The 139,473-nt window shown below is 43.7% G+C and overlaps 5 protein-coding genes and 2 long non-coding RNA genes across 12 annotated transcripts; 5 read left to right on the top strand and 2 right to left on the bottom strand.

The window, feature by feature from the left end:
- Window positions 1–1,489: 1,489 nt before the first annotated feature.
- si:dkey-262k9.2 (uncharacterized) lies at window positions 1,490–17,523 on the bottom strand. 2 transcript variants are annotated; one of them, XM_014201480.3, is made up of 8 exons: window positions 13,978–14,143; window positions 8,270–8,330; window positions 5,491–5,532; window positions 5,192–5,224; window positions 4,407–4,502; window positions 4,046–4,114; window positions 3,656–3,698; window positions 1,490–1,945 (listed from the first exon to the last, which is right to left on the bottom strand). In XM_014201480.3, exons 2-8 carry the CDS (start codon window positions 8,319–8,321, stop codon window positions 1,900–1,902), a joined length of 381 nt encoding a protein of 126 aa, XP_014056955.1. In that variant the 5' UTR covers window positions 8,322–8,330; window positions 13,978–14,143; the 3' UTR covers window positions 1,490–1,899. The 2 variants fall into 2 exon arrangements, with proteins under 2 accessions (XP_014056955.1, XP_014056954.1); XM_014201479.3 differs by lacking the exon at window positions 13,978–14,143 and adding an exon at window positions 17,326–17,523 and having other exon boundaries at window positions 1,620–1,945.
- Window positions 17,524–41,232: 23,709 nt separating this feature from the next.
- LOC123743250 (kielin/chordin-like protein) lies at window positions 41,233–53,834 on the top strand. Its single transcript, XM_045719419.2, has 2 exons — window positions 41,233–41,856; window positions 51,896–53,834. The coding sequence occupies exons 1-2, from the start codon at window positions 41,842–41,844 to the stop codon at window positions 52,205–52,207; spliced, it is 327 nt and encodes a 108-aa protein (XP_045575375.1). The 5' UTR covers window positions 41,233–41,841; the 3' UTR covers window positions 52,208–53,834.
- Window positions 53,835–69,014: 15,180 nt separating this feature from the next.
- Window positions 69,015–85,940, top strand: LOC106605627 (FXYD domain-containing ion transport regulator 6). Of its 5 annotated transcripts, XM_014201484.3 has the most exons (11): window positions 69,015–69,315; window positions 79,243–79,413; window positions 79,638–79,694; window positions 79,864–79,890; window positions 80,736–80,762; window positions 82,527–82,547; window positions 83,021–83,044; window positions 83,626–83,700; window positions 85,119–85,155; window positions 85,443–85,483; window positions 85,603–85,940. In XM_014201484.3, exons 2-11 carry the CDS (start codon window positions 79,293–79,295, stop codon window positions 85,611–85,613), a joined length of 441 nt encoding a protein of 146 aa, XP_014056959.1. In that variant the 5' UTR covers window positions 69,015–69,315; window positions 79,243–79,292; the 3' UTR covers window positions 85,614–85,940. The 5 variants fall into 5 exon arrangements, with proteins under 5 accessions (XP_014056959.1, XP_045574607.1, XP_045574608.1 ...); XM_045718651.2 differs by lacking the exon at window positions 80,736–80,762; XM_014201486.3 differs by lacking the exon at window positions 79,243–79,413 and having other exon boundaries at window positions 69,017–69,315.
- Window positions 85,941–88,785: 2,845 nt separating this feature from the next.
- LOC145879545 (uncharacterized) lies at window positions 88,786–91,104 on the top strand. The gene is made up of 2 exons (XR_014392383.1): window positions 88,786–89,647; window positions 89,814–91,104. It is a non-coding gene; the product is annotated as an uncharacterized LOC145879545 (long non-coding RNA).
- A 21-nt stretch (window positions 91,105–91,125) lies between these two features.
- LOC106605662 (NF-kappa-B inhibitor delta) lies at window positions 91,126–99,767 on the bottom strand. Its single transcript, XM_082975454.1, has 10 exons — window positions 99,570–99,767; window positions 96,194–96,355; window positions 95,823–96,064; window positions 95,468–95,685; window positions 95,186–95,291; window positions 94,880–95,026; window positions 94,716–94,767; window positions 94,423–94,589; window positions 94,010–94,126; window positions 91,126–93,771 (listed from the first exon to the last, which is right to left on the bottom strand). The coding sequence occupies exons 1-10, from the start codon at window positions 99,583–99,585 to the stop codon at window positions 93,502–93,504; spliced, it is 1,497 nt and encodes a 498-aa protein (XP_082831580.1). The 5' UTR covers window positions 99,586–99,767; the 3' UTR covers window positions 91,126–93,501.
- Window positions 99,768–115,004: 15,237 nt separating this feature from the next.
- Window positions 115,005–126,374, top strand: LOC145879474 (uncharacterized). Its single transcript, XR_014392268.1, has 4 exons — window positions 115,005–115,084; window positions 124,537–124,563; window positions 124,735–124,860; window positions 125,262–126,374. It is a non-coding gene; the product is annotated as an uncharacterized LOC145879474 (long non-coding RNA).
- Window positions 126,375–129,104: 2,730 nt separating this feature from the next.
- LOC106605663 (TYRO protein tyrosine kinase-binding protein-like) lies at window positions 129,105–137,042 on the top strand. Its single transcript, XM_014201539.3, has 4 exons — window positions 129,105–129,465; window positions 135,523–135,669; window positions 135,787–135,851; window positions 135,996–137,042. The coding sequence occupies exons 1-4, from the start codon at window positions 129,420–129,422 to the stop codon at window positions 136,050–136,052; spliced, it is 315 nt and encodes a 104-aa protein (XP_014057014.2). The 5' UTR covers window positions 129,105–129,419; the 3' UTR covers window positions 136,053–137,042.
- The last annotated feature ends 2,431 nt before the right edge of the window (window positions 137,043–139,473 follow it).

Raw genomic sequence — 139,473 nt, 5'->3', positions numbered from 1 at the left:
ACACATACCACACCGTGTGCATTTAAAATCTGTTTCTCACTATTAGTAGCACCAGCTACTAATTGAATTTTATCAACTTAAACAGATTGGGACAATTCTGATTGAGTGAACCAGATAACACAAAATGTGATGGAGGCGCTAATAACACACAGGTGTTTCTGTACAGCCTGGAGCCAAGCCAAGCCCATCCCCAGCTGATGACATCACAGCGGTAAGGTTGAGTGGAGAAAGACAGTGCGCACGCTGTTTTGACAGACCCAGTGATTTCAACACTACTTGATCTTGGGTGTAATTCACTCACACTCACAACAACCCTTGTTCCCTCATGATAACGCAACAAATGAATAGCCCTGTCATGCCGAAGCACAACATGTCCAACTCCCCCTCTCCTCTGACCCCTGCCAAAAAAACATCCTTTCTCTGTAATGCAGAGTAAGAAATAAGCCAGCCAGCACCTCGGCCCTAAAGCTTTTGTTCACCGGGCACGATTGATTTCCATTTAAATGAAACTAGAGCCAGGGAGCGATGGTGGAGCGGCCCTATACTCAGTATGAATGAAACATGGGCATCGTGGGTATTTCCCCACTCACCCCCCACCCTACCTACCCCCACACTTTATTTTATCCTCTCGATTTCTCTCCCCCATACCCCCGTCCCAGCACTATAAACCATTAAAATCAGACTTTCCTCAGCCATCCGAGAGCGATTTACAATCGGTGATGTGGTTGACGTTTTGAACAAAAGCATTTCAAAAAGAAAAAGAGAATGGGAGGGGGGGGGGGGGGGGGGGGGTTGAAAAGAAAACATCATTCACTATGGTTGATTAATTCTCCACCTCAAGTGAATGTTCAAACAGACCTGACTGGCTTTTTCCACCCATTTCTTTTCCTTTTTTCCCCTCAGAGGTTGAGAAGATGGGAGAACAAGCTTTATCATTGAACTGTATTGGCTGTTATCACTAATAGGCCAAGGACAGGATATGTCACAGAGTTGAATGGGGAAATTTAACGAGGACTGAGTTGGTTTAGGGTGGTTTAAACTTGCTTTTCTCATGCAAAAAAGCCTGTTCTGAATGCACCAAATCAACTCAGAATACAGTTTAGTTTAGCGACGGAGCGGAGAAACCTGTCGGGAACAATTGCAAATGACTTTTAGCAATACTTGTTTTTCTTGTAAAATATGCCATTGGACAAAAGGAGTTTGTCACATTTGGTCACATTCACTGGCTTCAGGGTTTCTCAATAGAATCCAATGACAAAACTTTGGTTCCAAATGTTGCTATGTGTCCCAAGCTTAAAGGGATAATCCGTAGTTGAAACAATAAAGCGTTCTCTCCCTATTTTGGTAAAGAACTGAGGGATGGGGCTGGAGAAATGTAACCATTCTCAAACTCATAGGCTATGAGCTATGGATGCAAGGACTGACCATCCTTGATATCAAAATTATAGTTTTAACCATGTTTTGAGGCTATATAGCATTTGTTTAAACATACTTTGTTTGTAAACTTTGGAGTAAAACAAGCTTATGTTTTGGGTTCTGATGGGGCATGACAGTTGAACTAAGCTGAGGCATATATAGTATTCAAGAATCAATGAGTACATCCAGAAATGGATGTAGCAACTGCAGAATGCCCCTTTAAATATACACACATACTTTGGGATATGTGGCACAGAAACGAACAAGAGACCAAATATAGGAAACTAAGTTACACTGGCTTTGGAGGGGGCCCATGACACAGTAACAGATGGTCCCAGAGAGGAGAGCAGTAGGGAATGGTTCAGTAAGAGCAGGCTGGGGTGGAAAGTGTTCCCTTCCTGAGTCAATGGGCAGTGTGTTGTAGAGCTCAGTTCATTGGTCCTCCCCTGCAGGCGTCCAATGGGACTGGAGCTCATCCTGTGGTTAGACCGTTCCTTTCATTCCCTGTTCTGCAGGCACTGAGTAGATCCTAAAGAAAGGAGAGAAGAGAAGAGTGAGAGGGGAAAATGAATTATACCAATCCAAAAAACTGGTGGAACTTTACACATCTGAAATATTATTCATTCACTACTATAAAATATTAAAAACATACGATAGTGATATTTATTTCCTTGTTAAGAGTTTATGGGGGATATATCAATTTAGAAACATTGGATGTCCTTGGGAAATGTACAGACTACAGCATATAAACATTACACGTTTTGGAGAATTGGGGATTACAATTTTTGAGATCCTTCCCATAAGACAGCCTGTTCACATTCGCACATGGAAAGCAGGTAGCTACAATCCTTGTTTGTCGGAATCCAGGAAATGCATGTTGGTTTATAGCGCGCTGCAGGAGTTTGGCATGCTACATGGCAACTGCATTACCTCCACACATCCCCTCCCCAGGTGGGACTTATGGCCCTGGCAAGTCTCCCTGTTGATCCAACAAGCCGAGGGTTGTTGTGTGAATAAGCCTCTTTTCAGCACACCTATCACTCAACACACAACACAGCCAGAGCTAACTGCAGCCCTAGGAGCCAAGCGTTAATCCTGCAGAGGAATTTAACCCCTTTTTCTTTCTAAGCCTGCATCATCATTTCTATAGTGCCGAGGTGGCTACGTGCTAGGTAAACTCTCTAACCTCTATCGTTGGCTAGGTCACGTAGCAGCTAGCATGGAACAAAGGAAACTGATTACTCTGCAGAACGCCAGCCCACAGCACAGTTACACAAACCCAAAGACAGACCCAGAGAAATAAATAAAAAAAGAGAAAGAGACAGGTAGAGCCCTCAGTTAACCCCCCCACCCCCCCTCCTCCCTCAGGGGCCCCAGGAGAATGACTAACTGACTATCTCTCACTGTCTGTTCAACTGGTTCAGGCTGTTCTCTGTGCTCTGATTGTTGTTGTCAGATAATGTCATCATACCATAGAGACAGAGCTGGGATTTACTGCTCACTGTGCAATGTGCTTCATACTCTAGATTTCTATGGACATGTTATTCCTGCTCTGGGCTCTGGGAGCAGGCTGGGTCTTGCCCTGTAGGGGTCATGAAGGGCCGACCGTTCTCTCTGGGTTATTGTTAACAGTTGACAGGGTGGGGTGAGGTAGAGCAGTGGAGTGGGCTGGATGGTTTCAGGCTGTGCAGGTAATTGCAGCACAAGTCCAGACGGGCTCGACGGCTCAGCGGCTGGGTGGATCTGCTCCTCCTGATTGAGTTTCGCAACCTCAGCAAGAGTTTGTCTGGTTTTACATGACGCTGGCATGATGCCGTAGTGGAGCGTGTTGCCAAGCCAGCGGTGTGGTGGATGGACTGACTGTTACTCACTCGACTGGTTCTGTCGCTTCCTTCCAGGCGGGCAGGCAGGTAGCGGGAGACTAAGTGGAACATCTCTCTGAGAGACACTGATTTCTATTATCTCAAGGCCTGTTCCTCTTAGGGAAAGTAAACACTCCGAGAGGAATAACATGAAGAGACAAGGCAGAGTGACTTACAGTTCAACGTGTTTTAAAAACTCTAATTGAACTCAATTTCCCATGGATCCCCCATGGACAAAAATTGCAGCCCTGATGGTTTTATCAGGAAGATGGTGTCAATGGAGGAATTAGGGGTACTAGGTTACACTGAGACAAAATATGCACAACATATTGTAAGACTTTCAGTCAAACAGATTGAATGGAGAAGTGTGGCCTTACCCTTGTGGTCGGTTGTGCATGCGGCGCCGGACCAGCACTACGGCTGAAACCAAACAGAAAAGGGAAAAGGTCACCATTTCCTCCTTGCCGCTGGAGAATAGTTCACATTTGCTTAAGTATTAGAGCTTACATGACACCCTGGAAGTGGAGTAAATCATGTCAAGTACCTGACTCAAGGGCCTAACAGCCGTAGGCCTGCGAACTCACTGACTTCAACAAACCACTTTTCTAAAGGTTGCTACATCTGGTCCCTGATCAAACCATCAGTAATAATGTGCCAGATACAGGCCCTGTAATGTGTTGTGAGGTGTGAAAAGAGGTCTGCCAGTCACATAGCATGTATATCTGGTCTGATATTTTCTCAGTCTTATCTTGACTTTTAATCCTTACCTACTATCACTGCGATTGACAGTGCCACCACACTCACGGCTACGATGATGACAATGGTAGTAAATCCATCTGAGAGCAGATAACACACGACAAAAGGAGTTGATGGTTGCAACACAGTGGGATGAAATTAACATAGAAACTTAATTAACACCATTATTTTAGCATGACATGGCTAATGTTCATACAAACCAAGAAGTATGAATTTGCTAAAATATTTACTTATAAATGGATTTATAACACATTGAAATTACAGTTCATCAAGTAAGAAGGTACCTATGGGCCTACTGACATGCAGAAATAAGGTTACTTAAATTCTACATACTGTAAAAGTAGAACAAGTTGTAGACAAAGTTTTTCCTACCTTCCGCTACTTTTTCTCCTGTTGCCTTGTTTGTGTCCACAATATCATTAGTTTCAGGTTCGATAAACACGTAATTGTTCCTGAGATTTGGGATCACTGAAACAGGCAAGAACACACCTAATTATTCTCCGACCTCCATTTCCATTCAGAAGGATATCACCAGTACAGACACATACAAACAAACAACATTCATCTGCTCACTGACTTCATGGACTAATTCTATCCCTGTCTGATCAACGTGGCAGAGGAGGAACAGAACTGGCAGATTTAACAGATCATCATTCTGACTGGATCGATTTCACTCCCAGCCAATCATTAAGCATTCAACATTCACTCCCGGATTCTGATGAGGGGGAGGAAGAAGGGCTTCGGCAGTGCAGCTCCTCTCCTGGCCTGGCTGAGAGAAGGTGTTTCTCCAGAAGATGTGGCCTGCCTGCCTGTGGGGCAGCCCTCCCTGTACTAAATAGCTCTGTAATTATATCAAAGCAACATCATGGGGAAGATGAAGAGTGACAGCAAGCGACGCCGAGAGAAAATGAGAATGCCAATGTGGATTAGTGCCCTGACCGGGGGGGGGGGGGGGGGGATCTCTACGTGTCTGTCTAGTCTAACTTCTGCTTGATGGATACACAGGGGGGGTTCTCCCCACAGATAATTGATTCCATTCTGGGGGTAATGATGAGGGGAACGGTGGTGTAACAGAGGTGTGACCTCTCTTACTCTGCTGACTGAGCTGCTTGCCCATCACATTTCTAACAGGGGGCGAGTTAAAGGGTTAAACTCACCGTTTAGCGTGAATAGATCTTCATCGTCTCCATCTGTGGGACATTCAGAACAGAGGAAGAGGGGAAAGCCCAGTCAGCATCAATATAAAGTAGCTTGTATTACATTTAAAGATTAGCAGTAGTTATATTGCTGTGCTTCATTTGAGGGTTCACTCATGGAACATTATTGGATCATCACGGTACTCCTAAACATAATCATCACTTTTGTAACATTTAAAAAAATGTTTTCATATACTCCTGATTTCATGCTACTTGTGATTTTGTCCCCTTTGGTTTCCAGATGAAGATGTATTCCATACCTGCTGCGTCTGCTGATCCTTCACTCTCCTCCTCTGAGGAAGCTGTATGGGAATAGAGATGGGGAGGATGGGACCAGATTAACTCACAGCAGCTTCTTACTGTACATCACTAAGGTTATTCGTTACATCTCTGCACTATACTGGAGCAGAGCTACTCTCCTATGAACTACTGCTGTGGGATATACAGAATGATTGAGCTGCCATCCATTCAATGGTATACTCACTCATGAACTCTATACTTCTGTGGCTAGGGCATTTAGCTCATGGAAAATGTAGCCATCTTATTACCAGTTTCAGAGTTTTGTGGGAATAACTAACTATACCTTTAGATAGGTAGTAAAACACTACGGTAGCATACACAGGCTCATATCTTCTTTATGTTGAACTGTGGTTTATATAATGTGTATGTATTCTTTCCTCAAAATATACTTTAATTTTTTTATTTCACCTTTATTTAACCAGGTAGGCTAGTTGAGAACAAGTTCTCATTTACAACTGTGACCTGACCAAGATAAAGTAAGGCAGTGCGACACAAACAACAACACAGAGTTACATATGGAGTAAACAAGCGTACAGTCAATAACACAATAGAAAAAAAGAAAGTCTATATACAGTGTGCGCAAATGGCGTGAGGAGGTAAGGCAATAAATAGGCCATAGTAGCGAAGTAATACAATTTAGCACATTAACACTGGAGTGATAGATGTGCAGATGATGATGTGCAAGTAGAAATACTGGTGTGAAAAAGAGCAGAAAAAGTAAATAAAAACAATATTGGGATGAGGTAGGTAGATTGGATGGGCTATTTACAGATGGGCTATGTACAGCTGCAGCAATCGGTTAGCTGCTCAGATAGCTGATGTTTAAAGTTAGTGAGGAAAATATAAGTCTCCAGCTTCAGTGATTTTTGCAATTCGTTCCAGTCATTTGCAGCAGCGAACTGGAAGGAAAGGCGGCCAAAGAGGTGTTGGCTTTGGGGTTGACCAGTGAGATATACCTGCTGGAGCGCGTGCTACGGGTGGGTGTTGTTATCGTGACCAGTGAGCTGAGATAAGGCCGAGATTTACCAAGCATAGACTTATAGATGACCTGGAGCCAGTGGGGTCTGGCGACGAATATGTAGCGAGGGCCAGCCGACTAGAGCATACAGGTCGCAGTGGTGGGTGGTATATGGGGCTTTGGTGACAAACTGTGATAGACCGCATCCAGTTTGCTGAGTAGAGTGTTGGAGGCTATTTTGTAAATGACATCGCCGAAGTCGAGGATCTGTAGGATAGTCAGTTTTACGAGGGTATGTTTGGCTGCCTCGCCTGGTTCACCAACTACTTCTCAGACAGAGTTCAGTGTGTCCAATCGGACGGCCTGTTGTCTGGACCTCTGGCAGTCTCTATGGGGGTACGACAGGGTTAAATTCTTGGGCCGACTCTTTTCTCTGTATATATCAACGATGTCGCTCTTGCTGCGGGTGATTCCCTGATCCACCTCTAAGCAGACGACACCATTCTGTAGACATCTGGCCCTTCTTTAGACACTGTGTTAACAAACTTCCAAGCGAGCTTCAATGGGCAAGTAGCTGCGGGGGGTGCGAAGCTGTTGGCCGGGGTTGGGGTAGTCAGGAGGAAAGCATGGCCAGCCGTAGAGAAATGCTTCTTGAAATTCTCGATTATCATGGATTTATCGGTGGTGACAGTATTACCTAGCCTCAGTGCAGTGGGCAGCTTGGAGGAGGTGCTCTTATTCTCCATGGACTTTACAGTGTCCCAAAACCTTTTGGAGTTAGAGCTACAGGATGCAAATTTCTGTTTGAAAAAGCTAGCGTGTTTTGATTCCTGACTCCCCTGAAAAGTTGCATATCGCAGGGACTATTCGATGCTAGTGCAGTCCGCCACAGGATGTTTTGGTGCTGGTTAAGGGCAGTCAGGTCTGGAGTGAACCTAGGGCTATATCTGTTCTTAGTTCTACATTCTTTGAAAGGGGCATGCTTATTTAAGATGGTGAGGAAATTACTTTTAAAGAACGACCAGGCATCCTCAACTGACGGGATGAGGTCAATATCCTTCCAGGATACCCGGGCCAGGTCGATTAGAAAGGCCTGCTCGCAGAAGTGTTTTAGGGAGCATTTGACAGTGAAGAGGGGTGGTTGTTTGACCGTGGGCAATGAGGCAGTGATGGCTGAGATCCTGATTGAAAACAGCAGAGGTGTATTTGGAGGGCAAGTTGGTCAGGATAATATCTATGAGGGTGCCCATGTTTACGGATTTAGGGTTGTACCTGGTGGGTTCCTCGAACATTTGTGTGAGATTGAGGGCATCTAGCTTAGATTGTAGTACTGCCGGGGTGTTAAGCATATCACAGTTTACGTCACCTAACAGAACGAACTCTGAGGATAGATGGGGGGCAATCAATTGACATATGGAGTCCAGAGCACAGCTGGGAGCTGAGTGGGGTCTATAACAGGTGGCAACTGTGAGCGACTTATTTCTGGAGAGACTAATTTTAAAATTAGAAGCTCGAACTGTTTGGGCATAGACCTGGAAAGTATGACAGAACTTTGCAGGCTATCTTAAGTATCAGCCTAGGTTCATCTAAGAAGTTTTCCACTTAATATTCTGCTATCTCTGGAAGCTATAGGACTCAGAGAGAGACGGTGTATATTTCTCATGTTTAACACATACAGGCATAAAAACAATAAAAAGGTGATCTGTGTGATTAGATCTTTATCAGTGTCTCAGTGTCTGCTGCAAGAGCATTGTGGGAAGGTGAGAACATGCGATACGTACCAGCAGCTCCTCGCAGAGTCACAATCAAACACAGAAACAGCAATCGCAACATCTTCCAATGCTGGAGGGGAGAGAAGAGAAGAAACCAAGTTATAAATACCGGTCATTAATATTCTGCTATTGATGTGTGTGAAAAATGAAAATCTTCCCGTTTGAAAAAGCGAAAGTGAGATGGCGTGAAAGAGTCAACTATAGTCTGTTGTTGAGGCTGTCTGTTGTTTACTCAAACATTTAGGTTTACCTCAGAACCACAGGTAGTCAATGGAAAATTACAGGTATCGGGAACACTATCTTCTGCAATAACGACACTGACTACCATGATGACACAACTCCATACAGGTGGCACAAGCACTGCCCTGATGTTAAAGGACGATGTATATCTTGTCTCAGGGGTAGGGGTGGATGTAAACTGTGTTTCCCAGTGCTCAGCAGAAAGTAACCCTGTCCCACTCAGTCACAGCCAGCTGGCATGAATTGCCTTTTCAACACTTTCCCCTCCCATCTGGGTAACGGTGTGGGACTGTGTATGACTCGGTGTACTTTTACATTTTGTATTGTGTGATTGTGTGTACTGTGTGTGTAAGGGTTTGAATGGTGCGTAAGGCCACAGTGCTTTGTTCTAACCAGCCATTAGGATTTACATCGTGTTAGCCATTAAACTCTGTCACCCTCTGTTTAGACACTAAAAAGTTATTTGTAACTAAACAAATATTTAAGTTTCTGTCAGCTCCACTTTGGAAGATGGCCCAACAGTCACATTCGTTTCGTCTGGCTGCGAGTGGGAGATTTTTTCCTGCCGCCTTCTTGAGAAACCTCACACTACTTCCTGGTGGCAGCGGGCCCAGAACAGAGTCTCTTCTCTTGCTCTATTCGCTCATCTCCCCAACACACAGATGTGGAACACAGCTGTTCCTAGCTAAACAAAGCCTCGACAACCAGCTGGCCAGCCGCAGTACAATTGGCTGTATTTTTAAAACGGGCCCAGGCTTGGGAATGACCTCTTCCCTAGTCGATGTCCGACTGGGCGGATGACGCCTCGGTGGTCAAATATAACACGGCTCCCTGGCATGGGCCCAGAAGCCTTTGCTCTACCAGGGAACCAGGGTTAGAGTGGTGGGAGAATTCCCCCTTAGAGAACTGGAGCAAATACTGCTGCTACTGCCCTCCCTCTCATTGTCAGCGATGCCCATTGTGTACAGGGACCCTACTTCCTTTAGCTAATGACTACACTACTATGTGAGGGCTCTGGGAAGTGAATGGAGGTGAACTGCATTGTTGGGACATTGGACAGGCTGTACACCAGGAGTTTCCACCAACCTCCTACCCCCTATCCTCACTGCCCTCTACACCATTAATATGTTACTGAAGTCCAGTTGAACTTCCAGTTGGGACAGTGTTGCCGTACATTTGTTTACCATGGCAGTGTGAAGACATCAAGAGTCAAGGCAACAGGTATAAATGAGATTATGGCCCATAGACTCCCGAACCATAATGGTGAGGGGAAGTCAGTAAAAAGAAAGAGGGAGAGGTGGACTGTAGTGGTGGCGGGGGAGGGAGTGGAGAGTAACGGAGTCTCCTCCATCTCAGTTCACTAGTCCAGCAGGGGATTTGATGCTTGAGAAAGACCTGAGGATCGGGAGTCTATGGGCTATAATCTCATTTGTATGTGTTGCCTTGGCTTCAGATGTCTTCACACTGCCATGGTAAATAAATCACCATCCTGGAGGGCCGCAGAGGGAGAGTTACGTGGACTGGGCTTCTAAATTACCAGGCTTGAATAAGCGGGTCATGGAGGGAGACATATGTTAGTTTAAGGTGTTAATCAGATGACAGGAGAGAGACTGATTTCAGTGGGAGACCAGTGTGCTGCAGTGTACTGCGTTCTGCTCAGGCCTCACAGAGAGCTGCAGTGAATCTCGCGACAACCTAAGCAGCAGTCTCAAATAAAATCCCCTCTGTATCCAATTTAGTTTAGTCAGAGATGCTTGGGTGAAATAATAAGCTGATCCAATTTGGAAACATTTATCAACACAGTCCATTGCCTCAGAATCAAAACGCCTCCTGTGAGATGGTTTTATTTCTCTAAATTGGGTAATATATTCTTGTATATTTGAATGGTGATTGAATTTGTGTTGGTATCCATGCAGGATTTTACTAGGCCCCAATTTGCACCCTATCATAAGCAGTGGCCTCCCAATGAAGGAGAGAGAAGAGGCCTGCCCAGAAGTCACAGCGCTACAACGATCATACACTATCATAAATCTATGCATCCTAAATCAAGAGTGCAGCACTAAGCGGAAGCTTCTTCTGCAACCTACACTTAGTGTACAGAACATTAGGAACACCTTCCTGATATTGACTTGCCCTCAGAACAGTCTCAATTCGTCAGGGCATGGATTCTAAAAGGAGTCGAAAGCATTCCACAGGGATGCTGGCCCATGTTTACTCCAATGCTTCCCTTTGGGTGGTAGACCCTTCTTGATACACACAGGAAACTGTTGAGCATGAAAAACCCAGCAACACTGCAGTTCTTGACACACAAACCGGTGCGCCTGGCACCTACTACCATACCCGTTCAAAAGCACTTCAATCTTTTGTCTTGCCCATTCACCCTATGAATGGCACACATACACAATCCATGTTTCAATTGTCTCAAAGCTTAAAAATCCTTATGTAACCTGTCTCCTCCCCTTCATTTATACTGATTGATGTCGATTTAACAAGGTACATCAATAAGGGATCATAGCTTTCACCTGGATTAATATGGTCAGTCTGTCATGGAAAGGTGTTTTGTAAACTGGCCTTGTTTTTCTGCCATTTGTTTCCCTTATGATTTTTTCCCCTGCACACACGCACGTTGAGCAGAGCAGCATACCTCACTGGCTAAGCCCGTCCCAGAGAACATCTTGATCTTGTTTACAGGTTTTAATTCTGAATGATAACACTCCCCACCCCACCAACATCACTACCACATAATCCAACAAACACACAAATAAAAAGAATGCACACAGACATATACATACATTATTCCCATACAGGCAGCTAGATGAATAAATGCCACTATCTCTGTCTCTCACGAACACACACTGCTGTCATGACTGACGTGGGTGAAAAAAAAAACACTGATGTGGCAAGATAGCTAAGAAATTAGGGGGAGAGAGAGAGAGAGAGAGACAGAAAGAGAGAGAGAAGCTAGATTAAACTTTTATCATACAGCACAGTAAGAACAAACAGACATAAATATAAAAAGAGAGCAAAAGAATAACAGACAGAACGAACCAAGTGAGCAAGAGAGGGGGAAAGGGAGAGGAAGAGAAAGACTGAATGCTACCTGATGATTTGTTATTCAATGCCATTCAATTGCAAAATGTGGTAGCTCTGCTTTCTATTGTTCAGCGAAGGGAGAAAATATTCACATGAAATGTTTACTCAACTGTCCCCTCCACAGAAAACGTTTATCTAGGTGAGTTGAATGCAAATAGATTATTTCTAGAACCCATAAACAACAAATGTCCCTTACACTATGGCAACAGGCCACAAATAGCAATTATGGAGCAGGTAAATACGCACATTAACACAAACAGTACAGTCAGAGCACATTACCTGCTATTGAGAGCATGCACACAGGTTGCCATGAAGCAATTCAGCATCAGGCAACATAAGAATGTGGCATTGGGCTGGCTGCGTGTGTGAACCAAATTAAGAAATGAAACCCACAGTAGCAAAGTACACAGAGAGGATGTGACCATCCTTTTGCAGACATGCTATCATCATCATCATCATCATAGAACCAAATGGAACATTTTTAAGAAGCTCAAGATTCTGCTGTCTGTCTGCCTGAGTCTCTGTCTGAGCATCTGTCTGACCAACAAAAGGAACTACAGACAACAGAGACCGTCACAAGACTAAGGAAGTGATTCTGACATGATGATGACCACTGTGCCGACTGCCACCATTACTGAAGTACAGCACAATGTACATGTGATGCGGTTGGCCTATGGCACGCTGACTGGCGTAGCAGTGTTATACAGGATTATACTGTCTCTTTCGGGGAAACTTTAGTGCTATTCAATTAGACAAAACATCTTCAACAGCAATCTGATGGAGAGATGCTGCTGCTGTTCTTTGTTTTGTTAATGCAACAGCAGACCAGTGTTTTCCCTACACCTGTAAAGCTGTGGCGGGCTCCTCAGCCTAGCTCTGCTCCCTAAGAGAAGAAGTCTTCAAGTGATTTCAATTGAAACTATTAGAAGAGTTGTATATTGATTTATGGGCCTTTGCATCCTGCCTGGAAAATGATCTAGTATAAACACTGACCAAGACAGTGAGCTTGAAATCAGATTTCAGTATTCCATCCGAGCCTCTCCATAATCTAGACCTTCACAGCTGGGTCTCATATGCCTCTCAGAAATACACTTGATTAAAACAAATGTTCAAAATCCTCTGCCTTGGCTGCTATGTGTACAGACTTCTCCCACCAAGATTAAACCATTTGATGTCAATGTGGGCTTCCACCACTCTTTGGGGGGAAACTTGAGTTAGTATAGTAGAACTAAAGGTCTCTAAAAACAGAATTGTTTGATCTGAGAAAAAATTAGGTCAGGCATACGTGTGTATGAGACAGGAAGTGAGAAAATGACTGCCTTGTCTGTGTTTCATGCTAAGTCATAAAGCCTGACTGTGTGATCGCTCCTTATCTGTTTGATGCAACAGCCCTTATCAACACAACTGGTTAAAGTCAAAAGTTCAGACCATAAACCTGCTTCCTTATGGGACTAGTCTTTACATTTGAATTGCAAATGTAGCTTACTGTAACTATTTGGAGTGCATCATATAAAGGGCAGTGAGGTAGGTAGCAGCCTATAGGTCCAATGTTAATGACTGCTAATAAACAAACCTCACAAAACACTAGTATCACCTCAACTATGTGGTTGAGAATAAATATGCAAAAATGTAATAACTGCTTCAGAGTTTCAATCCAGACAGTTTTTGAATGAGAACATTTCTGTGATTCATTATCATTACACAGTTAGGACAGCTTACAAACAACGGTTAGGTTCAGTAGTCTGCCTGGTGGTTGGAAAAAATATTCCCAATCTTAGTCATTAGTTGGCTGATAAGATAGTTAAAAAGGCAAACTCGTTCTGCTTGGCAGCTGTGCAGAAGAAAAGACAGTACACTGCAGTGCACATGCAGGGTGAATGGTTTCTGTTCCAACTGAGAGCAATATTGCCAAGACAACAAAACACATATCAACAAGCCTATTTAGCCTAGGTAGAAATCCATAATACCCTTTCCTCCAACCTTCGCCAATGTTTTTGATCTCATATGAAAATTATCATAAAAGATGCAAAAAGATGTTCACCTTGTTCAGGTAGCCAACACATTACAGAATCTGTGCAAAGGTTTCCTGGTCGCCTATGTAGGCAAGACTGAGGCTACTGTAGACTAATTGATCATGTTTGTATTAATATATCAGCCCCAGACAACCAACAGAACATGAGCTGACATATACTCAACTTGTGTTGAGGCATTGCAAGACCATTTAAACTAAATATTCCAATAACACCAAAATATTTTAAATAAAGCATTTTCATGTAGTCTCATAGTCCCATACTCTCTTCTATAATGTCATAGTCTATAAATTATAGGGTTGTCTTAAAATGATACATTTGGGTCTGTCTGCCGCCCACTCAAAAGGTACTCACCTACACTGACTTTCTGCACCGTGCGGCGGGCTGTGTTTCACAATAGGCTATTATGAGACTAAAATGAACCTGCAAGATGTTCACGCGCCGGTGGCAGGATACACTGTGATGCTGCAAGGGCCAAGTTCAGAGAAACTTGTTCGAAACAAAAAGGGAATTCACTAGCGATTTGTCACATCGCTTAGTAGAAAGAAATGCCCCAAATACGTCATTGACATGTTTGCGCAGTTGTTTTACAGGGAAGATATGAAAAAATCCCTTGTGTTACAGTACGCCTAGCCCTATACAATACACAGACACATATGCGGACGCGGCAGTTGTCTGAAAGTTGGAATTTTCCTTTGCAATGTTCTGAATTGAAAGCGCTATCATTTGGTTGTAACATTTAAGTCAATTTGACAGCCCTTCTTCGACAGAGAGAGGTATTACAGTGTGACATGTGGTCATGTTGTTCCCTCCATGAGCTCACACTCATCTGTCAATCTGAGCTAATTTAGGGCCAGCTGTCAACACTTTACCGATGTTCGAGAGCGTCAAATCCGTGATACATTGTGGGCAAAGTGTCACTGTCTGACTGATCTATAAATAATAATGAATAGTTATTTATAACGCAAGGTTATTTGTAGATCAGTTACCAACTGCAATTCAGTCCAATTCAGACAGGCAGATTTTTTTTCTTCTCACTAATTGTTATTTTGAAAGTGAAAAGATCTAATGTGATTGGTCAAAATACCAATTAGTGAAAGAACTATCAGAATTGGGCTACCTGTGCAAATGCTTCAATTAAATATCATTAATGATGCTCATGTGTGTGAATTTGGGGTTAGCAGCGTATTTCTTCAGCAAATACGACCATTTAAATACAGTTGTTTTCCAGTTAATTTGATCCAACTAAACAACTGTTTTTGTTCAGAACAATTACGTTTATGTTGCTGTTCCAGGTGTAAGTACTGCATCTCTCTTATGGTTTAGCAAGCCTTGGCCTGTTGTATATTTCCATACAATGTGTATGTGACTTCTGTGTGCAAAGTCATTGGAAAACTCTTGAAATAATAGATTGATGGAGCCCTTCAGGCTATTTCTGTGTTCCCTCGTGGGCTGGCCCTGGACATGTGATAATGGAATTTATATGTTCAAGGTAATGACTAAAGGATTCCACCCTGAAACGTATAACTGTGTAAAGAATTTGAATTATAAGACTGTAATTCTCTAATGTGTGTGCATAGGACAAGTTAAGACTTTACTATTTAGCAATGTAAGTGAGACATCCAAGGAAAAGAGGAACTGTCGACAGACAACTTGTGACAAGACAGCTTATGACAACTGTGAAACTGATGACAGAAAGGTCTCCCCACCCAGGGAGGGGAGAAACCATTAGGCTTGCAGTAGATTATGAAACATGTGGCAAAATATGATAAGCAATGTATGTGTTGGAAAATTATTGTAAATAGCATTGACAGTGTTAGAGAAGAGGAGGGGCTTTTATAAGGGGTATGGTATGACCAAATGTGAGGTATAAAAGGCTATGTGCATTGTATGATTTTTAGAGCTCTCTGAATAAAGAACTAACCTTTTGCAGAATTCTGGGACTTTGTCAAATTCTTCTATTAACCAGGGCCTTACAACCTCTGGGGAATTGGTCAAAGCTATAGTGATTGTATTATCATTGGGATTGACAATTCTCGTGACAATATGTGACACAGGCGGTCGCCTAGGGCCCCGGCTGAGTTGTGTTTTTTCATTTTTTTTTAAGAACTCAGTCGGGGTCTCAACTTACTGTTGAGCGTTAGAGTAGTAGACTACACAAGGTGCAATTTCGAAACTTGGTTGGGCATCAGTAGTTTCCTATTATTTTATGAGTCAATGAATTAGCCCATGTCAGGTATAATTGTTTTATATATATAAATTGGTAAATTTGTTTACCCAGCTTTCTAAACTTGTAATAATAATGGCTGAATTACTGACTGGGCACGTCAAGAGGGCATGAGGTGTGGCCCCCCAAAAGGCTACGCCTGGTTCCCTCATGCTGCCTTTACCTGTTAGGTGTGCCATCCCATGTCATTCCCATCATTATGACTTAAGTGAAATATCATTCTGTTTGTTTGATCATGCAAGACGAAAGTCGCAGGTCTTGGCCCCAAGCCTTGGATTGACATGCGGGCCAATTACTGTATGCCAATACTGAGTTGTAAACCTTCTCTTAATAAGTTATACCATAGCTACTTGAGATGTTTTTGTTAGATGGGGCCCCTATGCTACAAGACTAACAATCAATTGACTATTTAATAAAACAATTTTTTTTTACTTTTTTAAAATTTAACTAGGCAAGTCAGTTAAGAACAAATTCCTATATATACCTTATTTAAAAGGTATCACTTGAATGGACTTAAAATGGGACTGCACTGAATCGGATAAGGGCAGGTATGTGTTGTGTGAATCATCACTCAGGGTAAACTAACATGAAATACCTTGTGAACTATCTCATGTAATTCACACATGCAACATACTGTTATGTTACCTCTCCCTTAAACCACTCAAGACTCAACAGTTGAGTAACTATTTGTATAGTTTCGTGTTGTTAGTGGGGTGGGGCTACCTGCGTCTCAGTTCTTGAGATAATGAAGACATTGACCTCCCTGGATATTATGCCAGCCTCCCCTGGTTAGTGGATATTCTATCCCTTAGCATGGTGCCATTTAATGTCATGGTAGTGCTGGGGCCACCTTAGTAGACTCCAAATTAGGCCCTTATCTCCCATTTGTTAGTCAGGTGGTCATGGGTCCTCCAATGGAAGCTTACGACCATCTGACAAGCAATGCTAGATTAGTGCATTGTCTGGCAGCTTATAATGGCTTTTGACATGCAGAATAGAATTTGTTGAAGCTACAGTTAAAACAGTCACCTCTCTTCCCTCTCTGTCTTATTCACATTTGAGTTGATTAAAACGAATCTATTTAGGATTGTTGGCAGAGCAGTAACTGAGGTTTGGGTTTAAATTGAACATACTTGTTAACAGAGCACCTTTGTCTGTAAGCTATGCTTTAGGGAATGTCCATATTAAAACAAAGCTTTTCTGTAGTTGTTATCCCTCTTTAAGCATTATAACCCCCTTGTTAACTGTCAATCATTAACTAGTCTTGCTCCGGACCTGTGTTCTTACAAAAAAAGTATTGCAGAGTTTTATTTAATTGCTCATGCAAAAAATACTAAAGCGGTTTCTTCACAGCCCCACCTCCTAAATTTCAGACAGTGCTGAAAGAGGATCGTTTTAATGTACTTAGCTTTACAACTGACATCTTATCAAGGCTCTTGCTATATTCTAAGTTTATACTGGAAAGCATCACTCACCTCAAGTCGTGTTGACACTTCTAGCTGTGCTGAGTTGATTCTACACCACTGCTATGTTTTGTTCCACTGCTGTTGTGATCCCTGGCAACATGGGAGCTTCCTGAGAATGTGCACACAGGTGCACATCAGACAGAGGTCAGGAACTAAGAACTGTGCTCTGAATTCCCTCATTGGCTGCTGAGCCAGGTGCAATCTGACACCTGCCCTGATAGTGTTATCTGTTTTCAAGTACTTGCACACTGCTCAGTGCTCTTAGCTTGGCGTGAAACATATACAGTAGGTTTTACTTACAGGTGATCAGTGTGAGCTGTGACAGTAATACTTTTTCTGCAAATGCAATGTTCCAACAGTTTCATACATTTTTTATTTGCTCTCCTCGACTAGTGTTTGTACAATTTATAGCTTTTTCAGATTGAAGAAATCTCATTAGCCCCATTTTAGTTTTAACATGGGAATGTCCTATAGCCGGATCCTCCACATAGGCGCTGGAGAGTGTTCAGCTCCAAATCCCTGTTAGGGATTTGCTCTCGGAAGTCTGTTGGTGTCGCAACAGGTTACACATGCTCTAAACAGGACATTGACAACTTCACTTACGACCTTGCTGACCTGAAGCCAGTTTCTAACTTGGAGTTGTTTTCCCTCCCCTGACTAACGTTAACATGTGTGAAAAACAAGGTGTGTACTCCAACTAGAGACGAGCTCATGGATCCATAGGTCATTTTACTTTTCAACCTTTTTAAGAAAATACAATAAAAAATGCGGTTTCTTCAGGCAACATAAACACTGACTACTTTGCGTCTCCTCTCCCTGTGAGGAGATGCACTGTCGACCTAACAGGCTGTGTGTAAAGAAGGACGGAAAGCCTGTCTTCTCTTCAGAGTCTAACATTTACTCTGCATAGGGGGATTCTTACTACCGCACCCTCGTCAGTACAAACACTTTGCCGTGATTGTGGCTAGTACGTGTCCATACTGTCTTGTTGCTTTTGCAGATCAATAGTCAGAGGAACCTGCCCCTAGCCCTGGCCGCCGGCTCTCTGCCTTTATACCCTAGCAGCTCTAGCGTTGTCTTGGAAACAGACTTTGGCCTGATGCTGCGGTATGACTGGCATCACAACCTTGAATTGGAAGTGGCATCGGAGCTGTCTGGTTCACTGTGTATTATCTGTGGAAACTACAACCACAATGCAACTAATGACTTTGCCACCCCTGATGGAATTGTGGCGACTGTGGACTTTGCGCTTCACTGGAAAGTGGACTGCGGCGCCTCATGTCCTGTGTGCAGTACAGGCCAAGTGAACTCTAAACCTGCATTGGGTTCGGTTTCAGGCTGCTGCAGAGCCACGGCCATGTTGATCCTGACCCGGACGTCTGCAGCTGCAAGGCTGACCAATGTGCTGCTGATGGAGCTCCTTCTGCTGTCTGTAGGTTGATGCAGGCCTACTCTGACATATGTCAGAGGCTGGGGCTCAGTCTTTCAAGGCCGGCTACCTCTCAGTGAAAGGCCGGCTATCTACTCAGTGGCAGCCATTGTGTCCCAGACAGCAGGTGTGGCTGCAGCCATCAAGGTCTCTACTACCTCCCCAAGGAGATGGTCTGGATGTACCGCCAGTGTCGGAAGCAGTGCACCTGCCAGCCTTCCTCCAAGAACATCACCTATGTCCAGGCCCAGTGTCAGGAGGACAAGGTATGCAAGATTCTGGCTGGGCTACCATAAGGAAGGGCTTAGGGTGTGCACAGCTCAAGGGGATCAGCATTACACCATTTTTGACGGGAACAGGTATGACTTCCAAAGCACCTGTGCGTACCAGCTGGTGAGGCACTTCCCTAGACATTTACATTTTAGTCATTTAGCAGGCGCTCTTATCCAGAGCAACTTACAGTAGTGAATGCATACATTTAATTTCATACATTTTTTTTTTCTTTTCGTACTGGCCCCCCGTGGGAATCAAACCCACAACCCTGGCGTTGCAAACACCATGCGTTGCAAACACCATTCACTACCAACTGAGCTACAGGGAAGCCTAGCTCGGGAGACCTGCCTGGTTTCAGTGTGGCAACGCAGAACGAGAGGAGGACGACACCAACACTTCTTATTCCAGAAGGGTCAATATTTTGGTCCATGGTTACTCTATTGAGATCTCTCATTACTGGGATGTAGTTGTGGTAAGTTGGCCTGATTTGGATACATATTGAATAGAGTTCCCTGTCTGCACTATTGTCTAAACTATCAATGTCAGAAGATTTGTAATACCACCACGTCTTGGACATGCCCTTTTGACTACTTCTCAATCTTGTTTCAGGTGAATGGGACTATTTTGAGCCTTCCCTCAGTGTTGAGCCAAGGTAAAGTGAAGAGCTACATGACTGGGCTCTGGTCCCGGTTGTCACATACAAACGGGACCTCCTGACTGTCCAAGTGCCCAGGGTCTTCTCTGGCTCACTCTGTGGCATGTGTGGGAACGACGGGGACATCTATGGCTGTGAGGCGCTGGAAAACTAGTAGCGTTGTTGAATGTGACGACTGTGAACAAACCCCAGTGCCCCATCAGGAGCAGGCTCTCTATTTAGGCAGGGACTACTGAGGGAGCGTTCCAGAACTGACACGGAATGGTCAACCCAAACGCTGTCTTTGACAACTGTCTACGACCTCTGCTATAACAATGACAAGCAGACTGCCCTGTGTCAGATTCTCTCAACTTACACCGCTGCTTGCCAGGAGGAAGGGGCAAACATAGATGAATGGAGGGCTTCATATTTTTGTGGTAAGTAGTTTGAGTTGATAAATCCTTTTGCTCTGTATTGATGACTATTTCAACTAAGTCTGTCATCAGTTGATGTGAAACTCTGCATGATCTATAAATGGACATGTTTTGCTAAATTTCCCTTCCTATGTCCTGTACAGGTCTGTACTGTCCAGCCAACATTGAATACAGCCTGTGCTCCATCCCTGTGCCCAACAATTGTGTGGAGTCTCGTGTAAACCTGGGTTCTTCCATAGTGGTGGGAAGTGTGTCCCCAACACTGAGTGTGGCTGTCTCTGACAGTTTGTGCCACAAGATCAAGGAGGTGTTTTACCCCCATGACCACTGCCAGGTCGCTGCACTTGTCGGTCACGGCTAGCTACCATGCACTGACACCACCTGTTCCAGTGGAACAGAGTGTAGGATCCAAAATGGCCCCTGTGACTGCTATCCAGCGCTAGTTTCAGGGAAGTGCAAAGTGGTGGGAGGCAGGCACTTGCGGACCTATGATGGGCATAACTTTGATCTCCATATGGGCATATCAAGAAGCCCCTATTTCCTAAACCAGACATATGCCAAGAATGGAGCAGATACATTTTCATATATCCAGCAAGGTCGGCTACACCTGAGGTACAAGGGACTGAATGACAGTGGAGCCACAGCAGAGGGAGATGGTTGAGGTGTGTTTTACAGTAGTGGCCTTTATCCTAATGATAGTATTCATCTTGAGCTATAATAAAACTGTTTAAACGTTGATGTGATGTTTCAGGTCTGACCTTTGTCTCAAGGTGAAAAGGGTTTCCTGGAACCTTCCGGTCCACCAGGAGAGTATCAGTACTGTGCTTTCTGGTCTGACAACACAGGTGGAATTGGACAATGGGGCAGTGATCACGTACGGTGGTCCTGACTTCATACAGCTGTTATCTCCTCCTGCCTATACTGGCAAGGCATGTGGTTGGTGTTGAAACTTCAACAGCGCTGCTACAGATGACACTCAGATGGTCAGTGACGTTTTCCTGTCTGGGGTCATCTGCCCAGAGTGTAACTGGACCTTGGAGGCTGAGTTCAAGTCGGAGCATTTCTGTGGAGTCCTCTCAGCTCCTGCTGGCCTATTCAGAGACTGCCACGCTACGGTAGACCCACAACCTTTCTTGGACAACTGTGTAAAGGCCCCTGTATGTGTCTTGAAGGGATATCCCGGTCTTCCCTGTGGCTCAGTTGGTAGAGCATGGTGTTTGCAATGCCAGCATGGTGTGTGCAACGCCAGGGTTGTGGGTTCGATTCCCATGGGGGGCCAGTACAAAAAAAATAAATAAAAAAAAAAAAAAGGCATGAAATGAAATGTATGCATTCACTACTGTAAGTCGCTCTGGATAAGAGTGTCTGCTAAATTACAAAAATGTAAAAATGTAAAATGGATATGGCAAAGTACTGCGGCAGCCTGAAGGCTTATACGTTTGTATTTTAAGAAGCCGCAGCCAAGTTCCAGCCATGGAAGGGAGACGAATGCTGTAAGTGGATGATGCAAGATCCTTTCTGGCTTAAAACTGAATTCAACGTGTATTATGTTTACAAAGACTAAATGTCTTTCCCCTCCATATGGCCATCTCATGCCCAGTGAACTCTCACTACAAGGTGTGTACCAATGCCTGCCCTGAAACCTGTGCCAATACTTCTGGTTTGGTCACCAGTCCTTCGACTTGTGTGGACGGGTGCCAGTGTGAGGCTGGATAATGTGCTCAGTCGTGATCACTGCATCAAGCCTGAGTATTGTGGCTGATTCCAGACTGGATGCTACTATGAGGTGTGTGTGGAACTGGCAGTAGCAACGGTTTAATGGTTCAGTCAGACTGGCCTTTGTATTGTACTCCCAAATTACTCTATATGTAGCTGGTTTATCTCCAATCCAAAACTATAACGAACAAAAATATAAACACAACATACAAGAATTTTACTGAGTTACAGTTCAATTGAAATAAAATTAAATAGGCCCTAATCTATGAATTTCACATGACTGGGCAGGGGCGCAGCCATGAGTGGGCCATAGGCCCACCCACTTGGGAGTCAGGCCCAGGCAATCAGAATGAGTTTTTCCTCACAAAGCACTTAATTACAGAAAGAAATTCTCCTCAGTTTAATCAGCTGTCCGGGTGGCTGGTCTCAGATGGATGTGGAGGTCCTGGGCTGGCATGGTTACATGTGGTCTGCGGTTGTGAGGCCGGTTGGACGTACTGACACATTTTCTAAAACGAAGTTGGAGGCAGCTTATGGTAGAGAAATTAACATTACATTCTCTGGCAACGGCTCTGGTGGACATTCCTGCAGTCAGCATGCCATCATGCTCCCTCAACTTGAAACATCTGTGGCATTGTGTTGTGACAAAACTGCACGTTTTAGAGTGGCCTTTTATTGTCCCCAGCACAAGGTGAACCTGTGCAATAATCATGCTGTTTAATCAGCTTCTTGATATGCCACACCTGTCAGGTGGATGGATTATCTTGGCAAAGAATAACTGCTCACTAACATGGATGTAAACAAATGTATTCATCAAATTTGAGAGAAACAAGCTTTTTGTGCATATGGAACATTTCTGGGATCTTTTATTTCAGCTCATGAAACATGGGACCAACACTTTACATGTTCCGTTTATATTTTTGTTCAGTATGCATTTTCTGGGTTGTAGTCATTGGTGCACACCTTTCCAAAATGACCAGAACATTTGACTGTTTTATCATGTTCCAAGACTAGAGGTTTAATTACTCTGAGGGTGTAGTCAGTAATGACACATTGTCACATTTATTATGACACATTATTTATCATCAATTCCCAAACCTGAATTTATGCAGCTGTAATCCTTGACATGTTGCCACAACTACACCACAGAGCAAAATGTGCCATGCTTCATTTAGCCCAGCCTGTCACAAACAGCCCAATGATTAATGTCTTAACTGTATGTTAGTCACTACACCTGTGTACAGGGCTAGACTAATTCCAAAACCTTTGTGGGGTGTCAGTTGGAGGGTTGTGTAACGAACACACACTGACTCATTGTGTTTCTGCAGAAGGGGGAGGTTTCCTGGTTGGATGGGTGCTCTGAGGTGCACACGTCCCGCCCCTGGCTCCCTGCGCTGAGAGGCTGACTCTGCCCTAAGGGTCGAGCTGCACCCTTCTTGAAGGTTCCTTGGGCTGTGTTGGGAAAGGTAATCACTGCCCTGCTGGGTCAGCTGGATTCACTGACACACCCAGAAGCTCCAAAGTTACCAAACTTGCAGGGCTTGGTTGTTTAGTTGAACTAAACCACTTCTCTGATTCGCTTTTTTTTGGCGTTGTGGTGTTGTACCACTGAAGAAAAATGTAAAGTGTTGGTTCCATGTTTCCTGAGCTGAAATAAAAGATCCCAGAAATGTTCCATACACACATTTTGTGACATTTGTTTACATCCCTGTTAGTGCGCATTTCCCCTTTGCCAAGATAAGCCATACCTGTCAGGTGGATGGATTATCAAGAAGCTGATTAAAAAGCATGTGTTAGGCACAATAAAAGGCCAGTCTAAAATGTGCAGTTTTGTCACATAACACAATGCCACAGATGTCTCAAGTTTAGGAAGTGTGCAATTGTAATTTTGACTGCAGGAATGTCCACGAGCAGTCGCCAGATAATTTAATGTTCTCTATCATAAGCCACCTCCAATGTTGTTTTTGAGAATTTGGCAGTCCAACCGGCCTCACAATCGCAGACCACGTGTATGACGTTGTGTGAGCGAGCGGTTTGCTGATGTCCACGTTGTGAACAGAGTGCCCCATATTGGGGTTATGGTATAAGCTACGGACAAGAAACACAATTGCATTTTATTGATTGTCGATTTGAATGCACAGAAAAACCATGATGAGATCCTGAGGGCCATTTAAAAAATGTTAAGGTATCTTTGACCAACCGATGCATATCTGTATTCCCAGTCATGTGAAATTCATAGATTAGGGCCTAATGAATTTACTTAAATTGACTGATTTCCTCATAAGCTTTGTTTCATGTTGCATTTATATTTTTGTTCCGTATACATTGGATGTATTCAGCCTGACGTATTTACAAGGATTTGTAATATACCTATGATTCATACTTCCTCAATGCTTTCATTCTCCGAGTTGGCAATGACCTTATTTATTTCACCATTTTGCACACACTTTACACCAAATCTTGAATAATAGCCTACAGGGGCTAGTGGAATTGTTATTGTCAATCAGAAGCTTGTTCAGAATTAATTAACCTGTCAATTGTTCCGAAGCTAATGGAATGCATGTCAATGTCTATCACACTGCTGGTTGAATATACATCAACTTTAGAAAGATTCCAACAGCGCAGCTTTTTCCTCTGTGCAGATTAGAATACCTGTTCAGAACATTTGATGCCACCCAAAAGTCGATGCATTTATAATTCATCTAGTTTAAACGAACAGACTGTAATAATCACAACATTAACGGACAATTTTGATATGCTTTGAAATTTGATACATTCAATTAGGAACACTGTCAACCGCAGTAGTCGTCAAATCTGTGTGAATTCTCTCAAGAGCCTAATTCTTGTCGCCTGTCTTTCCAGTCCAAGCCCTTAATCTGTTGACCTGGCCCAGAAAGCTGATTGCTGGGTGCTCAGAGGCCACCACTACTACACCTTTGATGGCCTGGAGTTTAACTACCATGGAAGCTACACTCTGGTCCAGAAATGCACCCACGCCAGTACTGCAGAACCCTTCTTGGTCATGGTGCAAAACGACCATGCTCAGAATCCCTTTCCGTCTATTAAAGCCCTACAGCTCACTTTGTACAATGACCACACTGTTATCCAGAGAGGCAAGCTAGGCTGTTGTTGGGTACGTTACAAATACACACATGCACTTTACATTCAAAATAATGTTACAATAAAGTCGGTCAGGCTATATAGACCATGCAGTGATTTTCCTCTGGGCATGTCTATTTGTCAACCGTTCTGGAATTGTTTTCCATCAAGTGATTGTTTAACATCCCTTTTGTAATAGGAGTTCACTGGGTCATTCTCTGGATGGCTGATGGGCTGTTTGAATAGTAATTCATGTCAAGTTCAAGTGCATGTCTGTATGGCATTTTAGCCAGACTGGGTGAAAAATTGAGAATACAGAATTGTACAAAGCCTTGCAGGGAGGTCATTTTTAATAAGATAAAAATAAGTTATGTTTCAGTGGAATGACGGAAGTGGAATGTTTACTCGGGTTGATTGCACATAATTTGAGAACTGCCAATCACATGTTCCGATGCCATTTTAGTTAACCATTGCCTATTGACACATTTGATTACATGAATTATTCCACACAAGTAAATGTTAACATGAAATACATCAACTCTCTACTCTGAAATGACTCTTTGTCTCCTTTCTCTCTTCTCTCTCTGAAGGTGAATGGCCAGAGAAGGCTCCTGCCTGTGACTCTCCATTCTGGCTCGGTGAAGGTCCATCAGAGCAGTCTGTTCTCGGTCGTTGACACCAGCTTCGGCCTCCATGTCAAATACGACTGGTTCCACTACATCCTGGTAAGCCTGCCCAAGAGCCGCTCTGACGTGTGTGGTTACAACCATGGCAACAAGGACGATGACCTCCGCACACCAAAGGGTGCTACTGCTGTGGATGAGGCGGCCTTCGGCTGGAGCTGGAGGAGGGTCCTGGACAAGGAGGGTCAGTCCTGCCATGCGGACTGTGGAGGCCCCTTCTCCGACACGGATCTACAGTACAACAAGGAAAGTTCCAGGACATCTGGGATCTGGTCGCAGAAAAACCCTCTCAGTTGGTGCCATGATGTGGTGGACCCTAGGGTCTAATGTCATCAGTAAGGGCAAGAACCAGGAAGTCCTGTGCCAGGCTCTGCAGGCCTAAACCGCTGCCTGTCAGTCCTCCCAGGTCCCCATCAAGTCATGGAGTAGAAGCACCTTCTGCCATAAGCATTCAGACTGGTGTTACATTCAGGCATGTAAATGTATGTTACATGGCTCTGCAGGGTTGTCTTTTATGTCGTTTTAAATGTCACATGCACAAGTACAGTGAAATGCCTTTCTTGCAAGCTCCCAACCCAACAATGCAGTAATTAATGTAGCACAGAAAAAATCTGATAATTTTCTATTCATGTACAGTATCAGAGTAAAAGTGAGTCATCCAGTAAAAGTCTAAAAGTATTTGGTTTAAAATATACCTAAGTATCAAAATTATAAATAATTTCACATTCCTTATTAAGCAAACCAGACTGCACAATTTACTATTTTATTTTATGTTTATGTTTTATGTTTCCAGCAGGAAGACCTGCTGGAACCCTGACCTGTTCACCGGACGTGCTACCTGTCCCAGACCTGCTGTTTTCAACTCTCTAGAGACAGCAGGAGCGGTAGAGATACTCTCAAAGATCGGCTATGAAAAAGCCAAATTATTATTATTATTTTTTTATCAATCTACACACAATGCCCCATAATGGCAGAGTGAAAGCCGTTTGCACATTTCTAAAAAACAGAAATACCTTGTTTACATAAGTATTCAGACCCCATGCTCTGAGACTCAAAATTGAGCTAAGGTGCATCCTGTTTCCATTGATCATCTTTGAGATGTTTCTACAACTTGATTGGATCCCAATTGTGGTAAATTCAATTGATTGGTCCCACAGCTGACAGTTCATACCAGAGCAAAAACCAAGCCATGAGGTTGAAGGAATTGACTGGATTGTGTCGAGGCATAGATCTGGGGAAGGGTACCAAAAAATGTCTCCAGCATTGAAGGTCCCCAAGAACACAGTGGCCTCCATTCTTAAATGGAAGAAGTTTGGAACCACCAAGACTCTTCCTAGAGCTGGCCGCCCGGCCAAACTGAGGAATCGGGGGAGAAGGGCCTTGGTCAGGGAGGTGACCAAGACCCCAATGGTCACTCTGACAGAGCTCCAGAGTTCCACTGTGGAGATGGGAGAACCTTCCAGAAAAACAACCATCTCTGCAGCACTCCACCAATCAGGCCAGACAGAAGCCACTCCTCAGTAAAAGGCACATGACAGCACGCTTGGAGTTTGCCAAAAGGCACAAAAGGGACTCTCAGACCATGAGAAACAAGATTCTCTGGTCTGATGAAACCAATATTGAACTATTTGGCCTGAATGCCTAGCGTCACATCTGGAGGAAACCTGGCACCATCCCTACGGTGAAGCATGGTGGTGGCAGTATCATGCTGTGGGGATGTTTTTCAGTGGCAGGGACTGGGAGAATAGTCAGGATCGAGGCAAAGATGAACGGAGTAAAGTACAGAGATCCTTGATGAAAACCTGCTCCAGAGCGCTCAGGACCTCATACTGGGGCGAAGGTTCACCTTCCAACAAGACAAAGACCATAAGCACATAGCCACTCCTGCGTTGTCTTGGCTTCGCGACAAGTGTCTGAATGTCCTTGAGTGGCCCAGCCAGAGCCCGGACTAGAACCTGAACTAACATCTCTGGAGAGACCTGAAAATAGCTGTGCAGCGACGCTCCCCATCCAACCTGACAGAGCATGAGAGGATCTGCAGAGAAGAATGGGAGAAACTCCCCAAATACAGGTGTGCCAAGCTTGTAGTGTCAATCCCAAGAAGACTTGAGGCAGTAATAGTTGCCAAAGGTGCTTCAACAAAGTACTGAGTAAAGGGTCGGAACACTTATATAAACCTGATATTTCAAAAAAATATGTTTTAATATATTTGCTAAAAAATCTAAAAAACAGTTATTGCTCCGTCATTATTGGGTATTGTGTATAGATCAATGAAAAAATAACAATTGAATCAATTCTAGAATAAGGCTGTAGCGTAACAAAACTTGGAAAAAGTCAAGGGGTCTGAATACTTTGCGAATGCATTGTATGTATATATATATATACACAGTACCAGTTAAAAGTTGACACCTACTCATTCCAAGGTTTTTCTTTGTTTTTACTCTTTTCTACATTGTGGAATAGTAGTGTAGACATCAAAACTATGAAATAGCACATATGTAATCATTTAGTAACCAAAAAAGTGTTAAACAAATCAAAATATAGTTTATATTTGAGATTATTCAAAGTAGCCACCTTTGCCTTGATGACAGCTTTGCACACTCTTGGCATGGAGTGCTGCATCAGATGATCTGGCCTTCGCAATCACCCGATCTCAACCCAATTGAGATGGTTTGGGATGAGTTGGACCGCAGTGTGAAGGAAAAGCAGCCAACAAGTGCTCAGCATATGTGGGAACTCTGGTTGAGAGAATGCCAAGAGTATGCCAAGAGTGTGCAAAGCCGTCATCAAGGCAAAGGGTGGCTACTTTGAAGAATCTAAAATAGATTTTGATTTGTTTAGCACTTCTTCTTTGGTTACTACATGATTCCATATGTGTTATTTCATAGTTGTGTTGTCTTCACTATTATTCTACAATGTAGAAAATAGTCAAAATAAAGAAAAACCCTTGGATGAATAGGTGTGTCCAAACTTTTGACTGTTACTGTATATACACACACACACACACACACACACACACACACACACACACACACACACACACACACACACACACACACAGTGCAATTTCAAAATTGGGTAGTGCATCAGTTCCTCTTGTCATGTTAGTCATTGCGTACCTTAATTTATATTAATTTATAATTTGTCAGAAATGTCCAGATCAACTAGCCATGTCAGCTAACATTTTTTTATTTTGTTTTTTTTAGCCCATAAATATGGTTGTAAATTGTCACTCAAATATTATATGAATACACATTAGACATGGCAAAATGTAAAGAATTGCAAGAAATGTTTCTTTAAAACACATTTAAATTTGACCCCATTACAAAATGTTATAGAACTGCAGGAAATTAGCTTTAAATCTACTATATTACAAGAGGCGAGTTCCCCAATGTTGGAAGGGGGGCCCCGAGTAAAAAACTTTGAGAACCTCTGGTCTAGATGGTGTCATGGCGGCAATTTGTGCTCATGTAGTTCTCTTTGTTCTAGAGGGGGACGCCTATGTTCCTGTGTCCCAGTGGGCTGCACACACAATGGCTTCCTCTACCATGCCAATGACCCCATCTGGTCCCATGTCAACTGTGCTGAGCACTGTGTCTGTATGCCATACACCCACCAGGTCCTGTGCTATCCGGCCTCCTGTGGCAATGAGAACTTTGGTATAAGTGAGGACAGGGGCTGCATGGCTTACCTCTGGCAGATGTGCTGGCAGAGCAGCAACCACCTGTCCAACTTTGACCAGGTTCTGTATGACTTCCAGGGGTTCTGTAGGTACCAGCTGGTGGGAATGTGTGGGGACAAGGATAGCCTGACTCCAATTGAAGTGCATTTCCAGACTGACAGGCATCAAGACTCTCCTATGAATTTACTGGTCAAGGTGAATGGCACCATCGTGGAGATTACCATAAAAAAATGATGAAACTGTACAGGTAGGTTTTCACATTGCTAATAGTTAAATTATACATTGCCTGTATAGCCTACATCTATTCAAAGCACGCTGACAACAGGCTGATTTATTTGTGGTGTCTTTGACCAAACAGTTTTTCAGTCATTGTGTGTTTATATATAAAAGGAGCATATTTGATTTGACACTTCAGGCAGAAATTCCAGGCCTAATCTGTGAATGGGCCTGTTACAGTCATCATTCTGAAACATTTGAGTGCAGTGTTTCCTCCCCCTACAGGTGAATCGAGTCCAGAAGAACATGCCCTTCCTCTTCAGTCCCTCCACAGTGGTTCATGCTGTTGGTCTGATCATCTACATCCACACAGACTGGGGCTTCTCCATCAGCTTGAGAGTAAAGGCAAATATCGCCATCATCCTCTCTGGAAAATACTCCAACCCCACCTGCGGCCTGTGTGGCAACTAGAACTCTGACCCTGCTGATGAGCTAACAGGGCAGGTTTCCACAAAGTTCTTGAAGTTGTGGAAGAATAAAGACTTCCCATGGTGTGCACCCCAGCTTTGGAAACTGTCCGAAATGTTCCCCAGAGCAGCTGGCCCTCTACTCCAGCTCAGGGGTGTGTGGGAAGATTCTTCAACTGCTGTATTGGTGACCTCTGTGTCATCACAAAGACCACCAGCTTGCTCTATGTAGGTGGCTGGCTGAATACGCTGAAGCCTGTAAGATGGACGGTGCTGAGGTTCAAGCCCGGAGGAGCCCCAGCTTCTGCTGATATTATGCATCTCTATCAGCTTGTTCCACGAGCAAAAACAAATAAAAATTCTCTGGAATTGCAACACTGCGCTGTTTGGCGTTGAGCATTGCTGTGTACCAAATTAAATATGGACGGCTTGTAGATTCTTCTGAAAGTGCGGTATTAACATTTCATTGTGTTTGGTTAGTTGATATTGATCACACATCGTTGGGACACACATCGAAGGGAAATAACTGAGCAGTGGTATTATTTGCATTCACATTGATACTTACCTTGTAGTTTTGCACCATGGATTTTTTTATATGCAGTTTATTCTCCAGCTAAGATGTTGATGGGTTTTATAAGGCTGAAAATGAATAGCAGGTGCTTGTTTAGTAAACGGTTACTATTATTCAGGCTGGTGCCTCTGCTGCCTCTTTACCACTAGATGGGAGTAACACAACTGATTTACCCAGTGGAGCCAAAATCACTCATGCCTATTCACTGTATAACAACTAAACAATGTCATTCTCCCTTCACAGACAGAGCCTGTCCAAAAGGCACAAGCTACATCTAACACTCCTCTAGTCCTACTCTCATCTGCGAAGGTTTGCTCAACAAAACTGTGGCGCTGCCTGCAGACCACTTGGAGAACTACTTCTGTGAACCAGGCCTGATGCTCAGTGGCTCCCTCGGTGTCCAACCCGAGGACTGCGGCCACTTCCACCATGGAGATTCCCTGGTGTTGACCTGTGAGAATAGATGCGCGCCGTGCAGGTGGACACATGTCCTGCCATAAAAGGCTGCTACCCAAGGCCCAGAGGGGCACACTGGCCATGTTTGATGGGCAGGCATTTGAGTTCCATGGGACATGTGACAACATGCTGCTCAGTACCTGCCTGCTGCACTCTAAAACTGTGGAGGATTTTGTGGTGGCTGTGCATCATGGCAGTGAGAATACATCCTGGGAAATACACATGGTCATCAATAAGAGGAAGATGGTTCTCTGACCATCTTGGAGAGGTTCAGGTAAAGGATGGGTTTCACCATCAGTATTAATCTTTTATGTAGTTTGGTGCAGATACTGCCTTTTTTTATTGTATTATTTTACAATGAGCTTTACATAGCTAGGACTTACTGTACAATATGTATTCAATAGTGATCAACTTTCCCTTTTCCACCAGGTCAGTGGAGTCCTTGAGAATCTGCCCTTCTCCCACAGTGATATGAGTCGGCATCAGAATGGTCATCTGGTAACCATCCAGGCCCTGGGGTCAGTCCAGGTCATCTCCAATCTACACAACCTGCTCCTAGTAAAGATCTCTGACTCATCCTACAAGAGCATGACCTGTGGCCTGTGTGGGAACTACAACAATGTCCCCTTGGATGACCTACATCTGCCCAACGGAACCCTGATCTTTGACCCCGATGTGTTTTGTGTCGTCGTTGAGATGGGTCATGCGCAGGCCTGCATCCCACTGCAGTGAAGAGTTTGGTGCTAACTGCCTCCTCCGTCAGTGCCCCTGCATGACTGTGAGCTCTACTGTGGCCTACTCACACTGCCTGGTGGCCCCTTCTCCTCCTGTCACTCTGTAGTCAAGCCACAGACCCACTACTCCCACTGCATGGCTGACCTGTGTGTGGCAGGGAACCAGACCCAGCAGCCGCTGTGTGAGCAGCTGCAGGCCTATCATGTGGAGTGTCAGGAGGCAGGAGTCAAGGTGGGCCCATGGAGGAACCAATGCTGGCTGTGGTAAGTTTCCCCTCTGACAGAAAATGGCATCATATTGCCCAAATGTGGCCCTCACAATGCATTCAATCTATAAAACTCTGTTGATTGCCCTTTAATAATTAGAATACAGAAACTTAAGCTAAATGTATATTCTCACTAATGAAGGTGAACAAGATGCCATAAATGTCTAATTAGTCATCTAGGTCTTCACTGGAGATCTGTTTAACATTAATCTGGTCCTATTTACAAATGCATGTATTAATCATGAATATTCTATTCCTCAGCTCATTGCCCCCAGTTCAGCCACTACAGCCTGTGTGCCAACGCCTGTTCCTCACTGTGCCCTGAGTGGCGGGGTCTGTGCCGTGCCCAGATGGCTGTGAGGAGGGGTGCCAATGTGGACAGGAGGAGGTTTAGGTACGTTTATAGAAAAGCCTACTGATGGAATAAGCAGAGCTGATTATTCAAATATTGAAATGTCAATCTCAATATACTTCCCTGTTTAAGTATAAAATAAAAACTCACTCAAACAGCACATCATGCATATCAAAGTCATAAGTATATGCTATGGTTGAACTGGTAATGTTTAATTACTGGGTATAGTTTGTTTATTTAAACCTGTGTCTTTATTCTTGGCCTCAGTGCAATTCTGGAGAACCCCGCTCTATGATCGGCACCTGTGGGGCTTCCCTGGTCTGTGAACCATTTGCTTGCCCTGACCAGCATGGCTGCACTGTCTCAAATGAAGTCCTCAGCTAACACAGCACAGGTACAGTAGGTAACATTACTGCTCTCGTCCCTGCACCAGCTTAGTCATCTACTGTAGTCAGCAATATGGACTGTTAGGCTAAGTTGGTAGCGCATGGTGTTTGCAACGCCAGGGTTGTGGGTTCGATTCCCACGGGGGACCAGTACGGAAAGAAATTTTTTTTTATGAAATGTATGCATTCACTACTGTAAGTCGCTCTGGATAAGAGCGTCTGCTAAATGACTAAAATGTAAATGTAAAATGTAAGTTAATATGGAGAGAATTGGAAATATGGACAACCCTGTACTACATTCACTTCCTTTGTTGGAGTACACTAGGATGTCTTTCTTATTTACAGAATAAAACATCTCAAATTGATTTCTCTCCCCAGATGTGATCTGTCCAGTGATCAGCTACTATGATGACTGTGGCTCAGCCTATCCACACACCTGTGAGTCCAACTCCAAAATGTACATCCAGATCTGTGTGCAGGGCTGCTTTTGTATTGCCGGCTTCGTCCAAAGGGGTGTGTGCGTCCAGAGCAGTGTGGCTGTACTGATCCAAGATGGCGTAGCAGTGCAGACGTGGTTTGTCGTCCTCTCGTTTACTTTTGTATTTTTCGTCTTCTTTGTATATATATTCCAATTTATTTTTCAATCTCTTTTTCCATTTTTAAATTAAATATACCTTCCGGTAACCTGCCTCACTCAATGTGACACGTAAACCCTGGACCATTGATCATCACAGCTAGCTAGCTGCCACTGAGTGACCCAGCCCCGAAGCTAGCCCTGAGCCAGGCGCATCTCCGGCTAGCAAATGTAATTACCACAACTACAATACCTCTTTCGCCATGTGGCCCGGTCCCTTCGTCGACACGGCACCCCGCCGTACCACCACGACTGGTCCGCAGACATAATTCCATCAGCTGTGCCTTCAACCGGCCTTTGCCGGACGTCGAAGCAGATGCTTCTACTTACCCCGGACTGCTAACTTTAAACGCCGTGTCTCCCACGTGCTAGCGTAGCAATGACTACCCCGCGGCTTCCCTGTTCCATCTATTGCTGTACACTGGACCCTATGATCACTTGGCTACATAGCTGATGCCTGTTGGACTGTTCATTTATCACGGTACTCCACTTTGTTTACCTTTGTTTATCTGTCGGCCCTAGCCCCGAACTCAGGCCCTGTGTGTAGTTAACCAACCCTCTCTGCCCATTCATCGCCATTTTACCTGTTTTTGTTGTCTTAGCTGGTTAGCTGTTGTTGTCTTAACCGTTGTTGTCTTAGCTAGCTCTCCCAATCAACACCTGTGATTGCTTTATGCCTCGCTTTATGTCTCTCTCAAATGTCAATATACCTTGTATACTGTTGTTTAGGATAATTATCATTGTTTTAGTTTACTGCGGAGCCCCTAGTCCCACTGTACATGCCTTAGATACCTCCTTTGTCCCACCTCCCACACATGCGGTAAACCACCTCCCCCAGTATAACCAGCGTGTCCAGAGATGCAACCTCTCTTATCATCACTCAGTGCCTGGGCTTACCTCCACCGTACCCGCACACCACCATACCCCTGTCTGCACAATCTATTCTACCACGCACAGAAATCTGCTCATTTTATTCTCCGTCCCCAACGCACTAGACGACCAGTTTTGCTAGTCTTTAGCCATACCCTCATCCTACTACTCCTCTGTTCCTTGGGTGATGTGGAGGCATGCATGTTAACATCAGAAGCCTCCTCCCTAAGTTTGTTTTACTCACTGCTTTAGCACACTCCGCCAACCCTGATGTCCTTGCCGTGTCTGAATCCTGTCTTAGGAAGGCCACCAAAGATTTCCATACCAAACTACATCATTTTCCGTCAAGATAGAACTGCCAAAGGGGGAGGAGTTGCAATCTACTGCAGAGATAGCTTGCAAAGTTCTGTCATACTTTCCAGGTCTATGCCGAAACAGTTCGAGCTTCTAATTTAAAAAATCAATCTCTCCAGTGTCACGTCCTGACCAGCAGAGGGAACAATTGTATTAGTTTTGGTCAGGACGTGGCAGGGTTTTTGTGTGTTAAGTGTTGTGTTGGTGATTGGACTCCCAATTGAAGGCAGGTGTGTTGAGTTGCCTTTGATTGGGAGTCCTATATAGTAGTGTGTGTTTTTCTTTGGGGTTGTGGGTAGTTGTTTTTGCACTGCGTTGGTTAGCCTGCAAAACTGTTGCTGTCTTGTTTATTGTTTTTTCCTGTGGATGCCTTACTTGAGTATTAAAAAACTATGAGTATCCACATTCCCGCTGCGCCTTGGTCCATTCTTGAAGACAGCTGTGACATCCAGAAATAAGTCTCTCACTGTTGCCGCCTGTTTTAGACCCCCCTCAGCTCCCAGCTGTACCCTGGACACCATATGTGAATTGATTGCCCCCCATCTATCTTCAGAGATCGTTCTGTTAGGTGACCTAAACTGGGATATGCTTAACACCCCAGCAGTACTACAATCTAAGCTAGATGCCCTAAATCTCACACAAACTTTCAAGGAAACCACCAGGTACAACCCTAAATCCGTAAACATGGGCACCCTCATAGATATTATCCTGACCAACTTGCCCTCCAAATACACCTCTGCTGTTTTCAATCAGGCTCTCAGCCATCACTGCCTCATTGCCTGCATCCGCTATGGGTCCGTGGTCAAACGACCACACCTCATCACTGTCAAACGCTCCCTAAAACACTTCTGCGAGCAGGCCTTTCTAATCGACCTGGCCCGGGTATCCTGGAAGGATATTGACCTCATCCCGTCCGTCGAGGATGCCTGGTCGTTCTTTAACCTCTATGGGCTAGGTGGGACGCTAGCGTCCCCCCCGTGGTGCACTCCATCAACAGCAGGTGCATTTCAAGAGCGGCAAATTTGAAACCAAATAAATGTCAAAATTCAAATTTTTCAAACATACAACTATCTTACACCCTTTGAAAGATAAACATCTCCTTAATCTAACCACGTTGTCCGATTTCAAAAAGGTTTTACGGCGAAAGCATAAAGTTAGATTATGTTAGGAGAGTACATTGACAATAGCTGTGTGTAATGTTTTGTCAATTCAAAGACAGGGTCACCAAAACCATAAAACCAGCTAAAATGATGCACTAACCTTTTACAATCTCCATCAGATGACACTCCTAGGACATTATGTTAGACAATGCATGCATTTTTAGTTCTATCAAGTTCATATTTATATCCAAAAACAGCTTTTTACTATGGCATTGAAATCGTTTCCCTCCAATAACCGGCAGTCAAGTCAGCACCACAAATTAAATAATTAAAATTAGAAAACATTGGTAAAATATTATATTGTCATTTAAAGAATTATAGATTTACATCTCTTGAACGCAATCAACTTGCCAGATTTAAAAATAACCTTACTGGGAAATCACACTTTGCAATAATCTGAGCACTGCGCCCAGAAAAATACGCGTTGCGATACAGACTAGCCGCCATGTTGGGGAGATCTAAAATCGAAAATACTATGTAAATAATCCATTACCTTTGATTCTCTTCATCAGATGTCACTTCCAGGTATCACAGGTCCATAACGAATGTAGTTTTGTTCAAAAAAGCTCATCATTTATGTCCAAAAATCTCTGTCTTGTTAGCACATGATCTAAGCCCGCAGGACTTCACTTCATGAACGAGGGGAAAAAATATATTTATGTTCGTTCAAACATGTCAAACGTTGTATAGCATAAATCATTAGGGCCTTTTTTAACCAGAACATGAATAATATTCAAGGTGGACGAATGCATTCTCTTTTATAACGTATTGGAACGAGGGTACCCAACATGAACTCGCGCGCCAGAGTCTAATCGGCCATCACCGTTCCATGGCTCTTGTTCGGTCAGATCTCACAGTAAAAGACTCAAAACACTTTGTAAAGGCTGGTGACATCTAGTGGAAGCAATAGGAAGTGCCAAAACATTAATCAACCCTTGTGTGTTTCAATGGCATAGGCTTAAAGGTAATTCAACACATCAGGTATCCACTTCCTGTCAGAAAATGTCTCAGGGTTTTGCCTGCCAAATGAGTTCTGTTATACTCACAGACACCATTCAAACAGTTTTAGAAACTTTAGGGTGTTTTCTATCCATATATAATAAGTATATGCATATTCTAGTTACTGGGTAGGATTAGTAACCAGATTAAATCGGGTACGTTTTTTTATCCAGCCGTGAAAATACTGCCCCCTAGCCCCAACAGGTTAAAAGTAATTTCCTCACCATCCTAAATAAGCATGCACCTTTCAAAAAATGTTGAACTAAGAACAGATATAGCCCTTGGTTCACTCCAGACCTGACTGCCCTCGACCAGCACAAAAACATCCTGTGGCAGACTGCAATAGCATCGAATAGTCCCCGCGATATGCAACTGTTCAGGGAAGTCAGGAACCAATACACACAGTCAGTCAGGAAAGCAAAGGCTAGCTTTTCAAACAGAAATGTGCATCCTGTAGCTCTAACTCCAAAAAGTTTTGGGACACATTAAAGTCCATGGAGAACAAGCTGCCCACTGCACTGAGGCTAGGCAACACGGTCACCACCGATAAATACATGATAACCGAAAATGTCAATAAGCATTTCTCTACGGCTGGCCATGCTTTCCTCCTGGCTACCCCAACCCCGGCCAACAGCTCCGCAGCCCCCGCAGCTACTTGCCCGAGCCTCCCCAGCTTCTCCTTCACCCAAATCCAGATCGCAGATGTTCTGAAAGAGCTGCAACACCTGGACCTGTACAAATCAGCTGGGCCAGACAATCTGGACCCTCTCTTTCTAAAATGATCCGCCGAAATTGTTGCAACTCCTATTAGTAGCCTGTTCAACCTCTATCGTCTGAGTTCCCCAAAGATTGGAAAGCTGCCGCGGTCATCCCCCTCTCCAAAAGGGGAAACACTCTAGACCCAAACTGTTATAGACCTATATCCATCCTGCCCTGCCTTTCTAAAATCTTCGAAAGCCAAGTTAACAAACAGATCACCGACCATTTTGAATCCCACCGTACCTTCTCCACTACGCAATCTGGTTTCCGAGCTGGTCATGGGTGCACCTCAGCCACGCTCAAGGTCCTAAATGATATCATAACCGCCATCGATAAAAGACAGTACTGTGCAGCCGTCTTCATCGACCTGGCCAAGGCTTTTGACTCTGTCAATCACCGTATTCTTATCGGTAGACTCAATAGCCTTGGTTTCTCAAATCACTGCCTCACCTGGTTCACCAACTACTTCTCAGATAGAGTTCAGTGTCTCAAATTGGAGGGCCTGTTGTCCGGACCTTTGGCAATCTCTATGGGGGTGCCACAGGGTTCAATTCTCGGGCTGACTCTTCTCTGTATATATCAATGATGTCGCTCTCTATGCTGGTGATTCTCTGATCCACCTCAATGCAGACGACACCGTTCTGTATACATCTGGCCCTTCTTTGGACACTGTGCTAACAAACCTCCAAACGAGCATCAATGCCATACAACACCCCTTCCGTGGCCTCCAACTGCTTATAAAATGCTAGTAAAACTAAAAGCATGCTCTTCAACTGATTGTTCCCTGCACCCGCCCACCCGACTAGCATCACTACTCTGGACGGTTCTGACTTAGAATATGTGGACAACTACGAATACCTAGGTGTCTGGTTAGACTGTAAACTCTCCTTCCAGACTCAAATTAAGCATCTCCAATCCAAAATATAATCTAGAATCGGCTTCCTATTTCGCAACAAAGCCTCCTTCACTCATGCTGCCAAACATACCCTCATAAAACTGACTATCCTACCGATCCTTGACTTCGGCGATGTCATTTACAAAAATAGCCTCCAACACTCTACTCAGCAAATTGGATGTAGTCTCATCGCAGTGCCATCCTTTGTCACCAAAGCCCCATATACTACCCAACATGCTCTCGTTGGCTGGCCCTCGCTACATATTCGTTGCCAAACCCACTGGCTCCAGGTCATCCAAGTCTTTGCTAGGTAAAGCCCCGCATTATATCAACTCACTGGTCACCATAGCAACACCCACCCGTAGCATGCGCTCCAGCAGGTATATTTCACTGGTCATCCCCAAAGCCAACTCCTGCTTTGGCCGCCTTTCCTTCCAGTTCTCTGCTGCCAATGACTGGAACGATTTTCAAAAATTACTGAAGCTAGAATCTTATATCTCCCTCCCTAACATTAAGCATCAGCTGTCAGAGCAGCTTACCGATCACTGTACCTGTACACAGTCCATCTGTAAATAGCACACACAACTACCTCATCCCCATATTGTCATTGTTTTTGTTGCTATTTTGCACCCCAGTATCTCTCCTTGAACATCATCATCATCCATCATCATCTGCACATCTATCACTCCAGTGTTAATGCTAATTTGTAATTATTTCACCTCTATGGCCTATTTATTGCCTTTCCTCCCTAATCTTACTACATTTGCACACACTGTACATAGACCTTTTCTATTGTGTTATTGACTGTACGTTTGTTTATCCCATGTGTAACTCTGCTGTTTTGTCACACTGCTTTGCTTTATCTTGGCCAGGTCGTAGTTGTAAATGAGAACTTGTTCTCATCTCAACTGGCCTACCTGGTTAAATAAAGGTAAAATAAAAAATAACTAAATACCGTTCTTTATCTATTGAAGCCACTAATAGGAGAGAGCGGATGACGACTGACTAACGTCTGCAAATCTGTTGTAAAAACTTAAATACAAAACTCTGAAAACGTATTTGTGTGTGGTTGTTCACTCATTCATACATACATACAGTTGAAGTCGGAAGTTTACATACACTTTGTTTGTCGTTTTTCAACCACTCCACAAATTTCTTGTTAACAAATTATAGTTTTGGCAAGTCGGTTAGGGCATCTACTTTGTGCATGACACAAGTAATTTTTCCAACAATTACAGAAAGAATATTTCACTTAAAATTCACTGTCTCACAATTCCAGTGGTTCAGAAGTTTACATACACTAAGTTGATTGTGCCTTTAAACAGCTTGGAAAATTCCAGAAAATTATGTCATGCTTTAGAAGCTTCTGTTAGGCTAAATTACATAATTTGAGTCAATTGGAGGTGTACCTGTGGATGTATTTCAATGCCTACCTTCAAACTCAGTGCCTCTTGCTTGACATCATGGGAAAATCTAAAGAAATCAGTCAAGACTTCAAAAAAAAAATTGTAGAACTCCACAAGTCTGGATCATCCTTGGGAGCAAATTCCAAATGCCTGAAGGTACCACGTTCATCTGTACAAACAATAGTACTCAAGTATTAACACCATGGGACCACGCAGCCGTCATACCGCTCAGGAAGGAGATGCGTTCTGTCTCCAAGAGATGAACGTACTTTGGTGCAAATCAATCCCAGAACAACAGCAAAGGACCTTGTGAAGATGCTGGAGGAAACAGGTACAAAAGTATCTATATCCACAGTAAAATGAGTCCTATATCGACATAACCTGAAAGGCCGCTCAGCAAGGAAGAAGCCACTGCTCCAAAACCACCATTAAAAAAGGCAGACCAAGGTTTGCAACTGCACATGGGGACAAAGATCGTACTTGTTGGAGAAATGTCCTCTGGTCTGATGAAACAAAAATATAACTGTTTGGCCATAATGACCATCGTTATGTTTGGAGGTAAAAGGGGGAGGCTTGCAAGCCAAAGAACACCATCCCAACCATGAAGCATGGGGGTGGCAGCATCATGTTGTGGAGGTGTTTTGCTGCAGGAGGGACTGGTGCACTTCACAAAATAGATGGCATCATGAGGGAGGAAAATTAGGTGGATATAATGAAGCAACATCTCAAGACATCAGTCAGGAAGTTAAAGCTTGGTTGCAAATGGGTCTTCCAAATGGACAATGACCCCAAGCATACTTCCAAAGTTGTGGCAAAATGGCTTAAGGACAACAAAGTCAAGGTATTGGAGTGGCCATCACAAAGCCCAGATCTAAATCCCATAGAACATTTGTGGGCAGAACTGAAAAAGCGTGTGCGAGCAAGGAGGCCTACAAACCTGACTCAGTTACACCAGCTCTGTCAGAAGGAATGGGCCAAAATTCACCCAATTTATTGCGGGGAGCTTGTGGAAGACTACCTGGAACGTTTGACCCAAGTTAAACAATTTAAAAGCAATCCTACCAAATACTAATTGAGTGTATGTAAACTACCGACCCACTGATGAAGGAAATAAAAGCTGAAATAAATCATTCTCTCTACTTTTATTCTGACATTTCACATTCTTAAAATAAAGTGGTGATCCTAACTGACCTAAAACAGGGATTTTTTACCGGGATTAAATGTCAGGAATTATGAAAAACGTAGTTTAAATGTATTTGGCTAAAGTGTATGTAAACTTCCGACTACAACTGTACCTTCGAAGGGCATTGGTTTGGCTACCAGGGGACTTGTGTGTACCAGCTGGTGGCGCTGTGCACCCAGAATCCGGGCCTGTTGCCGTTCAAGGTGACGATGCAGAATGACCACGGCGGGAGCAAGACCGTGGCCTACACTAAGATTGTCATCTTCACCATCAGCAGGGACTACCCCCTTCAAGGTACTCGTGAGTGTTTCTGTATAGCAGCCTTAAAGTATGGGTCGCGGACCTGTTAATGGTGGGGATCGTGTCAGAGTAAATGTATAATTATTTAATTACTTCATTTGGCTAAGAGCAACTGCGGTCCCTGTTCCGTGCGCTCTCTGCTTAACAGCGGTGTCTGCTCAGTTTGACAGTTGCGCGAGAAGGAGATGCCCGTGTACTTCGCGGTTTACCAGATATTTTTTCTGGAGTTTTCTTGAAGATCACTCCGCGACACACGCTGCAGCGCTGTCGTTCAACAGCAGATGATGCCCTGTAAGCAACTGATTTGTCATTCCCACTCGCCAAATGGACTCATGCTCGAAACAAATTATGACTGAGCTCAACCGTCATGAAAAGCCAAAACACCGATGAGTTTCTCTCTTTCATACAAACTATGAGAATTAACGAGGACCTCCCTCAAAGTGTTTTGTGCGGAGAAGTGCTTAGTAATAAGTCAATCAAAACGAACAAATTCATATAACGACACGTCCTGACCATACATCCACAGTATGACGGTATACCCAGGGAATTCTTTCAGAACAGGACCGAATGCTCCAGGAAACAGTAAGTCAGCTAGCATGGCGTTGTTGTCATTTTATAAAAGGCGATAAGCAGAAATAAGGGAGTACTATATCTCATAGTAGTATATGTGAGTTTCTCTTTGAAACAATCCTCTGGCCTTGTATACAGCTAATAGCTAACGTTAGCCAAAACAAGTTAGCTAGCTACTGATAGTGCAACCCTAAGTAACAGTACAGATGAAGATGAAAAATGATCAGGCCTACTGTAGAATTTCTTGTTGAAAACAAGTCTGTTGGAACCGTTGCTGTTAAAATACAAGTCATTTTTATTCTGAACTGGAATAAACAGTTTGAAGCAAGATATTTTTTGAGGCAAACACACGCAGTATATTCCAGTTCAGAATAAAAATTAATCATATGACCTACTGGACTCAAACAAGGTTCAGAATGTCCACTAACTACCCTTCTATATTGCACACCCTTTAGTTTGTCAATTTTCATCTCACACATTTTTACATGAATTTTTCAAAATGTAACATTTCAATAGCTCCTTGGTGGCTCCACTACAGCAGGAAGTGGTCTCCTGCCTGACAAAGCAGTAGATGTTCTGGTACTGTTTGGCACCACCTACCTATGTCAGTCAGGGTTCTCAACTCAAGATTGCTTAAAAAAACAAGTACAGACCTCAATTAGAGGTCGACCGATTAATTTTTCAGCGCCGATACCGATTATTGGAGGACCAAAAAAGCCGATACTGATTAATCGGCCGATTTCTTTTTTTAAATTTTTTTTTTTATATTTATTTATTTAACATTTAAATTTGTAATTATTTGTATTTTCTTATTTTTTTTTAACTTAATATAATACATCAATAAAATCAATTTTGCCTCAAATAAATAATGAAACATGTTCAATTTGGTTTAAATAATGCAAAAACAAAGTGTTGGAGAAGAAAGTAAAAGTGCAATATGTGCCATGTAAAAAAGCTAACGTTTAAGTTCCTTGCTCAGAACATGAGAACATATGAAAGCGGGTGGTTCCTTTTAACATGAGTCTTCAATATTCCCAGGTAATAAGTTTTAGGTTGTAGTTATTATAGGAATTATAGGACTATTTCTCTCTGTACCATTTGTATTTCATATACCTTTGACTATTGGATGTTCTTATAGGCACTTTAGTATTGCCAGTGTAACAGTATAGCTTCCGTCCCTCCTGGCCCCTACCCGGGCTCGAACCAGGAACACATCGATAACAGCCACCCTCGAAGCATCGTTACCCATCGCTCCACAAAAGCAGCGGCCCTTGCAGAGCAAGGGGAACAACTACTCCAAGTCTCAGAGCGAGTGACGTCACCGATTGAAATGCTATTAGCGCACCCCGCTAACTAGATATCCATTTCACATCGGTTACATAAACAGCTCAATGCTTGAAGCACAGTGAAGAGCTGCTGGCAAACGCATAAAAGTGCTGTTTGAATGAATGCTTACGAGCCTGCTGCTGCCTACCATCGCTCAGTCAGACTGCTCTATCAAATATCAAATCATAGACTTAATTATAACATAATAATACACAGAAATACGAGCAGTTGGTCATTAATATTGTCGAATCCGGAAACGATCATTTCGAAAACAAAACGTTTATTCTTTCAGTGAAATACGGAACCGTTCCGTATTCGGGTGGCATCCCTAAGCCTAAATATTGCTGTTACATTGTACAACCTTCAATGTTATGTCATAATTATGTACAATTCTGGCAAATTAATTATGGTTTTTGTTAGGAATAAATGGACTTCACACAGTTCGCAACGAGCCAGGCGGCCCAAACTGCTGCATATATCCTGACTGCTTGCATGGAACGCAAGAGAAGTGACACAATTTCCCTAATTATAAGAAATTCATGTTAGCAGGCAATATTAACTAAATCTGCAGGTTTAAAAATATATACCTGTGTATTGATTTTAAAGAAAGGCATTGATGTTTATGGTTAGGTTTGGTGCAACGACAGTGCTAAATCATCACGTTTGGCGAAGTTGGCTGTGATTCGATGAGAAATTAACAGGCACCGCATCGATTTTATGCAACTCAGGACACACTAGATAAACTAGTAATATCATCAACCATCTGTAGTTAACTAGTGATTATGTTAAGATTGATTGTTTTTTATAAGATAAGTTTAATGCTAGCTAGCAACTTACCTTGGCTTCTTGCTGCCCTCGCGTAACAGGTAGTCAGCCTGCCACGCAGGCTCCTCGTGGAGTGCAATGTAAGGCAGGTGGTTAGAGCGTTGGACTAGTAACCGGAAGGTTGCAAAAACGAATCCCCGAGCTGAGAAGGTAAAAATCTGTCGTTCTGCCCCTGAACAAGGCAGTTAACCCACCGTTCCTAGGCCGTCATTGAAAATCAGAATGTGTTCTTAACTGACTTGCCTAGTTAAATAAAGGTGTAAAAAAAAAACAAAAAAAAAAACGGCCAAATCGGTGTCCAAAAATACCGATTTCAGATTGTTATGAAAACTTGAAATCGGACTTAATTAATCGGCCATTCCGATTAATCGGGCGACCTCTAGTCTCAATGCTGAGCATGACCTCAATGTTGCACTGTCAAAAACTGAGCCCAGAATAGACATGCTTGCTGAAAACTTCAACCAGTAGTACACCTCTCCTTAGGAACCGAGATAAAGACAGTTTCGGGTTGGATATTCGACAGTTATTCGCCTGTAGTTTTCCTTACCTCCACCAACAGCAGTTAGGGACCGTCAACATAGTGACAAATCAAATTGAAAAAGTTTCAATAGCTATTTAACCATTACTCCTAAAACTTTCAAAATTGGTTCTAGCTAACCCGATGGTACGCACTATTTTAAATTATTTATTTACATTTTTGAATTTCAATAGCTCATTAATCATATGACCTACTGGACTCAAACAAGGTTCAGAATGTCCACTAACTACCCTTCTATATTGCACACCCTTTAGTTTGTCCATTTTCATCTCACACATTTTTACATGAATTTTTCAAAATGTAAAATTTTAATAGGTCCTTGGTCATGTGACCTAGTGACTTCAAACAAGGTTCAGAATGTCCACTCAGTGGGCTTACACATTGCACACCCTTTAGTTTGTCCATTTTCATCTCACATGATTTTACATTAATTTTTCAAAATTTAGAATTTCAATAGCTCCTTGGTCATGTGACCTAATGACCTCAAACAAGGTTCAGAATGTCCACTGAATATGCATTCATATCACACACTCTGATGTTTGACTAATTTCATCTCATGCTATTAGACTTAAATCTGTAAGCTTTACAGGCCATCTACACCAAAAAATTAAATAGTTTTTTACCTAATTGTCACATTACAACTAACCATTCATTATTGAAAATATAACTATCAAACCTGCATTACATATACCCCGCAGCTGAAGGTGTCCTGCTGCATGGTGTGACTTATTTCCCCTCCTTTCCACTTTATGTCCACCCAGTAGTTTTTTTCATGGCAGGATCTTCTCATTTTGGAGTTCTCTCTTTTTTATGTAAACATAATGGAATTCTGATTAGTTATAGGCAAATGAATTCACAGGCCAAATGTGTATGCTGTTTTCCTTATCACTATAACCTAGTAGTAATTTAGTAGTATAGATAATTTCCTTTATGCCTCCTTCTACACACAGCCTAAATTATAGGCATGGAACCATTTACAGGACAATAATAAAAGTAGCATATAGGATCCAACCCTATCACAGAGTGAATAAATGTAGAGCATTTGTAGTGACAGTTTCATCAGTACGTGCTTAAAGAAAGTTATATCACAGATGACAGTGCCCATCAAATCTATGACAATAGAGAATGAATGAATTGTAAGCACCAAAGTGTGTTTGTCAAAATAATATCTGAAAATGTCAGTTGTTGAACATAATACTTCTATTTGCAATAGCAATTTATGATATATGCAGTTGAGGAATATTCCATGTACCAACACTACATGTAGGACGGACATAAGACATTGCCACATATAGTATTTTTTATTTATTTTCTATTTCACCTTTTATTTAACCAGGTAAGCCAGTTGACAACAAGTTCTCATTTACAACTGTGACCTGGCCAAGATAAAGCAAAGCAGTGTGACACAAACAACAACACAGAGTTACAAATGGAGTTACAAATGGAATAAACAAACGTACAGTCAATTAACACAATAGAAAAGTCTATATACAGTGTGTGCAAATTTTATTTATTTTTATTTTTATTTCACCTTTATTTAACCAGGTAGGCAAGTTGAGAACAAGTTCTCATTTACAATTGCGACCTGGCCAAGATAAAGCAAAGCAGTTCGACAACATACAACAACACAGAGTTACACATGGAGTAAAACAAACATACAGTCAATAATACAGTAGAAAAATAAGTCTATATACAATGTGAGCAAATGAGGTGAGATAAGGGAGGTAGGCAAAAAAGGCCATGGTGGCAAAGTAAATACAATATAGCAAGTAAAACACTGGAATGGTAGATTTGTAGTAGAAGAAAGTGCAAAGTAGAAATAAATAATGGGGTGCAAAGGAGCAAAATAAATAAATACAGTAGGGGAAGAGGTAGTTTGGGCTAAATTATAGATGGGCTATGTACAGGTGCAGTGATCTGTGAGCTGCTCTGACAGCTGGTGCTTAAAGCTAGTGAGGGAGATAAGTGTTTCCAGTTTCAGAGATTTTTGTAGTTCGTTCCAGTCATTGGCAGCAGAGAACTGGAAGGAGAGACGGCCAATGGAGGAATTGGCTTTGGGGGTGACCAAAGAGATATACTTGCTGGAGCGCGTGCTACAGGTGGGTGCTGCTATGGTGACCAGTGAGCGGAGATAAGGGGGGACTTTACCTAGCAGGGTCTTGTAGATGACCTGGAGCCAGTGGGTTTGGCGACGATTATGAAGCGAAGGCCAGCCAACGAGAGCGTACAGGTCGCAGTGGTGGGTAGTATATGGGGCTTTGGTGACAAAACGGATGGCTCTGTGATAGACTGCATCCAGTTTGTTGAGTAGGGTATTGGAGGCTATTTTGTAAATGACATTGCCGAAGTCGAGGATCGGTAGGATGGTCAGTTTTACAAGGGTATGTTTGGCAGCATGAGTGAAGGATGCTTTGTTGGATTGGAGATGTTTGATGTGAGTCTGGAAGGAGAGTTCACAGTAACCAGACACCTAGGTATTTGTAGTTGTCCACATATTCTAAGTCAGAACCGTCCAGAGTAGTGATGCTGGACAGGCGGGCAGGTGCAGGCAGCGATCGGTTGAAGAGCATGCATTTAGTTTACTTGTATTTAAGAGCAGTTGGAGGCCACGGAAGGAGAGTTGTATGGCATTGAAGCTCGTCTGGAGGGTTGTTAACACAGTGTCCAAAGAAGGGCCAGAAGTATACAGAATGGTGTCGTTTGTGTAGAGGTGGATCAGAGACTCACCAGCAGCAAGAGCGACATCACGATTGTATACAGAGAAAAGAGTTGGCCCAAGAGTTGAACCCTGTGGCACCCCCATAGAGACTGCCAGAGGTCCGGACAACAGGCCCTCCGATTTGACACACTGAACTCTATCAGAGAAGTAGTTGGTGAACCAGGCGATGCAATCATTTGAGAAACCAAGGCTATTGAGTCTGCCGATGAGGATGTGGTGATTGACAGAGTCGAAAGCTTTGGCCAGGTCAATGAATACGGCAGCACAGTATTGTTTCTTATCGATGGTGGTTACGATATCGTTTAGGACCTTCAGCGTGGCTGAGGTGCACCCATGACCAGCTCTGAAACCAGATTGCATTGCGGAGAAGGTGCGGTGGGATTCGAAATGGTCGGTAATCTGTTTGTTGACTTGGCTTTCGAAGACCTTAGAAAGGCAGGGTAGGATGGATATAGGTATGTAGCAATTTGGGTCAAGAGTGTCCCCTCCTTTGAAGAGGGGATGACAGCAGCTGCTTTCCAATCTATGGGAATCTCAGACGACACGAAAGAGAGGTTGAACAGGCTAGTAATAGGGGTTGCAATAATTTCGGCAGATAATTTTAGAAAGAAAGGGTCCAGATTGTCTAGCCCGGCTGATTTGTAGGGGTCCAGATTTTGCAGCTCTTTCAGAACATCAGCTGAATGGATTTGAGAGAAGGAGAAATGGGGAAGGCTTGGGCGAGTAGCTGTGGGGGGTGCAGTGCTGTTGACTGCAGTAGGGGTAGCCAGGTGGAAAGCATGGCCAGCCGTAGAAAAATGCTTATTGAAATTCTCAATTATAGTGGGTTTATCGGTGGTGACAGAGTTTCCTATCCTCAGTGCAGTGGGTAGCTGGGAGGAGGTGTTCTTATTCTCCATGGACTTTACAATATCCCAGAACTTTTTTGAATTTGTGTTGCAGGAAGCAAATTTGTGCTTGAAAAAGCTAGCCTTGGCTTTTCTAACTGCCTGTGTATATTGGTTTCTAACTTCCCTGAAAAGTTGCATATCACGGGGGCTGTTCGATGCTAATGCAGAACGCCACAGGATGTTTTTGTGTTGCTTAAGGGCAGTCAGGTCTGGGGATCTCTGGATTTATTTATATAGAATGTGAATCAACTCCCATAGTACTGTAAAGACAAGCATCAAAGTAATTCCAATGTTTTTGCAAAGTCTTCTCAACGTCTTGGTTCCAACGCCTCTCATCTGTTCCTGGTTCTAAATTTCTTGAATGGGGTACGCTTATTTAAGATGGCGAGGAAGGCATTTAAAAAAAAATAACAAGGCATCCTCTACTGACGGGATGAGGTCAATATCCTTCCAGGATACCAGGGCCAGGTCGATTAGAAAGGCTTGCTCGCTGAAATGTTTCAGGGAGCGTTTGACAGTGATGAGTGGAGGTCGTTTGACCGCTGACCTATTACGGATGCAGGCAATGAGGCAGTGATCGCTGAGATCTTGGTTGAAAACAGCAGAGGTGTATTTAGAGGGCAAGTTTGTTAGGATGATATCTATGAGGGTGCCAGTGTTTAAGGCTTGAAGTAAGATTAGGGAGGTAAGGCAATAAATAGGCCGTAGTGGGGAAATAATTACAATTTCGCAAATAAACACTGGAGTGATAGATGTGCAGAAGATTAATGTGCAAGTAGAGATACTGGGGTGCAAAGAAAATAAAAAATATAAATAACAATATGGGGATGAGGTAGTTGGATGGGCTATGTACAGGTGCAATGATCTGTAAGCTGCTCTGATAGCTGATGCTTAAATATAGTGAGGAATATATGAGTCTCCAGCTTCAGTGATTTTTGCAATTCATTCCAATCGTTGGCAGCAGAGAACTGGAAGGAAAGGCAGCCAAATGAAGAATTGGCTTTGGGGGTGACGAGTGAAATATACCTGCTGGAGCATGTGCTATGGGTGGGTGCTGCTATGGTGACCAGTGAGCTGAGAGAAGGCGGGGCTTTACCTAACAAGGACTTATAGATGACCTGGAGCCAGTGGGTTTGGCGACGAGTATGAAGCGAGGGCCAGCTAACGAGAGCATACAGGTCGCAGTGGTGGGTAGTATATGGGGCTTTGGTGAGAAAACATGTGGCACTGTGATAGACCGCATCCAATTTGCTGAGTAGAGTGTTGGAGGATATTTTGTAAATGACATTGCCAAAGTCAAGGATCGGTAGGATAGTCAGTTTTACCAGGGTATGTTTGGCAGCGTGAGTGAAGGATGCTTTATTGCAACATAGGAAAACGATTCTAGATTTTATTTTGGATTGGAGATGCTTAATGTGAGTCTGAGGGAGAAGGTGAGTTTACAGTCTAACCAGACACCTAGGTATTTGTAGTTGTTCATATATTCTAAGTCAGAACCGTCCAGAGTAGTGATGCTAGGCAGGCGGGCGGGCAGGTGCGAGCAGCAATGGGTTGAAGAGCATGCATTTACTTTTACTTGCATTTAACCTCTCTCGGGGAGGTGGGACTCTAGCGTTTATTTTGGATGAGAAAAGGCACTTCACAAAGAAAAACAAACAACAGCCAAACAGTCCTGTCAGGTATCCTAACACACTAAACAGAAATTAACCACCCACAAAACCCAAAGGAAAACAGGCTACCCAAGTATGACTCCCAATCAGCGACAACGATGTACAGCTGTCCCTGATTGAGAGCCATACCAGGCCAAAACAAAGAAATACAAAAACATAGAAAAAAGGACATAGAATGCCCACCCCAGCTCACGCCCTGACCAACCAAAATAGAGACATAAAAGGATCTCTAAGGTCAGGGTGTGACACATGAGGCCTACCTGTGCGCCTTCCTTTAAGCACCTCTGTTTGAACACCCTGTCCTTGTTCCATACCACATACAGCCATTTGCGGATCTTTTCAGTGTCCATGTGAAAGATGGTTATTGCGAGGCTGTAACATTTTGTTAACTTAAAAAAAATATATATGTAACACCCATGTAAAATGAAGGTCTGCAAGCTTACACTTAAATTTAGAAAAATTAATGTAAAATCATGTGAGATGAAAATGGACAAACTAAGGGTGTGCAATGTGTAGGCCCACTGAGTGGACATTCTGAACCTTGTTTGAAGTCATTAGGTCACATGACCAAGGAGCTATTGAAATTCTAAATTTTGAAAAATTAATGTCAAATCATGTGAGATGAAAATGGACAAACTAAAAGGGGTGCAATATAGAAGTGTAGCCGGTGGACCTTCTAAACCTTGTTTGAAGTCATTAGGTCACATGACCAAGGAGCTTTTTACATTTTTGTAAAATTCATGTAAAATCTTATGAGATGAAAATGGACAACCTGAAGGGTGTGCAATATAGAAGGGTAGTCAGTGGACATTCTGAACCTTGTTTGAGTCAAGTAGGTCACATGACCAAGGAGCTATTGAAATTCAAATGTAAAAAAAGTTTGTACTTTGTACTAACTAATTCAACTAGGAATACAAATGCTGCTCACATTTCCACATGTGTATTAGATTTGGAAAGTGAATTAATGTCCAAATTGTGAAAATAAGACCTGTGCAATGATGTGTGCAATTTTTCCAACATTATGACACTTATTTGGAGTCTGTGGCTCAAGTGGTTTGAAAGCTATTAAAGTTTGAAAGCGCGAATATCCAACTTGAAACTGTCTTTACCTCGGTTCATTAGGACTGTGTTTTTGTTTTCCAGTCTACATCCGTGTGATTTAAAAAAAAAATATATGTATATATTTTTAATTGAACCTTTTTTATCTAGGCAAGTCAGTTAAGAACAAATCATTATTTACAATGACGGCCTACCCCAGCCAAACCTGGACGACGCTGGGATAATTGTGCACCGCCCTATGGGACTCCCAATCACGTCCAGATGTGATAGAGCCTGGATCAATCCGTTTATTCCAGTTCAGAAAAAAAGATGACTTCTATTTTAACATCAACAGCTCCAACCTAGACTTTCTTTTGACAATAATTTGTACAGTAGGTCTGATAAATTTTTCATAATCTATACTGTTACTTAGGGTTGCACTATCAAAAAGCCTGCGTGTCTGTTCTGTTTGTGTGATGTGATCAATCCGTTTGTTCCAGTTCAGAATGAAAAATGATTTATTGAATTAACAGCAACAGTTCCAACCTAGACAGATGTAAGAGTTAATGTGGGAAAATAAACATGACTAGCTATTTCATTATTTGTTTTTGTCTATATTGCATATGTTTTAGGCGTAAGGGCAATGAAATGTACCAATATGTACGTAAACTTGCATATATTCCTAAGCTTGGGTCCCAGGAAAACACATAATTTCTCATTTGGGTCCCAGGCTGAAAAAGTTTAAGAACCCCTGCTGTATAGGGACAGAATGTATGGGGGGGTTGTATATTTACAGGAATTTATAATTATGTTAGTTAGTATTTTAAGACTCTTGGTATTTAACACTAAGTGGTGGTTTATTTTCCCCCACGTGTTAAATTCTACCACACATGGTGATGTTACAGCTGTTTAAGCATTCAAGTCCTTAATCCTTGCGGATTTAATGAAATTAACATTTAATTGGGAATTACTCTGGATTAGTGAACAATGGAAAAATATTAAATCTATAGGCTCCCATATAATTCTCCTTTCTCTTTCGTCTCAGTTGGATGATCAGCTTGTGTCCCTGCCCCTGGGCCTGAACAGTCAGCTGATGGTGTTCTGCAGTGGCCAAAGGGCGGTGGTGAAGACTGCTGTGGGCATCACGTTGACCTTTGACTGGCACAGCACGGTGCACGTCAAACTCCCCAGCCCCTACCAGGGGGCAGTCTGCGGCCTGTGTGGCAACTACAACGCCATGCCCCAGGACGACCTCACTATGCGGGACAGTCATCCCGCACCTGATGCCACCTGGCTGGGTGAGAACTGGCGGGTGGCCCTTGTGCCTGGCTGCTCCTCTGGATGCCATTGGACATAATGCCAGTCCTGCTCTGACGCAGAGAAGAACATGTACAGCTCCCGCTGTGGCATCATAGCAGACAAGGCCGGCCCCTTCAAAGAGTGCCATGGCGATGTGGACCCCGCTCCGTACCTGGAGGACAGTTTTCGAGGCCTGTTATAATCATGATTACTAAGGGTCGGTGCGCGACGCGGTAGCAGCCTACGTCGCTGCCTGTCAGAGCAAAGGGGTGACCGTCCATTCCTGAAGGAGCGAGTGCTTCTGTCGTGAGTCAGAGTTACTTTGTTACCTTACATCATATATAAGGTTTAGCGCACATTTTTATCCAAAGCCATGTCCCCCTCGCTAAAGAAGTTTCTAACCTTGGGTCTTTTCCTGGTTAAATAAAGGTTACTTAGTCATGCATGCATACATTTTTTGTATGGCTGGTCCCAGGAATCAAACCCACAATCCTGTTACAAGCGCCATTCTCCAACAACGGAGCCATGATGTAATAAAATTAACTGTTAACATATAGCTTTAATATTCCACATTATGGCTTCTACAAATGTTTGCATAATTTCCAATCTTCAATGAAACAAATTGTGTATATACTTTTTTTCACACCTAATCGGAGTAGGTGTGCTTCTTCTTGAGCCACTCCTTTGTTGCCTTGGCCGTGTGTTTTGGGTCATTGTCATGCTGGAATACCCATCCACGACCCATTTTCAATGCCCTGGCTGAGGGAAGGAGGTTCTCACCCAAGATTTGACGGTACATGGCCCCGTCCATCGTCCCTTTGATGCGGTGAAGTTGTCCTGTCCCCTTAGCAGAAAAACACCCCCAAAGCATAATGTTTCCACCTCCATGTTTGACATTTACATTTTACATTTTAGTCATTTAGCAGACGCTCTTATCCAGAGCGACTTACAGTAGTGAATACATTCATTTCAATTTCATGCATTTTTTTTTGTACTGGCCCCCCGTGGGAATCGAACCCACAACCCTCGCGTTGCACACACCATGCTGGCGTCACAAACACCATACTCTACCAACTGAGCCACAGGGAAGGCGGTGGGGATGGTGTTCTTGGGGTCATAGGCAGCATTCCTCCTCCTCCAAACACGGCGAGTTGAGTTGATGCCAAAGAGCTCCATTTTGGTCTCATCTGACCACAACACTTTCACCAGTTGTCCTCTGAATAATTCAGATGTTCATTGGCAAACTTCAGACAGGCATGTATATGTACTTTCTTGAGCAGGGGGACCTTGCGGGCGCTGCAGGGTTTCAGTCCTTCACGGCGTAGTGTGTTACCAATTGTTTTCTTGGTGACTATGGTCCCAGCTGCCTTGAGATCATTGACAAGATCCTCCCGTGTAGTTCTGGGCTGATTCCTCACCGTTCTCATGCTCATTGCAACTCCACGAGGTGAGATCTTGCATGGAGCCCCAGGCTGAGGGAGATTGACAGTTCTTCTGTGTTTCTTCCATTTGCGAATAATCGCACCAACTGTTGTCACCTTCTCACCAAGCTGCTTGGCGATGGTCTTGTAGCCCATTCCAGCCTTGTGTATGTCTACAATCTTGTCCCTGACATCCTTGGAGAGCTCTTTGGTCTTGGCCATGGTGGAGAGTTTGGAATCTGATTGATTGATTGCTTCTGTGGACAGGTGTCTTTTATACAGGTAACAAACTGAGATTAGGAGCACTCCCTTTAAGAGTGTGCTCCTAATCTCAGCTCGTTACCTGTATAAAAGACACCTGGGAGCCAGAAATCTTTCAGATTGAGAGGGGGTCAAATACTTATTTCCCTCATTAAAATGCAAATCAATTTATAACATTTTTGACATGCGTTTTTCTGGATATTTTTGTTGTTATTCTGTCTCTCACTGTTCAGATAAACCTACCATTAAAATTATAGACTGATCATTTCTTTGTCAGTGGGCAAACGTACAAAATCAGCAGGGGATCAAATACTTGTTTCCCTCACTGTATAGCCTCTGTGCCCCAGGCTGCCTTGCCACTTGTGTAAGCCTCTCCACATGTCACCAGTCCTGTTCTGAGGGCTGCCAGTGTGACAAAGGCTACCTGCTGAGTGGTGACGCCTGCGTACCGTGGCCCAGTGCGGCTGCTCTTACGGGGGGCACTACTACAGGAAGAGGGAGACCTTCTACCCCCAGGGTCTGAAACAGTGTACCTGTGGGGAGAACGGAGCAGTCTCCTACCAGAAGGCCAAGTGTGGTGCCGGGGAGGCCTGTAAGGTGGTAAACGGGGTGTTGGGGTGCCACCCAATTGGGCAGGCCACGGGTTTGGCGTCAGGCGACCTCCACTACATGTCATTCGGACGCAGGTTCGACTTCCAGGGCACCTGCGTCTACACGCTGGCCAAGGTGTGTGAAGACGACAAAGGCAGACTAACCGGCTTCACCGTGACTCAAGGGAATGAAAAGTACGGCAATGGGAAGGTGGCTGTCAACATGATCGCTGTGTCTGTCACAGCTATGCCATCAGCATTGTGCAGGGGATGAGCTGGAGAGTGATTGTAAGTGAACATCTTTTTGAACAACTTTTAGATTATTATTATTTTTTCCTATACTTAAAATAACCTGTAGTCCACGCCAGAGGTGGTGACCCTGGGAGTTGTCCTTTCTGTGATCCTGTTTGACCTTGTCCTATCCAACACAGGTGGATGAGGAGCTGGTGAACCTTCCTCTCTCTCAGTGCTGGCCGGGTTATGGTGACCCAGGAGGGTTGTAACATTATCCTCCAGACAGACTTCGGCCTGCGGGTGCTCTATGACACCGTGTACTACGTCAAAGTCATCGTTCCCTGCACTTACCAGAGCAAGATCTGTGGCAACAACAACACCAAGCCAGACGACGACTTCCGCCTACCAAATGGTCAGCGTGGATGAGTTTGGGCAGGCGTGGGTGATGGACCGTCCTGGGGTAGTGTGTGGAGGCTGCGGCGGGCAGTGCCCAGTATGTGATCATGCCAAGGCATCCCAGTACGGCAGGCTAGACTCCTATGGCAGCAGACAACGGGCCCTTCTAGGCCTGCCACAATAAGGTGAACCCGGCAGCATACGTGGCCCACTGTGTGTTTGACGTGTGTGCCATGGACGGGGACAGAGGGACTCTGTGAGAGCATCCAGGCTTACGCCATCACTTGTCAGCACGCTGGGGCCCAGATACAGGCCTGGAGGAGCAGCTCCTTCTGCTGTGAGTTTGAACCATCAGATGAGATTACTGTAACCTGTTTACATGTTTAATTTCTACTGTTAGTTTCTTATTTTTCAGAGTAAATAACTCACGGACGCTAGAGAAGCTTAACCAAGTTTAATTCTTCCCAAAGGGTCGTTACAGCTGTATTCAGACAACAAAACATTTCTCACCATCACAGGTATATATAGCCCCACTTTGGACACTCCTCCTTCTCTCCAATCCTTACATCTTATTGTTCCACAGGAAGAGGGTAGTAAACCCTTATTACTCCCTTCAGGGGATCTGACCTGACCTCCTGACCTCAACCCCTCCTTCACCTAATCCACAGATGTCTATAGCAATCCTGTGATCTCCTCCCATCCACCCAGCACAGTCTTTCTACAGATCTCACTCCTTTATATACTATGCGTCTGATCTATCATGTCTTTAATATCTCACATTTTAGAATCCAACACTACTAACCACCCTGCAGAAAATTGTGATGTAGAAGTGATATACTGTATTAGTCTTGCATATTTAAATCCACTGTCAACTCTGTCTTCTGCCCAGCTAACAGCCACTACGAGCTATTTGCTGACACCTGTGGTACTAGCTGTGCCAGCCTGGTGGACTCCTTCACCTGCTCTTCTAGCTGCTTTGAGGGCTGCCAGTGCGACGTGGGCTTCGTCTCTGACGGCGACAAGTTTGTCTCCATAGATATGTGTGGATGCATCTACGACGGCCTGTATCTGATGGTGAAGCGATAGAGCACCCTACTATGTCTATTGTACATGGTGAGGTGTGAGAAGCTGATCTGTGCCAGCAGAGAGGTCTGTGGGGTGAAGGACGGGGTCAGAGGATGCCAACTCAAACAGGGGCACTGCATGGTCCACCCTGGTGCCCACTTCACCACCTTCGATTGCATGAAGGGGGTTATGAGGTAGCCTCTGACCAGACCTCTGCCAGTGGTTCAGGGTGGTGGTGGACGTACACGTCTGCAGTAACGGAGCCTATCCCAATGTGGCTACAGTCTACGTCTTCTTCAAGTATGTCACTGTCAACAGCCAGCACAACACCTGGGTGAGTAAGGCTGAGGAACGAGGTGTGATGAGAAATCCTCCACAGAGCACATTTACTGTAGCAGTTTGCGCAAAGAAATGTAGATATTTTTGGTAACCTTATTCTGTAATGGACATGACTGACTGTCTTCGTCCTCTTCCTGTATCTCCCAGGTGAACGGTCAGAATGTGTCCCTTCCCAGCACTCCAGCCAAACAGCTGTCTGTCAGCATCGCCAACAGGACAGTGGTCATCGAGAGGGATTCTGGTGTGCGTGTCACCTACTCCATCTCCCAGGAGCTATTCGTTACTCTCGACAACCTTGTAGCTTGCTACGGCATAATGTTAGCCATTCCCCTCTGCTTCAGTGTGCTGTTGTCTTTGTTTCTCTGTTTTGCTACTTTGTGTGCTGACCCTGATGATAAAATGGCACCAGAAGAAATGGCAGCAGTTTTACAGGAGCCCAACCAATTGTGCTATTATGTGTTTTTTATGCATTATTTGTAACTTATTTTGTACATAATATTTCTGCAACCGTATCTTACGGCAAAAAAGAGCTTCTGGATATCAGGACAGCAATCACTCACCTCGGATTAGACAAAGATTTTTTCTACAACAAGCAGGACGCACAGGACATTCTCCAAACACCCGACAGGGCTGACATCCCCGTTATTTGCAAGAGGAAGCGACGCAGGTACAGAGGACAAAGAGCCGGATGCCTCGTCAGGACCTGCAGAAGGCGAGTAGGAAAGCTGCCGTTAACATCAATACTACTCGCCAACGTGCAATCATTGGACAATAAATTAGATGAGGTACGATCACGAATATCCTACCAACGGGACATCAAAAACTGTAATATCCTATGTTTCACGGAATCGTGACTGAATGACGACATGGATATTCAGCTAGCGGGATATATGCTGCACCTGCAAGATAGAACAGGGGTAGACGAGGGGGGGTGGTCTGTGCATATTTGTAAACAACAGCTGGTGCACAAAATCTATGGAAGTCTCTAGATTTTGCTCGCCTGAAGTAGATTATATTGTGATAAATTGCAGGCCACACTACTTGCCTAGAGAGTTTTCAGCTATACTTTTCATGGGTGTTTGTTTATTTATTTACCTGTACTCCACACACAGAGACGCGTACAAAGATCTCCCTCGCCCTCCATTTGGTAAATCTGACCACAACTCTATCCTCCTGATTCCTGCTTACAAGCTAAAATTAAAGCAGGAAGCACCAGTGACTCAGTCTATAAAAAAGTGGTCAGATGAAGCAGATGCTAAACTACAGGACTGTTTTGCTGTCACAGACTGGAACATGTTCCGGGATTCTTCCAATGGCATTGAGGAGTACACCACATCAGTCACTGGCTTTATCAATAAGTGCATCGAGGATGTCGTCCCCACAGTGACTGTACGTACATACCCCAACCAGAAGACATGGATTACAGTTAACATTCGCACTGAGCTAAAGGGTAGAGCTGCCGCTTTCAAGGTGCAGGACTCTAACCCGGAAGCTTACACGAAATCCTGCGATGAACCATCAAACAGGCAAAGCGTCAATACAGGGCTAAGATTGAATCATACTACACCGGCTCCGACGCTCGTCTTATGTGGCAGGGTTTGCAAACTATTACAGACTACAAAGGGAAGCACAGCCGCGAGCTGCCCAGTGACACGAGCCTACCAGACGAGCTAAATAACTTCTATGCACGCTTCGAGGCAAGCAACACTGAGGCATGCATGAGAGCATCAGCTGTTCCGGACGACTGTGTGATCACGCTCTCAGTACCCGACGTGAGTAAGACCTTTAAACAGCTCAACATACACAAGGCTGCGGGGCCAGACGGATTACCAGGATGTGTGCTCTGGGCATGTGCTGACCAACTGGCAGGTGTCTTCACTGACATTTTCAACATGTCCCTGATTAAGTCTGTAATACCAACATGTTTCAAGCAGACCATCATAGTCCCTGTGCCCAAGAACACAAAGGCAACCTGCCTAAATGACTACAGACCCGTAGCACTCACATCCGTAGCCATGAAGTGCTTTGAAAGGCTGGTCATGGCACACATCAACACCATTATCCCAGAAACCCTAGACCCACTCCAATTTGCATACCGCCCAAACAGATCCACAGATGATGAAATCTCTATTGCACTCCACACTGCCCTTTCCCACCTGGACAAAAGAAACACTTATGTGAGAATGCTATTCATTGACTACAGCGCAGTGTTCAACACCATAGTACCCTCAGCTCATCACTAAGCTAAGGATCCTGGGACTAAACACCTCCCTTTGCAACTGGATCCTGGACTTCCTGACGGGCTGCCCCCAGGTGGTGAGGGTATGTAGCAACACATCTTCCATGCTGATCCTCAACACTGGAGCTCCCCAGGGGTGCGTGCTCAGTCCCCTCCTGTACTCCCTATTCACCCACGACTGCATGGCCAGGCACGACTCCAACACCATCATTAAGTTTGCAGACGACACAACAGTGGTAGGCCTGATCACCGACAACGACGAGACAGCCTATAGGGAGGAGGTCAGAGACCTGGCCGGGTGGTGCCAGAATAACAACCTATCCCTCAACGTAAGAAAGACTAAGGAGATGATTGTGGACTACAGGAAAAGGAGGACCGAGCACGCCCCAATTCTTATCAACGGGTCTGTAGTGGAGCAGGTTGAGAGCTTCAAGTTCCTTGGTGTCCACATCAACAACAAACTAGAATGGTCCAAACACACCAAGACAGTCGTGAAGAGGGCACGACAAAGCCTATTCCCCCTCAGGAAACTAAAAAGATCTGGCATGGGTCCTGAGACCCGCAAAAGGTTCTACAGCTGCAACATCGAGAGCATCCTGACTGGTTGCATCCCTGCCTGGTACGGCAATTGCTCGGCCTCTGACCGCAAGGCACTACAGAGGGTAGTGCGTACGGCCCAGTACATCACTGGGGCCAACCTGCCTGCCATCCAGGACATCCACACCAGGCGGTGTCAGAGGAAGGCCCTAAAAATTGTCAAAGACCCCAGCGGTACCGGAATGCCAAGTCTAGGACAAAAAGGCTTCTCAACAGTTTTTACCCCCAAGCCATAAGACTCCTGAACAGGTAATCAAATGGCTACCCGGACTTTTTTCTTTGTGTGCCCCCCCCAACCCCTCTTTCATGCTGCTGCTACTCTCTGTTTATCATATATGCATAGTCACTTTAATCATATCTACATGTACATAATACCTCAATCAGCCTGACTAACCGGTGTTTGTATGTAGCCTCGCTACTGTATATAGCCTGTCTTTTTACTGTTGTTTTATTTCTTTACTTACCTATTGTTCAGCTAATACCTTTATTGCACTATTGGTTAGAGCCTGTAAGTAAGCATTTCACCTGTTATATTTGGCGCACCTGATAAATAAACGTTGATTTGATTGCCCACTGTGGATTGCATCTCCATTATAAAAGACATTCTGCTGCTTAGTCTTAGGTATATTGTCCTGCGCTGTTTCTCTTGAGTGCCTGCATTAGGCTGGCTCTTCTCTAAACTTCAGTCTCCTGAGTGTTCTCCTTATTACGTGTTTGCATTCAACGCGATCGGTGGATGTTTGTCTTCTGGCTCGCTTCCAGTGGCCTGAAACTTGAAGTTATGTCTAATTGCCTTCTCTTTAATTGCAGTGGCCTGTAAGAATGCTGTTTCTCCATCAGTACTCAACTCTACAATGAAGGACTGATATTTCCTCCTGAATATTTGAATATTGCACTTTGAAGAAATCCTGCATTTCCACTTGCTTAGAGCAGTAGTAACAATTGAGGTCACTCAACTTCGGTTTATCGTTTCTATGTACAGTGATTTGCAAAAATGAATTTGACTATAACCATTTAAGATTTGTCAAATCTTACTATGAAGTTAAACACTTTCACCTACATATGATCATGCAAATGTTGAAGTCTATTGTACCACTCAAATTGCTTATGCACAAATAAAGTACTACTTTCAAATACTTTCTACTTCATCAAATCTTTTGTTCACATATCTCAAGTAAATGTCCACTTCAGCTAATAAACAATACAAAATGCAAATGTTTTACTACTTTAAAGATTCACCCATTATGATTTTATTTTGTTCATCTGAGTTTAAAGAATGTTTTCCTCTTATGAATTTACCCACAGAATCCATATGTATCTCTATTGCTGTTCGAGCAGGCAGATATTTGGCCAGTATATGTAGCATTGTGATAACGCCACTCACTACACTGGCATACTGTGCTTTCTCTACTTCAACACCAGTAAACCATCTGTTTTAAAAATGAATTCAGTAAATTTCAACCTAGCAAGCCAGGCAACTAAATGCAATTTTCTGAATGTTTTGGTTCGTTGCTAGCTGGCTAGCCAGTTCTAATGACCCAGAGTACAGCTGACAACATTACTGTAGCTTTTAATTAATTATTAAAGGAAAATAAACCCACATTAATTACAAGGTAATGGCGAGCTTATAGAACAGCTTACTGCCACAGTGTGACAAAATAAAAGTATCTCATTCTGTCTGAGAATTTTAGAACTCCTGCATCTTATCATAGGAGGATTTGGTCTGTTTGCTGTGGCAGTCTGGTAACCACGACAATGGACAGTTGCAGAGACTTGAACTTGTTTTCATGTCTGCGACAAGGAAACTGACAGTCGCAGCAACGGTCTACAGACAGTCCGCCGGAGCAGTGACAATTTTAGCATGTAAATCTTGGTGGGGCTAATTCACCAATTTTGTTAGCCGCATGCCTGCAAAGCACTAAACAATACATTAATTGCACTAGAACGGTGACAAACGTTGCCTACACAAAGCTGTCCCGACAGCGGAGCTTTCCTTTCAGCACCATGGAGTGAATCCTTACCACCGCTACACCTAGATATCAGCAGAGCCTCGTCTGGCAGCGAGATAGTTAATTCAGCTTCATTTACTGCCTTTTTAAAAACCTTTGCTGACTTGCTTAATTACCTACTCATTCAAGGGGTTTTCTCTACATTGTGGAATAATAGTGAAGGCAACTATGAAATAACACAAGTATTAAATCAATGTTATATTTATGATTCTTCAAAGTAGCCACCCTTTACCTTAACAGCTTTGCACTCTTAGCATTCTCTCAACCAGCTTCACCTGGTATGCTTTTCGAACAGTCTTGAAGGACTATCCACATATACTGAGCACCTGTTGGCTGCTTTTCCTTCACTTTGCAGACCAACTCATCCCAAACCATCTCAATTGGGTTAAGGTTGAGTGATTGTGGAGGGCAGGTCATCTGATGCAACACTCCACTCTCCTTCTTGGTCAAATAGCCCTTACACAGCCTAGATGTGTGTTGGATCATTGTCCTGTTGAAAAACAAATGATAGTCCCACTAAGCACAAATCAGATGGGATAGCTTATCGCTGCAGAAGGCTGTGGTAGCCATGCTGGTTAAGTGTGCCTTGAGTTCTAAATAAATCAGTGTCACCAATAAAGCACCATCACACCCGCTTCATGGTGGGAACCATACATGCGGAGATCATCTGTTCACCTAATCTGCGTCTCACAAAGACAACGGTTGGAACAAAAAATCTCAGATTTGCACTCATCAGACCAAAGGACAGATTTCCATGTCCATTGCTTGTCTTTCGTGGCCAAAGCAAGTTTCTTCTTATTGGTGTCCTTTAGTATTGGTTTCTTTGCAGCAATTCAACCACGAAGGCCTGATTCACGCAGTCTCTGAACAGTTCCAAATCAAATGTTATGTCACATGCGCCGAATACAACAGGTGTAGACCTTACAGTGAAATGCTTACTTACAAGCCTTTAACCAACAATGCTTTAAGATTTTAAGATTAAAAAAATAATAATTAAGTAACAAATAATTAAACAGCAGCAGTAAAATAACAAGCGAGGCTATATACAAGGGGCACTGGTACAGAGTCAATGTGCAGGCGCACTGGGTAATTGAGGTAAAATGTGCTTGTTGGTAAAGTTAAAGTGACTATGCATAGATTATAAACAGAGTAGCAGCAGCGTAAAAGAGGGGTCTGGGTAGCCCTTTGATTAGCTGTTCATGAGTCTTATGGCTTGGGGATAGAAGCTGTTAAGAAGCCTTTTGGACCTTGATTTGACACTCCAGTACCGCTTGCCATGCGGTAGCAGAGAGAACAGTGATGTACTGGCCCGTATGCACTACCCTCTGTAGTGCCTTGCGGTCGGAGGCCGAGCAGTTGCCATACCAGGCAGTGATGCAACCAGTCAGAAATCTCTATGGTGCAGCTGTAGAACCTTTTGAGGATCTGAGGACCCATGCCAAATCTTTTCATTCTCCTGAGGGGGAATAGGCTTTGTCGTGCCCTATTCACGACTGTCTTGGTGTGTTTGGACCATGATAGTTTGTTGGTGATGTGGACACCAAGGAACTTGAAGCTCTCAACCTGTTCCACTACAGCCCTGTCGATGAAAATAGGGGTGTGCCCAGCCCTCCTTTTCCTGTAGTCCACGATGATCTCCTTTGTCTTCATCACGTTGAGGGAGAGGTTGTTGTCCTGGCACCACATGACCAGGTCTCTGATCTCCTCCCTTAAGGCTGTCTCATCATTGTAGGTAATCAGGCCTACCACTGTTGTGTCATCAGCAAACTTGATGATGGTGTTCGAGTCGTGCCTGGCCATGCAGTCATTAGTGAACAGGGAGTACAGGAGGGGACTGAGCATGCACCCCTGTGGGGCCCCCGTGTTGAGGATCAGCGTGGCGGATGTGCTGTTCCCTACCCTTACCAACTGGGGGCGGCCCGTCAGGAAGTCCAGGATCCAGTTGCAGAGGGAGGTGTTTAGTCCCAGGGTCCTTAGCTTAGTGATGAGCTTTGAGGGCACTATCCTGTTGAACAATGAGCTGTAGTCAATGAATAGTATTCTCACATACAGTTGAAGTCGGAAGTTTACATACACTTAGATTGGAGTCATTAAAACTTGTTTTTAAACCACTGGCAAGTCGCTTAGGACATCTACTTTGTGCATGTCACAAGTAATTTTTCCAACAATTGTTAACAGACAGATTATTTCATTTATAATTCACTGTATCACAATTCCAGTGGGTCCGAAGTTTACATACACTTAGTTGACTGTGCCTTTAAACAGCTTGGAAATGTCCATAAAAGGATGTCATGGCTTTAGAAGCTTCTGATAGGCTAATTGACATAATTTGAGTCAGTTGGAGGCCTACCTTCAAACTTGAAGATGCTGGAAGAAACAGGTGCAAAAGTATCTATATCCACAGTAAAACGAGTCCTATATCGACATAACCTGAAAGGCCGCTCAGCAAGGAGAAACCACTGCTCCAAAACTGCCATAAAAAAAGCCAGACTACGGTTTGCAACTGCACATGGGGACAAAGATCGTGGGGACAAAGATGTCCTCTGATCTGATGAAACAAAAATAGAACTGTTTGGCCATAATGACCATTGTTATGTTTGGAGGAAAAAGGGGGAGGCTTGCATCAACACCATCCCAACTGTGAAGCACGGGGGTGGCAGCATCATGTTGTTGGGGTGCTTTGCTGCAGGAGGGACTGGTGCACTTCACAAAATAGATGACATCATGAGGGAGGAAAATTATGTGGATATATTGAAGCAGCATCTCAAGACATCAGTCAGGAAGTTAAAGCTTGGTCGCAAATGGGTCTTCCAAATGGACAATGACCCCAAGCATACCTCCAAAGTTGTGGCAAAATGGCTTAAGGACAACAAAGTCAAGGTATTGGAGTGGCCATCACAAAGCCCTGACCTCAATCCTATAGAAAATTTGTGGGCAGAACTGAAAAAGCGTGTGCGAGCAAGGACGCCTACAAACCTGACTCAGTTACACCAGCTTTGTCAGGAGGAATGGGCCAAAATTCACCCAACTTATTGTGAGAAGCTTGTGGAAGGCGACCCAAAATGTTTGACCCAAGTTAAACAATTTAAAGGCAATACTACCAAATACTAATTGAGTATATGTAAACTTCTGACACACTGGGAATGTGATGAAAGAAATAAAAGCTGAAATAAATCATTCTCTCTACTTTTATTCTGACATTTCACAATCTTAAAATAAAGTGGTGATCGTAACTGACCTAAGACAGGGAATTTTTACTAGGATTAAATTTCAAGAATTGGCTAAGGTGTATGTAAACTTCCGACTTCAACTGTAGGTGTTCCTTTTGTACAGGTGGGAAAGGGCAGTATTGAGTGCAATAGAGATTGCATCATCTGTGGATCTATCGGGACAGTATGCAAATTGGAGGGGGTCTAGGGTTTCTGGGATAATGATGTTGATGTGAGCCATTACCAGGCTTTCGAGGCAACTTCATGGCTACAGACGTGAGTGCTATGGGTCAGTAGTCATTTAGGCAGGTTACCTTAGTTCCTGTGCCCAAGAACACTATGGTGGTCTGCTTGAAAAACATTGGTATTACAGACTCAAGTCAGGGACAGATTGAAATGTCAGTGAAGACACTTGCCAGTTGGTCAGCGCATGCTCAGAGTACACGTCCTCGTAATCCGTCTGGCCCTGCAGCCTTGTGAATGTTGGCCTGTTTAAATGTCTTACTCACATCGGCTACGGAGAGCGTGATCACACAGTCGTCCGGAACAGCTGGTGCTGTCATGCATGTTTGTGTTATTTGCCTCGAAGCGAGCATATAAGTAATTTAACTCTTCTGGTAGGTTTGTGTCACTGGGCAGCTCGTGGCTGTGCTTCCCTTTGTAGTCTGTAATAGTTTGCAAGCTCTGCCACATCTGACGAGCGTCGGAGCCGGTGTAGTACGATTCAATCTTAGTCCTGTATTGATGCTTTGCCTGTTTGATGGTTCGTCGGAGGGCATAGCGGGATTTATTATAAGCTTCCGGGTTAGAGTCCCACTCCTTGAAAGTGGCAGCTCTACCCTTTAGCTCCATGCGGATGTTGCCTGTTATCCATGTCTTCTGTTTGGGGTATGTACGTACGGTCACTGTGGGAGCGATGTCATCGATGTACTTATTGATGAAGCCAGTGACTGATGTGGTGTACTCCTCAATGACATCGGAAGAATCCCAGAACATATTCCAGTCTGTGCTAGAAAGTTAGTCCTGTAGCTTAGCATCTGCTTCACCTGACCGCTTTCTTATTGACCGAGTCACTGGTGCTTCCTGCTTTAGTTTTTGCTTGTACGCAGGAATCAGGAGGATAGAATTGTGGTCAGATTTGCCAAATGGAGGGCGAGGGAGAGCTTTGTACGCGTCTGTGTGTGGAGTAAAGGTGGTCTAGAGTTCTTTGTCCTCTGATTGCACATTTAACATGCCGATAGAAATTAGATAAAATTGATTTGAGTTTCCCTGCATTAAAGCCAGAATCAGTCTGCGGTGGTATATCGACAGCTACGAGAAATATTTATGTAAACTCTTTTGGTAAATAGTGTGGTCTACAGCTTATCATGAGATACTCTACCTCAGGTGAGCAAAACCTTTAAAAATGGTGCACCAGCTGTTGTTTACAAATAGGCATAGGCCGCCGCCCCTTGTCTTACCAGAGGCCGCTGTTCTATCCTACTGAAAAAAATTAAAACCCGCCATCTGTATGTTAATCATGTCGTCGTTCAGCCATGACTCTGTGAAACATAAGATATTACAGTTTTTAATGTCCCGTTGGTAGGATATACTTGCTCGTAGTTCATCTATTGTATTATGGATTGATTGTACGTTGGCTAATAGGACCGATGGCAAAGGTAGATTACCCTCTCGGCGACGGATCCTTACAAGGCATCCGGACCGTCATCCACGATAACTCTGTCTTTTCCTCCTGCCAATGACGGGGATGAGGGCCTTGTCGGGTGTCTGGCATAAATCCTTCCCATCCAACTCGTTGAAGAAGAAGAATTCCTTCAGTACGGGGTGAGTAATTGCTGCCCTGATATCAAGAAGCTGTTTTCGGTCATAAGATACGGTGGCAGAAACATTATGTACAAAATAAGTTACAAATAATGCAAAAGAAAACATACACAGTAGCACAATTGGTTACGGGATCATAAAACGGCGGCCATCTCCTTCGGCGCCATTATTATGTCCAACCGGGTCATCAGGAGGGATCAGCCGAACATGAAGAAGACAGTTGACTGCTCAATGGCCCTGCCCATGCTGTCACAAATGCTATAATGGCACAGATACAAAAATGAGTTCCCTATCTATCTCTATGGAAGGAACAGATAGAAAAGGGGTGTGTTCAATTAGTAAGCCCAAGGAAGCCAACTGTAGATGAAAGTCGGCAAGTGAAGTTGGGGAGGTGCATCTGTGACAGCCAAAAGTCGGACACTAGCTAGGTTTCCATCTAAAACCTGCCGACAGATTTTCATGGCAATATTCTAAAATCCTCATAAAGAAAATGTGCACATTTTCCCCACCAGTGGTATGTTTCCACCAAACTGACATGTTGAGGATAAAAGTGTGTGATGACATAGTGCACACACTTTTTAGTTTTCATGTACCATATACAAATTTAATATTCAATGTGTTTCCATTGCATTTTCAACTCTACCGATAGTTTTGTCACAAACTGTTGCATTAAATAGCAAATGTGCTTACTCTTGGCATGTGCACTCTAGCCAACAGCTTGCAGATACAGTGCGGGTAGGCTCTGCGGGTAGGTTAGTCTACATGATGAGATTATTGTGGATAAGAGCAGGAATATTTTTCTTTGTCAAACGACAGTCAAGCATCAATCATCATGTCACCAGAATAAGACCCCTCAACATTTATTGGAAAGGAGCATAAAGTTCATACCATGCAATTTCACCACCCTGTGAAGTTCATCATCATTTATTTAATCTGTAGCCTAATAAACTACATGCTTTCCAGTCGTAGTGGGAGGACCACACACCATGTCATCACGACTCCAAATTTACTTCAATGATGATTATTCTTTCAATATTTGCACAGAAAGGCGTTTCCACCGTAATTTCTTGCATAATTAATTTTATTGACACAAACAGATCCCACCATGTCAAACCAACAAATTATGTGTATGTAATGTGTCGGTATTTGTAAAATTGTATTTGTAAAATTGTACCGAAACTTCCTGTTTCCATAACAGCTGTCATGGTTTCATTTAATAAGGTATGACTTTACTCCCATAAAAACTGGATGGAAATGTGGTTAGTGTCACCAAACTACATTACACTCAAAATAATTCGAATTCAGATGCTAATCTGGTTGACGACACTAGTTAGCTAGCTAACCAAACCCATTATGATTGATAGCTAGCATGCTAGCTAGCTCGACTGCTACATACAAAATAATTGTTTGCAACAATAACAGTCAAGTTTAATCTTAATGAATGTCTTAAAAACAGTCCAAAACAACATATAAGCCTGTTAGAATATTTTTTTATTATGAAATGTACAGGCAAAATGCAAACCACCACAGAATCTGTTGAGATCTGGTTACACTTTCGCATCCAGTTGAGCAGTGGCTCCCCCTGACGGAGACATCCTTGAATCCCGCTCAACATCCCCTCGAGGGCTCCAAGATATACTGTATAGTGCACCTGGACAGCCCGCAAGAGGGAGCCCTCGAGTGGATGTTGAACTTTATGCAGAAGTTGAATGTATAGCTCACCTGGACAGCCCCGCCATGGTGAGCCCTTGAGTGTATGTTGAACTGGATTCGGAACTTTCGCCTGTAGTTCAACATCCACTTGAGGCTATTACTCAATGATTTGAGGGCTAGGCAGGCTACTGATGGCAGTAGGCCTACATGGAAAAGTCTTGATGTGTGGGATAGCATGTAGCTAACATTTTAGGGCCCAAGCCAAGTTGGCGTAACCTATAACCAAACGTAGCCTTTAGTTTTTTTCCAAGGTTTGTAATTTTCTTGTTTTGTTCTAGCCTAATTCCCACTAACCTGGAACTGACTCTGTTCTGTTGCCTCTGTTCGAAACTGCTGGGCCAAACTTACAGCTGCTGGGCCAACCTTACAACTGCTGGGCCAATCTTAGAGATAGAAAAGACTATACCCCACTTTCTGCATGCTTAGGAAACTCCCACTGTAAATGTTACCTCACTCAGACCTAACATACAGTGCTAAACTTGTTTTGAACTGTGAAATAATTATATGGAAAATAGTTTCAAAATGCCAAATAACGGCACACAATTGTTATTTTATTAAACAGCCTAAAACCGATTCAGGGTAGCCTAAACAGCCGATAGTGGGCGCTATATCTGCACTATTGTCTAAGATTGACGTGCCTTCCCGGTAATGCACTCGTGTCACCCATGGACCGGCTCGTAGTTGTACATAAAGTGTCCTCCATTCAGCTGCAAAGGCATCATCAGAGATTTGTATAACTAACCCAAGATAGAGCACAGACTGTCGTTTCCAGTGGGAGCAAATTAATTATAGTGGGCAGAACAAGCAAGCGTTATAGCATGTATTTTCGTTTTAGGATGGTGTACAACAAATTGCCCGAAAATGTGAAAATGGTGGTGAAAAACAAACATCAAAATAGAGCTGGTGGTAAGGTTGTTTACCCCTCAGTAGCAGGGTAATTTTGGAGGGCAGATTGCATTTCTTCTCAGACCAACCCCTAACCCCCTCCCCCCTGTTTCCCTCGCCACGCTCAAATATACCAGACTACGAAAACTTTGCTGGATGTTTCAGGAGAAACATTTCAGGACCAGATTTTCATTCATTTCTGTACATTAAGTACGCTCATTAAATCGAGTTTTATCAGTTTTTCAAAAGCGGACTTTTTGTGTCGATAAATTAGAACACTAGAAACATTGTTTCTGAAGGAGCGGAGGCAAGGCAGCGACCTAAGCCTTTTTATTATTCATCTAATCTCCACAGTCACCTCTTTTCCATTAATTGGACTTCTGACAGGTAATTTGTTTTCATTCGCCATAAATCGTTTACCAAAAGGCAATTTTCCCCGTCAAAACATGTGAACAACTTGGCGACAACAACGTGACTGCTCTGACAGGCCGTTATACATGTGCTTTGGGGAAGAAAACTGTTATTGACCTGTGCGCACAGCTTTAAAGTTTGTGTATAATTTGCTAAATGTATTTAAATAGCCTTGCAAGTAAGCCATGTTTTCCGTTGGTTTAAGAACATTTAGTCGATAGAATGTTCCCCATATCATTACATTTGAACGATTTCTAAATATCTTTGAGAGCACGTGACCATACATTTTGTATTTATTTATTTCACCTTTATTTTATCAGGGAGTCCTACTGAGACGAAGGTATATTTTACAGATGAGTCCTGAATTACATAAATTACAGAAAATACACACATCAAAATATAAATACAAAATGCACATAGAAAGAAAAACATTGTCATAAAAACAAACACATTCATCAGCAATAAGGTCCGCAATCATGTTTCTGGATTGCCCGAGAGACACCAAAATATCAAGTTTAAGAGCTTTTAAGCTTGTTCCACAAATAAGGTGTAAGAAAAGTAAATACACTTTTAGGTAACTGATTGACCCCCGTGGGACACCTTTCGTAATTTACAGGTAACCTGATTTAATACCATCAGTAGATACACATTGAGTTATCGGTCAAGTGATTTTTAAAACAGTTACATGCAGCTTGGTCTCGGGCCAATTGAAGAAAGACTCTGAATTAACTCTGAATTACTGATCATATATATATACAAAAGTATGTGGACAGCCCTTCAAATTAGTGGATTTGGCTAGATCAGCCACACCCATTGCTGACAGGTGTATAAAATTGACCACACAGCCATGCAATCTCCATAGACGAACATTGGCAGTAGAATGGCTTTACTGAAGAGCTCAGTGACTTTTAATGTAGCACCGTCATAGGATGCCACCTTTCCAACAAGTCAGATCGTCAGATTTCTGCCCTGCTAGAGCTGCCCCGGCCAACTGTAAGTGCTGTTATTGTGAAGTGGAAATGTCTAGGAGCAACAACGGCTCAGTTGCGAAGTGGTAGGCTACACACGCTCACAGAATGGGATCGCTGAATGCGTGTAAAAATCATCTGTCATCGGTTGCAACACTCACTACCGAGTTACAAACGGCCTCTGGAAGCAACGTCAGCACAATAACTGTTCGTCGGGAGCTTTACAAGCCTAAGATCAACATGCGCAAAGCCAAGCATCTTCTAGAATGGTGTAAAGTTCACTGCCATTGGACTTTGGAGCAGTGGAACACGTTCAAATCAAATCAAACGTTATTTGTCTCATGCGCCGAATACAACAGGTGTAGACCTTATGGTGAAATGCTTACTTACAAGCCCTTAACCAGCAGTGCAGTTCAAGAAAGAGTTAAAGTATTTACCAAATAAAGTAAAAAATAATACAAAAACAAACACAATAAAATAACAATAATGAGGCTATATAGAGGGAATACTGGTACCGATTCAATGTGCAGGGGTACAGGTTAGTCGAGGTAATTTGTACATGTATGTAGAGGTTAAGTGACTATGCATAGTTAACAACAGCGAGCAGCAGTGTAAAAACAAATGGGGGGGTGTCAATGTAAATAGTCCGGGTGGCCATTTGATTAATTGTTCAGCAGTCTTATGGCTTGGAGGTAGAAGCTGTTAGCACTCCGGTACCGCTTGCCATGTGGTAGCAGAGAGAAAAGTTTAACTTGGTTCACTGGAGTCTTTGACAATTTTTTGGGCTTTCCTCTGACACCGCCTGGTATATAGGTCCTGGATGGCAGGAAGCTTTGCCTCTGTAGCGCCTTACGGTCAGATGCCGAGCAGTTGCCATACCAGGCGGTGATGCAACCGGTCAGGATGCTCTTGATGGTGCAGCTGTAGAACTTTTTGAGGATCTGGGGACCCATGCCAAATCTTTTCAGTCTCCTGAGGGGGAAAAGGTGTTGTCGCGCCCTCTTCACAACTGTCTTGGTGTGTTTGTGGACACCAAAGAACTTGAAGCTCTCCACCCGCTCCACTACAGCCCCGTCAATGTTAATGGGGGCCTGTTTGGCCAGCCTTTTTCTGTAGTCCACAATCAGCTCCTTTGTCTTGCTCACATTGAGGGAGAGGTTGTTGTCCTGGAACTACACAGCCAGGTCTCTGACCTCCCTATAGGCTGTCTCATCATTGTAGGCGATCAGACCTACTACTGTTGTGTCGTCAGCAAACTTAATGATGTTGTTGGAGTCGTGTTTGAACAGGGAGTACAGGAGGGGACTAAGCACGCACCCCTGAGAGGCCCCAGTGTTGAGGATCAGCGTGGCAGACGTGTTGTTGTCTACTAGAGGTTGACCGATTATGATTTTTCAACGCCGATACCGATTATTGGAGGACCAAAAAAGGCGATGCCATTAATCGGCCAATTTTTATTTTATTTTTATTTTTTATTATTTTTTGAAATTATTTGTAATCATGACAATTACAACAATACTGAATGAACACTTATTTTAACTTAATATACTACATCAATAAAATCAATTTTGCCTCAAATAAATAATGAAACATGTTCAATTTGGTTTAAATAATGCAAAAACAAAGTGTTGGAGAAGAAAGTAAAAGTGCAATATGTGCCATGTAAGAAAGCTAACGTTTAAGTTCCTTGCTCAGAACATGGGAACATATGAAAGCTGGTGGTTCCTTTTAACATAAGTCTTCAATATTCCCAGGTAAGAAGTTTTAGGTTGTAGTTATTATAGGAATTATATGACTATTTCTCTCTATACGATTTGTATTTCATATACCTTTGACTATTGGATGTTCTTATAGGCACTTTAGTATTGCCAGTGTAACAGTATAGCTTCCGTCCCTCTCCTCGCTCCTACCTGGGCTCGAACCAGGAACACATCGACAACAGCCACCCTCAAAGCAGCGTTAACCATGCAGAGCAAGGGGAACAACTACTCCAAGTTTCAGAGCGAGTGACGTTTGAAACGCTATTAGCGCGCACCCGCTAACTAGCTAGCCATTTCACATCGGTTACACCAGCCTAATCTTGGGAGTTGACAGGCTTGAAGTCATAAACAGCGCAATGCATTGCGAAGAGCTGCTGGCAAAACACACGAAAGTGCTGTATGAATGAATGCTTACAAGCATGCTGGTGCCTACCACCGCTCAGTCAGACTGCTCTATCAAATCATAGACTTAATTATAATATAATAAACACACAGAAATACGAGCCTTAGGTCATTAAGTTGCTCTGGATAAGAGCGTCTGCTAAATTACGTAAATGTAAATGTAAAATTAATATGGTCGAATCCGGAAACTATCATCTCGAAAAAAAAAACGTTTTTTTCTTTCAGTGAAATACGGAACCGGTCCGTATTTTATCTAACGGGTCGCATCCCTAAGTCTAAATGTTCCTGTTACATTGCACAACCTTCAATGGTATGTCATAATTATGTAAAATTCTGGCAAATTAGTTCGCAACGAGCCAGGCAATGAACGCAAGAGCAGTGACACAATTTCATGTTAGCAGGCAATATTATCTAAATATGCAGGTTTAAAAATATATACTTGTGTATTGATTTTAAAGAAAGGCATTGATGTTTATGGTTAGGTACGTTGGTGCAACGACAGTGCTTTTTTCGCAAATGCGCTTGTTAAATCATCACCCGCTTGTCGAAGTAGGCTGTGATTCGATGAGAAATTAACAGGCACCGCATCGATTATGTGCAACGCAGGACACGTTAGATAAACTAGTAATATCATCAACCATGTGTCGTTAACTAGTGATTATGTTAAGATTGATAGTTTTTTATAAGATAAGTTTAATGCTAGTTAGCAACTTACCTTGGCTTCTTGCTGCCCTCGCGTAACAGGTAGTCAGCCTGCCATGCAGGCTCCTCGTGGAGTGCAATGTAAGGCAGGTGGTTAGAGCGTTGGACTAGTAACCAGAAGGTTGCAAAAACGAATCCCCGAATCCCCCCTGAACAAGGCAGTTAACCCCTGTTCCTAAGCCGTCATTGAAAATAAGAATGTGTTCTTAATCTGACTTGCCTAGGTAAATAAAGGTGTAAAAAAAATAAAAAAATCGAATCAAATAAAAATCGGCAAATCGGTGGCCAAAAATACCGATTACCGATTGTTATGAAAACTTGAAATCGGCCCTAATTAATCGTCCATTCCGATTAATCGGTCGACCTTTATTGTCTACCCTGACCACCTGGGGGCGGCCCGTCAGGAAGTCCAGGATCCAGTTGCAGAGGGAGGTGTTTAGTCCCAGGGTCCTTAGCTTAGTGATGAGCTTTGTGGGCACTATGGTGTTGAATGCTGAGCTGTAGTCAATGAACAGCATTTTCACATAGGTGTTCCTTTTGTCCAGGTGGGAAAGGGCAGTGTGGAGTACGATTGAGATTGCATCATCTGTGGATCTGTTGGGGTGGTATGCAAATAAAAGCATTTAAAATCTTCACATATTCAAACAGTCCATTTATATTTTCCAATGGCTTATACATTTTGGTGAGGTTTTTTTCTCGTCTGAGTAGCCTCGTTTTACTGCCAAAAAATAAAATGAAACCATCTAGTGTTAAGCAAAATAACAACACAAGGTCAAATACAGGTAGCCTAGTCAAATAATTAACATCCAATCACATTTACCGTTACTCTCTCATGGGAATTCCACTAACGGTCCGTATGTAGCTAAACGTAGCTGCTGCTCATTCCGTTTGCTCAATAATTGATAAATGATTTTTTTTTAAAGTAAGGCCGCGTCCATAGAGACACATACCAGCTCTACTGGTAGTACTACCAGCAGTACTACACCTGCACCTGTCGACGACACAAGTTGTTCTGCTTCCACGAGCACATCCAATGATAACACCAGTAATTCTACATTTGATGTTAACCCAGCTACCATGGACACTGACAGTTGTGAATCTGATGCAGCCCGGAAAAGCACCGAACAACAGACTGGGACGTTGGACCATCGAAGAGGCGCAAATATTAAATATGATAAGAACTACATTGATTTGGGGTTCACTTATATTGGGAGTAGTGCCTTTCCTCAGCCACAGTGTGTTATATGTGTAAAAGTACTATCTCACAACTCGATGAAACCTTCACTCTTGCGCAGGCATTTAGAAACAAAACATGCCAATTTGAAAAATAAGCCAAGGGAGTTTTTTGAGCAAGAATAAAGATGACTTTCAATTAGTAAGACATGTATAAAAGCAACAGATACCATTAATATGAAGGGGCTAGAAGTGTCGTATATGGTGAGCTACCGAGTGGCTAGGACAGGCAAGCCCCATGCTATTGTGGAGGACTTAATTCTTCCTGCTGCCGCGGATATGGCTGGGACAATGCTGGGGGAAAGGCCCAAAAAACTATACAGACAATTCCTTCATCAAACAACACTGTTTCACGACGCATCAGTGACATGGCAGGAGATGTTTTAAAACAATTACTGCTTCGCATACAAGCCATATCCGTGGCAGTGCCGCGTTACTGCTGTATGAGTCAACAGACGTGGCGGGCCTGGCACAGCTTTTGGTATTTGTCCATTACGTTTATGCAACAAGTGGTTCTGTGAAAATTGAATTTAATCAGAAGCCACTGCCAGATTTCTGGATTGGGCTGCGCTCAGAGTATCTTACCTTGGCAAATCGCGCTGTTAAGACACTGATGGCCTTTGCAAACATGTACCTATGTGAGAGTGGATTCTCTACCCTACCAAGCATGAAAACTAAATACAGGCACTGTGTGTGGAAAATGATTTAAACTGAAACTCTCTCCAATACAACCTAACATTGCAGAATTATGTGCATCCTTTCAAGCACACCCTTCTCATTAACCAGTGGTGAGATATTCACAATTTTTGATGAACAAATAAGGTTTTATATGTAAGATGGTTAATTAAAGAGCAAACATGTAGGCATTACAGACTCTGTCAGGGAGAGGTTGAAAATATCAGTGAATACACTTGCTAGTTGGCAGTTCTCTGGAGTGATGAATCACGCTTCACCATCTTTGGGGAAGGCCCTTTCCTGTTTCAGCATGACAATGCCCCCATGCACAAAGCAAAGTCCATACAGAAATTGTTTGTTGAGATCAGTGTGGAAGAACTTGACTGGACTGCACAGAGCCCTGACCTCAACCCCATCGAACACTTTTGGGATGAATTTAAACTCTGACTGCGAGCCAGGCCTAATTGCCCAACATCAATGCCCGACCTCACTAATGCTTTTGTGGCTGAATGGAAGTAAGTCCCCGCAGCAATGTTCCAACATGTAGTGGAAAGCCTTCCCAGAAGAGTGGAGGCTGTTATAGCAGCAAAGGGGGAACAAACTCCATATTAATGCCCATGATTTTGGACTGAGATGTTCAACGAGCATGTGTCCACATACATTTGGTCATGTAGTGTATAATATTTGAGTAAAACATAATCATTTCAAACCTTGCTTAAATTTGTATATGGTCACATATCTCTTCATTATGCGTGGGAATACTTTGGAACAGATTTACAAAATTAAAATCACTTGGAGCTGATTTGCTTTAGTTTTTACCGTCTTTTATGTTCAATAAAACTCATTTCAAAACCTTTTTTTTTGCTCAGAAAACTTGGGTGGACAAATAAAATCACCCGCGAGCCACATTCGGTCGCAGGCCATCAGTTGGCATAGGCCTGCTGTACCATAACTTTTCAAAACTGACTGGGTTAACAGTTTCGGTGCTTGTAGTAGGTAAGTCTACTTTTCTTACTTTTTATTTGTCCTTATCAGTTCAGGCAAAATGCAATAACCTCACAACTCTCTAGGCATGAGAAGTAGCTATCTATAGCCTAATGGGCTAGATAAAAACCATGACGGAGGTTAAAAGTATTTTATAAGAATAACTTAGTTTAAACTTTGTTTACTTGAGGGTGAGCCTAGTCTTCTTTAAAGTAGAATGCTGTAACAAACACGATTATTGGCCTTTGCTATAACTCTTGCAGCATTTGGCAGATTACGATATTGATTGGCAGTCCTTTGTTGTTAGTCCCGTTCTTAAGCCCTGGTTTGAGTATTTAAATCCCTGTTTCTCTCTAAACCATGCCACACTGCTCCAACTCAGAAACCAAAAGTATGAATAGTTATAGTCGCCGTATGGAACAGCTTCTCTATGCCTTGGGCTAGGGATGGAACAGATAGGGTCTGTGCCAAAAGACGGGCTCTGATCAGAGTCATTGGGGCTAATCGTTTTAATGGCTATGTCAAATTATGATGTTAACTACAGGCCATCTGATGCCCATCACAGTATGGTATTTCTTCATATGGAAATCTACATAATGTATAGTATGAGTTCTGCTACCTCATCTGCTGCCAGAGTAGTTCTTAATTATCATATTTCAGTTGTACAGAAGTTGTACAGAAGTCCTGAGGACAGTGACTTAATCTGACAGGTGATGCAATGAATACATAATTAGATATATAATATGGCTAATTTGTATGTTCACTGTTCAATTATCCCACAATCCCACAATCATGTTCTGCACATGAATCAAATATGCTCACAGTTCCCTAGAGATTAGTGTCAGGTGAGTACATTTTTCTGCAGCTCTCCAACAAACAAGATTTTGTTTAAAGAAACATTTAGGCTTATCTGCTGTCTGTAACAAAACTCAGGACACTTTCTGCCTAGGGTGCCAATGCCTCCACAAACAAAACTCCAGTCTGGGAGTTTGGTTGAAGAGCCACGGCCAGTTAACACTTGATGTGAAAATCTAGAAGGGCTTGGACGAACATCTGTAGAAAGAATGGCCTATGTGTGAAAAACAGACTGTAGCGATATGCGGCATGCCGTCGTGAGCAGTGACTGCACATTCCAGCTGAGAAAAAAAACCAGCTGAGTTACAGTGCCTTCAAAAAGTATTCACACCCCTTGACATTTTCCAAATGTTGTTGTTACAGCCTGAATTTCAAATGGTTGAAACTTAGATTTAATGATATCTAGATATAATGTCAAAGTGGAATTATGTTTTTCTATTTATTTTTTTACAAATTAATAAAAAATGAAAAGCGGAAATGTCAATTATTATTCAACTGCTTTGTTATGGCAAGCCTAAATAAGTTCAGGAGTAAAGAATGTGCTTAACAGGTTGCATGTACTCACTCTGTGTGTAATAATAGTGTTTAACATGATTTTTTTAATGACAACCTCATATCTCTAACCTACACATACAATTATCTGTAAGGTCCCTCAGTTGAAGAGTGAATTTCAAACACAGATTCAAACACAAAGACCAGGGAAGTTTTCCAATGCCTCGCAAAGAAGGGCACCTATTGGTAGATGGGTCAAAACATTTATACAATTTTTAAAAAGCAGACAATGAATATCTCTTTGAGCATGGTGAAGTTATTTATTACACTTTGGATGGTGTATCAATACACCCAGTCCCAACAAAGATACAGGCGTCGTTCCTAACTCAGGAAGGAAACCGCTCAGGGATTTCACCATGAGGCCAGTAGTGACTTTAAAACAGTTACAGAGTTTAATGGCTGTGATACAGTAGGAGAGAACTGGGGATGGATCAACAACATTGTGGTTATTCCACAATATTAACCTAATTGACAATGAAAAGAAGGAAGCCTGTACAGAATAAATATATTACAAAACATAATCCTGTTTGCAACAAGGCACTAAAGTAATACTGCAAAAAATGTGGCAAAGCAATTCACTTTTTGTCATGAATACAACATGTTATGTTTGGGGCAAATCCAATACAGCGCATTACTGAGTACCACTCTCCATATTTTCAAGCATAGTGGTGGCTGTATCATGTTATGGGTATGCTTGTAATCGTTTAGGACTAGAGAGCTTTTCAGGATAAAAAAGAAATGGAATGGAGCTAAGCACAGGCAAAATTCTAGAGGAAAACCTGGTTGTCTGCTTTACACCAGACACTGGGAGATTAATTCAGCTTTCAGCAAGACAGTAACCTAAAACACAAGGCCAAATCTACACTGGAGTTGCTTACCTAGAAGAAAGTGAATGTTCCTGAGTGGCCAAGTAAGTTACAGTTTTGACTTAAATCTACTTGAAAATCTATGGCAATACCTGAAAATGGTTGTCTAGCCATAATCAACAACCAATTGGACAGAGCTTGAAGAATTTTGAGAAGAATATTGGGCAAATGTTGTACAGTCCAGGTGTGGAAACTCTTAGATATTTACCCAGAAAGACACTCAGCTGTAATTGCTGCGAAAGGTGATTCTAACATTTATTGACTTAGGGGGTTGAATACTTACCTAATCAAGATATATTAATTTATTTCACAATATTTTTTTATATATATATTTTTTACAAATGTTAGAATTTGTCTTCCACTTTGACATTACAGAGTATTTTGTGTAGATCGTTAACAAATTCCAATTAAATAAATGTTAACCCCACTTTGTAACTAAACAAAACATAGAAAAAGTAAAGGGGTGTGAATACTTTCTGAAGGCACTGTATGTCTTTAACCCACTGACCAAATATCAAGTGCAACTCAACCCGGGTCTCTCCTCCCTGCACCCCAAACTGCCAGGACAGGACACCCGTGTTCTACAGTGCAGAGACTGAAATAGCCCCCTCTTCCCTTACCCCGAGTCAGGAGCTAATAACATAAAGAGATCATGGGAGAACTGTTTAAGTCCAGCAGCAACAGACCATGGCCTCCATAACAGGTCAGCTATAAGATCACAAGATGTTGGGGTTGTTTGAAAGCGTCACCTCAATGTTTAATTCCTCCCCACGGTCAGGGGCACAAACAAGGAATGTGAAGTCAAGAATAATTCTATAGATGTACCTTTTCCCTGTAGTTTCATTTCTTGAGAGAGATTGGCTTGATTTCAAGAACAGTCCTTTCTTTGATAGTGACGTGTTAAAGTTGCAGGATTTTGTGACCAGCTCTGCTGGTCCCCTCAGATACAAAGCTGTATGTGTTCAGCAACAAGGCTGATGTTAAACCACTGGGATCTGCACCTATTCCCCCCACAACCAGACCTGTCAGACACTGGTGGTGGGAGAACTTCAACACTCTTCTGGTCTGGACAACTGTGTAAGCCTGTTATGTTTCCTCATTATGAGCCCATAAGTCTTTCCATTACATTATGCTTGAAATATGTAATAGTCATGTATCAACTTGCGTCCCCCCCAGGGGATTGAACTTGGTTCTCAACTAAAGTATTTGCTTTCTGTTTTGCCATTTTTCTCCTACACTTTCAGTCTCTTGTCTTTGGGAGGTCCTTAATGTTTCTGGTGGTTGTTTCCCTTTGTCTCCAGGTGACATGGATCTCTCTCTGTTGGTGGCCTTCTGCTCCTGTGTTCCTGCTGCTTTGGGTGAGCTTTTCCCTCTCACTCTTTTTTTGTTTGAGCTTCTCTCTCAAAATACTTGACCCCAGCACTTGAATGGTGACTGAGGAGCGTTCACAGTGTGGTTGAGGGAAGTGTAATGTTTTATTCAGAGTGCCAGTGATTAAAGAATGAGCTGGTCTGTCTGTACTAACAGGGTCAGGATTTGGCAGGGAGATGCCAGGTAAGTTTGCAGTGCATTGGATGCCTCAGTTGTGCCAAAGGAATGAGAAATGCAGTCTGTCAGCCTTGGAATGGACACAGAATGCATGGCCATCTTTGTTGTTGGCTTATCAGTTGCCCTAGAGCAGTGTTTCCCAGCTCCAGTCCTCTAATAACCCTTGTTTTTTACACTACACATTTTTATTGTAGCCCTGGACTAACAAACCTGATTCAACTTGTCAACTAAACATTGAATCCTCGATGAGTTGAACTTGGTGTTTTTGTCCGGGGCTTCAAGACAGCCATACTCTAGAACAGGGTTTCCCAACCCTTTCCTCTAGCCCCCCCAGACATTACACACTTTTGTTTTAACCCTAAATGGGCACACCTGATTCAATTAGTCAAAGGCTTGATGATTAGTTGATGATTAGTTGATGATTAGTTGATGATTAGTTGATGATTAGTTGATGATTAGTTGATGATTAGTTGATGATTAGTTGATGATTAGTTGTTGATTAGTTGACTAATTGAAGCAGGTGTGTCCATTTAGGGTTAAAACAAAAGTGTGAAATGTCTGGGGGGTGGGTGGGGTTGGGAAACCCTGTCCTAGAGTATGGCTGTCTGTAGAGAAACTGGAAAGGTCATTCACAGTGTGGTGTTTTTCAGCAGTGGTGGCAGTTAGTGAGGGAGGGGGTGGTTCCTGGGGCATATATAATGTATTTATTATTTTACAGTGTCAGCCAATGCATGTAGGGGAGACACTGCAGTGTGATAAAGGAAAGTGTGTAGCGTCATATTTTAGCAAACTTGTAGTGTCTTAAGAGTGCCAGTGATTTAAAGAATGAGCTGGTCTGTCTATACTAACAGGGTCATCTATAGGCAGGGACATGCCAGGTAAGTTTGTTTTATTGGATGCCTCAGTGTTGTCATAAAGGAATGAGAAACATGCTGTCTGTTTTGGAATGGGCACTGAGAATGCATAGACATATTTGTTATTGGCTGGTCAGTTGCCCTAGAGCAGGGTTTCATCAAATTCAGTCCTGGGGTCTCCTCTGGGTGCACATTTTGGTTTTTGCCCTAACACTACACAGCTGATTGAAATATCTCATCATCGGGGTATCAGGACAGAGTTTGGGAAACTCTGCCATAGAGCACACGTGTCGAACTCATTTCAATCAGGATTAGCCTTTTTCTCAGGGCCGAGTGTCTGGGTTTTCACTCCGCTTGAATTAGTAAAGAACTCCCCTCGCCTGGTTGTCTAGGTCTTAATTGAAAGGAAAAAGCAAAGACCAGCAGACACTAGGCCCTCCATAGAATGAGTTTGATACCCCTGCCCTAGAGTATGGCTCTCTGTAGAGTAACTAGCTTTGCTCTGTCTGTACTTACATATTGCGCAACTATATTTAAATACTATTGTGTAAGGATTTCAAGTTATGATTAAATCTAGTTCATTTGAAATGGGCTCATCTAGACTGGTGTAAGAAAGAGCCTTTGCTTTCCTGGCCAGGATTAGCCTTTTTCTCATGTGAGGCATTTTAGTAATCGGTCATTTGGTGTGCAGCCAAGCCTCCCATATTGTAGTAGCATGTGGCGCTAGGCAGTCCTACACTGCACTTTGGGTTGTGTTGTGCTGACTTGTTCCTGAGCAGATTGCCCTACATTAGTAGTTTTTCTCCTCAGTCAACAGGGTGATTTGGGCAGGATATGAGTTCCGCTGGTAATGGAGAGGAATGACACCAAACGGAAGTGTTTGTCGGACATTAGGCTTATCTACTGCACCATAAAAAGCCCTGCTGGCTCGGGTTGTCGTTCTATGACATCCTTTAGAAGAAAAAATGAAAATGTCAGCAGATACGAGATGAGCCAATCAGAGGAGCATTTCGTTGTTAGAGCTGAGCAGTGATTATTGTACTACACCTTGGATTCTTCAAGAAGTGGTTCTATAACCTCTGTACTCAACGAAGCAGGAGTCATGTATTTGTTGTTTGGTGATCAGATAACGTGACATCCATGTGATTTAGATTCTTAGTGGTATTGTGAGGAAAGATGTGGTTACTCGCTCTGCACAAGCCAACGTGCGTGTGCGCGCGCACACACACACACACACACACACACAGTGAAGTCTGCTTTATTACAGCATCTACTTGAGCTGACATGGGTCACTCGCCTTAGGTAATGACTGCAGAGTGGGTATGGTTATTAATGCATCAGGACTCTGTGGTGTCTTGCATCATTGTAGCATTAGCATTTCCACTGTTTTCAACAGAGCTGCTTATTGTACACTGCATTTTGCTGCTTCCCCTTTACTCTTATGAGGAGAGAGCCACCTGAGTGTTGCCAGATTGTATTTAAAAGCATGCACTGTGTATCGCATCACCCAGTGGTGTAATCTGTGTAAGTGCATGCCCCATTCCTTAACTTTCAGTACAAGTGGACAATTATTTTTTATTTTTTTAAAGCATAGAACACTACAACCAGTCTTTACTATCATGTGTATAGTAGTCACTATTTCCATTCAATGTAAACCTCTGGAACACTTGACTACAGTTCTGAAAGTAAACAGAGCCTAACACCAGTTATAAAAGGTTCGTAGTTCACACCAAGCACACAGAGTTAATGTCTGTCCATCACTAATGCTTTCTGTCTTTTGTTTTCCAGCATTGACGATGGATGAAAAAGGTAAAGGTTTCTTGTTGTTTCAAATGAACATTATTGTACCAATTGTATTTCACTTTAAAGAGCATGTTGGCAAAGAGTTAAATCACATACTTTTTGGTTACTTGCCTTTTTCACACCAGTTGCACTCAACTCAGTTGAGGTTTGAATTAGTTTAGCTCCGAACATGGTGTGTAAGTTTCTATTGAAAGGGACCACTATGAATGCGTGTGATTTTAAAGGAGATGTAATTCCCACTAGGGACACAATGTTTTAGAAGTCTCCCAGTGGATCCTTTACAATGCATTCCATCTGGCCTCATGCGCAGCTCTGTCTTCAATCTGCTTTGGCTGGCGAGGGGACAAGTGGTCTAATGTCCCTTTTTTTAATACTATAGCTGCAATTTCAATGTAGATTGAATAACTGTGAATAATAACATTCTACAAAATGCGGTCACTCACTAAATGTATCTGGTTTTCATGTATTCCCCGTCCCAGACTATGATGCTGCGTTTCACTACGGTGAGTGGGGGATGGATCAACATGGACTAACTCCACTGGGGGCGAACGTGACACTTCTCAGGAAATATCTGGGAGGTCAAGACGGGCTTGCGTTTTCCCTCCATTTTTCCAGGAGCGTCGGAAAACATTGACCCATCGGGCCACGCTTCCGGAGTTCAACTGGCAAACAGTTCTAGTCCCTCCCACTCTGCTCTAGTAGTCTCATTTCTAAACACATCACAACCATAATAGAGATTCTGTCATCAAACCCGTTCATTGCTCTATCCTGTCTTCAGTAGGTCTATGCATTCACAGACACATTATATGATATCAGCTCTTACAGTGAATATCCTTCTATGTTTGAGGCAGTAATATCAATCAGAATATAGATATCTATAGATGTGAACCTGATGGATTTATCAATCGTGGCATATACAGTAGGAGTGTATGTTTGAATTGTCTCAGGAATGTGATTGATGGTGTCATAATTGCATAGCTTTGCGTATGTACTGAATAAGATGTTATAAGTTACACTGTGCTTTGCACATGTTCTGTAGTAATGGGCCTTAGTGTGTAGGGATAAAAATGTGTTTCTGTTTCAGACTATGAATCTCTGAGGATCGGTGGACTGATCTTCGCTGTGGTACTGTTTGTCATGGGCATTGTCCTCATCGTCAGTAAGTCTGTCGGCCCAACTACGGTTATATTTAAAATACCATTTGAAGTATTACACTTCTATTGAAATTACCCATTGAAATAAAATGTGATTAGTCCCATAAGTTTATTTCTACTGTACCAATCTCATTCCATAATTATTGTAGTTCTGCACTGTTCAACATGCTGATCCATTGGACAGCCCTTCTTTACCAGTCCAGTCCTTATAAACAAGCCTGGGATCAGTTACTTGCTGGGGGCTGGGATGCAGGCCAACATGCCTTGCACAACGCCCAGACCCCCAGGACACCCTACACCTCTCTACCCTGTAGACATCTTCACATCTAGGGCACTGACTAAAACTGGCCTGGACACTATGCAGCCTTGTCCCCTCCCTCCTCATCTCCTGCCCTTGCCCTCATCCACCCCATCCCAGGCATAGCTGGAGACCTCCACCCACCCTAACTCTTACTCCAGGCATCCATTACATTAATCAGCCCATACATTAGTCATAGATATCACAGGGGACAGAGGGAGTGCCCTCTCTCCTGCTACTGCACATGTGCAAAGAGAAGGCTTTGGGTCTTTAGTGTTCTGTCCAAGCTGTACAAATAATCATTTAGAATAATCAAGCAGTTAGTTTGGATATTTTTTACTGGATAGGATAGGGTCTTGTAAAATTATGTAATATTCCAACTTCTATACACATCAGTTGCTGAAGTATCTTCATTCTAGTGTTAGTTTAGCAGGCGGTATCTTCATTCTAGTGTTAGTTTAGCAGGCGGTATCTTCATTCTAGTGTTAGTTTAGCAGGCGGTATCTTCATTCTAGTGTTAGTTTAGCAGGCGGTATCTTCATTCTAGTGTTAGTTTAGCAGGCGGTATCTTCATTCTAGTGTTAGTTTAGCAGGCGGTATCTTCATTCTAGTGTTAGTTTAGCAGGCGGTATCTTCATTCTAGTGTTAGTTTAGCAGGCGGTATCTTCATTCCAGTGTTAGTTTAGCAGGCGGTATCTTCATTCTAGTGTTAGTTTAGCAGGCGGTATCTTCATTCTAGTGTTAGTTTAGCAGGCGGTATCTTCATTCTAGTGTTAGTTTAGCAGGCGGTATCTTCATTCTAGTGTTAGTTTAGCAGGCGGTATCTTCATTCCAGTGTTAGTTTAGCAGGCGGTATCTTCATTCTAGTGTTAGTTTAGCAGGCGGTATCTTCATTCTAGTGTTAGTTTAGCAGGCGGTATCTTCATTCTAGTGTTAGTTTAGCAGGCGGTATCTTCATTCTAGTGTTAGTTTAGCAGGCGGTATCTTCATTCTACTGTTAGTTTAGCAGGCATGTGTCTTTGACATCTAGGATGGAGAGAGTCCTGTCAGCTCAGGCTATCCTCAGAGTATATCAGCTTTCCATCATAGTAGCTCTTTTTCACACTAATTTCTCTCTCTCTGCAGGCCGGAAATGCCCATGCAAATCAAGTCCGAAGTCACGGTAAGTTGGGCAAAGAAGAGATAGTGTTGATAACATGGCAGAGAAGACCTTGACTGAATTCATTGTAAGGCTATTAAAGTGTCATCTCTAGACTCTTAAGAGGAGCTTTTTTAGAAGTTTCTTAACAGTTAGAAGCTTCAGTACTCAGTTTGATTTTTAATACATTTCCCCCATATGTTTTAGGGTTTAGATGGCTTGGTTAGGTACTGGAAACTTTTTAATCACTGTCCAAGTAGTGATTTTGCTCTAGTGGTTTACCTGTTAGTTTTTCAATTTTCCTCTCTTAGGCCTGCTGGAGTACCTGAGGCAGAGGCAGGGGCTGTGACAAGTAAAAATCATCTATATCTTTGTTTTCATTGCCATATTGGTCTTTATCAAATGTCTGATTTGTATGTATCATTTTTATTTATGAAACCAATACATCTCATGACACCTATCTGCTCTCAGGTCCAAAGTGATGTGAAGTCTCGCCACCAGGCGGCAGCATCGGACAGTAGAGTGCTACTATGGCCGTCTCCCAGAGCACAAGGCTCCTTTTTTAAAATTCCATCCTGCTGATATGTTCTCTTGACATCTTTTTTTGCTTTTCTCTTTTTTTCTATATGAATGAATCTACAGCGACAGTATTGAGGACATAATTGGTTGGTGCAGTAGGGTTGTTTAATTGTAGGCTATACACCTGTCATACGTCATAGACACAAGCGATTTTTGTAAGTTATAACTTGACTATGGCTATTTTAAATTGTAATATTTCCACACTGAAATAAAGTGATGTACATGGGTAATTGTGTGTTGTGTTCCAACTTTTCCCACTGTCAGTCACTGGCGTAGACAGTCTCCCTGTCAATCACTGGCACGGTCTTGTCCCAGTAGCGCAGTTCTAATGGGTATGCAGCACACCCGTTTTGCTGATGTTGCACCTTTCTGCAGGCAATAGTAGACAAGTTAATTCAACCTCCTAACAAGTGCAGCAACATCAAACATGCTGTAGCCTATTGTTTAGAAACATTGTTGCATGCTAATCTGTGGCTTTATCATTTTATAATGAAAATAACTGTTATTGATATATTCTTGGCCAAAGGAGGTCTAGCTGCAGGATGGATGAGGGAGGGGACCTTTCAAAGACCGTTTTTCAATAGTGTCAGATTTATTTTATCTCGGAAAGTGGCCACATTCAAAAGAAGAGGGGGGTTGACTGCATAAAAAACCTTTTTATCATGCCATTAGAAAAATATTTGAAATGAAGAATTTCCCTAAATTATCTTGGTCACTCAAATATAGGCTAACTACGGCATACCTTGTGAAATAATGTAGCTTATTAAACTGGAGGCAAAATGATCAAAATATCACATGCATTTTCTGCCTACACCATCAGGGACTTGCAGATGTTTTCTTCTTTACTATACATTTACTCTGTGTATTTTTATATAGATGAGAAGACGGGAATTCCTTTGTGCACAGCCTCTCCCTTGTTGCTCTGTTGCTAGGGGTATCTTCCCTCCTCGTGCCGCATTACAGGAGGAGAGACCTGTTAGCGCATTCCTCCCCTCGCAGTTTCCCACGCCTCCTCAGGGCATAATGATAGCAGGCTACTCGAGTGCAGTAGAAAACCATCGGCATTGGTAGGCACATTTTTATTCTTCACGGTCTTTGGGGGATACCTCAATAGACTGAGGCTGCAGCATTGAATAGCCTATAACCAAATGCAGTGTCTGTGCGTCACCACCAGAGGACCCTCGTGCGTTCTAAGTGTTTGCAATTTACTTTATTGAGCCGCAGTTTTCTTTCTTTTCTTCCTATCCTACTCCACACCTCAAAAGTGCGCGTCTTCCCATTTTCTGTCCGCTGACCTGAAAACCTGCATCGGGGCGCAAGAGAGACTCAGCAGACAAAGACACAGTATATCCACACTGCAGTCATGGCAACTCAAGGAGGTTTGTCTTTTTCTGAATGTAGCCTATGCTAAGGGATCTTTAAATTTAAAAAGACCAAAACAATTGAAACTACTAGTGAGTTTCATAATGTTTTGTTTGATCTTCAGTTCAGTGTTTTATGTACAGGGTTTTTTCTCAGGCTGTTCTTGCACATTAATTATTTAGACTAAGCTTGCTCCTAGACTCATCCCATCAATTTCTATTTCATGGAATTGATGAACAATTGGTGCATTGCTGCTAGAGCGCCATTACAGTCTAGGCTACTTTTCCCATGTTTTGGATCCCTTTCCATTTAATCTATGAACCTATTGCTTATTATTTTTCAAATTACCTAATACTCACTGTATTTTTTGTAAATGTATGGTTTTCTTATAATTTGTGAAGGGTTGTGTTGGCTTGCCCATCAGGGTACAAGAGGGGAGGGGTAGAGCGCTGGGGAGAAGTTGAAAGCGCCAACTAAGCCATTACATAAAGTGGGGGTTCAGCAACATAAAGCCGCATTGTCGACGCTCTGTTTAAGTGCTGCCAAGATGATTTTATAGCCTACTGCTCGTTAAAGTCAAGATTTAGCATATTTACTAGTTCTATGGCTGGGAGCTCTCGTCTGAAGATGTTAGAGCACAGTTCAACACCAGGGGTGTGGACAGCACTTTAGTGTATAAAATAAAATATTGTATTAACAATTATTAGGATTGTTCTATTTTTGAACTCATCCGATATGTATAATCGGTACATGCAACTTCATTGATTGTCTTGTAAATCGCATTGTATTGAACGCCTCTCGTGCGCTTCTAACCCACTTTCTGTGGGCGGTCTTTTCTGCTGAGCAAAGACCCTGCATTGATCAGCGCTCCGCAGTCAAGCAGCACGGAGACAGCTGTTGTCGTCTTTAAGATAACGCCTAGTAAACTGGAAGATTTACGCATAAGATATTCCTGTTGGTGTAGCGCGTTGATTTTATTTACAGTTGGTCTATTCGTGTGATCACATTAAGCAAAAATAACGCACTAACTCAAATTGCAATTGCTTTCATTGCTATCATGAGTATGCCAATTTAGAATCAGTAATAAATACTAGAGCAAAATCTGTCCACATTAGGCTACTCATATCCCGACGTTTTCCCAAAACTGTTCGAGTTCTGCTGTCCATGGTGCTGAACCGACTCCCATCCCAAAAAGGGCGTGCCCATGAGTTTGGACTCGGTCTATTGGCTGTTTACTACTCCAGCACTGCAAGATTCTGACATTTTTTATAACTTATATTACATAATGTTAGAACCTTGTTATTAGGCCTAATGTGGATGATTCTGATTAATAATTTGTGTTTTCTGTACAGAATCGATGCTTCATGATCAAAGTGACTTTGAATATGGTGAGTGAATTCATCGGAATGGATTCATTTGTTAATTGAGTCACACCATATATGGCATGTGAGTTGTACCATGTTACTACTACTAATGGTCATGATTATAGATGTTTTTTGTGGTTTCAGATTATGAGACACTTCGAACTACAGGGGTCATCATTGGTGTGATCTTGTTTGTGTCTGGTATCCTAATAGCTCTTAGTAAGTATACTTCCACACACTCCGCCTAGTCTGTCACATGCTCACCCGTAACTCTCTGAAGGTTACTGTAACTTTTCATCTCTTCAACAGGTAAAAAACTCACATGCTCAAAATCGTCTTCCAAGTAAGAGTTTGTCCATGACTTGGCAGTTGCTCCGCCTGTGCATGTGGAATGCATCAGACTTTGGAAGAGGAGTCCCCACCAAATACAGGATGGCTTTACTAATACTATTTTACTGTTACCATGTCTGTCCTCTCCCCCTCTCTCCCCTCCGACAGTGGATCTTATGTCTGAATGCTGCCTATTGGTTAAGATATTACAGTCCCGCCCTCCCTCTCTAAATCCAACAACACTGCCCAGCCATTCAACTAATTAAGCAGTCACCCTTATACAGAGCATCATATTACAGTCAAATGTCTCAAGATAGTCTAGTAGTCTAACTCTGTGCCATCTTTGGCATTTTTGAAAATCAAGTGTTCCTGTCAAACAAACAATATTAAGGAAATGTCCTGCATTAGGGCTTTTTTGGGGGCCCTGGTTGAAAATGGAGGTTGTTGTTGCATGGGTTGGCAGTGTGGTTGGATGGCCTCAAAGAGTGTATGTTTACAGCCAATGGCATGCCGACCCAGTCTCTCCCTCTCCCCTACCCTTTGAGAGAGGACACTGATTGGGAAGATCCTGACAGATCACTGCATTTTGCCCCAAATTGAATCCTATGATTGTCAAAGCTTTGTGGCCACAACCCCTTCTGTGCATGGATACAGTTGACCTAATCCATCTAAAGTACCTTCTCTTTGGTCAGAACACACATGATCTTGGTTACATTGTTGTTGTCTCCACAAAGCTTTGAGGAGAACTGAACTGTCAGAACTATCCAGGATTGCTTCCTTTAATTCCCTTTCTCTCCTTGTGTCAGAGTGAATAACTGTCTTCTCTTGTCTTCTCATCTTCAGCTCTAATACAGCAGGCACCCAAATACCAAAGACAGATGGTGAGAGAGAGAGAGAAAGAGAGAGAGAGAAAGAGAGAGAGAGAGAGAAAGAGAGGCCCTAACCCATTAGAGTTCTCAAACATTTTCTTACATACAAAATATTAGTGATATTTAGTGAGAGAGAAAAATAACACACTGTCCTCTATCTTGTGTTCTTGTGTTGCAGTGCCACCTCCAACAGTATAGACAAATTGTGCATGGAGGCGAGGGAGAGTCATCATGGGAGGTGCCGCAGAGAGGCCAGAGAGAGGCCAACACACACAATAACACACACTCACTTGTTTATGGCTGACACACACCAGCGCCCATTGGAACATCAAGTAATGGTGCACACCTGACCAGAAGAATGACGGAATTGTCATTCTTGATTTAAATAAAATGTATATCAAGCCAAGATGAAGATGTGACTCTTAACCGTCTTTGTTACTTGTGTATTAGGTGCTATCAATCTACCTTGCCTAGGAGAGAAAGTAAAGTAGCCTTCAGTGCTGATTTTGGGGTTAATCCTTACCCCAATCTGCACCAAAAGCAACTAAAAGCAAAAAAACATACCTATCCCAAGATCAGCTTTCAGGTGCACTGTAAATGTATATCATGATGTGGGTAGTGTTGAAACAGAACTGAATGCTGTGCTCTCTCTGTTCCTTGCTTTTGACTTCATGCACACCCAAGAAAGTTGATTGCATGTCTCATTTTACTTCATAGTACTCTCAATGCACTTTAGAAATCTACAATTTTATTATCCAGTCGTGTGAGACAGGTCTTTTACATTTAGGATTTCACATTGGACCTATTAATAACCTCAAGCATGAATTAAGATATCAACCCAACCCCATTATCCCACTGTGTTTTACTGACGGTTGGCTCAGGATCGATCTGCTGTCATTTGTGATGGCATTAAGTGGATTGTCGTGGGTGGTTGTGTTCTAGGTAGCAATGAGAAGAATGTCAACCCCATGTCAAATGTTAATTTTACAGTAATTTGAAACAGAAGCAGGAATGAAGTCTCCTGTCAGTCTCTGGGGTCTGTAAGAGGGTGCTACCAGTATAGTATTGTATGTCAATGGCCTTTTTCTTCTATTGCATTTTAAGTTACATTGCACGAGTAGAATCATTCAAAGCACTAAAAAAATATTACCTTGGGTTGAAGGAGCGGGCATTTTAAAAGTGTATGAGTTTAAGCATAATGAAAAGGTCAGTACATTAAGATAAGAAGGCACAGTAACTACCTGCAAATAAAATGTCTGTATTATCATTATTTAGAGCTGTTTCTAACTTGCTGAAAGTACAATGTCTGTTATCTTCAGCTATTTTTATTTACCTGTATGTAGCACTAGTAATCCCTGATACTGAGCCAATGGCGTAACAGTTAACCAAAAGGAAATGAGTGATTCTCACCAGAGCTAACCAATAAGACAGCTGCTGCAATAAAAATCACCCTGTATGCAATGGTCTTATTGATGTATTGTTTACAGTTATTTCCCATATTTTTTAATCTGAACCTTTATCAATACATACATGTGATGTAAAATGGAGTATAAAATAGATGACAAATAAAGATATTTGAAGAACAGATTTAATGCCAGCGTTAAGTTCAGAAAATCAGGCAATTCAGTAAATCAGAAGGATACATTCAGTGAATAGTAACAGCAGTATTACACTGTTACAAACTGTCCAAGTAGTATATAGTCCAGAAACTTTGAACAAAATGGAACCAAGCAGCCAAAATCAACAGATTCTCTAGTACCATTTTTAAATGATAACATTAGTTATTCTCCCTCATGTTAACTCACCTATGATTTAGGCCTAGGAACATACAAAGAACATCTCTGTATGTTCCTAGACTAAGACTGCCCAGGTGCCAAAACTAGGGGAAATCACATTTGAAAATCATTTCTTCTATAAGTCTGGGGAAATGTTGTGTCATATCTCCAATGAGATGTTTTTTTTATTACATTTTTAATGCCACTGACAGTGATGAAGTGGTATATTCACTACAATATTATTTCAAAGGGCACATGCATGCTACCTCATTGGAGATTAAAAAGAAGGAAAAAAACAGTCATAAAAGGTAGATGAGTAAGTGATGGATGTTTTCTTGTCACCACAAAACATGTTGTGGTATTTTCAATCATGAGTCATGTTTGAAAATACCTGATTGGTTGAAGGTGAAATAAGTCATAACTGAAATACTCATCCTATAATGCCCTTTAAGAAATAAATACTACTGGTACTACATTGTATACACTGTTGATATGTTATATAATTTTATATAGCATGTGTTGTCAATATCACCATATTCCCTTTACACAGTAAATATAAAATGTTCTTTCCATAAGTCATAGTATGAATGAGACAATATACAGTGGTGTAAAGTAATTAAGTAAAAATACTTTAAAGTACTGCTTAAGTCGTTTTGGGGGGTATCTGTACTTTACGATGTATATTTTTGACTACTTTTACTTTTACTTCACTATATTCCTAAAGAAAAGAATGTTATTTTTACTCCATACTTTTTTTCTGACAACCAAAAGAACTCGTTATATTTTGACAGAGAAATGGTCCAATTCATGCACTTATCAAGAGAACATCCCTGGTCATCCCTACTGCCTCTGATCTGGCGGACTCACTAAACAGAGAACATCCCTGGTCATCCCTACTGCCTCTGATCTGGCGGACTCACTAAACAGAGAACATCCCTGGTCATCCCTACTGCCTCTGATCTGGCGGACTCACTAAACAGAGAACATCCCTGGTCATCCCTACTGCCTCTGATCTGGCGGACTCACTAAACAGAGAACATCCCTGGTCATCCCTACTGCCTCTGATCTGGCGGACCCACTAAACAGAGAACATCCCTGGTCATCCCTACTGCCTCTGATCTGGCGGACTCACTAAACAGAGAACATCCCTGGTCATCCCTACTGCCTCTGATCTGAAGAACTCACTAAACACAAATGATTTGTTTGTAAATTAATGTCAGAGTGCTGTAGTGTGCCCCTGGTTATCCGTAAACTTAAAAAAAGTAAATTTTAGCAATTCAATTTACTTTTGATACTTAAGTATATTTACTTTTACTCAAGTAATATTTTACTGGGTGACTTTCACTTTTACTTGAGTCATTTTCTATTAAGGTATCTTGACTTTTATTCAAGTATGACTTTTGAGCACATTTTCCACCACTGACAATACATTAGCTATTCAATGAGCGCTGTGAGCATATCAAATATAAAAAGAAAAGACCTAGTTAAGTTATAAAAGACATTGAAAGCATGAACACAATGGTACACTGTGTCACATGCTTAGTGAAACAACAACCACCTTTCAACAAACCAATATGATTTCTGACCATGGTGGGAAGTTTTGACAAGAGAATGAGTGGGGGTGGTGGCCTAGAAACCCTCCTCAGATATACCTCTAAAGAGGTATATCTGGCTGGGGAGTACTCACACAATGAGTCTGTGCAGCTTTGAATATAATGTAAACGATTTCATAGAAATCAAGGTTGTACTGAGTGACAGTAATATCAGTTACCATTGCTCATTACTAGCTAGCCATTAAATTCAGAACTGAATTCAGATAGTGACCAAAATCATGTCAATCAAACATATAGTTTCAAAGTGAATGCCCTAGTATATATTAGAGATTTCCGTTGTTTAAAAATCCTCACATGAAGATACGCTAGAATCCCTCCCTCTTGGAAGTACAGATGTCTGGATTCAACCTACAGTACAGACCTTCAGTACTTCCTCTGAAAAGAGGTGGAGGGATACACAGGGACATAAAAACTAGTCCGGTTCACTCTTGGTCCTGTAAGGACATTACACGTCGACGAGAGGAAGCACTTCGCTTTTTCAGTATGAGCTTGAGCTGAAAACAGATGGGACAGGGATAGGTGAGCTGAGATTACATGAATGAAACAAAATGGCCATTTGCTGTCTGTCTGTCTGACTGCTCACCTGTTCCCCGTGGGGTCCACTCTGCAGCAGGTGTGCAGGCTGGTCGTTCTCCAGGTTGCGGATGCTGGGGTCGGCCCCTCGGCCCAGCAGCAGCCTCAGCATCTCCTCTTGGTGTGGGCTGCCATGGAGACCAGCAGCCATATGCAGCGCAGTATGACCATGGGCCTGCCGGTGAGGAGGTAAAGGGAATCATGAAGCTGTGAGTATAGACCAACACTATGGCAATAATTAGATATGCACACACTGTCGATGAGTCTCCCTTTCTTTTTACTCTTTTCCTTTCATCTTTTCACACACTGCTGAAGATGTTCTACCTCTCCTTTCTCTTTTCATGGAGTCTCTCAGGACACAGGTCAGTTTTTCTCTCAGGACACAGAGCAGACAATCTCGCAGCAGCACTGACCTTCATGTTGACAAAGTCCCTCATGTTGTCCAGGGGGGTCTTCAGCAGATGGCGAACCAGCTGGATGTTCCCCTCCTTCACAGCCAGGTGAAGAACAGTCTTGTTACTTTTAATTTCCTGGAAACAGAGGAAAACACTGTATGAAACCTCGAAATGAAACCACAACGCGCCGAAAGTGAGGAAAATATTCAAAACCCATTCAAGATTTTTGCAGGTGTGAGGTTGGGTAGACAAAAAGCTGACGAATAGCTCCAGAGTTTATTTATTTTCTACCAAAATGAACCATGCCATTCCCTTGGGAGGACGGAGGTATAGATGGTGTTTTCTACTTATTGAGTACTGGCACCACTTGTTGATCACTGGCTCTAAAATACTAACTCTTGTACGTTACATTTAAGTAGTTCATTCAGTACCTGGCTGGTCAGAGAGGCTCCGGTGTTGAGTAGCATTTGCAGCCAGGAGAGCTTCTCCTCTGCCAGGGCATGGAGGCTGGCATCACCCAGCCCCGTGGAGGAGAGGGAGGAGAGAGTCTTCATGGTGCTACTGTGGGAGATGGCTGCACAGTGCAGAGGAGTCAGACCTGAGACAGGAGTGGGAAAATAGTTTATTATATTGTTATTACTTATTCTGTTGTCTTATTATATCGTTTGTCATGTCTTTTGAGTAATGGATGTGTTGTTCTCATTTGACATAAGCTGGATGTTACCTTCAAAATTGCGAGCCTCCAGGTTCACTCCAGGCCCAATGGAGAGAATAACCTACAAATACAGATCCAAAGATTGAAATTGGTTATTCTCATCATTCTGTTATTTATCTAGATTGAGCCCTAACAGATGATGCATTTGGTTGAAGGCAGTGCTGCTGGTTTACCTGCATAACCCTGGGGAAGCCATAGGTGGCAGCAAGATGAAGTGCTGTTTGACCTTTGACATCACAGGCATTTATATCCGCTCCTAAAGACAACAGATCCTGGACGATTTCCGGATGGTTAGCAGTCACCGCCACCAGCAAAGCAGTCTGGTATACAGGAGTGGTGGTGGGGGGGGGGGGGGGGGGGTTAATGCAATTACACTAAGGCATACACTAAGGCATCCACACATTTATTTTAGAGGAAGCATCTCATTTGTGTTGAACTCAATCCTGTGTTCTCTAAAGAAGTGTCTTCTTGGTGCATACCTTCCCCTTGTGTTCCTTGGAGTCTAGCCTGCCCAGCTCAGCAAGTCTCTCTGCTGCAGCGAATGCATACTCCCTCAGGCCCTTGGCTGTGTAGATATGCAGAATCCTGACAAGACAATACAACGTGAGAAATTGGTTTCAGGTGACACCTACAGTCGAAAATGTCAAGTGTCATGAGACGTAAGACATTTGCCAGGTTTCTCTTAACATTTTCTTAAACTTAGTCATGTCTACTTTCTCAACATCAGGTCACAAGCTGATGTCACACACACACACACTTACGTGTCTCCGTCGTCATCCTGCCAGGTGGTTCTGCTGTAGTCCATCCCTCTGAGGAACATCCTGGCTTCCTCCAGCTTAATGACATCCATCTGGCCACTAAACACCTGCTGGACAGGCTCTGTGGGGCCCAGGGCCCCCGACGACCAGGAGAAGACAGCGGTCTGCAGGGGCCCTGAAGGAACCAAACTAGACACAGCCTCGGTCACTGGACACTCCGTCTGTAAAGGTAAAATTGGTATCATCATAAACGCTATAGCACATACTGTTCATGTACTAAATAGCACGTGAACAACAAGTAGTCAAAATGATGATGTAATATCAAAATGCTTCTGTTGGAGAAACCAGTCCTCCTTACATAATGCTGAGGCATCCTGGTGTCTGGGTAGTCCTGAATCTGCTGTGTGTTGTAGCTGGAGGCCATCTGAGGGCTGTAGGCCGGAGTATGGCTGTAGTCCATTGAGGAGGATGGGCTGGAGAAGTAATTGTTCCCCATAGGGGAGAATGGACCTTCATGTATGGCCGAGAGGGCTTGGTGCTCATCCATAGGACCCCATCTCTCATACCCCACTGCCATGTCTGAGTAGCTGCTGGCTACACCTGGGAGGGTCACAAGTTAGCCCATCTGTCAATGTCAATGGAAAAGTATTTGAATGATTTGACAATGTATTTGACCCAGGTCTGGTTGGGTTGCAAAGGGCTTACATGGGTGCTTCAAGCAGTACTCACCTGTTGAGGTAGGCTTCTCTGGTGTTGACACCTGTTGGGAGAGGACAGTGGCAGTGGGGACACCGGTACTGGTTGTTGCCGTCGAGGAGGTCTCCCTCTTCCTCTTCTGCTCCAGGAGTTTCTTCACTGTGGGAAGAGTGTAACACGGCTTCTCCTTCGGTGCTGTGGAGACAGAGGTAATGTTGCAATGAAAGATCTTTGGTGGATAGTCATGAAGTCGACCATGACATTTGTTCTCTATTGGGGTGCTTTTCTACAATGGTCTACTATTCTTATCAGACATGTATTACTACAGAGCGACACAGCTGAAGCTCTTGGTAAAGTGTTATGACATAATATGAAGTAATGTGGTAATTTTGGATAACGCTTCATTCTTTAGTTTTTGGATTGAAAGGACTGGCAAAAAGAGGCCATTCTCCTCCAGCTCTGTGATTTCCCATGATTCATCTATGATATCATGTTTACTCTTTTTCCCCATCACTTTCTGTTCCATTCAGCAGCCAGAGGAAAGAGAGATAGTGGTGAAAAATATAGGTATCTGAGGTTTCCAGCTTGATATTGCTTGTGTGCGGCAAAGCAGGGTAGTTTTTCCTCGAAGTCATCACCCCACACGTGAAAGACAAAGCGACATTTCCACCGAGGAGCATAAACAGGTAGAGAGAGAGCTCTGAGGAACCTATTCCATTAGGAAAACAGGCTGTGAGGTCAGAATTAACAGATAGATTCAATAGAACCCCTACCATGTGGAGGCTTGCCACTGCACATTTTCTGTGACTCTTTCCTGTCTAGCTCCGTTACGCTGGCTGTGGTAAACCACAGCACCTTCCTGTCGCTGCTGTGTGTGCCGAGAGCACGTTACAACCCAGAAGTGAAGAGTGAACATATCAACGTGGGCCATGTCTGCTCTGCTGTGTGACTGGGCTGGTACCCATAACATAGTGTCTGACTATTATCATGATGATTCATAAATGTGGTCATGGAGTAGATTGTTTCTCGCAGATATCTCACATCACCTGTCCTTTTCTTAGAAGACAATCAAGCCATAGAAAGGGGGCTTTTTGGGGTGTGAGCCTGAGTTTTTGGTCTAGTTGCAATAACATATTTGAATGCTACAGGAGTCTCATCTATTCCCCAAGGGGGTTTGGTGAACATAGGAAGGAGTGATAAAAACACACTTTTGTAGTGCCATCAACACAGTTTCAGTGGAAAGTCAAAATTGCTGACTTGAGAGCGAGAGTATAGTGAATGCCTGGGTGAGGGGTGTGTTGCGTTTTCACTTTACGTATCCCTCTCACAACGAGGAACGTTTGGTATCACTTTACGTATCCCTCTCACAACGAGGAACGTTTGGTATCACTTTACGTATCCCTCTCACAACGAGGAACGTTTGGTATCACTTTACGTATCCCTCTCACAACGAGGAACGTTTGGTATCACTTTACGTATCCCTCTCACAACGAGGAACGTTTGGTATCACTTGAAGCCACTTAAATGGATACAAAGGAGGAACTGCCTTTCTGTTCTGCAACTGTGGAAACTCCAGAAGTTATTAACATTCTGTTCCTAGTCTCTCTCTTCTCTTGGACTTGAGTTTTACATGTCTCTCAATTTGTTCCCTCATTTATTTTCTCTTTCCTCAGTTTACTGTCTTGCTGAGTAAGGAATAAAAAACAGACTACAGGCACTTGCACAACTAAAAATAAGAGGAGATTCCAAGGAATTTTAGCTAAACTAAAATTACACATTGCATCAATTACATGTGCAATTTTCATACCTTATAACAATGATTATAAACATTACTGTAAGAGACTCCTATTGTATTATATTATTAAAAATGTATTGCTACTACTGTTATAGGCCAAATAAGAATCAATTTGCCAAACTATGACATATTGGTAAAATGAAACTGAAAATGGGTTGTGGCCATTTCAAGACTTTATTCCAATGTATCTAATTAGTTCATCTTCATACAATACATCATCAGATACTGTAAAGTCATTAGTGAATCCCCTTACGTCATTGCTCAACCTTCACCACAGTGTAGGAGGGATGAATACCAATTGAGGGGATGCCTCACAGGGGTGAGAAAGAAAGGGTGATCTACACACGGAAGGGCAGCTCTGGCCACTGGTGCATACTGTAGACAGCAGGTGTGCCTCCCCAAAAATAATCTCATGCAAATATTTGACTAGTAGTGCATGTTGGGTGATAGAATAACCCCCCTACATATACAGGATAAGCTACAGTCGGGTATTAACCATTAAAGGCAGTCTACTGTACATGTCCAAAATCAGTCTTTCTTTTAAAACACCCACAGAGAGGGAGAACTGTCCTCAATGTTCTTTGCCACCAAAGAAAGCAAAAAAGATCCCAGATGTATTCTGTAATATCACCTACACAAGTGATGTAGTGCGCTATAAAGCATATTGCTACTTGAGTTTGGGTATAGAATAATACATGTAGTACTCTACAAGTCCATTTGAACCTAGAGTTACAGTACATCATTAGGCAGACAAATAGTTATATCAGTGCAGAAAGTTCTATACATCAGCATATTGCACTAAACATCTTCAAAGGTCGATTTTTACAGTTGTCAAAGTTGGGACAGGGCTGCCTGGGATACTCTGTCTGAACGTTGTTGCAATGTAATATTTAAATCGCGGAAACCCCTGGCCATTTAGTCATGCGCGTGGGCGGCGGGGATTCCGACGACCTTTCTATTTGCTGGCTCAATATGCTGCGGTGCCGAGCAGAGAAAACTAAGTGAACTTCCTCAATGACTGTGGCACTATGTATACTAACATATTGCATAGAGTTGACTGCTACACTATGCCTATCGCCGGCACTGGCAAATCACGTTCACTATTGGCTGTGTAAAATAGCCTATCCGGATTCCCCCTTCAAAACCCAGCATTAAAAGGGGAACTGAGATGTAGAAAACAAGGGCGAGGGTTGAGAGGGTTTCCCCGCTGTCTGTTTTCAATACGCAAAAGTAGGCTATTGTTTTCATCATTGCCCGTAAATGTTGACTTAACTTCTTAGAATTAACGTTTTAATAATCTCACATTAGTTTGATGCAGTCAGTTGTATGATATGATATAGGCCTACCCACTTTATAACAACCCTCATTTATTTTGAATGTTAGTCCTGACTTGTAGGCTATTATCTAAGCCTACTTGCCACTTATTCATCAAAACAATAATGTAACTTAGACATTAGGAATGGATGTTCAAAACTGAGCAGCAAGAGAATGCAAAACATAGCATTTGATTGTCAATGTCACAACATCCGCTATATGATCACAATATTCGTATCTAGGCTTATTAGTAGCCTGCGAGTCAATGTCATATTCATCATCAACATAATAAACACTCACATTTCTGCCAGTGCATGTCAGAATCCCTTTTTCTTTGTAACACCTTGTCAGCTCCTCTGGTCTCTTCTTCGGTGTTTGAATTCGCAGCGGTTCCTGGTCCTTTCTCTAAGTGTCAGACTTAGATGATCTGACTCCTGTGTCTCTTCTGTCAAAGGCACGTTGTTGTCTTGCTACTATGTACACACAGAACACGTTGCCGGTGACGACATCCCCATTGCCAACACCACGCCCACTATAGTCTGTGAAAAATTGGGGGCGAAAGAGCCCAACATCAATGCGCAGCGCAACGCTCCACTTGCTCAGAGATGGAGGGTGAGGGAGGGAGGGAAGAGGAGGGTGTAGACAGAGATAATATTTGTTATGTTAGACAACTAACTTTCCTGAATATTTTCTGAATTAACAATGCATGTTCTGATTCAAAGAGTGGTGATGATTTTGGCGACCAGGTTACATTCTAATTTGTTTGTATGTGTTTTGTGTGTGTCAGTGGCGATTTTAGCATGTCAATCTTGGTGGGGCAAAAACTAAAAAGTGGGATGCATGCCAGCAAAGCCACTACACAACACAACACTAAACAATACATTCATTGCAGTATAACGGTGACAAACTGTGATCACAAACGGCCTACATAAAGCTGTCCCAACAGCAGTCCCAACATCTTACCACTGCTACACCTGGCTATCAGTAAAGCCTTGTCTGGCAGCGAAACAGTCCAGTCAGCCTCTTTTACTGCCTTTAAAAACACACAGCTGATATGGCTGACTTGCTTAAACAATAAGAGTGGATGAGAGCCAATCCGTAATTTCGATTAGGATATTAAAGAGCGACCTAGGACAGACGTAGTCAGTGGCGGTTCCATCTTGTATGGCTCCCTGGGCGAACCCCCCTTCAGCGCCCCCCCCCCCCCCCCCCCCCAAAGGCACCATTCTGCACTAACTGTAATTTTTATTCACCCCAAAAGACTCTATATATCACTAAAGATAAAAAAAAAATATCAGCATAATATGGATTTCTTTTCATTTAGCCTTACAGCATTGGAAATTCCCCTTACTGAACTCAGGACTTAGTCAATACAATTACAGAAAACCTTTATGAAGTCATCTGACATTTAACCAAGTCAATAATGTGCTAGTTCAGTTGTAATCGTTTCCCTGCAGGCTACACCAGGGGCGGTTCTGGGGGGGGGGGGCAGTGCCCCTGTGACAACAATTTTGGACCCCCTTGTGGCCCCCCTAAATGTGGAGTATGAAATAATTTTTACATAACAAATTTTTGCTATCGTTCTTTTTTTCCATCTGTTATTAGACAGTGGCAACGCGGAACACTAATGATTATGAACATGGTCTTTTGCCTGCTAATGCCTGCAATGCAGTGAAGAAAACGATACGACAACAATAACATCTAATGTAACTGGCCCCTCTAACAGTACAACTGGCCCCAGCTTGGCCCCCCCAGATGAAATGGTCTAAAACCACCACTGGGCTACACACATTATCATGATGAAACTGTGTGTAATTATATCCAATGTTATTTAAGTTAGTTGGACAGAAAACGGAATATTGTCCCCCTATGTGTAATAGCATAGCAAGCAACATAGCAACATAGGCTAACAAACATAAGTGTTATACTAGCCTATTTCATTACATGCATAATATTATACTCATAAAGAGATGACATAGCTGCATACCTTTATCTTTTGTGCGTTTCTCCTCTTCTTCTTTCCTCTTTTTCCTAAACTGGGCATCTGACGCCTTAGACCTTTTCTTATCCATTTGTGTTGATTTGGCACTCGAGCATCAATACATTACCCATCCCCCAACACTGTCAACCAAGAGTCAAGACTAAACCAATTCACCTTTGTGGTGTGCAGACTGGTTTATATATTATTCTTAACAATTTTGCACAAACCATAAATAAATGCAACAATATGTCTGTGAAACTAAAGTTGAAGTCGGAAGTTTACATACACCTTAGCCAAATACATTTAAACTCAGTTTTTCACAATTCCTGACATTTAATCCTAGTAACAATTCCCTGTTTTAGGTCAGTTACGATCACCACTTTATTTTAAGAATGTGAAATGTCAGAATAATAGTAGAGAGAATGGTTTATTTCAGCTTTTATTTCTTTCATCACATTCCCAGTGGGTCAGAAGTTTACATACACTCAATTAGTATCTGGTAGCATGGCCTTTAAATTGTTTAACTTGATTCAAATGTATCGGTTAGCCTTCCACAAGCTTCCCATAATCATTTGGGTGAATTTTGGCTCATTCCTCCTGACAGAGCTGGTGTAACTGAGTCAGGTTTGTAGGCCTCCTTGCTTGAAAAACACTTTTTCAGTTCTGCCCACAAATTTTCTATAGGATTGAGGTCAGGGCTTTGTGATGGCCACTCCAATACCTTAAGCCATTTTGCCACAACTTTGGAAGTATGCTTGGGGTCATTGTCCATTTGGAAGATCCATTTGTGATCAAGCTTTAACTTCCTGACTGATGTCTTGAGATGTTGCTTCAATATATCCACATCATTTTCCTTCCTCGTGATGCTATCTATTTTGTGAAGTGCACTGGTCCCTCCTGCAGCAAAGCACCCCCACAACACGATGCTGCCACCCCCGTGCTTCACGGTTGGGATGGTGTTCTTCAGCCTGCAAGCATCCCCCTTTTTCCTCCAAACATAAGGATGGTCATTATGGCCAAACAGTTCTATTTTTGTTTCATCAGACCAGAGGACATTTCTCCAACAAGTACGATCTTTGTCCCCATGTGCAGTTGTAAACCGTAGTCTGGCTTTTTTTATGGTGGTTTTGGAGCAGTGGCTTCTTCTTTGCTGAGCGGCCTTTCAGGTTATGTCGATATAGGACTCGTTTTACTGTGGATATAGATACTTTTGTACCTGTTTCCTCCAGCATCTTCACAAGGTCCTTTGCTGTTGCTCTGGGATTGATTTGCACTTTTTTGCACCAAAGTACGTTCATCTCTAGGAGACAGAACGCTTCTCCTTCTTGAGTGGTATGACGGCTGCATGGTCCCATGGTGTTTATACCTTCGTACTATTGTTTGTACAGATGAACGTGGTACCTTCAGGCATTTGGAAATTGCTCCCAAGGATGAACCAGACTTGTGGAGGTCTACAATTTTTTTTCTGAGGTCTTGGCTGATTTCTTTTGATTTTCCCATGATGTCATGCAAAGAGGCACTACGTTTGAAGGTAGGCCTTGAAATACATCGACAGGTACACCTCCAATTGACTCAAATTATGTCAATTAGCCTATCAGAAGCTTCTAAAACATGACATAATTTTCTGGAATTTTCCAAGCTGTTTAAATTACACAGTCAACTTAGTGTATGTAAACTTCTGACCCACTGGAATTGTGGTACAGTGAATAATAAGTGAAATAATCTGTCTGTAAACAATTGTTGGAAAAATTACTTGTCATGCTGTCACGGCTGTTGTCGGTGAATGAGGACCAAAACGCAGCAGGTACGTGAATGCTCATCTTGATTTTTAATTATCTTCAAAACGAACGTACAAAATAACAAAACACGAACGATCAACAAAAACAGTCTGGTAAGGCACAAGGCGAAACACAGAACAATCACCCACAAATCACACACACAAACACACCCTAATATATGGGACTCTCAATCAAAGGCAGATAGACAACACCTGCCTTCAACTGAGAGTCCCAACCCCAATTAACCAAACATAGAAACACACACACCAGACTAACCATAGAATACAACCACATAGACCATCAACCAAAAACCCAGAAATACTAAATCAAACACCCTTTACACAAACACACCACCCCGAACCACATAAAACAAATACCCTCTGCCACGTCCTGACCAAACTACAAAAACAATTAACCTTATACTGGCCAGGACGTGACAGTACCCCCCCCCCCTTAAAGGTGCTACCCCAGAAGCACCTTAAAAAATAACCCCAAGCAACACCAAATTTTTTTTCTCCCCCTTTTCTAAAGGGAGGGAAGGGAGGGTGGCTGCCGTCAACGACGGCACTGTGCTACACCCCCCCTCCCCAACCCACCTATTTCTGGAGGTGGCTCTGGTTCCGGCCGTTCCAGGCTGTCGGGCCACTCTGGCATCGCCGAGGGGCAGTCGGGCCAGTCTGGCATCGCCGGGGGACAGTCTGGGCAGTCTGGCAATTCGGGACAGTCTGGGCAGTCTGGCAATTCGGGACAGTCTGGGCAGTCTGGCAATTCGGGACAGTCTGGGCAGTCTGGCAATTCGGGACAGTCTGGGCAGTCTGGCAATTCGGGACAGTCTGGGCAGTCTGGCAATTCGGGACAGTCTGGGCAGTCTGGCAATTCGGGACAGTCTGGGCAGTCTGGCAATTCGGGACAGTCTGGGCAGTCTGGCAATTCGGGACAGTCTGGCCACTCCGGCAGTTCAGGGCAGTCTGGCCACTCCGGCAGTTCAGGGCAGTCTGGCCACTCCGGCAGGTCAGGGCAGTCTGGCCACTCCGGCAGTTCAGGGCAGTCTGGCCACTCCGGCAGTTCAGGGCAGTCTGGCCACTCCGGCAGTTCAGGGCAGTCTGGCCACTCCGGCAGTTCAGGGCAGTCTGGCCACTCCGGCAGTTCAGGGCAGTCTGGCCACTCCGGCAGTTCAGGGCAGTCTGGCCACTCCGGCAGTTCAGCGCAGTCTGGCCACTCCGGCAGTTCAGCGCAGTCTGGCCACTCCTGCAGTTCAGCGCAGTCTGGCCACTCCGGCAGTTCAGCGCAGTCTGGCCACTCCGGCAGTTCAGCGCAGTCTGGCCACTCCGGCAGTTCAGCGCAGTCTGACCTCTCTGGCGACTGTTGACTGGCGGGCAGCTCTGACGACTGTTGACTGGCGGGCAGCTCTGACGATGACTGTTGACTGGCGGGCAGCTCTGACGTTGACTGTTGACTGGCGGGCAGCTCTGACGATGACTGTTGACTGGCGGGCAGCTCTGACGATGACTGTTGACTGGCGGGCAGCTCTGACGATGACTGTTGACTGGCGGGCAGCTCTGACGATGACTGTTGACTGGCGGGCAGCTCTGACGATGACTGTTGACTGGCGGGCAGCTCTGACGATGACTGTTGACTGGCGGGCAGCTCTGACGATGACTGTTGACTGGCGGGCAGCTCTGACGATGACTGTTGACTGGCGGGCAGCTCTGACGATGACTGTTGACTGGCGGGCAGCTCTGACGATGACTGTTGACTGGCGGGCAGCTCTGACGATGACTGTTGACTGGCGGGCAGCTCTGATGATGACTGTCTGACTGGCGGGCAGCTCTGATGAAGACTGTTGACTGGCGAGGCTGGGTTGACGCACTTGTAGCCTGGTGCGTGGTGCTGGTACTGGGCTTACCAGATTATGTACACGCACCTCCAGGCTAGTGCGGGGAGCGGGAACAGGACGAGTCGGACTGGGTTGACGCACTTCCGGGTCCGCACGAGAGACAGGAGCTGGAAACCCAGGGCTATGGAGGCGCACAGTCGGTCTCGATCTTACCTCCTGCACAACCCGTCTTGGCTGGATGGAACTAGTAGCCCTGTACGAGCGGGGTGCCCGTACAGGGCAGACTGGGCTGTGCAGGGGCCTGATGGTAGCCGTGCGTAGAGCGGGAGTTGGGTAGCCTGGTCCTCGGAGGCGTACCGGCGACCAGATGCGCTGCGCAGGCATCCTCCTACCAGGCTGGATGCCCGCTCTAGCACGGCACCTGCGAGGGGCTGGAATAACGCGCACCGGACTGTGCGTGCGTATGGGTGAGATAGTGCGCTCCTCAGCGAAACATAGCGCTCTCCACCCCATACGCTCCTCCATATAACCACGGGTAGCTGGCTTCCGGCTCTTCTTACGCCTAGCCAAACTACCCGTGTGCCCCCCCCCAAAATTTTCATAGGGGTGCCTCTCGTGCTTCTCCTTCAGCGCGTACTTGGCCTCGTACCACCGCCTCTCCGCCTTGGCTGCCTCAATTTCCCACTGCGGGCGTCGATAATCCCCAGCCTGGTGCCAAGGTCCGGCCCCGTCCAGAACTTCCTCCCAGGTCCATTTCTCCCGCCAGTCCAACTCGAATTCCCTCTGCTCCTTCTTCTGCTGCTTGGTCCTTGAGTGGTGGGTGATTCTGTCACGGCTGTTGTCGGTGAATGAGGACCAAAACGCAGCAGGTACGTGAATGCTCATCTTGATTTTTAATTATCTTCAAAACGAACGTACAAAATAACAAAACACGAACGATCAACAAAAACAGTCTGGTAAGGCACAAGGCGAAACACAGAACAATCACCCACAAATCACACACACAAACACACCCTAATATATGGGACTCTCAATCAAAGGCAGATAGACAACACCTGCCTTCAACTGAGAGTCCCAACCCCAATTAACCAAACATAGAAACACACACACCAGACTAACCATAGAATACAACCACATAGACCATCAACCAAAAACCCAGAAATACTAAATCAAACACCCTTTACACAAACACACCACCCCGAACCACATAAAACAAATACCCTCTGCCACGTCCTGACCAAACTACAAAAACAATTAACCTTATACTGGCCAGGACGTGACACATGTACTGTCACGCTCTGACCTAAGAGAGCTGTTTTTTCTCTGTTTAGTTAGGTCAAGGGGTGATAGGGGGTGTGCATTCTATGTTGTTTTGTTTCTATGTTTTGGCCGGGTATGGTTTCCAATCATAGGCAGCTATCTATCGTTGTCTCTGATTGGAAGCCATACTTAGGCAGCCTTTTTCCCACTTGGTTTTCGTGGGTAGTTGTTTTCTGTTTTGTTAGTATAACCTGACAGAACTGTTGGCTGTCGTTTTGTTTTCTTTGTTTAAGTGTTTTCATTAAAAGTAAAGATGAGCACTCAACACGCTGCGCCTTGGTCCCCTTTATACGACGCTCATTACATGCACAAAGGAGATGTCCTAACCGACTTGCCAAAACTATAGTTTGTTAACAAGAAATTTGTGGAGTGGTTGAAAAACACGTTTTAATGACTCCAACCTAATATATTCACAGTATTATGAAGGAATTGTTCTTTATTTGGTAGCATTTCGTAGTGTGACTGATTTGACTAATTGCATTAGTACTGTACAAAGTTAGAGTTGCACTATTTGATAGCTTCCCCTACTCCCCATACCTCTGGTCTCCTGAGGTCAACCTACCCCCACACCCCTCCCCATCTTGTACTTCTGAGTGGGTAGACCTTCCCAGGCAGTAGCCTGCCTAGTTTACAAACTAGAATTATGGTGCCCACTCCGCCAAGGTTAATTGACCCACAGTCCCACAGGGTGACATGATATCATTAACGTGATGTGCAAATGAGCGAAAGAAAACCGATCATGCAAATGTCACGATTCCAATTTTTTTTGTGAGGGCAAGATGCCGCTCGGGCGTTTGTCCATGTTGCTTGTACCTAAATCCGCCGCTGGACGTAGTCAATATAACTATTTGTTTAGCACTTTTGAAATCTACAGCAACAGAAATCAGAACATGGGTCGTTCTTAGTGTTCTCCCTGTACCCCAAGTCGGAACCGTAAGATAAATAAAGGGGGCATATAAGCAGACAATGGAAGCTCTTACAATATTCAATGATAACATTTCTCTAAAACAGCTTATAGGCTACATGTGCACCACCAAGTCAGAACAGTAGGCAAAATTAAGAGGGGTAAATAGACTAAATGATTAGAGTGAGGTACATGGGCTACTAACATCTTACTACACAACATACACTTAGTATTATTTTCTTAGCTACAATATACACATCTCCCTGGCATATTACATAATTTATACAGCAACATACAATACATATTTGGACTCACCTTGTTGTGCTGTGCTCACTTGAACAGAAAGGTGGCGCGACGGTCCTTCATGTACACATTTTGACATCAAAGTCTGGCATTCTCTGAATTTATGGTGCTTTCAAAACAACTGGGAACTGAGAAAAAAACAAGGTCGAATCATGATGTCATTGATCTTAAGGTCATAGCTCTAGAAAGAGGTCTGATTTACAAGTTGGATGACCATTCAAAAGGTGTTTTCCCAGTCGGAGCTCGTTTATTCATGAATTCCCAGTTGTCTTGAACTCACTGAAGTCAAGTTTTCGCAGTTCCAAGTTAACAGTTATTTTGAGCACGGCACAAATCATGCTTCATTGACAGCATGGCCAATGTTGAGTGTTTATCATTTTAAACTTGGAAAAGAGCTCCTTAATCCCAGACTTGGGACCAGACAGCCACTCCCCTGAATAGCAGGCAAGTGATTGCTTTGCAATGATTGCAGTTAGCCACTGTCACTGATTCCTTCCAAACCACTCATTGTTGAATTTGGGAATTACGATACGTTTTATCTATAATTTCTCTTCATTATTTCTCTTCATATGACAAGGATTAAAAATAATTTGACAGTAGATTGCCGACTTGATTCATGATGATGACTGCTAGCTTAGATTTTGAAAGTGTTTATTTTATTTTTATTTAACCAGGCAAGTCAGTTAAGAACAAATTGTTATTTACAATGGCAGCCTACACCGGCCAAACCGGGACGACGCTGGCAGAGACAGAGTGAGAGAGAGCGAAAGAGAGGGAGAATAAGAAAGAGAGATTTCCTTGATGTAGTAGGAATCTTCCTATATGCCATCATCACGGACTACTGTATTATTTAGAAACCTTTAGTTCCTCTTCCTCTCCACTGCAGCGGTTGGTATCTGCATGAGGAGGAAATCTAACTGAGCAGTCTCATTGGCTGCTTTGGTCTCAAACCAATGAGAGGAGGGGAATCCAGCATCAAAGCATACACCCACTATTCCTTATCAAACTGATAAGCGTCTACATGCATGCTAGGAAAGACATGTATCTGGCTTGTCTTATTATAGCACAATGGGTTTATGTTGACATGTTTAGCATTTCTCATTCATGGTTGAGATCAAGTCCATTGGAAAATAATTAAGTCAGTAATTTATTTGAACTATCTGCATATATTCTTTATTTTAATGGCAATTTATCCTAGATTGACAAAATCAAAGGGTAATTCAACCCAGACCTTGTAGCCTACTAGCAGCTCTTGTTAGCTTTGCAGGACAGGACAGAGCCTCCAGCATAAGATTTGAGAATTTTTTTATACAGCTGATTCAGTGTTTCTTTGTCAGGGTGGAAAGGCTAGGATGCCCTCTAGTGTCTGTTTGATACACTTTGATACACTTGCCCCATCTAGTGTAATGCAAGCTCAACTACCATTTTCCTCTGTGTTAGGAGGGCTGAGGAGCGGTCTTGACAAGGACAGCCCATGGAGTCTTTTTAACTTCATGAATTGAAGTCTTAATTAAGACATGATAATTATCATTGGAACGTTTGAACTGTATGATTTGAAAATAAGGTGGCAGCTGTGTAGCCTATCCCAACTCAGACTTTTTAAAAGAATATATAACTTTTTATCAGCAAGTGATCTATGTACACAATGGCAAATACACTTTTTTTAAATGAACACCCACAACCTCCTGTGAATGATTATTTTATAGGTGACCTTTTTCACTAAATAGTCTGAAGGGAAAAGTTTCCAATCAAGCTGCTCCATTTCTGCACTACTGTAATGTCAGCCAGATGTGTATACCTGCTGTTTATAGACAATGTGGACACAATGATGAGTTATCATTGTTTGACTGATGAGAGTGTTACAGCAGTTGAAGGGCATCGGTGAGTGTTACTGACTCATTCAACATGCTAATCCCTAATTCAGATGGAGGCTGTATCCACTGTTACAGAGACCTTCACTGGTAACACCTTCAGAGGATGGAGAATACAGTGGTTCCTGATGTATGGAAAGACTCTCTCAGTGAAAGTGTGCGTGAATCTGTGTATATGTGTGTTATTCTCTGGGTCAGAGAATGACAGCTTTCCTCTGTACCAGTCCAGCTGCACTCTGACCCTCTTGGGTTTCTGTCTCACGGTTAGGCAATCGAGTCTGTGAACACGTGGCACCATTAGAACATATGTTAAATACCTATCCTTTAAAAACCACACACCGCAGGATCCTCTACACATGCTGAAGTCTCCCTTCCTCCGGCAAGACTCTGTGATCACACCCACGATCCGTCCTGTACTGTTCCCAACCTCATCTTGTGTTCCTGAGTTAACTTCTTTGGGATAGGGGGCAGTATTTTCACACCCGGATAAAAAACATACCGATTTAATCTGGTTACTACTCCTGCCCAGAAACTAGAATATGCATATAATTAGTAGATTTCCATAGAAAACACTCTAAAGTTTCTAAAACTGTTTGAATGGTGTCTGTGAGTATAACAGAACTCATATGGCAGGCCAAAACCTGAGAAGATTCCATACAGGAAGTGCCCTGTCTGACAATTTGCTGTCCTTCTGTTGCATCTCTATCGAAAATACAGCATCTGTGCTGTAACGTGACATTTTCTAAGGCTTCAATTGGCTCTCTAAAGACGCCAGAAAGTGGAATGGGGTGTCTGCTGTCTCTGGGCAAAGAACAGCAGCAGAATTTGTTAGTGGTCAGCCTGGGGACAGTGAGACTGAGATGCGCGTTCATGAGACTACTCCATTTTTTTCTTTCAGCCTTTGAATGAATACAACGTTGCCCAGTTGGAATATTATTGCTATTTTACGAGAAAAATCGCATAAAAATTGATTTTAAACAGCGTTTGACATGCTTCTAAGTACGGTAATGGAATATTTTGATTTTTTTTTGTCACGAAATGCGCTCGCGCATCACCCTTCAGATAGTGACCTGAACGCACGAACAAAACGGAGCTATTTGAATATAACTATGGATTATTTGGAACCAAAACAACATTTGTTGTTGAAGTAGAAGTCCTGGAAGTGCATTCTGACAAAGAACAGCAAAGGTAATCCAATTTTTCTAATAGTAATTCTGAGTTTAGGTTATCCCAAACTTGGTGGGTGTCAAATTAGCTAGCCGTGATGGCCGAGCTATGTACTCAGAGTATTGCAAAATGTGCTTTCGCCGAAAAGCTATTTTAAAATCGGACATAGCGATTGCATAAAGGAGTTCTGTATCTATAATTCTTAAAATAATTGTCCTGTATTTTGTCAACGTTTATCGTGAGTAATTTAGTAAATTCACCGGAAGTTTTCGGTGGGTATGCTAGTTCTGAACATCACATGTTAATGTAAAAAGCTGTTTTTGGATATAAATATGAACTTGATTGAACAAAACATGCATGTATTGTATAACATAATGTCCTAGGAGTGTCATCTGATGAAGATCATCAAAGGTTAGTGCTGCATTTAGCTGTGTTTTGGGTATTTGTGATGCATGCTAGTTGCTTGGAAATGGCTGTGTGTTTTTTTGTGTCTATGTACTCTCCTAACATTATCTAATGTTTTGCTTTCGCTGTAAAGCCTTTTGGAAATCGGACAACGTGGTTCGATTCAGGAGAAGTGTATCTATAAAATGGTGTAAAATAGTCCTATGTTTGAGAACTTTGAATTATGACATTTTGTGGATTTAAATTTGGCGCTCTACTTTGTCACTGGCTGTTGAATAGTGTGGGACGATTTCGTTCCACCTCCCCTAGAGAGGTTTTAAAGCCCTCAGAGGCCAGGACCATTGTATAGTCATCAAATCTCTCTGGGTTGTCAGGAAGTTGCAGTATATCACTGTGGTTAGATCATCAGACAAGATTAGATGTGAGTTTGCAGTGTTGGGGTCAAGAGTCACTGGAACTGGCAACACACACATACCATAATTAAATAAAAATTGAGGTAGGGACATAATCTTATTATTCAGCATCTTCTCCCAGACCCTATAGTGCAGGTTTCTCATGTGCTTTGCCACATCAATCAGTCCTCCTGAAACCCTCTCACGGTCCAGCAGTGTGCACTAGGTTCTGGAAGAACAGACAGGAGTCAGTGGGGTTGGATACAGAACCACTGAGAAGAGAGAGACCGGAGGCAGATCACTTACCTTTCCAAGATGGCCCTGTAGTGCTGCAGAAAAACCAAATACATTTTTATCCTCTTCTATGGTTCTGATTGTGTCTGAAAGTGATGATCTCTCTCTGCTCATCTCCTCAATCTTCTCCATCTTCTGACTCTTCTGCTTCTCTTCCTCCCTTAGTGCAACTATCCTGACCTCTTCCTCTTGTAGGTACAAGCTTCTCAAACTCCTCCTTGATTTGCCTCTCTGTGTACTGAGCCTGGCTCTGGAGTTAGCAAATAAGAATGTATCTGATAGTAACATCAGTCACCATTCTATCATCCATAATTCCACAGGGTGGAAATGTGGCTGTGATCATTCTGCATTCTTACCTTAATGTGCTCTGCTGTTTGATCACAGGTCAGTTTAACGTCATTGAAGACATTCAGCTTCTCCTGAAATGAAAAAACATAGAAGTTGGGTGTAAAAAAAACATTGAATTATCGAAGACATAAAATGTCACAATTTTGATGTATTGACCATGTTGTCCTCCTTTGGTTTTCAATTGTTGCTTGGAATCTTGATTATTTTCAAAGCCCATGAATAAGTCATACAATATAAGTTAGTTGATTGGTGAATAGCTGAATGTCACAGTGCTGTTCTGTTCTTTAATCCATTTTACTTGGATCTCTCTTGCTCAGGTGAGTCAGGGGTGGAGCTATAAAAAATAGCAGTACAAGGGTCATAGATTTCTGCAGTTATACTCTTCTCTGAATACTTATAATTAGTGTGCTTGGTTCACCATGAATAATACTGTGCTCTTGCATGCTTATTGTTTGCTTTGTAACTATAAACATCAAACCAACTTCAAAATGTGCAGGCTGGAAAAACTACAAAATAACTTTCAGAATTGTAAAGGCCTACAAACAGGCAATGGAGTGCATCAGACATATAAAGGAAACAGAGGAGGAGGAGTGGGAGGAGCAGAGAAACCTGTTACTTTTCAAAAGGGAAAACTCTTAGCAAGCCCTAGTGAAAGACAGTAACTGATCATCGTAGAAGGTCCTGTAGATAAGTTTACATTGAGGTAAGATCATTCTGTTTACAATGTATTATTTTGTTTATTCTGGTTAACTTTTTTTTAAACTTAGAGTGTTGTTTCCATTGCACTCCACTAAAAGACATACGTTGAAATGTTTGTCTCAATTCAGATAATTTGATTGATATGTGTTACATTTTAACTCGGTAAATTCAGATTTTTGAATTGAATGTTTATTTTTTTTTAGTTCAACTACATTATAAAAAATAATTTGCCATCTGTGTAGCATATCCAAATGTTATTTTCTTTTTATATACAACTTTTTATTAGCCAGTCCTATCTTCACAATTGCAAATTTGCCCACAACCATGTGACTCATTCTTAAGTAGGTGACCTTTTCAAAGTACATTTTCTGTAGAAAAAGTTTAGAGTCAAGCTGTTCTACTTCTGTTCCACTGAAATGGCAATCAGATGTGTAAAGTGCATTCGGAAAGTATTCAGAACCTTGACTTTTTTCACATTTAGTTATGTTACAAACTTATTCAAACATGGATTCAATTTTAAAAAATCCTCATCTATCTACACACAATACCCCATAATGACAAAGCGAATAAACATGCTTTTAGAAATTTTTGCAAATGTATAAAGAAAACCTGAAATACCTTATTTACATAACTATTCAGACCCTTTGCTATGAGACTCGAATTTGAGCTCAGGTGCATCCTGTTTCCATTGATCATCCTTGAGATGTTTCTACAACTTGATTGGAGTCCACCTGTGGGAAATTCAATTGATTGGACATGATTTGGAAAGGCACACACCTGCCTATATAAGGTCCCACGGTTGACAGTGCAGGATTGTGTCGAGGCACAGATCTGGGGAACGGTACCAAAAAATGTCTGCAGCATTGAAGGTCCCCAAGAACACAGTGGCTTCCATCATTCTTAAATGGAAGAAGTTTGGAGCCACCAAGACTCTTCCTAGAGCTGGCCGCCCGGCCAAACTGAGGAATCGGGGGAGAAGGGCCTTGGTCGGGGAGCTGACGAAGACCCCGATGGTCACTCTGACAGAGCTCCAGAGCTCCTCTGTGGAGATGAGAGAACCTTCCAGAAGGACAACCATCTCTGCAGCACTCCACCAATCAGGCCTTTATGGTAGAGTGGCCAGACGGAAGCCACTCCTCAGTAAAAGGCACATGACAGCCTGCTTGGAGTTCGCCAAAAGGCACCTAAAGACTCTCAGACCATGAGAAACAAGATTCTCTGGTCTGATAAAACCAAGATTAAAGTCTTTGGCCTGAATGCCAAGTGTCACGTCTTGAGGAAATCTGGCACCATCCCTACGGTGAATCATGGTGGTGGGCAGCATCATGCTGTGGGGATGTTTTTCAGTGGCAGGGACTGGGAGACTAGTCAGGATCGAGGGAAAATTAGCAGAGCAAAGTACAGAGAGATCCTTGATGAAAACCTGCTCCAGAGCGCTCAGGACCTCAGACTGGGCCGTAGGTTCACCTTCTAACAGGAAAATGACCCTAAGCACATGTAAAAGTATAGCTTCCGTGCCTCTCCTCGCCCCAACCTGGTCTTGAACCAGGGACCCTCTGCACACATCAACAACTGACACCCACGACGCATCATTACCCATCGCGCCACAAAAGCCGTGGCCCTAGCAGTGCAAGGGGAACAACGACTTCAGGTCTCAGAGCGAGTGACGGCACCCGATTGAAACGCTATTAGCGCGCACCACCGCTAACTAACTAGCCATTTCACATCGGTTACACACACAGCCAAGACAACGCAGGAGTGGCTTCGGGACAAGTCTCTGAATGTCCTTGAGTGGCCCAGCCAGAGCCCGGACTTGAACCCGATCTAACATCTCTGGAGAGACCTGAAAATAGCGACACTCCCCATCCAACCTGACAGAGCTTCAGAGGATCTGCAGATAAAAATGGGAGAAACTCCCCAAATACAGTTGTGCCAAGCTTGTAGTGTCATACCCAAGAAGTCTAGAGGCTGTAATTGCTGCCAAATGTGCTTCAACAAAGTACTGATTTAAGGGTCTGAATACTTATGTAAATGTGATTTTTCAGTTCTTTACTTGTAATAAATTTGCACTAATTTCTAAAAAACTGTTGTTGCTTTGTCGTTATGGGTTATTGTGTGTAGTTTGATGAGTTTAAAAAAAATGTAATCCATTTTAGAATACGGCTTTAAAGTAGCAACATATGGAAAAATGGGTCTGAATATGCCTTCTGTTTATAGACAAGGTGGACGCAAGGGAACCAATACAACAACCAGGGATTCAGAGTAGTTTGTGTTCCCATGTGAAACCCATTCAGCTCATATAATGTTGGTGTAAACATTGATGCTTCAATAAATCAAAGGTCTTCTTGAGTAGTGACCTTATATTTCTCCATAGGGATATTGTATTGTGTTTGTAAATGCAGACACTAATTATGTTAACAGATTGTGTTCTGTTCCAGTAGATATTGTACGATGGTAATCAAAGAAAATGTCAGACAATGCAGCATTGCTGACGGTTCTCTTCTTTTGCCTTTGTGGTAAGTGATGTGATGAACTTCCACACCAACAGTATATTCACACCCCTATCTGAATTGATTTGTGTGTGTGTGTGTGTGTGTGTGTGTGTGTGTGTGTGTGTGTGTGTGTGTGTGTGTGTGTGTGTGTGTGTGTGTGTGTGTGTGTGTGTGTGTGTGTGTGTGTGTGTGTGTGTGTGTGTGTGTGTGTGCATGCTTGTGCCTACACCCTTGCACACATACAAGGTGGTCCCAGAGGTGGTCGGCAGAGGTGGATAGAGCTTTTGGTCAGCTGAAGACTCTGTTTACCGATGCTCCTGTGCTGGTGCATCCGGACCCCTCTTTGCCATTCATAGTGGAGGTGGACGCGTCCAAGGCTGGGGTTGGAGCCGTGCTGTCACAGCGCTCGGGCGCGACCCCGAAACTTCGCCCCTGTGCTTTCTTTTTTAGGAAGCTTAGTCCGGCGGAGTGTAACTATGATGTGGGGACAGGGAGTTGCTGGCTGTGGTAAGGGCCCTGAAGGTGTGGAGACATTGGCTTGAGGGGGCGCAACACCCTTTTCTCATCTGGACTGACCACCGTAATCTGGAGTACAACCGGGCGGTGAGGAGACTGAACCCTCGTCAAGCTAGATGGGCAATGTTTTTCACTAGATTCCGGTTTACTATCTCGTAAAATACCAGGTTCCCGTAACACTAAGGCCGACGCACTGTCTCGTCTCTATGATACCGAGGAACGGTCCATCGACCCCACTCCCATACTTCCGGCCTCCTGTCTGGTGGCACCGGTGGTCTGGGAGGTGGACGCGGACATTGAGCGGGCGTTACAGTCAGAACCTACTCCACCTCAGTGTCCTGCGGGTCGGAAGTACGTCCTGCTCGGTGTCCGCGATCGATTGATCAGGTGGTCGCACACGCTACCCTCCTCGGGTCATCCAGGGATTGCGCGGATGGTGCGGGGTCTTAGAGGGAAGTACTGGTGGCCCACATTGGCGAGGGACGTGAGGTTCTATGTCTCCTCCTGTTCGGTGTGTGCTCAGTGTAAGGCTCCTAGACACCTGCCTAGAGGGAAGCTACAGCCCCTCCCCGTTCCACAGCGGCCGTGGTCCCACCTGACGGTGGATTTCCTCACCGATCTTCTTCCGTCTCAGGGGAACACCACGATCCTGGTTGTTGTTGATCGGTTCTCTAAGTCCTGCCATCTCCTCACTTTGCCCGGTCTTCCTACGGCCCTACAGACCGCGGAGGCCCTGTTTACTCACGCCTTCCGGCACTACGGGGTGATCGTCTCTGATCGGGGTCCCCAGTTTACGTCCCGGGTGTGGTGGGCGTTTATGGAGCGGCTGGGGGTTTCGGTCAGTTTGACCTCAGGTTTTCACCCCGAGAGTAATGGGCAGGTGGAGAGAATTAATCAGGATGTGGGCAGGTTTCTGCGGTCCTATTGCCAGGACCGGCCGGGAGAGTGGGCGAGGTTCGTGCCATGGGCCCGAGATGGCTCAGAACTCTCTCCGCCACTCCTCTACTAACCTGTCGCCCTTTCAGTGCGTGTTGGGTTACCAGCCGGTCCTGGTGCCCTGGCATCAGAGCCAGACTGAGGCTCCTGCGGTGGAAGACTGGGTGCAGCGCTCAAAGGAGACCTGGAGAGCCATCCAGGAATCCCTTAAATGGCTGGTGGACGGCAAAAGGAGAGCGCTGACCGCCATCACAGTGAGGCCCCCATGTTCACACCGGGGGACAGGGTCTGGCTCTCGACCCGGAACCTGCCCCTCCGCCTGCCCTGCCGGAAGTTGGGTCCGCGGTTTGTGGGGCCATTTAAAGTCCTGAGGAGGATAAACGAGGTGTGTTATAGGTTACAGCTCCCCTCTGATTAACGTATTAACCCCTCGTTTCATGTGTCTCTCCTCAGGCCGGTGGTAGCTGGTCCACTGCAGGATGTTGAGGTGCGGGAGGTCCCTCCGCCCTCCCTGGACATCGGGGGGGCCCCGGCGTACACAGTCCATTCCATCTTGGACTCTAGGTGCCAGGTAGGGGGCCTGCAGTACCTCGTGGATTGGGAGGGGTATGGTCCGGAGGAGAGGTGCTGGGTACCGGTGGAGGACATCCTGGACCCGTCACTGTTGCAGGAGTTCCACAGCCTCCATCCGGATCGCCCTGCGCTTCGCCCTCCGGGTCGTCCTCGAGGCCGGCGTCGGCGCGCTCGGCTCTGTTGAGGTGGATTTTTGTCTAGTTGGGTTTCCTTGTTCCCTGCCTAGTTATGGCATTTTTGGACTCGGGAAAATAAAACGTTCTACTACGCACCTTTGTTCTCCTGCGCCTGACTTCACCCCTCCCTCACTTCTAGTGCATCTTGACAGGTATGACGGCTGCGTGGTCCCATGGTATTTATACTTGCATACTATTGTTTGTACAGATGAATGTGGTACCTTCAGGCATTTGGAAAATGCTCCCAAGGATGAACCAGACTTGTGGAGGTCTACATTTTTTTTCTGAGGTCTTGGCTGATTTCTTTTGATTTTCCCATGATGTCAAGCAAAAAGGCATTGAATTTGAAGGTAGGCCTTGAAATTCATCCACAGGTACACCTCCAATTGACTCAAATGATGTCAATTAGCCTATCAGAAACTTCTAAAGCCATGACATCATTTTCTGGAATTTTCCAAGCTGTTTAGAGGCACAGTCAACTTAGTGTATGTAAACTTCTGACCCACTGGAATTGTGATACAGTGAATTATAAGTGAAATAATCTGTCTGTAAACAATTGATGGAAGAGTTACTTGAGTCATGCACAAAGTAGATGTCCTAACCGACTTGCCAAAACTATAGTTTGTTAAAATAACTTTGTGGAGTGGTTGAAAAATAGTTTTAATGACTCCAACGTAAGTGTATGTAAACTTCCGACTTCAACTGTAGGTAACTGTCATGAGAATTTTCATTTTATCATTCATTTTATAACTTGCTTCTTCCTTACGCACATACATACACACAAACAGTAGGTGGGATGTATCCCTCCCCAGAGTTCTCACCACTGTTTATCACTACCCAGTGCTGTCCGTTCCATTCCGCCGAGATTAGAGGAACCTTGAGAAGTACTCCCTGTCCTATCATAAGTTTCTCAGAGTTTCTAGCCAGGTCGAGCCAAACACAGTCTCTATTGTTCTCGGTATTTTCTTAGGCACACACATACACACATACATTTCTCTTCCTCACAGGTTTCTACTAAACCTTATGGGACTTACGTTTAGTACTTTAATTATTCATTATACATGCTACATTAACTAATGATCACTAATAGTTAGGTTTCAGGGTGGAATTATTTAATCATTACATTTAAACACATAAATCCCTTATCAGTAACATTGTTTTTACTGAAGCTATATCTCTACAGTATACACTGAGTGACTCAAACATTAGGATCACCTTCCTAATTTTGAGTTACACTGCCCCCTTTTTCCCTCAGAACAGTCTCAAGTCAATCGGGGCATGGACTCTACAAGGTGTCGAAAGCGTTCCACAGGGATGCTGGCCCATGTTGACTCCAATGCTTCCCTCAGTTGTGTCAAGTTGGCTGGATGTCCTTTGGGTGGTTGACCCTTCTTGACACACACGGGAAACTGTTGAGTGTGAAAAACCCAGCAGTGTTGCAGTTCTTGACACAAACCAGTTTGCCTGACATCTATTACCATACCCATTCAAAGGCACTTATTTCACAATCCATGTCTCAATTGTCTCAAACCTTAAAAATCCTTCTTTAAACCATGAGTCTCAGTCCTGTCTATGCGGGTTGAGAGGGGACAAAAGATAGTCCCACCACAAATCTAAAGGAAGTTTGGTCTGAAATGTCTGTCCTATACCTGAGAGATACATTACATGGCCAAAGGTATGTGGACATCCCTTCAAATTTGTGGATTTGGCTATTTCAGCCACACTTGCTGAAAGGTATAATATCGAGCCCACAGCCATGCAATCTCCATAGACAAACATTAGCAGTAGAATGGCCAGTACTGAAGAGCTCAGTGACTTTCAACATGGCACCGTCATAGGATGCCACCTTTCTAGCAAGTCAGTTCATGAAATTTCTGCCTGCTATAGCTGCCCCTGTCAACTGCAAGTGCAGTTACTGTGAAGTGGAAACATCTAAGAGCAACAACAGCTTCGCCGTGAAGTGGTAGGCCACACAAGCTCACAGAACGGGACCGCCGAGGGCTGAAGCGCGTAGTGCGTACAAATTGTCTGTTGCAACACTAACGACCGAGTTCCAAACTGCATCTGGAAGCAATGTCAGAAATGTACGTCGGGAGCTTCATGAAATGGGTGTCCATGGCTGAGCAGCCACACACAAGCCTAATATCACCATGGCAATGCCAAGCGTCAGCTGGAGTGTTGTAAAGCTCGCCGCCATTTGACTCTGGAGCAGTGGAAGTGCGTTCTCTGGAGTGATGAATCACACTTCACCATCTGGCAGTCCGATGGATGAAACTGGGTTTGGCAGATGCCAGGAGTACGCTACCCGCCCGAATACATAGTGCCAACTGTAAAGTTTGGTGGAGGAGGAATAATGGTCTGGGGCTGTTTTTCATGGTTCGGGCTACGCTCCTTACTTCCAGTGAAGGGAAATCTTAACGCTACAGCATGCAATGACATTCTAGATGATTCTGTGCTTACAACTTTGTGGCAACAGTTTGGGGAAGGCCCTTTCCTGTTTCAGCATGACAATGCCCCCGTGCACAAAGCGAGGTTCATACAAAAATGTTTTGTCGAGGTCGGTGTGGAAGAACTTGACTGGCCTGCACAGAGCCCTGTCCTCAACGCTGACATCAAGTCGCCCAACATCAGTGCCGACCTCACTAATGCTCTTGTTGCTGAATGGAAGAAAGTCCCCTCAACAATGTTCCAACATCTAGTGGAAAGCTATCCCAGAAGAGTGGAAGCTGTTACAGCATCAAAGGGGGGACCAAATCCATATTAATGCCCGTGCTTTTTGAATGAGATGTTCGATGAGCAGGTATCGAAATACCTTTGGCCATGTAGTGTATAAGAAAGATCAGGATATATATACTGCTCAAAAAAATAAAGGGAACACTTATACAACACATCCTACATCTGAATGAAAGAAATAATTGTATTAAATACTTTTTTCTTTACATAGTTGAATGTGCTGACAACAAAATCACACAAAAATAATGAATGGAAATCCAATTTATCAACCCATGGAGGTCTGGATTTGGAGTCACACTCAAAATTAAAGTGGAAAACCACACTACAGGCTGATCCAACTTTGATGTAATGTCCTTAAAACAAGTCAAAATGAGGCTCAGTAGTGTGTGTGGCCTCCACGTCCCTGTATGACCTCCCTACAACGCCTGGGCATGCTCCTGATGAGGTGGCGGATGGTCTCCTGAGCGATCTCCTCCCAGACCTGGACTAAAGCATCCGCCAACTCCTGGACAGTCTGTGGTGCAACGTGGCGTTGGTGGATGGAGCGAGACATGATGTCCCAGATGTGCTCAATTGGATTCTGGTCTGGGGAACGGGCGGGCCAGTCCATAGCATCAATGCCTTCCTCTTGCAGGAACTGCTGACACACTCCAGCCACATGAGGTCTAGCATTGTCTTGCATTAGGAGGAACCCAGGGCCAACCGCACCAGCATATGGTCTCACAAGGGGTCTGAGGATCTCATCTCGGTACCTAATGGCAGTCAGGTTAGCTCTGGCGAGCACATGGAGGGCTGTGCAGCCCCCCAAAGAAATGCCACCCCACCCCACACCATGACTGACCCACCACCAAACCGGTCATGCTGGAGGATGTTGCAGGCAGCAGAACGTTCTCCACGGCATCTCCAGACTCTGTCACGTCTGTCACGTGCTCAGTGTGAACCTGCTTTCATCTGTGAAGAGCACAGGGCGCCAGTGGCGAATTTGCCAATCTTGGTGTTCTCTGGCAAATGCCAAACGTCCTGCACGGTGTTGGGCTGTAAGCACAACCCCCACCTGTGGATGTCGGGCCCTCATTCCATCCTCATGGAGTCTGTTTCTGACCGTTTGAGCAGACACATGCACATTTGTGGCCTGCTGGAGGTCATTTTGCAGGGCTCTGGCAGTGCTCCTCCTGCTCCTCCTTGCACAAAGGCGGAGGTAGCGGTCCTGCTGCTGGGTTGTTGCCCTCCTACGGCTTCCTCCACATCTCCTGATGTACTGGCCTGTCTCCTGGTAGCGCCCCCATGCTCTGGACACTACGCTGACAGACACAGCAAAACTTCTTGCCACAGCTCGCATTGATGTGCCATCCTGGATGAGCTGCACTACCTGAGCCACTTGTGTGGGTTGTAGACTCCGTCTCATGCTACCACTAGAGTGAAAGCACCGCCAGCATTCAAAAGTGACCAAAACATCAGCCAGGAAGCATAGGAACTGAGAAGTGGTCTGTGGTCCCCACCTGCAGAACCACTCCTTTATTGGGGGTGTCTTGCTAATTGCCTATTATTTCCACCTGTTGTCTATTCCATTTGCACAACAGCATGTGAAATGTATTGTCAATCAGTGTTGCTTCCTAAGTGGAAAGTTTGATTTCACAGAAGTGTGATTGACTTGGAGTTACATTGTGTTGTTTAAGTGTTCCCTTTATTTTTTTGAGCAGTGTATATATCCTTTGTTTTATATATATATATATATATATATATATATATATATATATATATATATATATATATATATATATATCAATATTCTTATTATTAATACTTTTTTTGTACACGTATTTAACTTTTTTTGACACTAAACAGTCTTTATAAATACTTACACACATTTTTTCAACTGGTACGGGGGGGACTTTCATCCTAGAACAAAACAACAAAACAACAGTGGAGTCGCAATTCAACGGCTCAGACACGTGACGTATGTGGCAGGGTCTACAGGAAATCATGGACTACAAAAAGAAAACCAGCCATGTCACAGACACTGACATCACGCTTCCAGACAAACTAAACACCTTCTTTGCCCGCTTTGAGGATAATACAGTGCCACCATCGCGGCCCGCTAACAAGTACTGCGTTCACCCCTCTCCTTCTCCATGGCCGACATGAGTAAAACATTTAAACGTGTTAATCCTCGCAAGGCTGCTTGCCCAGATGGCATCCCTAGCCTCAGAGCATGCGCAGACCAGCTAGCTGGTGTGTTTACAGACATATTCAGTCTCTCCCTATCCCAATCTGCTGTCCCCACATGCTTCAAGATGGCCACCATTGTTCCTGTACTCAAGAAGGCAAAGATATCTGAACTAAATGACTACCGCCCCGTAGCACTCACTTCTGTCATCATGAAGTGCTTTGAGTGACTAGTCAAGGATCATATCACCTCCACCTTACCGGCCACCCTAGACCCACTTCAGTTTGCATACCACTCCAACAGGTCCACAAACGATGCAATCACCATCACACTGCACACTGCCCTATCCCATCTGGACAAGAGGAATACCTATGTAAGAATGCTGTTCATTGACTACAGCTCAGCATTCAACACCATAGTACCCTCCAAGCTCGTCATTAAGCTGGAGGCCCTGGGTCCAAACCCCGCCCTGTGCAATTGAGTCCTGGACTTTCTGATGGGCCACCCCCAGGTGGTGAAGGTAGGAAACAATATCTCCACTTCGCTGACCCTCAACACTGGGGCCCCACAAGGGTGCGTGCTCAGCCCCCTCCTGTACTCCCTGTTTACCCATGACTGCGTGGCCATGCACACCTCCAACTCAATCATCAAGTTTGCAGACGACACAACAGCAGTGGGTTTGATTACCAACTACGACGAGACAGCCTACAGGGAGGAGGTGAGGGCCATCGGAGTGTGGTGTCAGGAAAACAACCTCTCACTCAACGTCAACAAAACAAAGGAGATGATCGTGGACTTCAGGAAACAGCAGAGGGAGCACCCCCCTATCCACATCAAAGGGACAGCAGTTGAGAAGGTGGAAAGTTTTAAGTTCCTCAGCGTACACATCACAGACAAACTGAAATGGTCCACCCACACAGATAGTGTGGTGAAGAAGGCGCAACAGTGCCTCTTCAACCTCAGGAGGCTGAAAAAATGTGGCTTGTCACCCAAAACCCTGACAAACTTTTACAGATGCACAACTAAGAGCATCCTGTCAGGCTGTATCACAGCCTGGTACGGCAACTGCACCGCCCTCAACCGCAAGGCTCTCCAGAGGGTGGTGTGGTCTGCACAACGCATCACCGGGGGCGAACTATCTGCCCTCCATGACACCTACTGAACCCGATGTCACAGGAAGGCCAAAAAGATCATCAAGGACAACAACCACCCGAGCCACTGCCTGTTCACACCGCTGTTCACACCATCCAGAAGGTGAGGTCAGTACAGGTGCATCAAAGCTGGGACCGAGAGACTGAAAAAAATCTTCTATCTCAAGGACATCAGACTGCTAAACAGCAATCACTAATTCAGAGAGGCTGCTGCCTTCATTGAGACCCAATCACTGGCCACTTTAATAAATGGATCATTATTCACTTTTAACAATGCTACTTTAAATAATGCCACTTTAATAATGTTTACATATCTTACATTACCCATATCATATGTATATACTGTATTTTATACCATCTATTGCACCTTGCCTATGCCGCTCGGCCATCGCTCATCCATATATTTATATGTACATATTCTCATTCACCCCTTTAGATTTGTGCGTGTTAGGTAGTTGTTGGGAAATTAGATTACTTGTTAGATATAACTGCACTGTCAGAACTAGAAGCACAAGCATTTCGCTACACTCGCATTAACATCTGCTAACCATCTGTATGTGACCAATAAAATTTGATTTGGAATTTGATTTGATTTGGACATGTACTTGTTTGTGAAAGTCTCACTGTCATATTAGTGTGTAGCCCAAACTGTTCAGACGCTACAGACAGAAGTTGGCATATTGACTGTACCGACCTCAGACGAGTCCGCTTGTGGCGGTCCTAGAGCAAAACAGAGAACAGAGTCTCTTCTTTCAATAGAGGGTTCATAATAGTTTGTAGGCCAAACCGTTCGGACGCTACAGACGATTTTGTGAGAAGAACAATTTCGGATGTCTCATGGTCTGACAAACACCGCTCCTGCTCTGTCACCTTTCACCGCAGATGCAGAAGTGTGACGTAGGCAGATACGATGGATTGAGATGCATCCAATGCAAAAAAAATGGTGTCGCCAGCTTAAACTGATGGAATTGTATAGATTATTTTGTATTATACTAATAGATTTTCTGCGGGGCGCGGATATTGACCTTAGGGGTCCACCTGTCTCCTCCCCTTCATCTACACTGATTCAAATTGATTTAACAAGTGACATCAAGAAGGGATCATAGGTTTCACCTGGTCAGTCAGTCATGGAAAGAGCAGTTCTTAATGTTCTTAATGTTTTGTATACTCAGTGTATAATATAATTACATTGACAATGATCTCTTTTTCATTTTTCTCCTCAAGAAAAGGTTGTGGCTGACCCAGGTACAAGTATGTATCATGATAAACACATATCATATTAAGCATAGCATCAGGACGGAGAGACACAAATCCATATTTTTCACACACTGGGAACCAAAATAATCATATTTCCTGTCACTCTTCACCCACCCCACTCTTGTCCTCCGTCCCCTCTCATCTATCTTCACCCTCCTCTACCAGATAACCCATCATGCTACAGGATCGAACCTGGCACCATGGCTGGCATCATCGCTGCAGATGTGATCCTGACCATTGCCGTTGTCACGTACCACTGTGCCAGCCGACGCAGACATCGAAAACAGAGGGGTAAAGTGCCATGCAGGGTTTTTTCATTAACATAATATTTCCCTACTGCTTCCATTGGATCAATGACCACTGCCCTCCGCCCGCTATGAGCAATATTATATTTATGAAAGTTTAGCTTCCCCCTTTCATTGTCATGGTTCCTGCATCCCTGCCAAGATTCTATTGCTTCCCTTTTATCCTCATTCTAGAATTAGAAGGAACTATGAACAGCTCTATACTATTCAAGTTAAACACATAGACTCTGTAACACATGTACTGTTTATTAAGTGTTGTAAACCCTAACCTATTACCATCAGCCAACTGTAAATCACTAAATATCACTATTATTATGTATGTAAGAAAATGTTTGAGAACTCTAATGGTCTCTCTCTCGCTCTCGCTCTCGCTCTCTCTCTCTCTAGCTGATAAAGTCTACATGAATGTCAGGGCAAACTGCAAAACCTGAGAATCCTCAGCCAGCACCAGAATACTTATTAGATATATTTGTGTATACTGTGCAATCTTGTTTTACATCATATTTGTCAATACATTCCAGTGATTTGATTTGAAGTGTCTCAATGAACTGCTATTCACTGCCACCTCCTGGTGAAAACTCAACTCTACACCTTCAGAAGTAAAGAAATCACACTGAAAGTTGTAATTATTTAAAGATTTACTCAAATAAAAAGGTGATACACATACACAACTTTGTGTTGACCCAGTTAGTATAGAGGTGTAGAGGAGGCTCCTAGCCACGATAAGCCTGTGTAGAGTATTATGTATGTGTGGTTTAGATGGCTATCTGTCTTGTCCATGTCTCCTATGAGGTTAAATGCGACTAAGTCAAACTGGCCCACACACTACACTTGGTTCTCAGATACTTTGTATCTCTGAACCATCTGTCTGATCAGCATCCTGTCTATTGATCTTTCTCTTTCTCTGTCATTTTTTATTTTTCTCACACACTGTCCTTGTTGTTTCATCATGGGTTGAAGGAAGCAGAGTAGAGATGATAAACCATCTGAGAACCACAATGGAAATAAGTCACAGACTTCTTTGCGTTTATCCTGTAGGATTCTTAATCAAGTGCATAATTCTGTAAATGTGGCTTGTTTTTAAAAGATCAAATAAACATACACAAAATGTCATGTCCAGTTCAATGACAATATAGTCAAAAACCTTAAGCATGTAGAAAACAGCCGAAGGAACCTGGGATTTTGTATTTTAATCATAAATATAGATTTGAGAGGAAGCAGTATGCTATACAGTGCATTCGGAAAGTATTCAGACCCCTTGACTTTTTCCACATTTTGTTACGTTACAGGCTTATTCTAAAATTGATTACATTGATTGATCTACACACAATATCCAGTAATGACAAAGCAAAAACAGGTTTTTAGAAATGTTTGCAAATGTATTAAAAATAAAAAAAGGATTCAGACCCTTTTCTCAGTACTTTGTTGAAGCACCTTTGGCAGCGATTACAGCCTCGAGTCGTATTGGGTATAATGCTACAAGCTTGGCACATCTGTATTTTGGGACTTTCTCCCATTCCTCTCTGCAGATCCACTCAAGGTCTGTCAGGTTAAATGGGGAAAGTTGTTGCACAGCTATTTTCAGGTCCCTCCAGAGATGTTCGATTGGGTTCAAGTCTGGGCTCTGGCTGGGCCACTCAAGGACATTCAGAGACTTGTGCTTAAGGTCGTTGTCCTGTTGGAAGGTGAACCTTCGCCCCAGTCTGAGGTCCTGAGCAATCTGGTTTTCATCAAGGATTTCTCTGTACTTTGCTCCGTTCATCTTTGCCTCGATCTTGACTAGTCTCCCAGTGACCTGCCACTGAAAAACATCCTCACAGCATGATGCTGCCACCACCATGCTTCACCATAGGGATGGTGCCAGCTTTCCTCCAGACGTGATGTTTGGCATTCAGGCCGAAGAGTTCAATCTTGTTTCTCATGGTCTGAGAGTCTTTAGGTGCCTTTTGGCAAACTCCAAGCGGGCTGTCATGTCCCTTTTACTGAGGAGTGGCTTCCGTCTGGCCACTCTACCATAAAGGCCTGATTGGTGGAATGCTGCAGAGATGGTTGTTCTTCTGGAAGGTTCTCTCATCTCCACATAGGAACTCTAGAGCTCTGTTAGAGTGACCGCCGGGTTCTTGGTCACCTTCCTGACCAAGGCCCTTCTCCCCTGATTTCTCAGTTTGGCCGGGCGGACAGCTCTAGGAAGAGTCTTGGGGATTCTAAACTTCTTCCATTTAAGAATGAAGGAGGCCACTGTGTTATTGGGGATCTTCAATACTGCAGAATTTTTTTTTGTACCCTTCCCCAGATCTGTGCCTCGACACAATCCTGTCTCGGCACACTACTGACAATTCCTTTGACCTCATGGCTTGGTTTTTGCTGTGGGACATTATATAGACAGGTGTGTGCCTTTTCAAATCATGAACCATCAATTGAATTTACCACAGATGGACTCCAATCAAGTTGTAGAAATATCTCAAGGATGATTAAGGATGGAGATCTCGAGTGGCGCAGTGGTCTAAGGCACTGCATCTCAGTGCTAGAGGCATCACTACAGACCCTTGTTCTATTCCAGACTGTATCACAACGGGCTGTGATTGGGAGTCCCATTGGGCAGAGCACAATTGGCCCAGCGTCTTTAGGGTTTGGCTGGGGTAGGTAAGAATTTGTTCTAAAAAAACATTTAAAAGAAATATATAAAAAAAATTGAAACGAGATGCACCTAAGCTCAATTTCGAGTCTCAAAGCAAAGGGTCTGAGTACTTACAATATGTAAACAAGGTATTACTGTTTTTTATTGTTAATAAATTTGCAAACATTTCAAAAAATCTGTTTTTGCTTCGTCATTATGCAGTATTGTGTGTAGATTGCTGATATTTTTTATATATTTTTTATACATTTTAGAATAAGGATGTAATGTAACAAAATGTGGAAAAAGTAAAGAGGTCTGAATACTCTCCGAAGGCACTGTATTTGAATGAGTGTACATGGAATTTCCCTACATCCTTCATCCTAAAAAAGCAATGTTGTTGCCTGAGAACCTTTTTGACCAGTGCCATAGAAATTGTTTTTATGAATGTAGGCCTATAGTAGTTTACCTACTCAACTCCAAGATAAAAGAACTTTGAACATGAAGTACCACGGTCATCCCTCTGCCCTTGGTATGATATTGTGTGATTTTTGTCTCTGTGGTACACTCTGAAATGTGAACTCTGAGTTGACTGTTGATTTCCATCCACTCTATCTTTTATAGATAGGCTACCTTATGTCTCTAATGTAGCGAGGTGTTTAATGTGCCGACAGGGTAAGCTATCATTTCAGATGAACTCGTGGTTGAGAGAATCAGGCTTGGCTAGAGCTGCTCTCAGGTGTTGGAAACCACAGCCTACAGAAAACCACAGGTCCTGTTAGAAAGAAGAAAAAAACAGACAATCTGCTGGACGCTGAGCGGAAAAGGTCTAGTGTGGTGGCCATGGTAACAAGCAAGGCCTTTGTCAGAAACAAATAGCAGAGCTGACGTCCCTCATCCACAATTAGCAGAAGAAGACACTGTCTGCTGAGATCTGGGTTCTTGATCTGTCAGATAACACTGTATGGTGATAAATAAATGTCTATGATGAATGTCAATATTTGTTCCGTTGACCCATCACAGTAGTGTATGAGGTGTATAGTGTGTTGAGGCTCCTCCTCATGTTGATAGGCTAGGTCATTTCCTGAGCTGGTGTGAGTCTAACCACTAAAAGTCAGAAGTAAAACCCCTCACTGACTTCTCTGGTATTGGCCTGACCTACCATTCAGGGAAGTGAAGTTCTGTTTGTATTTATAAGAAATGGGTTTAGACAGGCCCATTGGCCCCCAGAAATGGCAAACTATACCAGCATTGTATGAAGACAATATTGGTATACATTACAATACAGTAACAGTAGCTGCTACTAATTGAACACTGTGTAGCCTCAACATGGTCAAAACTATATTGTGGATATCATGACTGGTCAGTCCTTGCATCCATAGCAATGTCTATGAATTTGAGAATGGTTACATTCCTCCAGCCACATCCCTCAGCTTTTTCCTGAAACAGGGGCAGGGAGAACACTTTGTTATTGTTTTAACTGCTGATTGCTGCTTTAAGTATGAATCTAAATTAATAGAAGTATTTCAGGAGGGTGAAAAAGTTATTCTGGGGGAGAAAGGTTTTTAACATTTGAGCCAATGACTATGGCTTGTCTTCTCAAAACGACATGCATGTTATCAATTTGTGTGAGCTGACGTGTGTAGAGTTCAACACTCATGTGGACATGACATCACAGGGGCAGAAACAGAAACCCACTCACTGGCTTCCTTGTCAGTCTGCTCCCCCTTCGCTCTCTCACACACAGGCACACAGTTACAGGACACACAGAACACTGTCTCGTGCACTCCTACGGTTTACATAGTACCTTGTCTGTTTCGCTAGCTCTACTACAGAGTCATTGTGGACAGATTACCTTGGACAAAGCACCAGGGACCCAGAGCCTTAGACCTCTCCTTTCCTCTAGTCTCCTTAGTAGGACCAGGCTGAAAATGGGCAAGGCACTCTGTATCATGGTTCCCGTGAAAGGAATGTTTGGTAAGTGGCTCTACATGTGGTCATATTATCAACAAACTATCTGTCGATAAGTAACTGCATGCTAAGGTTACGGTTAGGGTTAGAATAAGGGTTTGGCTAAGGGTTTGGGTAAGGGGTACGTTTAAGGATAGGATAAGGCTTAAGGTTAATAAATAGTTAGTTGACATGTGTCACGTCCTGACCCTTGTAAGAGGTAATTTGCCATAGTAGTGGTCAGGGCGTGACAGGTGGTTGTGTTGGGTGGTTTTGGGTTTTCTGTTTATATGTGGGGTTTTTCTAGTATTCTATTTCTATGTTTTGTTTTCCATGTTTTGGCCGGGTATGGTTTCCAATCAGAGGCAGGTGTCTTTCGTTGTCTCTGATTGGAAGCCATACTGAGGCAGCCTGTTTTCCTTTGGGGTTTGTGGGTAGTTGTTTTCCGTTTTGTATACGTACCTGACGGAACTGTTGGCTGTCGTTTTGTTATTTTGTTGAAGTGTTATCATGAATAAAATAAATATGAGCACTTTACACGCTGCGCCTTGGTCCCCTTTCAACGACCCCTGTGACAGAACTACCCACCACCAACGGACCAAGCAGCGTGCATTCTCGAGGAGGAAGAGCAGGACCAAGCAGTATGGGTCAGAGGAGTGGACCTGGGAGGAGATCTTAGATGGGGCAGGACCCTGGACAAGCCCTGGGGAGTATCGCCGTCCGCAGTGGGAGATAGAGGCAGCGAAGGCGGAACGACGATACTGGGAGGAACGGCTAGGCAGGCCAGAAGAGGCCGAGAGGCAGCGGCAAAAAAACAATTGGGGGGGGGGGGGGGGTCTCACGGGTAGATTGGCGAAGGCGAGGTTAAGACCTGAGCCAACTCCCCCTGCTTACCGTGGGGAGCGAGTGACGGTAGAAGCACCGTGTTATGCGGTGGTGCGTACGGTGTCGCCCATGCGCACTCACGGCCCGGTGCGCTCGGTGCAAGCTCCTCATCGTTGCCGTGCTAGAGTTGGCCAGCAGCCAGGGAGAAGTGCACCGGTTCAACGTATCTGTTCCCCTGTGCATCTCTTCGGCCCAGGTTATCCTGCACATGATCTACGCACGGTACCCCCCATGGCTCTAATATATGGATTTCAAATGCCTGGGCAGGGATTCAGCCATGGGTGGGCCTGGGAGGGCATAAGCCCACCCACTTGTGAGCCAGCTCCATCCACTAGGGAGCCAGGCCCAGCCAATCAGAATTAGTTTTTCCCCACAAAAGGGCTTTATTACAGACCAAAATACTCCTCAGTTTCATCAGCTGTCTGGGTGTCTGGTCTCAGACGATCCCGTTGGTGAAGAAGCCAAATGTGGAGGTCCTGGGCTGGTGTGGTTACACGTGGTCTTCGGTTGTGACATACATCCAAATTCTATGAAATGACGTTGGAGGCAGCTTATGGTAGAAAAATTAACATACAATTATCTGGCAACAGCTCTGGTGGACATTCCTGCAGTCAGCATGCCAATTGCACGCTCCCTCAAAACTTGAGGCATCTTTGACAAAACCGCACACTTTAGAGTGGCCTTTTATTATCCCCAGCACAAGGTGCACCTGTGTAATGATCATGTTGTTAATCAGCTTCTTGATATGCCACATCTTTCAGGTGGATCTATTATCTTGGCTCGGAGAAATGCTCACTCACAGGGATGTAAACACATTTGTGCACCAAATTTAAGAAAAATAAGCTTTTCTGTGCGTATGGAACATTTCTGGGATCTTCTATTTCAGCTCATGAAACATGGGACCAACACTTTACATGTTGCGTATACATTTTTGTTCAGTATAGTTAAGAAGCTGAGGATAGAAATAGGCTTCTTCTATAGAAATAGGTCCTGCCTCTCGCTAAATAGTAGAAAGCAGATTATTCAGTCAACGTTGCTATCGGTCTAGACTACGGTGACTATACGAACGCAGCTACCACTTCGTTAACGCCATTGGATGCAGTTTGTCATAATGTACTGCGCTTTATTACTGGTGACAATTTTATTATAAATCACGGCATTCTCTACTGAAAAGTTGGTTGGCCCTCTTTGATGTCACGTAGGTTGAAACTGTCACGTCCTGGCCAGTATAAGGTTAATTGTTTTTGTAGTTTGGTCAGGACGTGGCAGAGGGTATTTGTTTTATGTGGTTCGGGGTGTTGTGTTTGTGTAAAGGGTGTTTGATTTAGTATTTCTGGGTTTTTGGTTGATGGTCTATGTGGTTGTATTCTATGGTTAGTCTGGTGTGTGTGTTTCTATGTTTGGTTAATTGGGGTTGGGACTCTAAGGTTGAAGGCAGGTGTTGTCTATCTGCCTTTGATTGAGAGTCCCATATATTTGGGTGATTATTCTGTGTATAGCCTTGTGCCTTACCAGACTGTTTATTTGTCGAGTGTTCGTTTTTTCGTTATTTGGTATGTTCATTTTTGAGAGTAATTAAAAATCAAGATGAGCATTCACGTACCTGCTGCGTTTTGGTCCTCATTCACCGACAACAGCCGTGACAGAATCACCCACCACTCAAGGACCAAGCAGCAGAAGAAGGAGCAGAGGGAATTCGAGTTGGACTGGCGGGAGAAATGGACCTGGGAGGAAGTTCTGGACGGGGCCGGACCTTGGCACCTTGGCACCAGGCTGGGGATTATCGACGCAGTGGGAAATTGAGGCAGCCAAGGCAGAGAGGCGGTGGTACGAGGCCAAGTACGCGCTGAAGGAGAAGCACGAGAGGCACCCCCAAGAAAATTTTTGGGGGGGGCACACGGGTAGTTTGGCTAGGCGTAAGAAGAGCCGGAAGCCAGCTACCCGTGGTTATATGGAGGAGCGTATGGGGTGGAGAGCGCTATGTTTCGCTGAGGAGCGCACTATCTCACCCATACGCACGCACAGTCCGGTGCGCGTTATTCCAGCCCCTCGCAGGTGCCGTGCTAGAGCGGGCCTCCAGCCTGGTAGGAGGATGCCTGCGCATCTGGTCGCCGGTACGCCTCCGAGGACCAGGCTACCCAACTCCCGCTCTACGCACGGCTACCATCAGGCCCCTGCACAGCCCAGTCTGCCCTGTACGGGCACCCCGCTCGTACAGGGCTACTAGTTCCATCCAGCCAAGACGGGTTGTGCAGGAGGTAAGATCTAGACCGGCTGTGCGCCTCCATAGCCCTGGGTTTCCAGCTCCTGTCTCTCGTGCGGACCCGGAAGTGTGTCAACCCAGTCCGACTCGTCCTGTTCCCGCTCCACGCACTAGCCTGGAGGTGCGTGTACATAATCTGGTAAGCCCAGTACCAGCACCACGCACCAGGCTACAAGTGCGTCAACCCAGCCTCGCCAGTCAACAGTCTTCATCAGAGCTGCCCGCCAGTCAACAGTCATCAGAGCTGCCCGCCAGTCAACAGTCATCGTCAGATCTGCCCGCCAGTCAACAGTCATCGTCAGAGCTGCCCGCCAGTCAACAGTCATCGTCAGAGCTGCCCGCCAGTCAACAGTCATCGTCAGAGCTGCCCGCCAGTCAACAGTCATCGTCAGAGCTGCCCGCCAGTCAACAGTCATCGTCAGAGCTGCCCGCCAGTCAACAGTCATCGTCAGAGCTGCCCGCCAGTCAACAGTCATCGTCAGAGCTGCCCGCCAGTCAACAGTCGTCAGAGCTGCCCGCCAGTCAACAGTCATCGTCAGAGCTGCCCGCCAGTCAACAGTCATCGTCAGAGCTGCCCGCCAGTCAACAGTCATCGTCAGAGCTGCCCGCCAGTCAACAGTCATCGTCAGAGCTGCCCGCCAGTCAACAGTCATCGTCAGAGCTGCCCGCCAGTCAACAGTCATCGTCAGAGCTGCCCGCCAGTCAACAGTCATCGTCAGAGCTGCCCGCCAGTCAACAGTCATCGTCAGAGCTGCCCGCCAGTCAACAGTCATCGTCAGAGCTGCCCGCCAGTCAACAGTCATCGTCAGAGCTGCCCGCCAGTCAACAGTCATCGTCAGAGCTGCCCGCCAGTCAACAGTCATCGTCAGAGCTGCCCGCCAGTCAACAGTCGCCAGACTGCGCTGAACTGCCGGAGTGGCCAGACTGCGCTGAACTGCCGGAGTGGCCAGACTGCCCCGAACTGCCGGAGTGGCCAGACTGCCCCGAACTGCCGGAGTGGCCAGACTGCCCCGAACTGCCGGAGTGGCCAGACTGCCCCGAACTGCCGGAGTGGCCAGACTGCCCCGAACTGCCGGAGTGGCCAGACTGCCCCGAACTGCCGGAGTGGCCAGACTGCCCCGAACTGCCGGAGTGGCCAGACTGCCCCGAACTGCCGGAGTGGCCAGACTGCCCCGAACTGCCGGAGTGGCCAGACTGCCCCGAACTGCCGGAGTGGCCAGACTGCCCCGAACTGCCGGAGTGGCCAGACTGCCCCGAACTGCCGGAGTGGCCAGACTGCCCCGAACTGCCGGAGTGGCCAGACTGCCCCGAACTGCCGGAGTGGCCAGACTGCCCCGGACTGCCCAGACTGTCCCGAATTGCCGGACTGCCCAGACTGTCCCGAATTGCCGGACTGCCCAGACTGTCCCGAATTGCCGGACTGCCCAGACTGTCCCGAATTGCCAGACTGCCCAGACTGTCCCGAATTGCCGGACTGCCCAGACTGTCCCGAATTGCCGGACTGCCCCGACTGCCCCCCGGCGATGCCAGACTGGCCCGACTGCCCCTCGGCGATGCCAGAGTGGCCCGACAGCCTGGAACGGCCGGAACCAGAGCCACCTCCAGAAATAGGTGGGTTGGGGAGGGGGGGTGTAGCACAGTGCCGTCGTTGACGGCAGCCACCCTCCCTTCCCTCCCTTTAGAAAAGGGGAATTTTTTTTGTTGGTGTTGCTTGGGGTTATTTTTTTAAGGTGCTTCTGGGGTAGCACCTTTAAGGGGGGGGTACTGTCACGTCCTGGCCAGTATAAGGTTAATTGTTTTTGTAGTTTGGTCAGGACGTGGCAGAGGGTATTTGTTTTATGTGGTTCGGGGTGTTGTGTTTGTGTAAAGGGTGTTTGATTTAGTATTTCTGGGTTTTTGGTTGATGGTCTATGTGGTTGTATTCTATGGTTAGTCTGGTGTGTGTGTTTCTATGTTTGGTTAATTGGGGTTGGGACTCTCAGTTGAAGGCAGGTGTTGTCTATCTGCCTTTGATTGAGAGTCCCATATATTTGGGTGATTATTCTGTGTATATAGCCTTGTGCCTTACCAGACTGTTTATTTGTCGAGGGTTCGTTTTTTCGTTATTTGGTATGTTCATTTTTGAGAGTAATTAAAAATCAAGATGAGCATTCACGTACCTGCTGCGTTTTGGTCCTCATTCACCGACAACAGCCGTGACAGAAACATTGCTATGGTTTCATTTATATAGCCCTTTGACAAAAAGTCCCACTGTAACAAACATAATTACTCAACTTTAGACATAGAAGTTACCACAACCGGTCTCAAGGATGGCTAACTCTGGAAATTCCTTTGGTCTGTACTGAGTTAGGTAAATCAGCTTTTAGTTTTCTTGCATGTTATTTGTGGAACAATCTTCAAAATGTTCTTAAATGTGATGTTTTGGTGACTCTTGGGCAATTCAGAAAGCCGATTGAGGACCTTATTACTGATTGTGTTTGTTTTTTGTAACTGCTTGTGTTTATATTTTGATGTGTGTGTTTTGGCTCATCTTTAAAAGATAACTTTGGTTTCAGTACGACTCTGATAAAATAAAGGTTAAGTAAATAAGTCAGCAGTAAATATTTTCTAAAGGACACAGTAGGAGCACTTTTCTAAAGGACATGTGTCTAGTGTTAGAATTCGTTTTACTTAACAAATTAAAATGATAGTTGAAATAAAGTCTGTGTTGACTTTTTGAAGTGTTTGTTTGTGCGAGTTGGTGTGTGTAAGCTGGGGGTGAATTTATAAGAAATGTACCCAAAAAGAAGAAGTGTCCTTATTACAGAGTTTTCACCTGCATTGGAGTCATTCAAGAGATAATATCCAGTACATGTTCTGTTATCTGCTTTAGTAAGTGAATTACCAAAATCCACGTTCTGACTATGGTCAGTAAGCAGAATGCTCTCTCTCTCCAGACTGTGGCCAGTGCTATCAGATAGATATGGGGGAATTGGTGGGCATCATCGCCTGTGACATCATCCTGACCCTCCTCATCGCTCTCGCAGTGTTCTGTTTTGCTTCATTGCAGAAGAAGAGGAGTCAACAGGAATCCAGACTGGAGGGTGAGGGGTGTGTGTGTGACTCTATGTGTGACTGTGTGTGTGTGACTGTGTTTGTGTGTGTGCTTGCATGCATCCTCCACTCATCCCTAACCCCTCCTGTTTGCCATCTCTCCTCAGGTAAAGGGAAAACACTCACAGCATCAAAAAGGAAGACAGTAGAAATCACAGAGTCTCCCTACCTGGTACAGAGGCACTAACCATTGTAGAGCACAGTCCTCAAAGCATACAGAATATACATTCATACGGAGTAACTGTTCATGTCTGGTGTGAAACATTTATGATTCCTTCCCTGTTGAATTGTTTTATTTTTGCCTGTACTGTTGTAGGAGCTGCATGGAATTCAGTCAGACGTGTACAGTGATCTCCAACAGTTTCGGAAATGAGACTACTTTTTTGAATGGACTGCATGTATCTTGCTGCCTGGTGCTTAAATCTGACAAGGACTGAAATTTGCACATCTGGGATTTATATTTATACTCATCTCCTCACTGTTATCTTTCAACTTTTGTGTGTCTGTCTAATTGTACAGTTAATAGAATAGCATAAGACACATTCAAGAGATATTGTATATATTTGACATAAATAGACCTGTTTACGTTTGTTTAATAGGATACCTTTTATAGTGTTTTAAAAAAAATCATTTACATGCAATTACATTGCATTATACATCTGTAATTTCTGTTGATTAATGGGGTTATTTTATTCTATATTTCATAAGCTCATCATTTGTATATTACCAGAAACAGTTCATGGAAGCACCATTAATATTGCCCACAGGATGTTGGTGGCACCTTAATTGGGGAGGACTGGCTCATGGTAAAGGTTGAAGCCGGATAGGTGGAATAGTATCAAACACATGGTTTCTATGGGTTTGATGACATTCCATTTGCTCCTTTCCAGACAATTTTATGAGCCGTCCTCCCCTCAGCAGCCTCCACTGATATTGCCTATTATTAATATTAGTCATATGGTCTGAAAAACTATTAGTCAACTGGGATGAAAAACTTCCAGAAGATATTTTAAGTTGAGTTTCTGTCTGCTCCTTGTTAGTCATAAGATGGAGTCCCTTACTCACTATAAACACCATGGTTGTGGTCAATTCATAATAATGTTAAGATAAAAAAAGACTCTACATCCTCTTTGAAAATAATAAGAAATGAATATGAATGGGACTATTAATAATTGCCTATGCCTGGAATGTGTTCGCCCGGGCCGATGTGGGGACTTTAGGTGTTAAATAAATAAAATCAAACGATTTTGGAGCCCAGTGCTGTTTATTGTATTGGTGAGGTTGCTACATATCAAATAGATTGTTCATTGCTTTTATTCACAACTAAAGTATGTCTCCATTTCTAAAATAAACATGAACAAAACTTTTTTACACCTACTTCAGATGTGTTTAAATCTTGAATGAATTGCATCTTTCTAATACTGACATGTTGAGGTAGGTTGTATAATCAAGTAACATATCTAATCAAAACAAAGACACCACTGTTAGTCACATGTTTGCCCTTACTGTCGGGTTGGTGAGTTGTAAACAATGGATCGCATGTCTGCAGTGGGAAATTGATTGCGCTGCCACATTTGACTGCGCAGTCACTGGAAAGGGGGTAAAATGTCACTTAATAGATCAAATCAAATGTATTTATATAGCCCTTCGTACATCAGCTGATATCTCAAAGTGCTGTACAGAAACCCAGCCTAAAACCCCAAACAGCAAGCAATGCATGTGAAAGAAGCACGGTGGCTAGGAAAAACTCCCTAGGAAAAACTCCCTAGAAAGGCCAAAAACCTAGGAAGAAACCTAGAGAGGAACCAGGCTATGAGGGGTGGCCAGTCCTCTTCTGGCTGAGCAGGGTGGATATTATAACAGAACATGGTCAAGATGTTAAAATGTTCATAAATGACCAGCATGGTCAAATAATAATAATCATAGTAGTTGTCGAGGGTGCAACAAGCACGTCCGGTGAACAGGTCAGGGTTCCATAGCCGCAGGCAGAACAGTTGAAACTGGAGCAGCAGCACGGCCAGGTGGACTGGGGACAGCAAGGAGTCATCATACCAGGTAGTCCTGAGGCATGGTCCTAGGGCTCAGGTCCTCTGAGAGAAAGACAGAAAGAGAGAATTAGAGAGAGCATATTTAAATTCACACAGGACACCGGATAAGACAAGAGAAATACTCCAGATGTAACAGACTGACCCTAGCCCCCCGACACATAAACTACTGCAGCATAAATACTGGAGGCTGAGACAGGAGGGATCAGAAGACACTGTGGCCCCATCCGATGATACCCCCGGACAGGGCCAAACAGGCAGGATATAACCCCACCCACTTTGCCAAAGCACAGCCCCCACACCACTAGAGGGATGTCTCCAACCACCAACTTACCGTCCTAAGACAAGGCCGAGTATAGCCCACAACGATCTCCGCCATGGCACAACCCAAGGGGGGGCGCCAACCCAGACAGGAAGACCACGTCAGTGACTCAACCCACTCAAGTGACGCACCCCTCCCATGGACGGCATGGAAGAACACCAGTAAGCCAGTGACTCAGCCCCTGTAATAGGGTTAGAGGCAGAGAATCCCAGTGGAAAGAGGGGAACCGGCAAGGCAGAGACAGCAAGGGCGGTTCGTTGCTCCAGCCTTTCCGTTCACCTTAACACTCCTGGGCCAGACTATACTTAATCATAGGACCTACTGAAGAGATAAGTCTTCAGTAAAGACTTAAAGGTTGAGACTGAGTCTGCGTCTCTCACATTGGTAGGCAGACCATTCCATAAAAATGGAGCTCTATATCCTGCCTGTTTGGCCCTGTCCGGGGGTATCATCGGATGGGGCCACAGTGTCTTCTGATCCCTCCTGTCTCAGCCTCCAGTATTTATGCTGCAGTAGTTTATGTGTCGGGGGGCTAGGGTCAGTCTGTTACATCTGGAGTATTTCTCTTGTCTTATCCGGTGTCCTGTGTGAATTTAAATATGCTCTCTCTAATTCTCTCTTTCTCTCTTTCTGTCTTTCTCTCGGAGGACCTGAGCCCTAGGACCATGCCTCAGGACTACCTGGTATGATGACTCCTTGCTGTCCCCAGTCCACCTGGCCGTGCTGCTGCTCCAGTTTCAACTGTTCTGCCTGCGACTATGGAACCCTGACCTGTTCACCAGACGTGCTTGTTGCACCCTCGACAACTACTATGATTATTATTATTTGACCATGCTGGTCATTTATGAACATTTTAACATTTTAACATCTTGACCATGTTCTGTTATAATATCCAACCTGCACAGCCAGAAGAGGACTGGCCACCCCTCATAGCCTGGTTCCTCTCTAGGTTTCTTCCTAGGTTTTTGGCCTTTCTAGGGAGTTTTTCCTAGGGAGTTTTTCCTAGCCACCGTGCTTCTTTCACATGCTTTGCTTGCTGTTTGGGGTTTTAGGCTGGGTTTCTGTACAGCACTTTGAGATATCAGCTGATGTACGAAGGGCTATATTAAAATAAATTTGATTTGATTTGATTTGACTATAGGAGAAAGCCCTACCTCCAGCCGTTTGCTTAGAAATTCTAGGGACAATTAGGAGGCCTGCGTCTTGTGACCGTAGCGTACGTGTAGGTATGTACGGCAGGACCAAATCGGAAAGATAGGTAGGAGCAAGCCCATGTAATGCTTTGTAGGTTAGCAGTAAAACCTTGAAATTAGCCCTTGCCTTAACAGGAAGCCAGTGTAGGGAGGCTAGCACTGGAGTAATATGATCAAATTTTCTGGTTCTAGTCAGGATTCTAGCAGCCGTATTTAGCACTAACTGAAGTTTGT

Source organism: Salmo salar, chromosome 05 (genome assembly GCF_965601325.2).
Source record: "Salmo salar chromosome 05, fSalSal1, whole genome shotgun sequence".
NCBI lineage: Eukaryota > Metazoa > Chordata > Actinopteri > Salmoniformes > Salmonidae > Salmo > Salmo salar.
The sequence above is the reverse complement of the archived record's forward strand: the minus strand, read 5'-3'. Positions and strand labels throughout refer to the sequence as shown.

Excerpts from the sequence above, each read along its gene's own strand:
- LOC106605663 (XM_014201539.3), top strand. The coding sequence starts at position 129,420 with ATGGGCAAGGCACTCTGTATCATGGTTCCCGTGAAAGGAATGTTTG. Across the intron at positions 129,466-135,522 it reads TCCCGTGAAAGGAATGTTTG|ACTGTGGCCAGTGCTATCAG; the intron begins GTAAGTGGCTCT and ends CTCTCTCTCCAG. Across the intron at positions 135,670-135,786 it reads ACAGGAATCCAGACTGGAGG|GTAAAGGGAAAACACTCACA; the intron begins GTGAGGGGTGTG and ends ATCTCTCCTCAG.
- LOC106605627 (XM_014201484.3), top strand. The coding sequence starts at position 79,293 with ATGTGTTCAGCAACAAGGCTGATGTTAAACCACTGGGATCTGCACCTA. Across the intron at positions 79,891-80,735 it reads ATTTGGCAGGGAGATGCCAG|GGTCATCTATAGGCAGGGAC; the intron begins GTAAGTTTGCAG and ends CTATACTAACAG. Across the intron at positions 83,045-83,625 it reads TGATGCTGCGTTTCACTACG|ACTATGAATCTCTGAGGATC; the intron begins GTGAGTGGGGGA and ends TTTCTGTTTCAG.
- LOC106605662 (XM_082975454.1), bottom strand. Across the intron at positions 94,768-94,879 it reads GCTTCCCCAGGGTTATGCAG|GTTATTCTCTCCATTGGGCC; the intron begins GTAAACCAGCAG and ends CTGTATTTGTAG. Across the intron at positions 94,127-94,422 it reads GAGCCTCTCTGACCAGCCAG|GAAATTAAAAGTAACAAGAC; the intron begins GTACTGAATGAA and ends CTCTGTTTCCAG.
- si:dkey-262k9.2 (XM_014201479.3), bottom strand. The coding sequence starts at position 8,321 with ATGTTGCGATTGCTGTTTCTGTGTTTGATTGTGACTCTGCGAGGAGCT. Across the intron at positions 5,533-8,269 it reads GACTCTGCGAGGAGCTGCTG|CTTCCTCAGAGGAGGAGAGT; the intron begins GTACGTATCGCA and ends ATTCCCATACAG. Across the intron at positions 4,503-5,191 it reads AGATCTATTCACGCTAAACG|TGATCCCAAATCTCAGGAAC; the intron begins GTGAGTTTAACC and ends TGCCTGTTTCAG.